Below are 117879 nucleotides of genomic sequence, written 5' to 3'. Positions count from 1 at the left end.
TCCCATCTCTCTCTCTGGAAGTTACAACTAGACAGTTAACACAGTACTGTACCACTAACCTGCTAGGCATTATTCAGAATGCAGAAGGGCACATAACCTAAGAACCTCAGAGGTTTTACAGGGCTTTACTATGCACTAAGGGTATGTGTATGTTAGAGAAAAAGCAAAACAAATACAAGGCACAATAATTTTCTGTTCTTTTTAAGCGCCTCTAAGAGTGAACTATTACTGTTTCAAGTGTTTCAGTAGCAATAACTAATACAGTAGTCATTACCAATACTTTTTCATGCTTTACTCAATTTCTTCTTAATGCTTTAGCCATTTTTGCTCTTGCTTAACTTTCTCTCCATCCTCTCCTCACCTTCACCTTTCATGTTATTTCTTGTGTAGCCAACAGAATGAGGCCCTATTTCTATCCCCTGAGTGGCAGAAAGCACCATGAGAAAGTTGTTCATCCTTTAATGGGAAACTCATAATGCAACATTACACATGTTTGCTCAGAAGAGACTTCTGGGAGAAGTAAAGGTAAAGGGACCCCTGACCATTAGGTCCAGTTGTGACCGACTCTGGGGTTGCGGCACTCATCTTGCTTTATTGGCCGAGGGAGCTGGCGTACAGCTTCCGGGTCATGTGGCCAGCATGACTAAGCTGCTTCTGGCAAACCAGAACAGCGCACGGAATTACAATCTGTAACCGGTAAATGTGCTAAGCTTTGCAACCTAAACCTTATCACAGTATAAGTGAGCAGGTACTTCTCGGAGTACCAGTGTGCTTTTTTAATTGTACACTGACTGCTTTAATGGCCTCTGGCTGTGAAGCAGTTTATAGATGTGTCAAATAAAATAATAAACTAGGTTGTTGGGGTCTTGAAACAGATACAGTAACAGGGATCATATTTAGAGGGCAAGAACTTATACAGAATCCTATGTTTCAGCAGCTTTTTTTCTGTCAATATTCTCTGATTTCTGGATCCTTAGCTGAAATTGCGCATACTACACTTGCAGTCCAAAAAGAAAATTAAGTGTCATTCCAGATGATTCTTTAAAAACTGTACTTGAACTAGTGCAATCCAGCACCAATAGTCTACATGCACCTATGGAGGTATACTTCATATATTCCAAGAGTGTCATGATCCTGGCACTGAAACTAGGTTTTAAGAGTGGGTCCTGGCTTCACCTGAACCCTGATACACACAAATTAAAATCATACTTGGTTGGAAGGGATGTCAAAGTTCACTTTGTCCAAGACAACCAGGCCAAACCAGGAAGGAAATCCACCTTTACAGTATCCCTGATAGTTGACCAACCTCAGCTTAAAAACTTCTTACTAGATTTCCTTAGACAGCAAAGTTATTCTCTCCAGGACATGACTGACAACTGGATGCTCAAAAGTAGCAGTTTTATCCACTCCTATGAAAGGGATAAAATATGGCATTTAATTTTAGCTATTTTGGCTGCATGAGCATAGGCCTTATTAGTCTGATTTTGAGCACAAAGACAGAGATCAAATTAGGTCAATAATGAACACATCTGAAATCTGAACACTGAAAACCAATCACGTTTTAACAAATTAGTACATTTCAAGTACTTATGAATATACAGCATTTTCAAATAGGATGCTAATTTCAAATTTGAAGCTACCAGTTCAAATTAATAAAATTAATCAAACACTACTATTAAAAACGTGAATAGCTTTAGGTATTTGTCTCAGCTTTGCATTTTTGTACTTCCTCCAACCTCTCCTCTGCTGGGTAAACATGAGGACTGTGTCAAATATTACATTTCCATGGTGGGGGTGGGCGTGAGTGGGGGAAGACCAACAGTAGGTAGATCCAGAATCCATGACAGGCGGAGCAAACTACCGTAGTTATAATTCTGCCGTCTTCCTCCTCCCTACTGAATTGTCCAAGGGTAATGCTGAAACTAAGGCAGAGGAAGCTCGCCAGCAGTGCCACCCCCTGGCAGCGGTGCCCCTGGCAGCGGTGCCCCATTTGCCCTAATAGATAAGCTTCTACTACTCAAATTTTAAAAATGTGTGCAGGGAAACAGCAAGAAAATAGCTTCAGATAGTGTGTTTGAAATACTGGAAGAGTTTGGTACCTGTTTGAGGTGGGTGAATTTCAGAGCGCAGTTGTACACACCACAGATTAAAATCAGTTTCCATACCTATTTAGCACTGAATTTTTTCTCATTGGGAAACTCTCAGTGGGTTTGGAGAGCTCTAACAAAGGGTCCCCAACACACTCACTGGGGTGCAATCCTCCAGATTATTTGCAGGGCCTCACGATAGTTACACTGGATGCAAACTGATTTGTAGTATACCAAGTATTACCCAAACCTTACTGCTTTGATTTTACAAATACATGTATTGTTGGTTCACGGGGGGGGGGGGGGATAATTCCTGGATGCCAATATCCAAGTTTGGGGAAAATACTATTTGGTGAGAAAACCTCGGCAGAGATTTAAAATCACAGAATATGCAGCAAACTAAAGCATGGAAATAGAGGCTGTAAAACTTTAAAAGTGCATTCCAAAAAATTTGCCTTAAAAAGTTTATTTCCAAAGTTTCCCTCTTCCCCTGGCATAGGAAAAATACCATGCATTTGGTAAGTTAAAAAATGGTTTACTTACACATTATTCAAAGGTCAGATTCATGTGCTTCAGAAAGGGTTGCACAGGCAGAAAAAATTGTCTTAGTTACAAAGTGGTGAAAGTTCCCTAATTATTGGTATAGGAACTCCATAATGGCTTGTGAGAGCCATGCAGTCTGATCTGGAACAGCCAGCTCAAACTTCTTTACATGCTGAGCTTCTCAGGTTGACTGGAGAATAATACGCTTGATTACCCAAAGTAAGGGAAGTGGGCATGGCTAAGCCTGGCAGGACAGCTTACTCTATGGTATTAACCCATTCATGCATTAATTAGACTTAAACATATTGGTTATAATAGGCTGGTTATCCCACTTGTATAACATAAATAGCACCCCAGAGAACTTCACAAGCAGCACGCAATGTTATAATTTCTGCTTTCCTTTTGCCTACCTACATCAATAACTATGCATGTATTATGGAATCTTAAGGGTGGAGAGAGAGTGATGAGCAAATGGAGCCCAGATGGTAATAAACAGGCCAGTCTGGCTAGATCTCCTCTTTGAGCTCACATGATGATTTCTCCTTGTAATATGATGTCAAAAAGAGAAAAACGAGTCAGAGTTTGCTTAGAAGAAGATGTGGCTCCTGCCGTGGACTCTGCCAAAGAGCAGATGAAGCAAATTGCAGTGGTGGGGCCATGCACTGATGTAGTAAATAAGCATCTGATTAAAAGGGAGAAGGATGTACCTCCAGCCCACAGCAGACTATGAAACTTGGATTGGTGCCACCAGCTTTATTTCCCTGTGGAGAGGAGATTAAACAAAGCACAACAAAGGCAGCTATTGTGCAGCTGTAAGGTTCCCTTCTGTTGTTGTGAAATATCTGGATCGTGGAGCAGCATATGTGTTATGTGAACAGGTGGTGCCAGGAGGTGAGGACAGTATTTGAGTTTGGGGTATTTCTGAGGCCACAGGGAACCTTCCAACCTCAAATTCAGTGCAGCACAGCACAAGCACAGAACAGCACAGCAGGAAGAAACAGCTCTGGTTAATGCTCCCCTTCAAGGGCTAGGGTTTAACTCCAGAAGGGCACATTGGTGTTCTTTAGGGCACATGGAAATGTAAGTAAAAGCTGTTCAAACCTGCTTTGCCGCCCTTTGCAAGGGGAGGGCAGCCTATGCAGCTGAAATGACTCCAAGCTGTATCTACAGCATTATTACAATTTCTAGAGGAGTAGATGCATGCATCTGTTGCAGCAAGAGTAGCAGGGAGTCCTGTGGCACCTTAGAGACGCAGTTATTACGAAATAAACTTTCATGGTCTACAGTCCACTTCAGATACATGAAGGGTTATCCTGAGTTGCAAGCACATATATATGGCTGGGGCTGGTGGGCATGGTGCAGTGAAATCAGAAGAGAACACAGAAAAATGCAGTGTATGTAACAGCGGCAATCAACCACACGCAAAAAGTCATGTTGGTAACACAGACTTCCTGGCATTGGTAAACCAATCGCATGCTGTGTGATAAAAACCAGTCCACAACTGTTAGTGCCAAACCTCTTGACGTATTGTAATGCAGTGGTTATATGTTGCAGTCTCCCTTGAGCTCAGATACAATGCACCCTTGGGAATTTGAACTGTTCCCGCAAAGGGGGGAAACATCTGCAAACTACTCAGGTTCAAGGAGATTGGGTCTTAGCAAGCCTGCTACGGTTACTAAACATCCAAAAAAGGAAGAGTCGAGTCCAGATTCCCACAGTTCACCTGGCTGCATATTTGCCCATCAGAGTAAACCACATCATCCCTGTCCTTAAGCACTATTAGGGCTCAACATTACTTGGCTTTTTCTTGGTATTGTGGTTGCAGCTGATAGACTGGAGTAAGTATGCAAAATAAGTTTATTTGCGATAAGCTCTCAATGCTCCCCTCCACATCTTCCTCACCCTCATCCCAACATGCAACTGGAATAGTACTTTTTCATATATAGTTTTCAAATCCTCTTGTGCCAAGAGGGGAGTTTCATTTAGACACAGCTTAAAGCAAAGGTGACCTTGAAAAGGATTTTAAAGATCCCTTTCTCCTTTTCTTTGACAAGGAAAGAAGGTATGATAAGAGTGTTTCTTGCTGAGGTTCTTATCCCTCAGGAGAACACAAATATAGGGAAAGCCCACGCCTTTTCTGTTGTCAAGACTATTGGCAAGGCTGAGCTCATTCTGCCTCCAGTACTGAGCACAGTATTTGAGTTACATTGGCACAGAATATTAAAGCTATAAGTAGTGCAAATCAAGAGATCCCTGTTATGTATCAGAAGGCAACCTAAAGGAGTATTTTTGCACTGTTTCCTAAAGAAAAATCAGGAAACTAAGGGGTTCCAAAGTTGTGGGTCTCCATCAGGCCCAACTCATATACAGTGGAACCTTGGTTGTTGAACGTCTCCATTGACGAATGTTTCAGCTTTCGAATGCCGAAACCCCAGAAGTAACTGTTTCAGTTTTTGAATGATTTTTGGAAGCTGAATGTGCCACGCAGCTTCCGTTTTGAGTTTCCCTATTGTACTGAGGCTTCTGCTTTCAGTTTTTGGTTTTTGAACGTTTTGGAAGTTGAACGGTCTTCTGGAACAGATTACGTTCGAAAACCAAGTTTCCACTATATATGCTTTAATGAGGTTCTGGTATGGGGACTGTTGACATCCGTCTTTCTGAAGTGACAATGGCAGAGTGGGCCACGGGAATAAATTCAAGCCATTGGAGAGTTATAGTGCCTGCTATGGCTATAGAGATCAATAAAGCAGAGACATGTTTATTGAAGGTGTCTGGTTTTGCTGGTTCAGATGCAACATGGTGTTCCTTCTCTCTGCACTCCTCCCAGCGGTTATCTCTTCTCTGGTCACTGCTGTGGATACATGCCCTGTCTTTCTGTCTCCAGGTACTGCGGTCATCTGCAAGGGATGGGGACTACACTGCCTCATTGTCACATAGGAACAGCACCAATATGCAATTGTGTGAAGTTCCGTATTACAAGGATGGTCCAGTTTCTTAAAAACTTAATTTGATGTCTCTGGGCAGAAAATATAGCCTTAACAGGTAGGCGGATAATGTAATTATATAAGGTTTTTCCTCCACCTACAATGGGCAGCTGGAATGTTTAGGCAAAGCTGAGAGCTGTACACTACCCATTTGTTCTGAATAAAGGGGGAGAGCTCCATGCAAGCCCTCTTATTCCTCTTTAGCTTGCTTTCTTGGATTTCATGCCTTCCATGGAACCTTCCAAGGACTGTGCCAGCTCACCTGAGCAAGATCCACCAGTCAATACTTTTTTATTGCTTTGACAAAACTAAACCACTTCCATCCTTCACATAGGAAACCTTGCTGTTGTGATGCCTAGGAACACTCAGGTCCCAGGTTTACTGAGCTTTGTTATACTCAGCTTCTTGAATCGCATCCAACAGCAAATTGAAGTCACCCCACACTGCAGTGCACAAGTAAAATTGGTTTTCTATACCCAGCTTTAGCAACTGAGCAGATTGCTTTTTGGATTAGCTGAAGTTTATAAATGAGCTAAAATTAACTCGAGTTTTGAAGCTATGGCAGTAGTGGCAGGCAAGAGGGATCCTTGAATCTGTGCAAGAGGTAACTTTCCTGCCATGTTTGGCCCAAATATTTGAGAAAGGACCACAGATACAAACTCCTTAAAATGGAGGTTGTACTGGTGGCCAGAAGCAGGAAATAGAATATGAAATGGAACACACAATATTAGGGAAATAACAGACTGGGTGGAAAGTGGCACGAAAGAGCAACAGCACATTTTAAGCAGCAGAATTATTAACACTTTTGTTTGCAGGATTTGTACTGGCAGTCTACCTGCCGCAGGACCATGTTCAAGGTTCTGGTTATCAACATTTCAAACCCTTAGCGTGACTAAGATAAGTTTCCACCAATTGCCACAACTGTAGTGGTGCCAAAAAATAAAATAAAAAAATTGAACTGTAACTGAACTGAACCACTGGTTCACAAGCTACATTTAACCACACTGCCACAGACATATACATGCTGAATAATGATCAGGTTGAAAACCTTTCAGCAGTGAAAAATGAATGTATTTAAATCAGTTAAAATGAGTCAACCAACCCTAAAAATTCCAACTTCAGTCTACTTGATAATCCATTGACTTGAGGTAAGCCAATTACCCTGATCTGGAATTTGGGAACACCGGGCATGTTTTACTTGACACACAAGAGAATCTCTGCAGTTCAATGGCTACTCATATTTCAAGCCATTTTGAAAGTGGAGCTTTGTAGCAGGTACTTTCTTTACGAGGCAAGATCTAGTGGTGGTCCAGGGTAGGACACTGTAGTGTTTTGCTTATATTTAAGTATGATATTATAACATTTGAGCGAGCATTTTATTCTGGCACTTTCCCCCTGGAGTGATACTTTTGTCATCTTTGCATTACTATCTTTTACATGCTATATTACTGTTTTACTATTTTCCTGGGGCATTGGTTTGAGTCTCCTTGGGCAGGGAGGACTCACTCACACACTAGAACATGGTTTGGCATTATATCTGATCTAAACATACCACAAGTTATTTTATAAAATAAAAAAAATTGACACTAACCTATGTCACTATATTAACTGAAAATAGTAATCTGGTCGTGACGATCATCAGGGGTGGTATCCAACTTGCTCTTTCCATCAGCATAAAGGTTTACACTTGCACAACAAGTGTTGTGCCCTGCACCCTCCCTAATTCTGGTACAGAGGGTCAGGAAAACCCCCAGGACAGATTTAGGGGGCATGACTTGGTGTACTGCAGTAGGTTGGACTAGATCAGTGTTTCCCAACCTTGGGCCTCCAGCTGTTTTTGAACTACAATTCCCATCATCCCTAACCACTGGTCTTGCTAGCTAGGGATGATGGGAGTTGTAGTCCAAAAACAGCTGGAGGCCCAAGGTTGGGAAACACTGGACTAGATGACCCTCAGAATCTCTTCCAACTCTACAATTCTAAGTCTTACAGATCTTTAACACTGCATACAACTATATTTTGCCACTCCTGCTTTAAGGAAGCAAATTCTACCTACATATTTTTTAACCTCGCCAAAATGAGTAGTCCCTTGCAGCAAAATCTTTAATAAGGTTCTCTCGGTATTCAACCAACTAGATACCACTTAAGAATTCACAAAATAGTTTATTCCAAAAAGTTTTATTGGTCAGACATACAACACAAAAATGTTTTAAACATCTATATGCTGTGTTCATCTCTAAAATACCAGGGAGAGAAATAGAGAGATCAAGTATCAGGGCAGGTAATAACAAAAAAGAAGGGTGTGTGACTGGAGGCAGGCCAGGAAAAAAACAAGTGCAGGCCTTTTGAAGAAAGGCATGTTTCCTCTGTGGAGGGATTTGTAAACTTAGCCACTGTCTAAAGGAGTTGATGCAATTCCTGCTCACTGTGGCCTTGGGCAGATTTTGGGTCAATGGTAGAAAGAAGGCCAACTGGTGCAAGCTAAAAGAGGGAGCTCTCAAAAGCAGTGTTGGGACCCTTGTGCAAATAGGTAAATTGTACAGCTTAAATCTCATCATCCATCACCTTTTACTAAGCACAGATTGTAAAATTGGGACAGGCTTATCAACTCCTGAGAGGCATCAAGACCTGACTGTAATTGCTAGCTATTTTGCCAGCAGCAACTCATCAAGACTTAGCTGTGTTGCAACAGAAAACTGTCCTGAAAAGACAGTTTGCTAGATTCCCAGGAAATGGGTGCTCAAAATAACAAGGAAGCTCCCATTGCTCAGCCTTCTGGAGACCTGGAACAAAGGAGGGAAACACAGGGTTCGTGTTTATGCAGCTAGACTAGGTGCCTGTCAAGGGTTAGTGGCAGGAGGATCCAAGTATCAATGAAGAAATACTATGACAGAACAGACCTGTAGATCTGTTACAAACCCCAACACAAAAAGGACTCTGAATTGTCAATCTCCATAGACATATCAGTTGGTTCATTATCCCAAATCCCTCCTACATCTCCCACAAAAACTTGTCAGCTGCTCTTCACTGCGCAGGGTCCTCAACATTATTGTGTTTGGATCACATACAGTCCATGGAATTCTCTGGTTGCAGACCCATGGAATGGACCAAACCTTTGATGTAGACACAGCTAGGAGGCAGGAAGCTATCAGGTTCTGGGTCTACATTTTCAATATTGTCCATCTGGTCTCTAGGACCATCCCAATTGATGTGGAAACGGGTGACTCTGGGGTTGGATGCCAAGATATTCCTCTGTAGCTGGAAGTAAGAAAAACAGGGGTCAAAGTTACATAGGTTTATGTTTGGATCAACTTTCTAGGCTGACAGCTACTCAATTCCTGCAGCAATATCAAGAAAGGGGAGGGTTAACAGAAGTAAAAAATGGTTTAAAAAGTTAACACTATTTTATTTTATGACAACACAGATAGAAAATTTATATCTGGGTGTAATCCTTCCAATTCTATTTCACATTGGTAATCCTTCTTACTTTTTGACATCTACAGGGGACCTACTTACATTGCACATTGGGTTTCAAAATAGCAAACAAGACTTGAACCAAACTCCATAGTCCATAGGCTCCTAAAAGCTGCTGCTGTTACTCAGTAACCCCAATTTTCTTTCAATGCTTTGAAGCCCTTTGTCAGAGCATGAACCTTCCCAAGAGGGAATCATCAATGTCCCCTCAACTCACGGAGCCGAGTAGGTACCTCACTAAACATATTAACCTTCTCTTTGAGATTTAAAGCTCCCTCAAACTACTCTGCTGCAGCCACATCAATCAGCACATAATATGATGAAGATGCATTTACAAACAAGGTTTTATCTGTAGCAGGCCATTATCACTACTCTATTCTACAAAAGTGTATTTAAGTTGTGCTATAACTCCTGGGGAAAAAATCAAAGCTCCATTCTATATCACAAGGGCTACCCACTCCACAGCTTTCTGGTCAAAATGCACTGTCTTATTCAGAATGCAGGCAATAAATTAATACTGAGCTGAACTCATTGTATAACTTTCTGCTTCATATTGTCATCCCAAATAACATCTACCTTCCCCCAGCATAGCATTTTCCAACACTGCAAAGTGACTGGGTCTCAAAGGCTACTACTCTGGCCTTGCAAGGATTTTGTACTCCCCAAAGGAAATGGGAACCACCAGACGGGGGGCCAAATACAACCCCCCCATCTCTCTATCTGGACTCTCCCCAAGCCACACCCCTCACCTGCCTTGCTTTGCATCCTGTTAAGGGTCCCCAATCCAAATTCCCAAGGCAAGGACATGGCCTTCATGAAGGCCAAGATGATGGACAAGCTGCTTTTATCAGATCAGTGTCTCACCTGGGAGAAGTCTGGCTTGAGGGGTGGGTTTTCTCTTAGCTCAGGATCCATATATTCATTGTTGACATAGTATCCAATGCGGATGAATTCTTGGCCCAGATAGGTACAAGTGATAAGTATTACTGTAACTCCCACAGCATCACTTTCAGGGATTAGATCAGGGTTGGGGGCATTGGCCTGCAGAGAAAACGGCAAAACAAGGTAAGTGACATTTTCATCCTGCCTGTCTTTAAAAGAAAACTCAGGGCAGCATGCTTGAGGCTTTTCCATTTCATCTCCCTTGCAATTCTTGAAGAATATTAAAACTTTAAATTACCCATTCAGCTTCTGGGCTGAGTGGACATTTGAACCTAGGTCTGCCTGGTCCAATCTTGAATGACAATACTACAGAGTCCTCATTCAAGATCCACTGAAGTGTATATAACCAGGAATGGGCTTATGTTGGTGGAACAAAGTGATAGTTATAGAAGAAATGCCAACAGACTGGAGTTCATAATCAAGGCTTTCTTTATTTCTCTCGGTGTTGTGCAACAACAAAGACAAGCAACAAAAACATGTAGTCTCAGAAAACCAAGCAAAAGATTCAGGTAATTATCCTCATGTCAGTTCACCATGATTGTAAAATTATTTTGGAGAAAGAAAGCTACACTACAGGTGGTAGAAAGGCCAAGGATGGAGTTATACATCAGCACAAATTGAAAGCAAGTAAGCAATGCAGTTGCAGTTCCAAAGCCAGTGAACTGGGCCACCAATTTAATCATCGTAGTTTAGTGTTCTAACAGGAATTGCTATCCTGAAAGCACTGGCTAACTATGTCGTTAAGAGTTGTACCAGTTGTACCACCCCAGAATGCAGCAATGCCCTGTAATTACTACAGTAATGTTATCAGCACAGGTCAAAGAGCCACATTTATTTTTTCTTGAGCAAAAAGGATTTGAGACTCTGATATTAACACATTTGTGTTTATATCAGGAGCAGCAGTTCATTTTCAATAATCACTGTTTTCTCCTAAAGGGTGGAAAAGCATTTAATCATCACCCCCACCAAAATGAAACAGCCTTCTCAAGCTGCAATTCTCCCCAACACTGAGTAACACTGGAATACACTGCAGGGCTGTCATATGCCACTCTCTCTCTCCATCTCCTCATATTAGTATAGCAACACCAGGTGACTTTTCATGACAAATGTAGCCCATGTTTTCTCAACCTAAATAGCACTCTAGCCACACACAATATGGATAGGCTAATGATGGACTTTATTTGCATGGTACTTTAAAAAAATGTTGACATACTCAGAAACACATCATTTAAAAAAAAATGAACTTAAATCAGAGTTAGAATACAAACCCCTGTACTTTACAGCTACCTTTTAATTTTGGTGGACATGCTATTGCCCAGTTATAGGTAACTGAGAAATCCAGATTTTAGTGCATTTTCTCCAGGTAACAATCACTTCTCTATTAGGGAAAATGAAAATTAAAAATGAAGCAGGAGGTCCCTTTCCAACGAATCTGTCAATCTTTCTCCATTGTCTGAATCTAAAGAGAAAAATCTAGAGATTGGAGCCTTAGGCTTATCTTTCCTATCCTTCTCCAAGAGACAGATCTAAACTTACTTCAAACACAAACATATGCCTCCCAGCTGGAACAGGTCCCACCAGCACTGAGTCAAGAACTTGGTCATATTCCTCACTCTCTGCAGAGCCCACATAGATGATCTTCCACTCCAAATCTGAAAGGTAAAAGCAACAAGGATCAGTTGGCAAGAGTGTGGGCACCAGAATTCTAGACGTATTGAGGGAAATTTCCCTTCATCTTCAGAAGGCCAATACATTGAAATACACCATTAGCACCAGTGTTTAGAGAATGTGTACCCCAGTTCAAGCGCAGGGCTGAATAACCTCTATTGTTTTCCAGTGTCTCAAAAAAACCTTTTCATATCCACAATTCATATTGTTAAACAATGATGGGGAAATTTTGGGTGAATATTGATGTAATGTTTTCAAAGCAATGGGCTCAATCTGGAAGCACTCTCACAGCGTTCAGTACAGATGCCTCTATCTCTCTCCAGGTCAAGGTCTGCAAATCTGCCATTTAAGTCAGCAGTGGGCATCACTCATAATCTCGTCAAGATTCCTCACCACAATCCTTGGAGCAGCTTAGTAAAAAGTTTATTTTATATTTTTGGTTGTTTTTTAAAGAGGTCAGATGCAATTAAATGCAAATATACAAATAGAGTTTTAAATTCTTTTTCTTTAGAAAAGCCAGACAGCTTTCCTGCATGGGGAGGAGCAAACTGCAAAGGCTCCCACCATGGGTGAAGAATCTGCTATGCAAAATCAGCTGTGACTTCCAGTTAGCTATTATGTCTGTCTTGAACCTTTATGGATCATCTCATTAGACAAAAGTCAGAAAATATTGTGAACAATCTGCTATGATAGACCACTGGTGCAGCTATGAAGGCTAGTAGTTCTCTCACATGGAACCGTAATGCTAATTAACAAGAACTTGTATCCAATGATGTGAGGTCATGAATAAATAAAGTCCACTGTTCCACATTTTTGTGCCAAAAACAATGCAAGTCAAAAGGGATGTTAGCAAACGGAGCAATCATCAGGAGCAACTAGAAACTATAAGGAGCTGTGAGGAATGTGCAAAAGTATCCCCATTTGCTCACCAGAAATCCCTCTTTGCTGTCATGGCTTTTTGCTAAGAAAGAACTCTTAACAGGAGATTAGAATCTGAAATAGGAAGTTGTTCCTATGCTGCAGCTCACTTTTTCATGTGTCTTCTTCTACAAAGTTTACTACTTTGCAGGTAGCACTTTTTTGGCATCTGTCCACAGAGGTTATTAAATTTGGAAAACTTGCAGCTGCTCCTAAGTTGGAAAGGCCATACACATCCTGCCCCAAAGTAAAGGATCTCACTGTGATTTTCTGTACCTCCATTTCTCCCCAATCTCAACACTCTTAAGAGAAGTCTGGTCTTAATAATGTATGTGAAGGCCCTATGCTTTATTTTTAAAAAGCAATGGCAAAACTTTGCATGATGTATAAATTATGTGCAACTTATCCCTGAGGGAACCAGGGCAGTCAACATCCCCCACTACAGCCCTGACATTAAAACATGCCCCTCTGCCAATCCAGCTCTGCTCAGCTGACTCCCTGCTTGCAACTTCTGAAGCTTCACCAAGCACTGCCCAAACACTTTCAAATATATCTTTTCCAGCTGTAAGGCTCGACATTCAGTTCTTCTAATAAAAACTGCAATTCCCAGAATACTGAACTATGCACCCAATACCAAATTTCATGGTTGTATAGAAAAACGGTGGAATCTAAATAACAGCATGTGAAATGATAAGAAAGGTGAGAATAAGATGCTTTCCTATATTTTATGGCAGTGTTCCCCTTTTTGCATGCTATTCCCCAAGTTTATGCATCATGTCTGCATGATAAGCCACTCTATTTTAAAAGCCTGACTTACAATTTTTCTCTGTGGAGAGGGTCATAATTTAGTAAGCTCTTGATTTGCACTTGTGCCACAACGACATTTTTAGCCCACTCCTACCCTGGGACAGAAGTAGCAACTTTCCATCACAGCAGTCCTGAACCAAGTCAAACTTGCTTCACACAATCCAATGTAGTGGAAGATCACCAAGGAGTAGAAGTCAGGAAGGCAGTGATTTTCAATTTAACAATCCAGAATCCACAATTAAAAAGGGAATAGTAGGGGAAGAGACTGGTATGGTCCCAAGGAGTAGGCAGAATGGTACCACAGAATAAAGGGGCTTTGGCATTCTCTCATAAGAACAGTTGATAGGGCCAGAGCCAATGACAGGTAGTCAACTTATTCTAGTTTTGCTCCCATGTTCATCCTTGTTGAGTACTGAAATGGCAACAGATTAAGAATCCCTTCCCCTTATGAGTCAGAAATGTTGTTTTAAGGACTTAAGCTGCGGATTTAAGGCTGTGTGGAGATAAACTTTCGAACCAAGGCACGTTTTAAGAGCGTGGAATGTGTAAGAGCTTGGGAATGACGCAGTTAAAAATGCCGTCGCCATATTGGGAAGTTCTGTCGGAGGTCTTGAGTCTGGGAGGAGAAAGAGAGAAATAGAGCTGTTTATATATTGTGGGTTAAACTCCTCAGTGGGACTTAAGAGCGACAGCTTTACGAGACTATGATGGAAAGAGTGATGTTATCTATGAAGGAGACAATATATGGAAACCATCTCGATTTGAGGATTGGAAGAACGGAAAATTCACACAGGACTATTATTACTATTGGTGTTTATCGGCTTAAGGAGACTATCAGAAGAGATCATAAAGAAAAAAGAGAAAATATATGAACAAGATGTGATGTGGAAACAGCAAGATAAGATGGGATAGAACTATGAACTTTGTTTGGACTGATTGGGACATTAACACAGCAGCAAGAAGATGATCAGAATCCCCCTTCGGATCTTGAAATATGGGTCCCCCCAACAAAATTTAAAATTTGGCTTTGTAATTCGGAGTATATGTGATATGATTTAATTTGATGTGATTGGCCAGTTAATAAAAATTATTTTTTAAAAAATGAAATGGCAACAGATTAAGGAGGAGCAAGATGATAACCAGTGTCAGTGCCTGGATAGGATGCAAGTGGCAGGTGAGGGTTAGCTGAGGGCAGGTTGACTTTAGTGGGCCCCTGCCTCATTTGACCTAACAGACCAGCCTTCATGATTTTCCACTAGACCACTGCAGTATCTAGTGAAGAATTATGAAACACTATAATAAATTGACAACAAACATTCAACTGAAATTGAAAGAATTCAGATAAGAAGTTACCAACTCTATAGAGTATAACTCCTAGTTTTGCTATGTTACTGACTGCCAATGAATGCCTAGGAAGGCATAGCTTTTAACCATGTGTATCTCCTAGGCTTACTATTGGCTAATGACCAGCTGTATTCCCACTATGGCATTCAAGAAACTCTTCCTATAGGAACAAATAAAGAGCCTATGATTTATTGGGGGAAAAGAATACGGGCATTCATTCCGGAGCTCTCTGCTGATCTCATCACACGGCCTGCGCTGGGGCTCCCAACAGTGTGTAACAGCCAATGCCACCCCAAAACAGCCAATGCTATTTTATTTCATTTATATCAGGGGTAGGCAACCTAAGGCCCGTGGGCCGAATGCGGCCCAATTGCCTTCTAAATCCGGCCCGCGGGTGGTCCAGGAATCAGTGTGTTTTTTATTTATAATGCATTTCTGGGTTATTTGCGGGGCATAGGAATTCGTTCACCCCCCCCCCACAAAAAATATATATTCTGGCACACATGTTCTGAGGGATGGTGGCCAGGCCCATGGCTGAAAAAGGTTGATGACCCCCAATTTAAATCCTACCTTTACCCCAAGGAGCTAAATGAGACATGCATAGCTTTCCCCCTCAACCCACTTCTAAAAACCCTGTTGTGTAGGTTAGATGCCAAGCTCAAGGTCACTCAGAGAGCTGCCTGGCTGAGTAGGGATTTGAACCGTGGTCTCCTCAGCCCAAATCTCCACCCCACACTGGCTCTTTGCCCAGACCAACAGTATTGCCGGCTGGGGCTTCCTGGCAGAGGCCAAGGCCTCATTCAGCAGAATGGTCAGAAGGACACCCCACATCCGGTGGCATTTTTAAGTGTGTGTATTTATATGTATATGCATACACACACACACCCCCATCTCAAGAGCAGCCTCGCCCCAATTAAGTCTCTGCAGGCCAAAAACTTAAGGCACCAAGTTCATAAAAGCTCTATTTTTATTTTTAAAGGTAGTTAGAAGGTACAGCGCCCACGTAGCAGCCCCTGTGTGGAGAGCCGGGTCCAGGCTGGCAAAATAAATCCACAGCGGAAGCCCCGGGAGTGGAGGCACCCAGCGCTGCCATCCTGGGCGGAGGGGTGGGGGCTCCCGGACGTCGGTTGCGGGCGGCCGCCTCGTGCGACGGAACCTGGCTCGGGCTGAGGGTCGGTTGGGGAACGAGGCTCCTGGTGCGGGAGATTCTCCCTCCCCCCCCCCGCGTACTCACCGTGAGGCAACGCCTCCCCGCACTCGAATTGGACCTGGAAGCGGAGCGGGTGGCCGAAGGGGCTCGGGTTCTCCAGCAACGAAACTCCCAGGACAGACACCCGCGCCATGACAGATCTCTTCTTTTCCCCCCGCCCGCCTTGCCTGCTTCCTTCTCCCTCTCAAGCCCAAACGCCGAAAGCCCACTCCCCGCCGGCTTAACGACGGAACGGCGGAGCCACCAATCCCCGCGCGGCGGTCGGAGACGCCGCAGCCAACCCCCGAGCTTCGCGCCTCGGCTCCCCCGCCTACTCCTCGCGCGCGGCCACGCCCACCGCTCCCTCAGCCAATCCGCCTTCCCGACTCTGTCCCTGGCGGGAGCTAAATCTAAACAATAAGCGTTCGACTCCGAGTCTTCCTCCCTCCGCTCCCCTCCCCTCGCGCGCGCTGACCTTCGCCGCCCACCGCCAATCAGCGCGCGTTCTGCCTGTTCCGTTCTGCGCGCTCAAAACGCGCAGGCGGCCAATTGGTGCCTTTTGGCGAGTTATTAAGGGACCGGAGCCAACGAGGAATTCGAAAGACGGGCGAGGAAATGTTCCTTGGCAAGCCTAAAAGTCCCACGTCACGTGCAGATCAGTTTTAACGTTGTACAGTGGCTTAATAAATGAAATCCCTGCAGGGTTTCGAAGAACGTTCAGCAAATCTGAGGTGAAGCTACTGCAACTGGCTTTCTGTCTCCCTCTTTCCGTCTAGACAGAACAGGAAGGCCCATAGGTGGAAGAACTAGTCGACAGAAGGAATGTTGCATTTAAAGTACATGGCAAAGAATCCTGAGAGGTGTAGTTTCCCCCATTAAAAAAAAAGTAAAGATAAAGAATTCCTGACAGTTATGTCCAGTCACGAACGGCTCTGGGGTTGCGTCCCTCATCTCGCTTTACTGGCCGGTGTTTGTCTGCAGACAGTTTCCCCGGGTCATGCGGCGAGCATGACAGCCGCTTTTGGCGCAACAGAACACCAAAACCAGAGCAGCGCACAGAAACGCCGTTTACCTTCCCGCCGGAGCAGTACCTATTTATCTACTTGTACTTTTGGGTGTGCTTTCGAACTGCTAGGTTGGCAGGAGCTGGGATTTAGACCACAGCGCCACCCATGTCCCTTAGTTTTCCCCATTACAGAGACACAGTTCCCAGCACCCTTAAACTACAGTTCCCAGAATTCTTTGAAGAAAGCCATAGATTTTAAATGTATGATGTGGAGCGGCCCCCAGGGGGGAGGCGTCATATGCTACCCTAAAACAAGGCAAGGTAACATCTTTAGAACCTGCTCTGCTTCTTTATCAGTATATGAGCAGCACCATTTCTCTGGCTGTATCTTCACTGCCACCAGTGCCCCCCACGTCCTATTGTCAGCCCTCAACATTTCCTTAACCCTTGCCTTTTCAGTAATTGCAATACCTTTTTTTGCAGTATCACATCATATCTGTGTTAGGCACAGCAGCCCCTAGTACCAAATATACACAAAATTGCTGTGCAGCATATTTATAAATGGCATATACCATATTTTGATGAGAAATAGCTCAGTAGCCACAAGTTGATTATCAAGATGTCATGGACTGTCTGGGTGCAGAGGATTGGTGGGAGGTGCCACCAGCTGGGAAGCTCCCAAAGGGACCCCCATGGGAAGAAAGCTCAGAGCCAGGGGATTGGTGGTGGGATGATGTTAGGTGGTCAGAGGGAGAAGAGTGGTCAGACTGGGAGATGTCAGAAACTGAAGAGGCAACAGGGTTTAGTGAGGAGGAAGAGGCTATGGCAGAGGGCAGTCCAGAATCAGAGGCAGAAGTGGAGGCTGGAGGGGAGTGGGGACAGGCTGCTGAAGACGCCAGGGGGTCTCTCCCTCCTGCTGTGACCGGCTCACCTCCCCGCTGATTTCACAGAACATGCAGAGAAATGAAGAGGGCAGAGCAAAAAGAGACAAGCCAAGCCTGAGATTGCTTGGGAGGGATCTGGGGGAGGAAGATTCTTAGGGACCAGTGGGGAGGCGGGGACCCTCAGTCCTTGCAGCTACCTCATTGGTGCAAGACCTCAGAGCCGTAGCTAGGTGATCTTGCGGCCCTGGCAGAACTGACAAATTAGCTCTTCTTTCCGCCTCTCCTCCAACCCAACCACCCCATTCAATTCACCCTCTATTTAAAACCTTTTCTTATGAGGCAATAATCAAGTTTTTTATTTATAGACATATTTATGGACATATTTTAAGCCAATTTTGCAGGCGCCCCGGCCTGTGCCCCTGGTGGGGCCCCACCTTGCCACCCCCTAGCTACGGCCCTGCAAGATCTACTGGAGTTACTGTGTTCGCTAGGCCTACACTGTTTTGGTTTCTTTGAATAAAGAGTTAACTTCACTGACACCGGGTGTTTTATTGCTGATCTGTTCCTGACAAGTATAGCAAGTTTGTATTTAAGTTTGTTGGTAGTACAAACTTAACATTGCCTTGCTATACTTGATAGTTAACTTATGGCTGTTGAATTATTAGTTTAAGGCTGTGTACACATTAATGTTTACTCTGATTCTAGTGAGCTCCCACGGCTGACATTTGAAGCTACGATGTGTGTCGCAGGTGTGAAGCAACCAAGCTGATAATGTGCATCAGGTGATGACAATCCCCACCCTCTCTCTGGTATGCACAGCAACATAAAATGTGACTTAAACTGTGAGGTGTATGTGTGATCTCACTGTGTTTTAAGACACCAATGTGTATATAGCCTAACTCAGAGGTAAAGAACCTGTGGCCCTCCAAATCAGCCCCTACTAGCATGGACAATGGTCAGGGATAATGGGAGTTGTAATCCAACAGCACGTGGCGGGCCACAGATTTCTTCACCTATGGTTTAAACCAGTGTTTCCCAACCGGTGTTCCGCGGCACACTAGTGTGCCGCGAGACGTTGCCTGGTGTGCCGTGGGAGGGAGGCGGGCGAGGCGGGCGGCGAGAGGCGGGGCGGCGGCGGTGAGGAGAGGCCGCCCAGCATGGGGCTCTCGCCGTCTGCCTGCCTGGCTGCCTGCGTGGCGCTGACGTCACGGGGCTGTAACGTGCCCCACATAGGCACACGCGGGGCGGCGAGCGAGCTCCCTCCCACATCCCATCGCCGCTCGCTTCGGCCGGCCTACTGGGCTGTCGCAGGCGGAAGGCCTGCGCATGCGCGAGGTTTTCGCGCCTTCGGGATTCCCTTCACGCCTTCCTCCTCCCGGGTCCTTGAGAGCGTGGGAAGCGGCAGCGCGAGACCGGCGTTGAGCCTGGTAGGTATTGCGCTTGCCAAGGCAGTCATTTGGGAAATGAAAACTTGCAAAGCAAGCAACCAGTTCAATCTGAAGTACGTGTATGCTTAATATCCTGTATCTGAAACCTGTTCTGCCCCCTCCCCCACACTTGGTGCCATTTTCATCTACACATGCAGCAGAGTAAGTTGACCCAGAATAGTACCAATTCAGATGGCAGATGGGAGAATGACAGTGCTGAATGCTTTCCCATGTAGAACAATCCCTGCAAATAAAAACCTAGCATATTTGGAAGAGGGATGCTAGCCTAACCATTACCTTCTATGCTGTTACTATTTTTTTATTTTTTTTTTACATAAGTAAAAAGTGACCTTTCCCCATCTGGCATGGTGGTGTGCCTCGAGATTTTTTTCATGAAACAAGTGTGCCTTTGCCCAAAAAAGGTTGGGAAACACTGGTTTAAACGATGGTTTGGGATTTCGGGATTGCACTTGCGAGTTCTTGTTAGCCAGGAATGAAGTGATTATGCAAGGCCACTGAGTATGTTGCTTTCCTTGACTGCAATATTAGTTTGAGGTACAAAACTGTCCCTCAGAAATACTGAAAACCCTCCATAGAATCATAGAATCATAGAGTTGGAATAGACCACAAGGGCCATCGAGTCCAACCCCCTGCCAAGCAGGAAACACCATCAGAGCACTCCTGACATATGGTTGTCAAGCCTCTGCTTAAAGACCTCCAAAGTAGGAGACTCCACCACACTCCTTGGCAGCAAATTCCACTGTCGAACAGCTCTTACTGTCAGGAGGTTCTTCCTAATGTTTAGGTGGGATATTCTTTCTTGTAGTTTGGATCCATTGCTCCGTGTCCGCTTCTCTGGAGCAGCAGAAAACAACCTTTCTCCCTCCTCTATATGACATCCTTTTATATATTTGAACATGGCTATCATATCACCCCTTAACCTCCTCTTCTCCAGGCTAAACATGCCCAGCTTCCTTAGCCATTCTTCATAAGGCATCGTTTCCAGAGCTTTGACCATTTTGGTTGCCCTCCTCTGGACACGTTCCAGTTTGTCAGTGTCCTTCTTGAACTGTGGTGCCCAGAACTGGACACAGTACTCCAGATGAGGTCTGACCAGAGTAGAATACAGTGGCACTATTACTTCCCTTGATCTAGATCACGGGTGTCAAACACAAGGCCCGCGGGCCAAATCCGGCCCGCCAGACCTTGTCATGTGGCCCGTGTAGCCGCCGTTGTCGCTGCTGTTCTCGCTCGTCCAGTGCACCATCGCCTGGTTATGCGCCGCGTCGCCTTTCAGCACGAAGGAGGTGGTGAGCAGAGAGGCCGCCTCCCGCAGGCTGCCGCGTCTCTGGTGGCCGCTCCTGTCTGGCGGGCGGGCCGCCCAAGAGGCGCCCAACGCGAGCAGCAGCAGCAAGCGGAGCAGAGCTGCCCGGCCGGACGCTCCTCCGCGGGCCCTGCTGGCGCCCTGCTTGGTCATCGCTGTGCCTGCGCCGCCGCTGGGCAGGGATGCGAGTATGGCAGGCGAGGCGGCGGAGGACGGGAGGGAGCGAGCCTAGATGGAGGCGGGAGCACGGCGCGGACGCACAGTGTGGGAAACAACGTGCCAGCAGGGATTCCACGCCCAGGCGAGGCGCAGCGCTGCCCTCTGCCGGCGGGCCCCACCGAGCCCGGCCGGCGACCTTCCCCGACGGCTGCTGGCAGCAGGGCTGCAGTGGGCGCGCCGGAGCAAGTGGACGGGAGCCCGGCGCCTGGGCAAGCGAACGTCCCCCTCAGCCTCGGCTTGCCACGGAGGGCAAGGCACGCTCTGCCTCCCCACTGTCCCCCGAGCTTGTGGGGCTGGCGATGGGGAGAGGTGCACCAGTCCCGGGAGGGCAGGCAGCTCTGCGCCGCCATCCCGAGCGGGGCGGGACTTAGCGCACCGCTCGGGATGGCGGCGTAGACCCGCCTGCAGTCCCGCGACGGCAGGCAGCTCTGTGCCGCCATCCCGAGCGGGGCGGGACTTAGCGCACCGCTCGGGATGGCGGCGTAGACCCGCCTGCAGTCCCGCGAGGGCAGGCAGCTCTGTGCCGCCATCCCGAGCGGGGCGGGACTTAGCGCACCGCTCGGGATGGCGGCGCAGAGCTGTGCTGGTCCCAGGACCGCAGGCAGCTCTGCACGGCCACCGGGAGCGGGGCGGAGCTTCTCCCCCGGCTCCCGGTGGCAGGGCAGAGCTGCGATGGTCCCGGGACCGCAGGCAGCTCTGCACGGCCACCGGGAGCGGGGCGGAGCTTCTCCCCCGGCTCCCGGTGGCCGGGCAGAGCTGCGCTGGTCCTGGGACCGCAGGCAGCTCTGCACGGCCACCGGGAGCGGGGCGGAGCTTCTCCCCCGGCTCCCGGTGGCCGGGCAGAGCTGCGCTGGTCCCGGGACTGCAGGCAGCTCTGCGCAACCCTCGGAGCCGGTCTCCCGAGGGTTGCGCAGAGCTTCCTGAAGCCTGGAGAGCGAGAGGGGTCGGTGCGCACCGACCCCTCTCGCTCTCCAGGCTTCAGCGAAAGCCTCCATTCGCCCCATAAGACGCAGGCACATTTCCCCTTCATTTTTGGAGGGGAAAAAGTGTGTCTTATGGGGCGAAAAATACGGTAAATGTCAAAGCCCATCAACTTCGGGGGTCTCAGCCTGCTCAAATATTTTAGGCCGATACAACCGGCCCTTTGAGGGTGACCAAACTGCTGATGCGGCCCCCGATGAATTTGAGTTTGACCCCCCTGATCTAGATGCTATACTCCTATTGATGCAGCCCAGAATTGCATTGGCTTTTTTAGCTGCCGCGTCACACTGTTGGCTCATGTCAAGTTTGTGGTCAACCAAGACTCCTAGATCCCTTTCACATGTACTGCTCTCAAGCCAGGTGTCACCCATCTTGTATTTGTGCCTCTCATTTTTTTTGCCCAAGTGCAATACTTTACATTTCTCCCTGTTAAAGTTCATCTTGTTTGTTTTGGCCGTTCTCTAATCTGTCAAGGTCGTTTTGAAGTGTGATCCTGTCCTTTGGGGTGTTAGCCACCCCTCCCAGTTTGGTGTCATCTGCAAATTTGATCAGGATGCCCTTGAGTCCATCATCCAAGTCGTTGATAAGGATGTTGAATAAGACCGGGCCCAAGACAGAACCCTGTGGCACCCCACTAGTCACTCTTCTCCAGGATGAAGAGGAACCATTGATGAGCACCCTTTGGGTTCGGTCAGTCAGCCAGTTACAAATTCACTGAGTGGTAGCATAGTCAAGACCGCATTTTACCAGCTTCTTTACAAGGATATCATGGGGCACCTTGTCGAATGCCTTGCTGAAATCAAGGTAGGCTACATCCACTGCGTTCCCTTCATCTACCAGGCTTGTAATTCTGTCAAAAAACGAGATCAGGTTAGTCTGACATGACTTATTTTTCAGAAATCCATGCTGACTATTGGTGATCACAGCATTCCTTTCTAGGTGCTCACAGACTGTTTGCTTAATGATCTGCTCCAGAATCTTCCCTGGTATTGATGTCAGACTGACTGGGCGACAATTATTTGGGTCCTCTCTTTCCCCCTTTTTGAAAATAGGGACAACATTTGCCCTCTCCAGTCTGCCGGGACTTCGCCTGTTCTCCAGGAATTCTCAAAGATGACTGCCAGTGGTTCTGAGATCACATCTGCCAGTTCTTTTAATACTCTTAGATGCAGTTCATCTGGCCCTGGAGACTTGAATACATCTAAACTAGCCAAGTATTCTTGTACTATCTCCTTAGTTATTCTGGGCCGTGTTTCCTTTGCTGAATCATTTGCTCCAAATTCTTCAGGTCGGGCATTGTTTTCTTTATCGGAGAAGACTGAGGCAAAGAAGGCATTGAGGAGTTCAGCCCTTTCTGTGTCCCCTGTTTGCATTTCACCATCTTCTCCTCTGAGTGACCCCACTGTTTCTTTGTTCTTCCTTTTGCTACGGACATTCCCATAAAAGCCTTTTTTGTTGCTTTTAACCTCTCTAGCAAGCCTGAGTTCATTCTGTGCTTTAGCTTTTCTGACTTTGTGTCTACATGTGCTGGCTATTTGTTTGAATTCCTCTTTGGTGGTTTCCCCCCTTTTCCATTTTTTGTACACATCCTTTTTTAATCTTAACTCAGTTAAAAGTTTTTAGATAGCCACCCTGGCTTCTTTAGGCACCTTCCATGTTTCTGTCTCATTGGTATCCAAACAGTGTGTACATGCCTAGATGACATAGATAATGGCAAAGATGCTAGGGTTGTCAACTGTCACCCATATGGGGTTGCTATAGCTAATTCCACAAAGGGTGGAATTGCAGCATAGCTCTAAAGCAGTTGTTCTGTCATTGCAAGAATTTCTGTTTGTGCAATGGAACAGTCTCTCATGGGTCCCCTAAATCTGTTCTAGGGGTTCTCCCAACTCTCTAGAGCAAAAATCCTTGTGCTGGTGTAACTCAGTGTATTCTTCAGCCTTATGGGTTGTATTTTACTATCTGCATCATTTTATGAGAAAGCTGGCTGCTTTTCAGCTTTGGATGGGCTTTATGTGGGACATGTAGACAAAACATGGTCTTGTGAAATTACACAGCCCAACATCAGATTCAATTGGGTTGCTGTCCCCTGCATGCACAGTATCAGAGCACCAAGACATTCTGGTCTGGGTGCTTACCATACTGGCACACTAGCACTGCAAAAGTCAGTACAGTCATACCTCAGGTTGAATATGCTTCATGTTGAGCGCATTCGAGTTAAGCTCCGCGGCAACCTGGAAGTAACGGAGCACGTTACATCCAAGTTTCGCCGCTCACGCATGCGCAGATGCTCAAAACGACATAACGCGCATGTGCAGCAGCGACAAAAAGCGACGTGCGATCACTAGTTACGTTTGCTTCTGGATGTGAACGGGGCTCCGGAATGGATCCCGTTCGCATCCTGAGGTACCACTGTACAGGGGAACCTGACTTAAAGGTGACAGCACCCATCTGCTGTAACTGTAAGGACAGATTTAAATCAGGCCTAAGAAAGGGCAGTTTAATTTCAAAACGCAACTACACCTCAACAATATATGAGGTCTGCTTTGTGCACTGTGGGTCACTGTCTGCTGCCTAAATTCCCTGATCAGCATTTGGACAAATCACTATGAATCCCTCATCCCCTTCTTTGCACTAACAGCTGCATTTTCTGGCTAGAAGCATGCAGTACAATATAGCAACATTACAGTTTTGCTAGCAAAACAGATTTGTAGATGAAGGTCTATGGAGCCTATGGAGTTAAATGTATAAATGTATATACTGTATACAAATGGGGTTTGGGCCTACTTACCACTTAATCTGATGTTCAGTTGAGTACATCCATGATCATTGATTTTAGTGGGCATAAATACAGTATGCCTGTGTGCATAGGATTCAACCCTGGAGGTTTTAATAGACCAACAGCTGCACATGGCCTTGTGCTCAGGCTCTCTATACCTTCTTAATCCCAGCTGTAGCTTCACTCTCAAGCTCCATCTGCCGACATTCAAACATGGAGAGAGATCAACACTTATCCATACTAGGTTTGCCAACTACTGTGCTATGCAGGTGGGGAGGAATAGTTCAGGACAACCTATGCATTTGTGTTCTATCCCCTGCCCCCAGACCTGCCTTTTACCATAATGTAGGGCTGTTGAGAGGCATTCTTGCAAGTTTTAGCCCACACCTATCCCTGTTTTCTCCAAAATAAGTTAAAGTGATCTCAATTAGATTTCCTTCCAGGTAAGTAAGCTAAGGAAATCTATTCACCATCATCCATCATCCCTTATGTCCCTGATGGGTTAACACACTTATTGCATCTCAGCTGTCAAACCTGTCAGAGCCAATGCTTTGGCTCCCAGCTGCTGGCTGGTTGGAATGGCAATGAAGTCAGTATCCTGGTCCCACCAGCAGAGAGCAGGAGTCATCCTTATCTGAGCTGCTGTACTTGTGCTGATGAATCTGGACTGGGAATGACTTGGTTAGGGGGCAGAACAGTGGAAGGGCTCCCAGAAGTTCCCAGTTGGCTCAGATTAAGACCAACCTAGCATAAGACATGTGCCAACCGATATCCATCCACATATACAGAAACCTTTGTGAATGCATACATGTGTATTGGCACGTGCATTACAAATGCAACTATGCAGCAGAGAAAAGTAAGCCTTTCCTCTGGGTACCCCAGCAGATTATTTTTGCTGCACACCCACACAGTTCCACACATGCACGCCCAAAGGAAACAGCATGAAAATAAGCCTCCCATATGCACAAACCCTTTCTCTCACCGAGACATTTGCATCCTCCCATGGTGTGTTCCTATTATATTAATGGTGGAAATAATCGCGCTTATCTCTAGAGTAACCTTGAGATTCCTGTGTAGTGTTTGTCATAGTAATGATCATAATTGTTATGTTATTTATATAGCCCCCCACCTATGCCAATTGGTGCCTGGGGAGCTTAATATCAAAATTCAACAATAAAATACAACAAGGCCACACTAGAAATCTATATTTTTATATATAAAAACGTTTTTGGGTTTTTTTTAATAAAGAGAGAGCATGTGATGAGACATATGGTTCAAATCCCTCACATCCCTGCAAAGCTGCTTGTGGCTAAAAGCCCGTCAAGAGAGAGAAACCACAGGCTTGTAATGTCTGCAGGTAAGTGGTTAGATAGCAGATGGTCTACACCAATTAATATCTGACCACAAACGAGAGGGTAGCATGTTAGGAAGCTCCTAGGCATTCGCGCATCCCCCACATGCCCAGTACGGCTACATAAAGCACTCCCACCCCAGCACACTTGAACAGCAGAATATTAAAGCACACATCTTGAAGGCTGAAGCTGCAATCCAGCACAGAGCTGAGTGTTCTCAAGGTGTGCCTAAACTGTGACCCGCGTGACTCTGCCTTCCTCCAGCAAGTGGGATCTCGGCTACCACTAAGAGAAGTAACGGGGGTTCCTGCTTGTGTGTGCTAGATGCTGTGTGGTGCAAGTCAGACTTCCTTAGCAACATCCACTATAGTGCTGGAGACTAGAGAAAGGGGAAGAAAGAGTGGGAGAGGGTAAGGAAGGAACTAATGGAAGGGAGGCTGAGGAAGTAACAGCATAAAGAATGTGACAAAGAGCTGGAGAGGAATGTGCATGGGGGAGGACTCTCTCTGCAAAAACATGGCATCAGACTAAAAGTAGAACAGAAGCTATGTTCCTTGGAATTCACAGCTCTCTGGCAGCAAGCAACAGAAAACCCCTAATTCTCAGAGTATTAAGTAAACAAGGAAAATAACAAAGAAAGTCCTTGGAAGGAATCCATCCCAATATGATGGATTAATAGAGGTCTTGGAGGAGAGATGTTTTCCCTTCCCAGTTACTGATCCCTACCCCATCATTTAATACGCACATTTAAGATAGGCACTCACCATGGGCATTGCTAACTGACCAATCACTGACCAATCACATCGGTTCTGCCCCCCCCGTAACAAAATTTCTGGCTACGCCCATGGCACTCAGCAAAGGCACATTAACTGCCGTACAAACCTCCCATACAAACCCTCAAATCTACAAGTGGCAGGACATGCAGACAAGGCGTCAAGGAAACACCGAGAAATAGTCACACACAGTGCTTCAGGGTTTCAAGTACTTTGGAACTGCAAGAAAGAGATGTCTGAAGCAATTTGGAAAGAACTGATTGAATTTTCATTCTGCAATGGAATTGAAATATAGCAAAAGGGACTGTGAAGTGAAAGATGAAACCCAAAGCCCAGCTCTTCCCAGACTACAGTCCAACTTGTCCTTGCTCAGAAGCACAGTGTTCCCACACCTTGGCAGAGGCCCCTTTATGTGGTATAATTAGCCACAGCCTTGCAACACAATCAGATTGTTGGTTTCACTAATAGCCTGGAATTATGTCAATTTGGAGCCATTTCGGAAAGATCCGTGAGAGCAGGGGAAATGTTAATAAGGAGCCTGCACTGTTGCTAATGGACTACCGGGGGGAGGGCTGTGTGATGGCCCACCTACATCTGGGACTTGATAACATGCAAGGTTCTTGGTGGTGAAAACTAGAGGCACTGGCCCACCAGGTGACCTAGGAATCTCCCGATATGTTAATGAAGATTTCTGAATAAACAGAATCCTTGTATGGTGGTACCTTGGTTCTCAAACTTAATCCATTCCGGAAGTCTGTTCCAAAACCAAAGCATTCCAAAACCAAGGCGTGCTTTCCCATAGAAAGTAATGCAAAATGGATTAATCCATTCCAGACTTTTAAAAGCAACCCCTAAAACAGCAGTTTAACATGAATTTTACTAACGAGACCATTGAGCCATAAAATGAAAGCAATAAACAATGTACTGCAGTCACACAATCAGTAGCTGAACTGGGTTCCACACAGTCAAAAAAACAAAACAAAGAAGCTGCAAAAACACAAAATAAATAGCAAAAATAGTCCTCAGCATAACACTCAAAATGGAGCACATTCGGCTTCCAAAAAAAGTTCGCAAACCGGAACATTTACTTCCGGGTTTGCAGTGTTTGGGTTCCAAGTTGTTTGAGTACCAAGGCGTTTGAGAACCACGGTACCACTGTATGAATCTTTCCCAGCAGAAGCACCACCTAGGAGAGGCTCAGTGAGAAGCACTACCTAGGAGAGGGGTGACCAACAAGGTGTTATCTGGATGTCCCATCATCCCTCATCATTGGTCATACTGCCTGGGACAGATGGGTCTTCGAGTCCAACAGGCTCTAGAGTGCCCTGCATTAGCTACCCTATCTTAGAAAACAAGGTTCACTTGAAAGTCGCCCTAGCCCAGGGTGGACTTCATTTGGCCTCAATGAGAGAAACGCTTTTAGCCAACCTTCAAGAAACAGAGGAAAGCAGCTGTGGATTGTATCCTGCCGACTTGGTTCCAAACCCTTTCACCAAGCAGCTAGAACCAGTTCACCACCAGAACATGAACATTCCCGTAGCAATTGTTGCATGAAGATAAACATTTCCTCTTGGGGTGCTCAGTGCTCTGAACCTACAGAAATGACCATTGATCTAGTTGGTTGTAAAAAGGCACCAGAACCCAGCACCAGCCTCTCAGTTGCTGTTCCGATGCCATCTAATCTCCTGCGATTCCATCTTCGGGCTGCCAGTTCCAGCTCATTGATGCCCTTGCCTTCTGCAGATGAGCCCAGCAGTGTGTCTCCAAGCTACAAGTCCCCACCTACAATCTTCCTGACATCTCAGCCATGGCCTCGCTAGAGTCCTGCGAGATCTGGCAGTGTCGAAGGGAGAAAAATATCCTCAGATAGCCTGTTATTAGGAGAGGACCATTACACTGCAGCAAGAAGCAGAAATGAATTTAATGAGATGGGGCTGTTGCTACAGCCTCAAAGACAGCTGTGCGGGATCCTACTTTTTAGGCTGCGTCTCCAGTCTATGGGCACCAGATGACAGCGCTCTGCCACAGCCTCAGCTCCTTGGCTGACACAGACTCTTCTCTCCTTGATGTGCTAAAATCTCAGAAGGGGCACTTGATTCAGGAGGTCTTCAGGTTTCACATTTCAGACTTGGGTGTGCCCCTTTAGATGCTTTGGTGGCAGCTGTATTTGGCCGGGTTTCTCCTTGACCGTTCTTGCTGATGTAAAAAGTCGAAGCATAAGAAGCTCCTGGGGCAACCGATGAAGAGGCAAAACCCAGTTTCCATGGTTGAACACAAGAGGGTGCTGCTGAGACACTCTGGGAAACAAGGAGACGGGTGGGAGGAAAACATCTCTCCATATCATTTATTTTATTTTATTTTTTAGTGAAAGCCTCCGCTTTGTGGTCTTCTTATTGAGAAATTACCACGTTTCCTATGGGAAATTGGAAGATGGGCGAAGATTTTCTTTATTTCACACACCAGGGCTGTTTCCCAATAATAAACTTGCAGACTTGGAAGACAATCAACGCTCCCCCCCCCATTCCTTCCACTTTAATAATTCTTGCTATATTCCTTTAATTTTGATGTTTTAAATGTGTAACTGAATCCCTGCTGAGCGCTCTCTGCACAATATTTAAAATATATATCACTAAGCGCCAAGATGGAGGCTCACATTGCATAATGACAAACAGTCACCCATACTATCAGCACACACCATATATATTCAGCAGGGCAGGCCCTTGCCAGGGGCACATCCAGCACATGGGAAAGCTCATGGCAGCCTCCAAAGAATACTGGGAAGTGTAGTTTGTTTAGGGTGCTAAAAATTGCACCTCAGTGGGGGCAAACTACAGTTCCCAATATTCTTTGCGGCAGGGGTGTGTGCTTTAAATCTATGGTGTGGATGTGGCCATATGGAACTGCTGCGTGTACGTGACCTATGGGTATGAGGTGCCTTCCCCACCATTGCCCCAGCTTCATTTTATGTTGATTGGTTCTCCTTCCTCTGTTCCTGCGCTCTTCTTTGTGCCGTCTGAAACAGGAATAGACAACAGACAAAAGGCATATATGGGGTGTTATCTCTGTGAGTAAATCTGCAGGAACTTCATGGGGTCCAGTCTTCTGTGTGCCTGTCTGTTTACTTATCCTCACAAGGAAATGCCTCAGCCTGCCCTTTGAAGGGGGCAAACCTCCAAGTACAATGGTTCTGGCTCCCGGTGGAGTACAGGATCAGGTTTATGGTGCTGGTTTTAACCTTTAAAGCCCTATACGGCCTAGGACCCTCGTAGCTACAGGACCGCCTCTCCTGGTATGCCCCACAGAGAAACTTACGATCTTCAAATAAAAACATCTTGGAGGTCCCAGGCCACAGAGAAGTTAGGCTGGCCTCAACCAGAGCCAGGGCTTTTTCGGCTGTGGCTCCGATCTGGTGGAACGCTCTGTCACAAGAGACTAGGGGCCTGCGGGACTTGACATCTTTCCGCAGGGCCTGCAAGACAGAGCTGTTCCACCAGGCCTTTGGCCAGGGCACAGCCTGACTCCCTCCCTCGGCAATCTTCGTGGAGCTCTGGCCCAATGGTTGCCAGTGGCTTGAATTAATTAATTTTATAATGAATGATTTTAGTGTGTTGTTTATGTTGTACTTTTGTACTGCTTTATTGTTGTTAGCTGCCCTGAGCCCGGCTTCGGCTGGGGAGGGCGGGATATAAATAAAAATTATTATTATTATTATTATTCTCCTCATGTTACAAGAAACAGTCTTGTCATGGGGGACTGAGGGCCAAAGTATCCTGTGATACTTTCTCAACAAGGTTTTCAACCAGCCAGTCAAACAAAAACCAAATAACAGAGTCTGCATCCGCACCATACATTTAAAGCCCATTGCTTCACTCAAAGAATCCTGGGAACTGTATTTCGCTCCTCACAGAGCTGCAATTCCCGGCACCCACCCTTCACAAGCTACAGTTGCCAGGATTCTTTGGGGGAAGCCGCATGCTTTAAATATGCTTCAAGTGTGCTTTAAATGTTGGGCGAGGTTGGTTACAGAGTCCCCAGTTCAAATCTGAATCTTATCACGAACTCAGCAGGTGGTCTTCTGCAAAATACTATCTGTCATCCTCATCACTTTCTATAATGCAGGGATAATAATCCCAGCTTACTTTTCAAGGTTGCCCTAAGCCTTACTGAGACAATATATGTGAAGCATTGTCAGCCTTCCAAAATGCTATATAAATGCTAGGTCTTATTGTTAGTAGTAGTCATATATCTTGGGAAGTACCAGATATAGGCAGTACCTTAGGCCTCTTGAAGCCTAGAATGACCCTCCAGACATTAAACAGTACGTGTGCTTGGCTCGTGGTCATTGCTCCATACTTTGTTGACAGAAGTAACAGGCTGGGTTTTTGAAAATGGGCCAAGCACCATATGGTGGTGCTGCTGCTTCAATCTGGGCCAGGACCAATATTTTTCTTCCAGATTGCTGGCTCAGTGGATTTTTTCTAAGCAGGGTGCACCAGCTATTCAGTATACCTTGCATGTCCCTGAGTTTGTTGTCAGCTTTGGAGGGCAACCAGGCTGCGATCCTATACCTGCTTACCTGGGACTTACTTCTGAGAAGACACGCTTCGGATCGCGCTGTCATTGTGAAGTGTGGTGCACCTCCTCTCCTCTCTCTTCTATGCAGTTGTGAAGGCGATTTGGGGCAATGGCCTAGCATAAGGCAAATGAACATTAAAATGAAATTGCTGTTTTATCGCTCACGGAGACATGAGACTGAGTTGCACGGAGCTTTGAAGCAACGCATCTGGTAGCTCTTACATTCTCACCAAAAGGGTTCCATTAAGAAACGTAGCCCACTTTATGGGGTGCGGCACCTGTGCACATCACCCTACAAGAAGGCTGGGCTTGAGGGACATCATCTCCTTGGGGCAAAGAGAACCCGGAAAGGCAAGATGGTGCTCCTAAGGAGTTGGGTGGAGGGAGGGAGATCCAGGACTTGCACCGTCTGTCCCTTAATGCTGTGCTCTAGCCCCTAGGCCACCCCACCTTTTTCATCAGATAATAGCAGCACTGACTTACTCCCCGTCTGACAGAAGATTGACCCTTTCAGCTCAGCCTCCCCGTGGGTTTAACTCCTTCCAAATAGCCCACGGCCAGGCTCTCTCCGTAGGCAGCGGGGGATGCCCCCCTCCCCTCTGCTCTGCAGACGGGTGTGCGGGAATTGGCTGCACAGCTGCCTGGCAGGGAAGGAGCCAGCTCGTCTGGCATCGATTAGGTTTCATGTGAAGCTTTCAGACCCTGGGTAACTTCCTGGGGAGCTGGGAGGAAAGAAGGGGAGACCATGGTTCTTGGGGGGGGGTGTAGCTGGGGTTTAGGCTGGAGAGAATCCCAGAATTCGGGTGGTGGGGGGGAGGAATGGGGCAGGGTAGAGCAGGGTGGGAAATACCCCGTGGAAGTGCCAGCTGACAAAGGAGGGAATTAGACCAGTCAAAACAGTTCAGGGGCCAGATCACAGAAGACCAAGTCCAGGGTGGGGACTTACTAGGAATAGGGGCAACATACCACAGCGATACCTGGCTCAGTTTTGGTTTATTCGGGCATCTTTTGTAAGGGGTCAGGGCTTAGGCCTGGGTGGAACACACACACACCCCACACACTCGGGCCCCCACACATTGGAAGCCCCTCTTACCACATGAAAACAGTCCTTCCTTTCAGAATTGAGAGGAAGGCAATCCATAAATTCAGTGGAACTTCTTGCTATCTTTTAAGTCTAGCACTGAAAACAAATCCTGCGGCAGATTCCCGGCAAAAATGAAGTGCTCTTTAGAATCCTGGCCTGTCTTTGAGCCTGCTTAATTCATGATTTGGTGCCAGGCAGCTCTGTAGAACTCATGTATCTCCTAAAGCCTCCATTTCCAGCATCCGCCTGGTTTGTTACAACCTTTTTAATGAGACAATTTATACAGTCCCTGCACAGCTGAGGGAAACCTCTCCTAATTTTCAGACCACAGAGCACCTCTTTATGTCAAACCCAGACAAGATGGCTTTGCTGTAGCTCCCTTTTCTCATTTACCCTTTCTCTTTGTTTCCTTTTGGGGGTTGGTTAAACTGTGGCAAGACACTGCCATTGTTTTGTACTTTTCACTGCATAAGGTTGGTTGAAATATTTAGAGTAGGGATTGGGAATTGCCCAGATTATTGCTGACTTTGGTTTTCTCCTCTTCCTCTCTCATAGGAACGTTGCATGAGTCTTTTTATATATATAAAAAAAATGCTATATCCATGCTACCTCTAGACCAGCTCTAGATCTTATCTTTATAAGCATAATTGTGATGGGGTTTCCGTATTTCAAACAGTGAAAATCCAGACAGAAAAGTTTTTGAGGTTTTTTTTGGGCAAAGTTGTTGACATGGGGGGAGGGGCAAAGTTTTGTTTTTTTTTTAGTTTTGCCCAAAGCTGTTGTCATGAGCTGCCATACATCCAGATTTTCCCGGACATTTTGCCTATTTCCACACAGACACTGCTAGAGACAGCAGTATTCCGGATATGTCTGGGAAATTCCAGACGTATGGCAACCCTACATTGTGAGAGGATGGCCATATTCCTCTTCTGTGTTTTACTTTGTTTTGAAAACATGAATGTGCCCCTCTGCTGGAAAGACACATTGCCTTCTAAGACCCAAAATAATTAATTAAATGATTTTTAATTATTTCCAATATTGAACGAATGAACAAGTTTACAACATAGTAGGGGCATCATGGAAAAGGCAAGAGGCACTAGAGATGACGCAAACTAGATTCCATAGACGCCCACCATGACATTTGAATAACCACTTTCCATGCAGCAGTTACAATCGAGTGGATGTGTTGGTTGGAAGTGGGGGGAAGCCATAGTTTCATACTAATCAGACATTGACATTTGCATGCTGTGAATATGCATTTTGTCTGCAACAGAAGCACTACTTTGAGGGAAGACATTTAGATCTCAGGCACCAAATGAGACTAACAACTGTCTATTTATTGAGCAAAATAAAGACTGGCTGGGATGACTCCCAGTGACTATCATTCAGTTTCGATTGTTGTCTCTGCTTTGTTAGGAGATTGCTTGACCTCGGCAACTCTTGGGTTCCAAAGGATAACAGGCCAATTTGCATTCCACCTCTCCTCTGTCTTTGGGTCACACAGGAGAGTTGACTGGCAATATCGGACCCTGTGCCCATGCCAGCTGCCAGCTGGCAGGGAATGGCCAGTGGAGACTGGGCAGATGCTTCAGTCACCCCCTTGTGGTCCCCATTCAATTTGTAGCTCCTTGGCAAGTGTGCAGATGTTTTTCTAAGCAATAATGTCACAGAAACCTTCAAACACCTGGATCCACAAGTGCACAAGGAGCTTCATGATCTGTTAGTCATTAGCAGTTCATCTCTTGGGCTGCCCTTCACATGGTTTAACATTGTGAAATTGTTGGCATTTTCAGAAGGCTCCAATTTCTCAACTTAGAGGTGCTGATATCTTAAAGAAGGCTGCATTACAACATTGAAAATCTATTGACAACTCAAGTAACAGTTCTTGATCACTGACACTATGTGGGTCCTTGTGCTAATTTTTTCTCATGCCAACTGTGCTGTAACAACATTTCTTTACTACCAATCGACACAAACTGCCTCTAGTAGTTCCCTTCAATGAATGGTCCACTCTGTGGAAATGCAATAGTCTCGCCTAGATTATTTGACCTGTGGGTCCGTCCCCCCCGACACCAGAACAGGGCCAAGAGCTCAAAACCAACTTTACAACTCAGTGGGACTTACTTCTGACTAAACCTGTTAATTATTAAACCAGCTAGCAAAGCCCAGTCTGTGCACCCACATTTTATTTGTGTGTTGCCTTTCCATAGTTCAAACCATGCTCAAGAAAGCTTATAATATGAAAAAATACATAACCGCAACATAACAAAAATAGTCCTAAACAATAAACCAAATAGCAAAAAAATACACAACCATATTAAACGATTTCCATGTAAGCCACAAGGTCTAAAATAACAATGCATAAAACCAACAGCATAACAGCAACCCCACTACCACCGACCCCCCCCCAAACAACACCCCAGCCCATGTTGTTCCCTAGGATTCTCATACAAAGCATCTCTAATTTAGCAGTTCATCTGAACTCAGCACCTCCAGTGCAGCACGTAAACCAATCACAATGCAATTAAAAATGTACATTTATTTCTAAATGTCCTGGAGATTCTAAGTGGAAACAAAGGAGACAACAGGAAGCAAAGACGTCATAAAGAGTGTATCTTTTCCAAGTATAATTGTATCTAAGTTTACTCCCATATTGATTTCAGTGGTAACTATTTCACCTTTGATTCATTTACATTTCCAATCCAATGTAATTACGCCTGATTTGCATTGCTTTCATCTTCCCTGCATTTCATGCCGGTAAAAGATGTTGCAGTTTACTAACACTCCATTGACCCTCACTATCTATTTTTACTGCAGTTGTGCAAATCTGTGTGGCTTCTTGTGGCAAGAAGATATCTTCATTAGATGATATTCCCATGGAAAATGAAACCTCCTGGGGAATCACAAAATCTCCATAAGGCCCCAGAGCAGGTTACAGCAATTTAAGAATATTAAAAACAGTTTAGATGGCTCAGATGGCTTTAAAGGGAGGTTATTTTGACAAATTCATGGAGGGCATGGCTACCAATGGCTACTAGTCATCACGACTGCTCTGTATTACCTTAGGTATTGGAGGCAGTAGTCCTCTGAGCATCAGTGCTGCAGATCATGTGTGAGAGAACAATATTGCCCTCTTGTCCTGTTTGTGAGCTTCCCATAGGGATCTCCACTTGGCCAGTGCTGGAAGCAGGACGATCGAATAGATGGTCATTTGGCTTGATCCAGCAGCTAGGCTCTTCTTAAATTCTTAAATTAAAAACTTATTGTTGGCAGCACACAGTTTATGACCAACAGAGCTGCTGGATTTCCTATGAAACCACCCAGTTCCTGAAATCTGGTAGAGAAACCCTCTGAGCAGCCCCATATCCACCTAGTGTGTGATATGTGTTAACATGAGAGAAGGTATAATCAATCACAGCACCCCAGAGATTGCCTGCTTGTCATCTTCAGAGATTTGGCTGGTGCCAACCCTGCTGGGCTTTTAGATGCCAGTTGAAGGCCTATTTATTTATCCAAGCCATTGGTTAAGATTGAACATTGAGAAGCACCCAGTATTCTGCAGTTTTCCTGTGGTTAGTTTTAGATTGTCTGGGATTTTTAATGAAGAGTAGGTTAAAAGTGCTTGAAATAACCACCATTTAGGCTGCAGCTGATAGAAGTGAACTACTTGATAAATGGTCACTCAGGAGTCATTTCCTATACTGTATCTAGGATTGCAGCCTTAGTCCCTACTTGTAGGGTTTGTCCCCTACTGTGTCTAGTCCTACTGTGCAGAGCGGAGTCAGGTGAACTGCCCTATCTATTGCTGCCAGCGCAAGGATTAGCACGACAAGTTAAAACTCTAGTTTATGGGCGATACCGAACTCCCAAAGCTTTCGTTTTCTACAGACATCCTTATCAGTGTCTAAAGCAACCCAGCTTATTTCTTCTCGTGGTTACTTCAGCGTTCAGGTTCTCCTAGGCTTCTATCAGCTAAATTGCAGTTGAAAACCAGAATAATTGAAATGAAAGCCTAGAAGGAACTTGCATTTATCGGGACTTCTAGACTTGCTCCTTGGTATGCATCAATTAAACAGTGAGATTGCTGGGAGGGAAATCTAACAGAAGTAGGCCAAAGTAATGCCAGAAGGACATTTGCGGCCCTACGCTACTAAATAAGACCATCTATGCCTTTGGAGGGACAGTATTCAGAAAAGCCATACACCCAGAAACTCTTTGTATTTGTGGTGCTAATTGTACCGAAGATTTACCACTTAGCGCTGCAGCATCATTTTGATCAGAAAAGGCTTCCTTGAGCCAATTCTATGTTAAACCCTGTACTCGGAGAAAAATGAAGTTACAGCTGCATGGAACAGAGTGTACATTCTAATTGTTACAAAGCGGTACCGACTCAACGTTGGGATTTAACAAACTTTTTCACACACACCTGAAAAACATCCCCTTCGCCCTTCCTGGCAATTTTTCACACTCCTTTGCAAACGAATGTAAAACCTCTCCCTCGGTCCACGCAGGATGTGCCCTTGGAGGAAATTCTAACATAAACCTCACAGAAGAGCAGTGTTGAATGGTTCAAGGAGGTGGTGTGGTATGCCGTATCACTAGGACAGATGAACACAAGCATATTCTTACCGCAGGTAGTGGGTGCCCCTTGGTGTGTTCAGGCACTGCAAGACTTACTCAAGGGCAAAGAGGGTCTACTGGCAGAGAGGTCAACTGTAGATGGAGCCAGAGCCAATGGCAGGCAGAGTCAACTATTTCTGGTTGGGCCCCCATCCCAGTGGCGAAGCGTGGGGGGTGTAGGGGGGGGCCGGCCGCACCGGGCGCAACATCTGGGGGTTAGGGTTAGGGGGTGCAAATCCACGGGTTAGGGGGCGCAAATCCACGGGTTAGGGGGCGCAAATTACTTGTCTTGCCCCGGGTGCTGACAACCCACGCTACGCCACTGCCCCATCCTCCCGCTTGCTGAATTCTATAATGGCAAGACTGAGGGTAAGGAGAAGCAAGGTGATAGCCAGTGCTACCTTTTGGGCAGGATCTAAGTAAGAAGGCAGGCAGGCAGGCAGGCGGGGATTGGCTAAGGACAGAATGAGTTGGGTGGGGCAGTGCCCCGTTTGCCCCAACAGACCAACCTTCATTGGTCATGAGGAACTGCTCAATAAGGGAGCTCGAGTGAAGTTGCATGGGCTTTATGAACATAGTTACGTGCTTTGTTCATGGTAGATGTACTGAAGGAAGGGCAGAAATAAGTTGGTGTGGCTGGACTGATAAGGTATTTAGTGCTGGACCAGCTGCTGTGTGCTTTTGCTTCTGTGGCTCGTACCTGTACAACATTCCAGGAAAAGGTAAGAAGCAACATGGCAGGTTCAAGGGACATGGAGGCAAGGAAGAGGAAGTGCAGAATTCCAGGGCGATGTAGAAGGCAAATAAATGAATCCAACAGTTTCTCTAGTGGTGGGAGGTGGGCAAAGCCAAACCCAATTGATGACACTTTATAAACCAGCCCTAAGACGGGGGACTCGGCTATACAGCTGCAAATAAAATGTTTTAAGTGTGTTTTAAGTACAATATACAATGTGACACTAGATGGTGATGGCGAGCCTTACTGAAAATTCAATGTGTTCTTTAAAGCGCTTTAAAAAAAAGCATTTTCAGAATGGTTTTTATATGTGTGTAGATTCCACCAGGGTGATATGACAGATAACCCCACACATCACAGAGAAAATGTTTCACTCTGCATCACAGAATTGTAGTCAGAAGAGACCCTAAGAGTGAGCTAGTTCAACCCCTGCAATGCAGGAATAAAGGAGGAGTGTTTTGTATAACATAATCGGATGTCCATCAACAATGTTGTAACTGATGTATTGCTTACGTATTGTATTATTTGTGTAATAAAATGCAAAATGTGTGATAAAGCTGTAGTGCAGATGCAGTTAAAATATAATTTAATTAGAGTGCAGCTCTGATCCATTCAAATCAGTGGCGGTTTCATCTTTCACTCCAGCAAGATGTGGGTTGCTTTTTTTGACAAACAGTGCCCCCAGTCTTTTCCCGCATTTCCCCCCAAGGATGGGCCAAGTTCTATGATCCAGTGATTAAGTGGTTGATGGGTCTGGCTTCCCTCTCCTACTGTCATTCCATCTCATTTCTCTCTCTCTCTCTCTCCCCCCCATTTATATATTCCTTTCTTCAAGAAACCTTGACTCTCAGCAGGAAAAAAATAGCAAAGCAAAAGCAGCATCCCCTCAGCAGAAGCGTTTAATGACAGCCTGCATTGTGCGTAATGAACCACCCTGCCTGTCTTCCTACTTTGCCCATTTGTGCACACTCTTATTTGGGAGGGGGGAGCGGGGGAGGGGAGAGAACTACCAGGAATGGCAAGCCACAAATCATGCTTTTAAAAATCCTGAAATTCTGGGGGTAGGGGGAAGCAGAAATAAGTTTTTGGATGGCCCATAAACATATATTTTCTAGTTTTCTACTGCAACTTTACATAGAAAACATCAAAAACCAAGCAGGGGGGGAAAACCCTGAGAAAAAAACTCCTAAATTTTATCTATGTGATGTTGGTGATTTCAGGCATCATAAAATCTCAATAGTTCCATGCACACATTGTATACATTGTTTATTATTATTATTATAACTATTAACGTATATACCACATTATTATTATTAGTTTAGATACCACTTCCAATCAGTTTGCAAGTTCATAAACCAGTTGCACAAATGTTAAAATAGAAACAACCATAATTTAAACAAACAATAGAACAATACCATTACAACCATTAAAACCATGTGTAATTTCATCAGCTCCATTCTGGGCAAGTTGATCAGAGGCTATAGGTGCAGCAACTTCTTATGGCGCTTGTTAAGACACTGTTGTGCCCTGCTAAAAGCACAAGAAGTGCCCAGGCAGCTTTCTCCCAAGGATACCCCTGTGCTAATTGCTTGGCTTAGTCCAGTCTCATGATTATCCCTGCTGCCAGAATAGTAATTAACCTTTACACCCTTGGCAACGGTGTATTACATTGACAAGTGCACGGAATGGACAGTATCCCATACAACCTAATTCCTTAATGCAGCAGTGTAAGGGGAAAATAATACAGGAATGTGCATCATGTAGTATTGAGCAGTTCATATTAAAGGCCTATATACCTTCACTATTGGGAATGGTGTATGTACGTTCTCTATGCACAGACATACACTCTTGCAGTGGCACATGCAAATGTGCATCTTGTGTTATGCTTTGTGCAAATACTTCATTTGGTGCTTTGTAGATAGATTGTGTCAAGAGACAGCAAACAAAGAAACACTACATGGAAAATTACATATTCAAGAACATTTATTCCGTACATAAAACACTTTCTGACACATAATTACTCTTACTTTGTACGCACAAAGTATAGCTCATCGCATATGTGCGTGTGCACACACACATACAACAAAAATATGCCATTGCTGATCAATACAAGCACATATACATAAAGAATAACTAGGATACATGTAGTTACAGATAAAATATTCAACTGTACAGGCATGGTATGCCCAGAGTACACAGGAATAAATGCACATGGTAAAATATAAAACACAGCTCTGCCAACAGATGCATATACCCTGGCTGTGTACTACATAGCTACTTCATCTCCCCTTCATCTCTCTCCACTCCAACGCAGTTGTCCCAGAAATGGTAAGGTGTAGATAAATATTTTATCTTTCTTTTTGTTTGACAGCTGAGTAGGAATTTGTCAAAGTTTGAATTTTAATGTGAAAAGAATATTCTGAAATGCATCTAATTTAAAAAGGCAGCTTCAGGTGTAGGTGGCAACAGAACCCAGGAGCTTAGATTCACAGGGGCTAAGCTACAATGTGTGTGTGTGTATTACACACATACACACACGCAAACACACACAGGTCTATAGAACGCTTATCACGGATGTAACAGAACAGCCTACCATTTTCACTTTAAGAGAAACTGTCCCAAGCATTCAATCTAGGAATTTATCCATTTATGCCCCAGAATAACCACACAGCAACAGGTGAGTCACTAGGAAAAATTCACATCCACTCAGTCAAGGCATGCAGTAGTTGCTACTTCATTGCAATAACATGAGTAAAGAGCAAAGCAGCTTCTCATCAAATGTACATTCAGTGACCACGTGCACAAAGATGAAATTAAATAGAGCAGCCCAAACCTTTTGAAGGGAAGAACAGCTTTGAAGAACACACAATGAAGAAATAACAACAACAAGCAATTATAATTAATTGATTGATTAATAAAAACTGCAAGTGATCAACGAACAGTTGGCGGGAGTGGGTAAAGCCAAGAATTCGCTCTGTTCTCAGGGAGAAACAGGCGGCTGGAATGCCTGCCTTACAATCTGTGTGAATTGTGAGGGACTGGTTGGAGGAACAAGGGGTGCTGAGCCAGGATCCCCAACTCTAGTCATTAAAGGGACATCCTCACTTTTTGCTTTTTCTGGGGCTGTAAGTGACCCATCAAGTGAGTGGTGGCAGACTCTACCAGATAGGAAAACACTGCAGGGCTGTTGCAGAGTAGTGGGGCAAGGAAGCGGGCGAGAGTCTCTTTCCTGAGCATTCCCACTTCTATACAATCCCTACCTGACTCTGCACAAAATAAAAAGGGCACTGCACTGCAACCTTCTGCCAAATAAGGAAGGAGACAGCATGCTAAAACCCAGGGGACTGAACCTGAGACTCACAGCATGTGATTCCATTCCTTGCAACGTACACATGGTCAGATTTTGCGGGAACACCTTTTATAATTTCCACTCTCGTGATGTTGGGATGGTGGCCTTGGTACAGAATTTTGCATTGCCTTGTTATGACCTTGTAAATCCACAGCTAAGCTTCTCAGGGCGGAATGATCATCTAGCTAAGAATCAGAGATCACAATTTAGTAGCAGTTTTGTTTTTTTTAAAAAAAGGTTGACATGTGGAAGATACTTGTCTAAGGAAAATATTTGTACTAAGCTAATAACAGTTCCTTTGTTCTTTGAGACAAGAAGTTTGCCAGCTACAGCAAAAACTAGAAAGCATAAAAACCCAGACTCTTCGCTTGTGTACATGTTAAGTTCCCATAATGGGTCAAACAGGAGCTATAGGTGACATTTTCACTGTGTGTGTGTGAGAGAGAGAGAGAGTGAGAGTGAGAGTGAGTGAGTGAGTGAGTGAGTGAGTGAGTGACGGGACAGTGCTGGGAGTAAGGGGGTCACCTCCCTGCTTCCCCATGCTTCAGTCTCTTGAGTCTGAATTTAAGGGATGGTGAAGCAATTATATGCTAAATTCTTAATGCGGGTAGTCAGACCAGGGAGCTCCAGTGTCACACCTAATTGAGTACTCAGTGTGAAATACATTTCACAATTCTCATCTGAGTACTGTGGTTTACTATTGCATTTTTATTGGTATACAAAGTCTGTGGCTTTTGTGACTTCCATTCTTTAATTGCTGAAAACCAAATTTGCCACCTTAGTTATATCACTGTGTTGGCCTATTGTGACATGGGACCCAACATTGCCATGATATAGTTGCTGCATGATTCTCTGTCACAAATAGAATGAAGTAGCCATTATAAAGCAATGGAAGTTCTTTCCCTGTCCTGCTAATCTTTTACAGTACCTGAAATCTGGAGTGCAACAGAGAGCAGTCACTCTGCTTTTTATGCTGAGCAGCTACCAATATTTTAAAATGTCTCTACAACTGGGAACAATGCCACAATTCTCTTGTCATGTGGTCAAGGAACAGTCACTGAGAAGAATTTTAAAGGGCCCCACACAGACCCATTCTCTACACAGAAATAATTGCATTCCAGTAGAGACCCACTATGGTGGGGACATGATTAATTCAGTTCTGGCTTAGTGTGCAACAAATTTCCTTGCCAATTCTCAAGAAATCAATTGATTTTGCTGTATGCTAAAATATATACAAATATAGTTCCCTAAAGAAGAATTGCACTATCTGAGAATAGCAGATTGCTTGTTGGCCAACATCAACTTATTAATAGAGTAGCAGCAACCATCAAAACTAACCACCTAACGACTAGGGATGGTGGTGATAGTAAATTCAGTTTGCATTAAAGGTAATCCTTCCTAATCTGCACTTGGGCCAGGTTTTAACTCAGTTGTTGCATGTATGGAATGAGGTCCATTCACGCAACCATATTCCCCAAATCTGTTCTGGAGCGTTTGGGGAAACCCCTGAACAGGTTTAGGGGGCAGGCAGGGGACAGGTGAGCGGCGGGGGAAGGTCTTGCTGCATGAGCAGACCTCGTTCTGTGCATGTATACTCCACTTAGTTCTACACTGAGTTCCACCCCAAACACAGCCATTCTTCAAAACTTGAAATGCTCCTTATTTTGCAGTGCAGTTTTCCACCCAAGTAATGTGTACAGAAATATATAGACTAAGTATGCATAAAAATGCACAGTGAAAATAACATATGTACAACAATTTAGCGGAACTGGTTTGCAATTTCCCCCAAAATTATATTAGACAAATTGTATTATATTAGACAAATTGTATTATATTAGACAAATTATATTATATTAGACAAAATTCCATTAAAAAATGTGTAGGTTAGGAGAAATTTTCAGTAAAACGCTGATGAATTCTCATGAGGACCTTTTTAGAAAAATGCAAACTGATATGGAAAAGTGGGGAAATTTTACCATCAAGAAAGATGCATTAGTGGGCAGTAGGCATAAAAACGTTGACTACCCCTGGTTTACACGGTATCATAGATATGAATTGTCCAAGCATGAAACCTAACATAAAAACTTGGCATCATTGAAACTGGACCTAAATTAGTTTTTTGAAACTACCTTTTTGAAACCTTTTTAAAACTACCATATAAAGGCTATGTATTAAGCTCAAGAAGCACTATTCTCTTCTAATTGAGGAGCCCCACCTCCAGGGGTGTAAAATAGGGCTGCCGTATATCCAGATTTTCCCAGATATTGCTGGGATTTCAAAGGATTTCAACAACTTTTGGGGTGTCCTGGTTTTTACCTTTTGAAATATGGCAACCCTGGAAATATTCTTCTGACTGAGGGAAGTCCCACCTTCAGAGCTGTCTTCCTCAACGTTCAAGCTTTGAGACAGGTTTGGGGTGTTGCTTTCAGGGAGCACCAAGGGGGCACTAAGGGAGAAGAAGGGGGTAAGCCCTTTTGTGCAAGCGGAAGGTCTCACACAGGGCTTGTGCTGATGGGGTTCCTTAAATGAATCCCACCCAATAGCTTTAATCCCTGACAACCCTCCAGATACTGTTTGGTTCTGGCTCTTATTGTCCCCAGCCAGCATGGCCAGTCCTCAGGAATGAATGGAGCTGTAGTCCAGGAAAATCTGCAAGGCCATAGGTCTCTCAATCCCACTTTAATCCTTTCTGGTATATAAACATTTCTTACTCCATTAATAATTTGATTATTTCAAAGTGCTAGAAAGAGCAGTGCTAAGCTGTTCAGTGCCATTTTCAGGGCTCAAAGGTGCCATTTTTTTCACTTCTACTGTCAAGTAATTTACTACGTGGAGGGGAAACAACAACATAACATGAGTCAATGTGAAAACACAACATAAATGTCAAGCTATGCAGTAAGCTCTGGCATTACAGTTTGCAGTCATTAAGCTACAAATCACATATCAACACTGTGTTTTATGCATCTTTGTTTCACTACAATTATATGTCCTGGGAAGCAACTGACAAGATTGAGCATACTGCAAAATAACAGATGTGCAGTCCTCACACATGACAATTTACATACCAATAGCTTGTTTCCCTGTATGGAAGTGCCAGGGTCAGTATCACAATGCTGTTGGAATCAGGATTGGATTGGCAGGTGGTGACACAAGAGGTAAGAAGAAGAAATTGGGGTGGGGGCTAAATGGTGGGAACCTGAGTCAGAGGAATGGGGAATATTCCCTTTTCACCCTAACTTCAGCCACTTCAGAAGGGGGAGTGGGGGTGCTGGCTCTCCTCCCCTCCACACTTTCCTCCCCAGCAGAAAGCCTCAGAGGAAGCTAGGGAGGGCTTGGAACAGCCAAGGGAAGAGGAGGAACTGGAGGCAGCAGCAACTAAACAGGAGCCTGAAAAGTGAGGTTCAGTTTTGTCACCTTGGACCAGTGACTGCCTTCTCAGATGGGAGCAGACTCCCCTCCCCTCAAAGGCGTGTGCATTTGCAATCCTGACATTTGCACAAAGTCAGCAAGTTTCACATGTAGGCACACCACATCTTTAAAAGCTGTTGGAACATCTTCATTGTTTCCATCCAGTTCTGAACTTCTGGCCCCTGTTCTTCACCTCCTAAACCATGACGCCTGAGCCTTGTGTCTGTTACTGAGCCTGTACCATGATTTGCCTGAATAAATATCTATTTCTTACTTACAAGTAAGAGTCTCTGCTTGTGTGTTTGGGTTGGGAAAGATACCTGTCTTTCGGTTTGCAGATTGTTTCAAGGAGTGTGAATTAGATAGTTTCTCATTAAAATGCAAACAAAATTGAATTTCTCCTCCATCACTACATCTATGGGGGTGTATGGCAACTTCAGGTGGGTTCCTGGACCTATCCTTTGAACTACGGTATTTATTCTGAAGAGGGACATGATCAAGGGAGCTGACACAGCTTCTTACAATGGGAGAAGGTACCTGCCATGAATAAGCCCCCAGCTCCTCTGTGCCAGAGGTCCACTGGGACTGCTTTGAATATTTTACAACTTCCTTGAATTATTAACTATACGTTACTGACTTAATTGAAGGGGGAGTGGCTGCAGTTCCCTCGGGACATGTTGGTGGGGGGTCTTGAAGACAGCTAATGTGTCTGAGGCCCATGAATAAAGGATGGCAGTGCTGTGTGATGAGGTGTTGGTGATGGCCCCACTTCCCCCATGCTAGGAGGGAATTGGGACAGGGAACCAAAAGGGCAAGGAGACACCAGCTGCTGTGACAGAGGAGAATGGAGCTATATCAAGCCATCTGCTTCCCCCCTCTTTCTGTGATGCAATTAGATATTTGGTCCAATGGTGGGGAAGGGAGAGAGCTCCTGAATATGTTAGGTGATGGATTTGAAATGGTGGTGAGGTGCATATGTGTGTGTGTTTGTGAAGAGAGGAACCAAAGCGCACCACAGGAGGCCATTGTCCTTTGTTTCAACTTTGGTATCGTGCTTCACCTCTCAGATGTGAGTTCAATGCTCAGTTTGGGGAAATGAAGGAGGCACAGCTTGAGTCTTGGAGAGTTGTGGAGTTTGTCCCTCAGAGACACTTTCCCTTCATGGTTTCATCACAGAGAGGGAATATATGTCCATACCTATCCTCCCCAACGAATCACTTTTGAGGTTCTAAGTGCTGAAGGGGTGGGTGGGACTTGAATGGCAGCCTCCTAAATCTCTTGCATCACAAGCATTCTGGGCCTTTATCCAGTCAGTCAGGCTAGGCTTCGTGCCGCAAGGGTGACCTCTAAGTTGCAGCGCTATCTTGCGTGCTCTCTGCTTTCTCCACAGCCTGAAGATTGTCTGCTGACCTCCCAAAGCAATGGAGAGGCACCGTGCCCCATAAATCCTTTTCCTCTGGGCTAGTCCTGAGCAGCTTGTCGCCCCCCTCAAAGACGCCTCATCGCACCTCTCCAGACTGGTATTTGACCTCCAGCCTGCCCGTAACTATGTCTTCTGCTCCCTCCAGCCCTTGGTTTCCTGATAACCTTGTCTGGTTGGTGACCTTCAGCCTATTCAGGATTAGGCCTTCCTCCTCTGGCTCACGTGGCCTCTGTCAGAACCTGACCCTGTGGCAGCCTGTCACAAGCTAGGCCTCAAGCCTGACATTTCCCAGTTCCTGGATGCGACAGCTGATGAAGAAGCTCACTTTAACCCAATAGCATCTACTGACTTTTCTCCCCGAGAAGATTTAATAAGAGATTTGATCCGGTTTTACAAGGACCAAAGCGGGTGAGTACAAGAGGAGGCTTCTGCTGGAAGATGGCTCTGCGACACAGGTGGGGGAATCCATTGGCTGGGGAGAATTGGCTGCTCGACAGAGGGGAATTAACCAGACCAGCTCTGAAATGTCAGAACAAACTCTCTGTTCAACGTCTGGAAGATTAGTATTGTGCAAATGAATAGGTGGATTTTGCAAACTTTGCCATGAAAGGTGGAAGTTCCTCCATCTTTACCCAAAAGAGATGGGATTGAAATTTCTGCCTTGGATCTTTCTTTCTTTCTTTCTTTCTTTCTTTCTTTCTTTCTTTCTTTCTTTCTTTCTTTCTTTCTTTCTTTCTCTTATAGGAAGGCAGGATAGAATTGTCAAAAATAACTGCAATGTGTTATATATTGGTGGGTGGGGGTAAGGAAAACAAATGTATGAATACAAAATAAGGAGGGCTGTTTAAGCTGTAGTTCTGTTCTACTAAAAACAACAACACAAAAACCTCTAAGGGGTTACAGCGGATCATAAGAGCATCTCTCCACTACCCTGCGGCCACCCTGGAGCTCCTGAAACTTCACTGCCACCACGCTGCACCATCCCAGTCCCTGCGAGCCCAGCACCACTTCTGCTGGGAAGACATCAATGATTGCCCCCCTCCCAGCTACTGCTGTGTTTCAGACATAGGGAAATAAATTGCAATAGACTTGAAGAGTATGCAAAGGTAATACAGAAATGTTTCGGAATGCATGATATCCAAGGAAATGCTGGGGGAAGATGGCATTTTTGGCTTAGGAACAATACTTCAAATACTTCAGGGTGCTCAATGGATTCCATGTACATTATGCTAGCAATCATTCTCTGCATTCAAACAGAGTTCTCAATTGTCTCCAACAGGGATGCATGAGAACTTCAGTTTGGTCTACATGCCATCCTTTGAAATTCATACTTCTCCAAATTTTGTGATGCAACTTTCCAACCAAAATATGCATGAATATGCATATATGAAAGTGTGTATGTTAGTGGAAGTAACATACAAAAATGCATTACATTTGGGGAGAGAAATTGCTTGCAAATATGTTTACATTAGGAAAAATGTATACAAAATGTATGTGTTGGGAGATATGCTCGATAAAATGCCGATGAACTTTTCTAAGAACTTTAAAAGAAATCATCAGTTGATGTGGAAGTGTGGGGGACTGAAGATAGGAAAAGTAAGAAATCAAATCTAATGCATCCACCCCTAGTAGTCTGCTTAAGAAAATAAAATTATTATATTTATTATTCAATGTCAACAGCAGCCAGAGCATGTGTGCCGTGAAGTAATTACGGCACCGCGCGGTACTGACTTTGGGCACCCACAGCAGGGGGCCCAAGTTGGCACCCCTGCCTGGGACACAGTACCCTGTAAAGCTAGACGCAAGACCAAGGCCACATCCACACCATACCTTTAAAGCACATTTATACCTCTTTAACAAGTGTGGCATCCCCCAAAGAATCCTAGGAACTAGTTAGTTAAGGGTGCTGAGAGATGTTAGGAGACCCGTTCCCCTCACAAAGCTACAATTCCCAGAGTGCTTTAATAATCAGTCCTTTTCCCTAGGGAACTGGGAATCGTAGCTTTGTGAAAGGAATAGGGGTTTCCTAACACCTCTGATCATCCTTAACAAACTTCTGTTCCCAGGTTCCTTGGGGAAAACTATGACTGTGGTATAATAGTGTTTTAAATATATGGTGCAGATGTAGCCTGACTAATAGGTAGGGTTTAAGTCAAATATCAGTAGGGACGCGGGTGGCGCTGTGGGTTAAACCACAGAGCCTAGGACTTGCCTATCAGAAGGTCGGTGGTTCGAATCCCAGCAACGGGGCGAGCTCCCGTTGCTCGGTCCCTACTCCTGCCAACCTAGCAGTTCAAAAGCATGTCAAAGTGCAAGTAGATAAATAGGTACCGCTCCGGCAGGAAGGTAAACAGCGTTTCCGTGTGCTACTCTGATTCGCCAGAAGCAGCTTAGTCATGCTGGCCACGTGACCCGGAAGCTGTACGCCGGCTCCCTTGGCCAGTAAAGCGAGATGAGCACCACAACCCCACAGTTGGTCACAACTGGACCTAATGGTCAGGGGTCCCTTTACCATTACCTTTAAGTCAAATATCAGATGACTGGATGGCTCCAATATCAGCCTGAAGTCTACTGAGAGCTGAAATACTGCCATCAGGATGTATGTACTGTAGCCTCGACCTCCCTGGAATTGATCAGCCTCTGCTTCTGAGCAAGGCTGGCATCCCTGCTGCTGCCTCAGAATCTGGCATGGTGGTGAACACAGGATGCCCAGAACTAAAGGAATTTCCATAGGGGATTCATCTACATCTGTGGTTGTTGGCAATATAACATTCTCGGAACAGGAGGTAGAGAAGACATGGCTCCTTGGAATTTATCCTCTCCTCGTCTATGTCTGAGAAAGTTTTTGTAACAGGGGTTGCCTCTGTGGCTGCTTCCTGAGATGGCCCAGTGAGAGGATCCCCCTTATTATGATGGTCCCTGATGTCCTAGGATTCCTCTTCTGATGCAGATGCAACATGATGACAAGATCCTGGAAGACAAGATGAAAGCAAGTGCTCCCCAGTTGCATTTTGTGCACAGCCACCAGCCAGGAGAATGCATCATGACATTTGGCTGTTAATATGCAATAAAACAATCTTTGTAAATTTCATTAAAATTGGGTTAAGATAAAAATATGCCAGACAGAACACAGCCAATAGAACCTTAATTGGCTCCTTCCCAGAGGAGAGCTGTGCTCCGTTTTCAGCGTTTTTGCCACTAGGACCTACAGAAACAACCACAGTTCTTACGGCTCCAGAGAAGAACTGTGGCCATGGAGACCCTCCCAAAGGCCACACCCACAAACACCTCCTGTCCTGAAGCCAATGAAACTCATGAACTTGGCTGCTTATGTATCCATTTTGAAAGCCTGTCAATATCTTCCACTGGCCTAGAATGGTTGGTTGTTTATCAGGAAAACTGAAAAATCCATCCTGACAACTGTAATGTTTACACATCTGCTCCAGGTCATCTGGTTGTGTGTTTTATTATATTTTTCATTAGAGGAGAATAAGAAGGGAGGGACTTTTCATGGAAACTTCAGACAGTAGAAAAACATTCCACTTTCATCAACTAAAGGGGGGTGTTTGCCCATTCAGAGTGAGGACAGTATTGATCCAGGAAGCATTGTTGTTTGGCTTTCTGAGATCACCATTTAGCCAAATCTGATTGGCTGTAGAGCATTTTAATATCATGTTTGCTATGTGGTCCCTGATTGGTTGGGATTGCCCATATGACTATTCCTAGCAAGAAGGCCCCCCACAAAATGGTGCTGAAATAGCAATAGGCTGTGAAAGCAGCACAGTGCACAATGTGCATATTTGCTTCATTTGGGTGTTTCCCCCTAAGAAAATGTTTTATGTCCCTGTAATCACCGCTCTGCTCTGAATAATGAAACAGCTTAACATCTGGCAGAGCCCTGTTTTTAATACGCCATCATCTAGAGCCATTCTAGATCATATGTTAGCAATCGCTCAATCTCTCTCTAGCTATAGGCAGGGTCTTGCCATAAAACAATGAAAGATACTGGTTGGCCCCAGTCTACATTTATAATTAGTGCTGGACCTTTTTTTCATTAAAACCTATGCATTTCCACTGACTACCTCTCTGAATCTTCCTGGGTCCATGATGTACACATAACCAACCCAAATCTCTTTTGCCCAGGGGGAAGAAAAATGTCCTACCTATGCCCTTGTTTGCCAAGTTCCTCCACATGGCCAAATCGTTTCTTAAACTGTGGTGAAGGAGGATGGGGAAAAACACAACTGAGGACAGTAGAGAAGAACTATATCCTATGTATTGGATATGATGTGATACCAGGTAAGCCAAAAGAGCCTTTTGTCTTTTTGAGCTTGCACATCACACTGTTATTTCATATTTAGTCTGTGATCCGCTGTCCTCAGTAGCACTGATATTCCCCAAATGAGGTCAACACACTGTTCTGGCAGGCGCTGCAGACAAAAGGTGAGAGACAATCTCTGCCTCAAAGAGCTTTCTGAGCCTGTGTAGAGACAGACGGGAAAAGAGCTAGGGATTGAGCCCAGGTGACCTGCCTGTCAGCTCAATAACTGGTGGGTGAGGAGGAGAGACTGAAGGAAAGCCAGGTGCAAGGGGGAAGGTCCCCTGCAAGGAGAGTCGATGGCCAAGAAGAAGAAGAAGAGAAAACACTCGGCAAACACATAACAGCATTTTAAGGCATGTTCCTGTTTTGGCTTCAGGTATAATATTGTCAGTCCAGAGTGTGGCTTCCTGCTGGCTAAAAAGAGATAAAGAGAGGCTCTCCAGCTGCTTGATCCTGCCATGCTAGCCCTGAGAATTTTTATTTTTAAAAAATCACATCATAAGCCACTATTAAAATCATTCAAATGGAATAATACTAAAAATGGGCTACTTTCCTTGGCTTCAGAGAGCTGCATAAATACGGAGCAAAATCCAGACTAAGTTCAGCGTGTTTCAGTCCTGTTGATTTTAATGAGAGAAGAGTGTTTAAGCATATTCTTGACTTTGTCCTATTGAAATCAGTAGACTTTTAAGTGCCTAACTATTGTGTTATAGCTGTGTTCATTCTCATGCATTTGCTCAGACAACTGGACACTTTAAACTCACACCTAGGAAAGGGACTACAGATTGAAGCTATGCGGGTTGCACTGAGGAATTAAAACAGAGAGGTGGTGTGATTTACATTTGGAGCTTGGCAACTTCAGGGCTGCTTCCAGAGATAGAGGGTGTGTTGGCTAGGGTGGGAGGAAAAATTCAGCATGGTGCACATTTGAACGGGAATCTACCTAATCCACATTTTCTGGAAACAACTCACAAACTAAAGTGCAACTGTTCTTTGAAATCTGCACTACTCTGAATTTTGCAATGCGGTTTTCTAACCGAAACATGTGTACAGAAATATATATATTAGAGAAAAGTGTGCATGGGGGTTGTTTTTAAACGATGATGATGATGATAGATTTAATGCAGAAATGTTGTAAACTGAGCAAGACAGAGAAATCAGAAACTGAGAAAAACCAGAATTGATAGATTTATCTATCCTGAGTGTTGGTCATTACTGAAGGCACAGTCCCAAAGAGGGCCGTTTTTGCAACACCTTAAGTCACACTTGCTTCACATAGTTTAAGATTATTCACTTCTATAATCTCCGCATCTCCTGAATCATTCCCTGAATCATTCCCTGGTATATGAATTCCAAGGTAGAGTGCCATATTGAAGCACAGTATGAATGGGGCAGAGCAGAGATGGGGAATGTGTGCCTTGTCTCCAGATGCCATTGGATTCCAAGTCCCAATAAGCCCCAAGCAACATGGTCCAGAGGAATGGTGGGAGTTGCATTCCAACAATTTATAGAAGGTTACAGTTTCCCCAACCCTTGATTATACAGTGGGATTTATAATATTTTGCAAGGCCAAACAACACTATTTGCCACAGAGAAAGAAAGCAGGGAAGGCATGACCAGGAACATAAGAAGACCCTGCTGGATTAGGCCAGTGACCCACCTAGTCCAGCATCTTGTCTTCGCTGTGGCCACCCAGATGCCAATGGGAAATAGACAAGAGGGCTCTCCCCTCCTGTGGTTTCCAGCAACTGGTATTCAGAAGCATTACTGCCTCTGACTGCGGAGGCAGAGCATAGCCATTGTGTCTAGTAGCAGTGGAGGCATGGAAGGAGGCATTGAGACATTTCTTCATTTGCTCTGGCAACAATTATTTGCCAGCAGCCTTGTTTTCACCATTAGCCATTGAGATTCCTTCAGATGCCGATGATGAGAAGGCGGTCTTCGGTGACTTGTATAGTGCAACAAAAGTGGGACAAAAAATTAAACCGGAACATATGTCCACCCTGAAACTTTTGCAGCTGCAAACAGGGTTGAAAGGGGATTATGCATAACCACTCCAGTACAACCACGATAAACAGGATGTATCAAGGGACCATTAGTATTTATTATATGATTCTTGTTTTTTAGATGAGCTTCCCATGTGTTATTTAACCAAGATTATAGCAGCTCTTTAAAGTAGGCAACTATTATTATCCCTTGGACTGCTAAGGCTGGGAGCAAGTGGTTCGCCTGAGGCCACCCTCTGAGCAAATGGCAGAGATGAAGCTCAGCGTAGAGACTGCCCCGCACACAGCTCGATTTGGTAACCACAACACCTTCCCACTGCTGTGGACAGTGCTGAATTAGAATAACAAAATGATTTTTGTATGTGTCCACCACAGGCAGGCCCCTTGCACAGCAGTATGTGGTTGAGTCTCCGCCACTCGGAACAGATCGTGAGTGTGTGGAGGAAAGCTAAATCCCTTCTGTGACTCACTTCTTTAGTCTCAAGAAGGATTGGAATGGGTTGAAAGCTTTTAATTGAATTGGCTTTCTGACACAGGAGTGTTTGCATGATGGACATCATGAGTACCTAATGTCCAAGTGCTAAAAGTTCTGCTGTGGTTCTGAGGGTGGAACTGGGCATTACACACAGACACACACCCATGTAATGAAAGCCAAAACTTCTTAGGGAAAAGCAGGGGCAGGGGATCAGGGAGGAGGGGAGGAGGAAGAGGAGATGCTTAATCCATTCCTCACCTGTTACTTCTCACAGCTCTCGATCACTTGCCTCTTGCCTCACAGGGTTGCAAAAGTATGTTTGCAGAGGCAGTTTTGGAGTCCTGCATCTAGTGAAGAGCAACTAGGGGAGAAGGATATGGGCAAGGAAATGATTAAGCATGTACATATTTTGTTTTTTGTTCCATGCATTAGTGGCTGCATGCGCCCTAAGGCTGCAGTCTGAAGCACATTACCTAGGAGAAATAAACTCCAGTAAACATACCAGGACAAAGTATGGTGACTTTGCTGCCAAGTAAACATGCATTTGTTTGCATTGCAATGTTCACATTAAGTCCCAGTTGCTCAGCTTACATAGAAATCAGTGGGCCTGCTGGCTTCATTACCAAAAGGTGCAAACACTGATTTTCACAGCAGCAACAGAATGTACTCTAAGTGTGCCTCGGATGTAGGTGGGTTTCATCCCCACCCTTTCAAAACTGCTCCTTTCTGGCTGATGTAAGCTGCTATGTAACATTCCCTAAAGTGGGAGTCACCAGCCTTCATTGGTGCCCCCATTCAGGTCCAGTCCCTGTCATTTCCATGTAGGGCTGGGGAATACCATTGTCTGGAAACCCTGGATAGCCACTGCCAGTCATTATAGAGAATAAGAACGTAAGAAGAGCCTGCTGGATCAGACCAGTGGCCCATCTAGACCAGCACCCTGTAGCCACCCAGATGCCTGTGGGAAACCCTCAAGCACAACCCAAGCTCAGGAGCACGGTCCCCTCCTGCAGTTCACAGCAACTGGTATGCAGAAGGATACTACACTAGATGGACCAATAATCTGGCTTGGAATGCAGCAGCATCCAATATTCCTATGAAGCAATTTCTGGCACATCAGAAGGCCAGGAGCAGGGTTTTGGTGTCTCCGATCTTTGATCATCTGAGAACTGCCAGCCCCTCCTTCTGCATTATTTCAGACTAGCAAAGCAGCTAGAATATTCCTTGCACTGACAGTCGCCTATGTATTTTTTCATATCATTTTTGGATCTGTTTGTCCCACTCGTTTTCAGTAGCCGGTTGTGCTTTCGGGGAGAGTCTGGTAAAGTTTTGGCATTGCACTGCAGCGACACAATTGACGGCCTATTCTTTCTCATGGGCATTTACCCATCATATTGCATTGTTGACATAGTGTAAATCTGTTACCCGTGGGAGATTGTAGCATTGTGTGAAGGCGAGTGTGTGTGTAAAATACAAATCAGTGTATTCCGAGGGATGTGGAATATGAGAGAGAGAGAGAGAGAGAGAGAGAGAGAGAGAGACCAGTTTAATATAGACACTGCAGTTTCAGGGACAATTTTCACCTTCCTCTGCCCAATCTGTCTGAGCTGTGGTTGCTAAGCATCACAAAGTATGGAATCCCCAGGATCCGTTTTTGTCGAAATCTTCTCCCCAGGATGCTAAGACCTGCCTGACAGCTGAGAAGGCAGGCTGGATTTCTGCTCTCTGCTTGCAATGCCTTTTTTTTGGGGGGGGGGTCTGGCAGGATGAAGCAGGTTGGTGGGAAGGCTAAAGAGAGCAGCAACGTCTTTCAGCAGAGCCACAGATGGCTGCTGTGCTTCCCTTTAGCTGCTCCAGGCCCTCCTAGGAAGCTGAGTCCAGGACATGATTATTTATCATTTATTGAATGCTGTCAGTGCTGCAGAGCCCTAGAGAGAGTCAGTCTCTGCCCCAAGGAGGTTGCTGTCTGGATCAGACAGGCAGGGCAAGGAGGAAGGCGGCAAGGGAGGGTGTGGAGGCCAGGCTTGCTGACAGATGCTTGGCTGGACTTGAGGAATCACTTTGGCTGAGAGCATACAGGGCCAGCTGAAGACAGAGAGCACAAGGGAAAGGGATGGGAAGTATTTGGGCTACTGTATCTCTTAAGTGTGAGAGAAAATAAGGGGAAGGACCATAGCTCAGTGGTATAGCATTTGCCTTGCATGCAGAAGGTATCAGGTTCAATCCCCAACATCTCTAGGTATGACTAGCAAAGACTAGCCTGAAATCCTGAAAGCCACTACCAGTCCATATAAGCAATGCTGAGCTAAATAGACCAATGGTCTTACTGGGTATAAGGAAGCTTCCTAATAAAGGTATGTAAGTAGGAGAGGCAAGGATTGTGTCTGCAAATGGACTGAAACCAGGGGTGCTATCTCACCCTCAGGATTGTGGGTGCCTGCCCCTGCAGCGTGGGCATGTGATATCACATGCACACGCCTGCATGTGTGCATGTGATGTTGCATGTCCATGTTGCAATGGTGGCCGCTGGTGACTCCTCTTCCTCCTCCTATCCCATGCTAGCAAGGCACCCTTTTCCATGGGGAGCGGCTCTGACTCAGAGGCAGAGAGACTTCTCTGCATCTGAGCTCCACCCCCTGGAAAAGGGTGCCTCACTGGCTGGCTGTGGCTTTTCTCTTGGAGGAAGCACTGCTGCTGCTTGCCAGCTTTTTTCATTGACTTTGTGGGTGCCCAGCCGCACAATTATATTATTGTGGGTGCCCAACCTAGAGTTGGTTCCTATGATGGAAACCAAGAGTAGGGATGGAGAAGGAATTCAATTCAATTCACATTTAAAGGTGAACCTGTCTCATTCACACTTCCTGGAACAATATGCAAAACGAAGCCTTTTGTTGAAATTTGCAGTGTAGTTCACTGGCCAAGTGATGTGTAGAGAAATGCATATGCTAGGGTAAATTGTGCATACAAATGCTTATATTAACAAAAATAACATGCCAATATGTGCAATAGTAGAGGAAAATGCATGCATGTATGTATGGGAAATTTGCACCAAAATGCCGATGAATTTTCATGAACAAATCTGATGCAGAAATGCAAAGGACTGAACACTGGAAAAATAAGAAACAAAGAAACCATCCATCCTTGTCCACGGGTGGGCAGAAGGTAGATAAGAGCCCTACAGCTGGGGGGGAGGCAGCGGGTAGACCGTGTGGGCAGGCCCCGCAGTGAGTGCTGCCCAGCATTTTGTCACTCCCCTCAGTGGTGACACCCGGGGCAGTCCGCACCCACTGCACCCCCCTTCCTTCACCCCTACCCCATAGTTCCCTGTGAAGGGGGGTTGATTGTTAAACCACTCTGGAAATTGTAGCTCTGGAAGGGGATCAGCACCCTTAACTACAGCTCCCATAATTCTTTGGGGGAAGCCATGACAATTTAAAGTGCTATGATACTGCTTTAAATCTGTGGTGTGAATGTGGCTTAAGGTCTACAGTAGATTGGCAAGGTCTCCCAATTGTTCAGCAACAACAAAATCATTCTCCTCCACCTTAAAAAAAAACCCCACCATATTGGCCAAAATGAAGAAGACTTTCCTCAGAACATATTTTCACACTGAAGGACCATGAGCTCAATTCAAAACAAATTCCTGTGCTCACTCAGCAGCATATTCTTCACATTCCTAAGTAATGTAGGCTCCAGTCAGTGGGTCTGAGGGCTCTAATAAACACAAAGTGGACCCACAAGCCTGAAATCTGCTTTTTGTTACAATCAGCACGGCTGGGAACTGTGATGCCAGTGATGGGCTGGACTTACTAGGTCATCCCTACATTGTTGATGGGGGTGCTGTCATCTTCTCTGCTGCCTACGTAATGCCCCATGCACAGATGATCACTTGGAACTAAATAAATGCCTTAATTAGAGGAGGGCATTTTATGATAGTCCCTTAGCTGCTGTTTTAGGCAGTTGGGCGGATACATGTGATTTATCTCTCCTGCCCCACATGTTTCCCAGTCTCTCTGCAGCTCTGTGCCTGGCTAAGGAGGGCAGTAAGAGCTGTGGGCACACACTAGGGTGTTAATGTGCTCATGAATCTGTTTCCATGTGATCTCCAGCTCTGCATTTTCTTACTCAGGCTATTTCATTTTTTATTTAAAATATTTATATACTGCCTTTCTCATTTACATATATTTCTACACTGCCTTTTTCAGGGTGGTTCACAGTGACGTAAACATAACAATACCCAGATCCACTCATCCTATGTCCCATGGGAACTCTCTTTAGCTACCTGCTTGGCTCCTTCTCTCCCTGGTGCACTTGGTTTGGTTAGATACTCCCCGCTGTCAATCAGAGTGTTCTGCCACCTTCCAAGGGGCCCAGCAATCATGAATTCTATGTATTCTGGCTGACAGGACTTTCAAGCCAAGTGGAATAGCCTCACTAAGGGCCTCTCCAGACTGGTGGGTTTTGTGTGTGGATGTTTTCTGCAACGGATTATTGTCGCAATAATAGTGCATTAGTGCTGAATTTATGCTGGATTTGCCACACACCATTCTGCTTTACTAGTTGTTCTGTGATGCTTCCCCAGTATTACCACATTGTTGCTGCCTGGACACTCCTGCACTGTTCTGCCTCAAGAGCAGGGCAAAAAATAAACTATAGCATTTGTAGTATGAAAAGTGACAATATTTCAGGAGGGAGTTACGGAACATGCACTGATCAGAAACAAAGTAGTATGTCTGCCTTAAAACATTTGCAGGGGAAAGCAGTATTAAAAGCAGGATCATGTACAACTGCTTGGATGCCGCCATTAGTGCAAATAATCTGAACGCACAATAGAAAGGATGTCTGGAGAGGCATCAACACTGGTTCTCAAACTTTTTTCTCTGGGCCACAGTTTCCGAATAAAATTTTTGCTTGCGCCACACCAAATTTTTTATTGATTAAGAAATACATTGGAAAAGGAAAAGAAGCAATTAGCAGTGCTTGATTTATAACATAGTACAAAACTTTTATAATACGATCATGGGACATCTATAAAGTATAAAACAATGCAGCTAAAATTTCTGCAAAAAAAAATAATATTTTGATACTATACTGTACTTCACTGAAATGTTTAGATGTTTCTTTGATTGCCCTTGAATCTTTCCGCCACACTTGCCATCCTTTCCTGCCATACCAGTGTGGTACGCCACACCCTTTGAGAACCACTGTGCTTATACCTTTAAAACTCATTTGGTACCTGGGCCCTAGATGCAAGATGAGTTTTAAAGCAATGTCAGGATCCGAAAGAACCCTCGTTCCAAGGTGAGCTCAAGGTGAACAGAGGAATGAACAAGAGAGGGCTGGGGAGAATCCTGCTTGCTCAGCCGCCATGACCCACACAGAGGAAGGTTGGATTCTGCAGGCCTCCGCCTAGCTAGCTTCTTTGCTTTGGGATGATCAAGAACTGGAGCAAAGCAATGAACAAATCTGTGAAAATTTCCTTATGGAATTAAAAGGGATGGCAGAAGGATAGGTTCCTTCCCAAAGTAGGCTGAGGCTCCCATGACTGTTATGCCCCTGCCCACCTGTTCCTCTTCTAATGATCACCATATACCTTACCTCACTTGGAGGCTTCAGTAAGGAAGGACAGTGCAGAGCTCCAGCCTCAGGTTCCTTTTGCAGTGGCCATTCCTCACTCCCTGCTTGCTCTCAGCATCTCATGGCTCCTTCATTTATCACCCCAAGTCCATAGCAGCCGTCTGTCATGCCTGACATGCCTTTCTCCTGAGGCTGCTCCTGAGTTGGAACGGCTTCCATGCCTTGGATCTGCCCAGTTCTTTCAAGAGCCTAGTGTTGTTCAGATTTCTCACAAAGCCTTCTCCTTGCTCCTCCACCATCCCATACCCATAGGCTCATGCTGCTTTCCAGAGCTCCAGCTTGCTCATGTGAGACCCATTGTTATGAGTAGCAGCAAGCCACCCAAGCCAAATGTTTTGCTCTAGACTGGGAGTAGCCAGGCTGGGGCACTCCAGATGTTCTTGGATTCCACCTCCCATCAGCACCAGCCAGCGTGACCAGCGGGCAGGAATGATGGGAGTTGTAATCCAGCAACATCTGGAAGGTACTACATTGATTACCTCTGCTCTAGACACTAGGCCTCAGTTGCCCTGCCTACTGAAGAATTACCTGATATGGCTCATTCACTCCGCGTGCAGCTGCTAGAGAGGTAATATGTAGGATTGCCATTTGGGGGAGGATGAATTTGCATGCAAATGCAGGTGAATGCTCACAGCATGAGAATGTACATGTAGATCTGACTGCTGCTGGCTGTGTCGGCTGTGGCATATCCAGCACTTCAGTCTCAGTACTTGAGCCACTGGGTAAGCCAGCTCATTCACATATTGCCTTTTTGCTAATTTGATGCTGAATAACACACAGGAAGTAGCCCAGGCAGTGAGCGAGAAGATAATGGGATCAACCTGGCATCCCAGTTGGCGATCAGAATCCCCAGCCAGTGTAAACCAGACCTAAAGCCAGTAGATAATTCTAAGCAAAGTTGGGGCTTAGCTCCAGCAGCCCCTCAAGGGCCAGAGAGTGGCAGGTGTCAAGTGAAGGCGGTAGGGGGACAGGGGCTGCCACGTGCTGAGATGGCGCATTGCATGGGGCCTGGAACTGATCCCAGCAGCCTGACTTCTTGTCTAGCAGGCGGCTGTTCCACCTGTTCCATTTGGAGTCTCCCCACACTGTGTGTGTGTCTGTACAGGAAGGAGGGTGGTTGGGGCCGAAGAAGCTGGTGAGGCCAGATCTTCCCAGCAAGAGCCATGTCCCTGTCCTGCTATTACCATATTTATGAGGCTCAGCAGAGCGTAAGCATCCTAACCTGCTGCCGACCTCCCCCTTCGCAGCGTCCTTCCCCTTCACCAGCAAGGGTGCCATGAGATATTCATGAGCAGCCTCGTTCCTGTCGAGCTGGGGCCTAAGGCTGGCTGGCAGCGAGTGCATTTTTTATTAATGGGCTTCTGGAGTAAGGGGTATGCAGATGTGTGTGCATGCGTGCGCGTGCATAGAGCCCAGAAGTGCCAGCACGCTAGAGCGAGTCACAGGGAGAGACAGATGCACGCTGCAATCGTGGATCGCCCTAATATCCATGCTATACATGCCTAGTCCTGGTAGGCAGTTGCCACATATATACAAATACACATGCCGCAGAAACACAAAATACAGACGGGACATCCCAAGTGCCTGTCCATTCCTTGTAGCAGTTCCCAAAATTTACAGCACATTTGCATTATTCTCGCTCTGGATTTAATGTGAGAGGCTCCTGGTTTGGTGGTGTAGTAATCTGGCAGCAAGCAGAACTCAAACACACCGCATAGCAAACACAGAAACCTATGTGCCTATACCCTGAGTAGCATTGTGGGGTGGGGGTAACACATGCTTGATGCAACATTGTCTAACTTCACTGCAAACAAATCAGAATGAATGCTCAATAAATAGCTGATGTTGTCTAACCTCCCTGCAAACTTTGTGCTCAATAAACATGTCATCAGGAAGATGAGAGAGAAGCTAGTTCCCCATCATCACTGTCAGCTGGGATTGTGAGAGCAGTGTTGTTTTTTGTTTGTTTGCTTGCTTTCCTTTTCTACCCTAAGAATAGCCATAGTGGCTGTCTGAGTACTGCTACCAACATTAGGCCCCATGGATACCAATAATTGCAGCATGTGCTTTGTAGAGCATAGGGTGGCTCTGCAGAAACATGTAGGTTGAGTCTCCAGTCCTGCCCCACTAATCTTGTACTGAAAGCTGGAAGCTGTGTGTCTTATTGTCCTACAGAAACAAATGAGTAGGTAACAAGAATAGTGCTTCGCTTATCTCCCTGCACAAAGACCGCTCAGGCCTTCATTGTGTGACATTTGGGGCTGTTTTCCCACCACTTTTCTTTTGACACAAGTGTGTTACATACAATTCCCTGGAGCAGTAGGGACATTTAGGGCACTGATTGCTTTCAGACAGTGGGGAGGGCGGAAACATAGACTGGTATTCAACTAAGTTCCACTCAGAGTAGACCCACAGAAATTCATGAACTAAAGCTAGTCATGACCATTAATTTCAGTGGGTTTACTCTGAGTAGGACGAACACTGGATACAAGCCATTCATACCAAGGCTGCAATCCTATGCACATTACTTGGGAAGAACTGCAACTGAACTCGGTGGAGCTTAAATCGAATGCGTAAGGCTGTAAGGTTATTGCAGAGGGATGCATTACCAATTTTAGTGATGCACATTTGTTACGTGTACATTTTATTGAATTCTTTTATTGCTGAACCTTTCCTGTGTCTATGCTTCTTCTCCAGCAGTAGCAGCAACAAATATTTAAGGTTTTGATCTCTTAGCCTCATCCGGAGAAAAATGGCTTTTAAAATGCAGCTGTTTAGCACTACCCTCCTGCCCACCTCTAATGCACCTTAAATCACTCTCACCTTTCACTTTATAGCCATTTGGCAGCAGTCCTGACCCGGATGCTTGCTCTGCTGCCATGTGCTTTGGTCCTTGTTTTTGACCTATACTCCTCTGCATGGCTGCTCTGCTCTGCTTCTCCTGTTCTCCTTCTCCAGCCTAACTCGATGTTCTTTTCTCCTATCCTGCTGCACCTGCATGCCCATTTTCCTCCTTCTTAGAAATCCCAAGGAGCCCAGCTGCTGCCTCCATGAGCTGATCTCCCTTGCTATGATGTGTGTTCTGCACTATATGACCTTGAGGGATATTCAGTTCCCTCCTGGATCCCTGCTTGGATGCAGCACCCCTATAATGCAGCGTTAACTTCATCTTGGATTCTGTCCAGCAAAGACCACGCATGCCTGGTTTGCAGCATTTGCTGCCTGGTCTTCTGTATATTTATTCTGAAAAAAGTCCTGATGCTTAGGACACTTCAACACAGCAGTTTATTGTGGACTTGATCCTGCTCATGTGAGCAAGTTTAGTGCAGCATCCTCATGAAAACGCTGCCCTGTATTATTTCCCCATTTAATCTGGATTTAGCACTTTTGGTAGAACGGTTTGATGAGAATCAAGGTGGCTTTTTAATAATATTTTTCCTGTATATCGGTATACATAGTAATATTACACACTAATATTTCCATCTTTAGAGAGCTGTTGCCTAAGTTTCACTAATGTTTCACTCTTTAAAAGTGATGTCTCCAAAAGTGCTTTTAGACAATCCCAAAGTGCAACTCTTCAAAGACTGAGGTGTGTACACAGACCATTGGCCCATCTATTTCTATATTCCCCACAGTGATTGGCACCAGGTCTGTGGGGTTTCATACTGGGGGCACTCCCGGCTCTACCTGGAGATGCTGAGGATTGACTAGGATTGACTTAGGGAGTTGAACTAGATAATTTCTGTGGTCCAAGGAAATTATGGCTAAACATATTGTTTGCATGTAGAGCGAGAGGGAGGAATGTCTAGAATTAATTCTTCTTTAATAAAGTGAACTTGTGTATAGTTTTAAACAAGCTCCTGTCTCTGGTGTTTCCTAGGGCTAGTCCTTGGGCAGTCCATCCCTCAGTCTGGATTTTCTCATACCGGAGATACTCCGGAAAAGAAAATGTATGAGAAAATCTAGACTGAGGGAGAGGAAAGAGTGACCGTGATTTGGAAGGGAACATCATATGGACACCAGAGAATTAATGGAGTCACAGAAAGCTTACTGTCCACATTAAACAACAGCATAGATGAATCCAGAGTGAAACCACTGGTCCACCTAGTTCAGTATTGTCTATACTCACTGGCAGTAGCTTTCCAGGGCTTCAGGCACAAGGTTTCCCCAGCCCCACCTCCTGTGCTCTATTGCTGAGCTACAGTCCTTCATCAAAGGTATAGCTCCCCTTCACCTTTCAGCAAGGAAACCACCGGTGGTGAGACTCTTACAACCAGTAGCTAGCTACACAAGGGACAGGATGCTATTGGCCGGTTTAATCTAGGAAGACTGGCTCAGAGTTCTATAGACCTCTGATCATTACGGTATATCACCTTTGGTTGTCTGTCCACATGCAGAGGTGGACATACCCAGGGGAAGTCCCCAAACACAAGCAACTGCTTCCTACTTCTTGTGCTGTTTGGGCTAATGGGCATTCTGAAAAGTGGGAGCATGGACCATCCTTTCCTTTTGAGTTGCATGCAGAGAATCCCATTAGTAGTAGCAACAGAACTAAAGGTGGAACTGGAGAAACTCCCAGCTAATAAGAAAGAAATGCCAAGTTCCCTACTTGAGGGTTGCAAGGTCATAACCTGGAAACAGCAAGCTGGAATTTCTACTTTTATGCAAAAGTAGTAAGATTTGGATTATTCCAGTGGTGGCAGTAGGTTATGGATGGCGGTTATGGGAACTGGTTTTGTATCATGCAGGGCAGGATTCAGAATTATGTTAAGTCAGATTTAGTGCAAGATATGGTGTCATCTGGAGAATAGACCTTTGTCTGTAAATGTAGTGGGGGAAATTGCTGCAGAAGTACTTCCTGCTTCTTTCCTTTCCAGACACCATTGCTCATTTTCCTTACTCCTCTGTTGAAGCAGGTGGGGCTTCAGTTTTGCCCTGTAGCAGATGGGTGAGGAAGGTAAGCAGTAGGACCCAAGAAGCAATGAGATGAGAGCTCAGCAGCAGCAACCTCTCCCAGTATAGGCGCTGCATTCAGTGTAAAGTTGGTCTCTCCAGGCTGAATCCTCGCAACGTTACCTGCTCTGCAGCATCTTTAGCACAACTGTAAATCCTGCCCTGCCTAATCCCAAACCACCTGACATCACACATGAGTAGAAACTTGTTTGCCCATTAACAATCATGCACCCTTAGCTAGAAGAAGGTCACAACAGCACCACCTGGTGATCCCTGTCACAACAACCTCAGTCACTACAGGTGTTAATAATGATTACCAACACATACAATTATGGATTATCATAATTAATTGGCATAGAAGAAAGTGGTAATTATTTTCATTGTGCATATAGTTATCGGCAATCTTACATATTTCCGTAATAGCCAATTACAATTATTAATCAATTCCTGGGGTTTAGTAAAAAATGATGAGTGTTAGCAGCCCTGCCATAAATGGTCACTGATGTTGAAAATATAGGCTATCTGCCATCATTGGTCTGCTCGGTAATTATTGCTATTTGTTATTAATTATTACGATTGTGTTTTAACAGTCTCATTCCCGTTGAAAGCACAATGGTGTGTGAATTTGTCCTTGAGGGACTTTGCCAAGAGTAAAAATCTCATTAAGGGGCTTGAGGTTCTTTTTATTTTATTTAAAAAAATAGATTAGGATTTCTGCGTTGTGTTTTTCCCCTGCCTATTTGATTTGAATTAGTGAGATAATGAGCTCCCAGAGGTGTGAGATGCCGACAATTCCCAATCAAAGCACAGGAGAGGAATTAAAGGGAGAGAGTGAGAGAGAAAAAGTAAAGGCCTTCTTATGCTCCAAAAGATCTAAAACATCATTTTCAGAAATGGAACCAATTGCTCCTTCTGTGCCTTGTGAGCCATATAGTTCACTATGAGAACCCAGGATGGGCTCATCAGTAGTTGCTAAATCGCGCCTTTGCAGCCCTTTGCTCAGGCCTGTTTATGGCAGCATCCAATAAAGACCTCCCTTTCTTCTGCTACTGGAAAGTGGCATATTTGAGTGTGGGAACTGATTGCATGCATAGGATATTTGACTTTTGTTTATTATTAATTTCACCTCATCAGCAAGCGCTGCACCAGGAGGGCAGCATCTGAGGTGGAGTGAGGTGGAGCTGCTCACACAATTGCTCGCGGGCATGACTTTACTTGGCAAGAATAATAAGGCTGGGTGGATAGTTTAGCAGGGACCGGCTGCCATCAGTGCATCAGAGACTGCCCAGCAGTAACATATCTGTTGTCTTTTTGGTGGCTACTGAAAACCTTCCTCTTGCAACAAGTCTTGTACGTAAAGATCTTTCCCTGTCTGGTATTGGAATTGTGTTAGGTTGTAGGTGAACATATCAGACAACACAACGATTCTTCAAACAGCTCTTGTTTATTCACAAGCCAGGACAGAACTGAACTGAAGGGTTCAGTCAGCCTGCTTATATAGAGCTCCAGTACAATGTAACTGTAACAATTTTCTAAAACTATCCTATCACTGAACGTCACTTTCGATCCCTTATTTGCATAACTATCTACAGTATCCCCCTGCTGGCCCAGGGTGAGAACTTCAGTACATAACAAATTGTTTTTCATATGCTTTCCTTTTTTTATTGCCTGTTGTTAGCTACTCCAAGCCCCTACTCCAGGCTTAGGAACAGAGGCGGGGGGAATATACATTTAAATAAAAGTAATCCTTACCCTCATCTCACACCCTGTTACCTTTGCTGTAAAACTGAAATTAACTGTCTGAGTGGGAGGGGGGTACCCATAATTATAAACGTTTATGGAACCAACAGGGATACATGCACATCAAGCTAATTTCATAAGAGAATTGATTGAGCAATGCAATGAGACCCTAGTGTGTGGGAGCACTCTGACTCGTTCGAAAGAGAGGAAGAGGAAGAGAGTGGTTTTGTATATGCTCTCACCATCTATTCTGATCTCTAGGAAAGCTGGTATTTATTGGTATTATTGTTCCAGATCACATGACCAAAGCAGCAAAGCTGTGCCTGGGATTTTAGCCACTGTCTGCCTAGGCTCTCCAGGGTCAAGGGTCAAGCTTTCCCCCAGTCTTGCTGCCTGGAGATGCTTGGACTGAACCTGGTCCATCTGTGTGCAAGAATATGCTGAGTTCTGACCCTGCCTTCTTTGAAGGGGCTTCAGGAGCCAAATGTGCCACCCTCTCACAGCATGGATGCACGCACCCAGACTGTCGCTGTTTAGGTTTGCAAAATTAAAATGGATTATAGTACAACAAATGCACTTTTAAAAATACAACATACTTTTTGCAGTTAGAAAAGTGACAGGGAAATGCATTGAAACATCCTGCAAGTAGATCAAGATGAATGCTAATAAAGACCAGACATAAACTAACCTCTGTCTAAGTTTGTCCAAGCAAATCAGGATGAATGCTCAAGAAATAGGTTGTCTGGAAGTAGCCCCAAGACTGTAGGAGGGCAAAGGTGTCAAGAAATGTGCTTTTACGAAAGAGATATTCCAGGATAAGATGAGATCACATATCAGTATGGTTTTTAGAAGCAGCTTCCAGGTTTTTGTTTTGTTTTTAAGTCAGGGCATTTTCATCAAAGTTTAGCGTGAACCAGCAGAGAGGTCAAGGGATTAGCACTTATTAGGTCAAGTCTGGTGGTCATTTGCTACTTCCCGGCAAAGGGGGGACATAATCTTTGCAAAATGTTATGAATTTGTGCCACCTGGAAAGCAGGAAGCTTAACCTGAGCTAAGGATGTAGCAGGCAGGGCAGAAATGTTGCATTCACCTTGGTGCTCAGGCCAAATAAATCAAAGCATACTTCTACTCTGAATGCAGCTTATACCAGACTATGTCTTATATATTAACCAGACCTGTGAGCCCAGGGCTCTTAATCTTTCCACCCAAACCTTCCCTGCTCCTACACTTGTCTGGCACAGCTGGAGATACTGTTATCCACCCACTTGCAACCTTGGGGTCATCTTTGACTCTACTTTGTCATTTTCTCACATCCAAGTGGTCGCAAATCCTGCTACTTCTCCCTTTTCAGCCACTCCATGAGCAGCCTTTCTCTTTCTTTCTAGAGCTAGTGGTTAAACCTTGTCTATGCTCCAGTCACGTCTTATCTATATTACAGTAACCTCCTCCTTGCTGGTCTGGCTGCCAAGTCTCCCCACCTCTCCTGTTCCGCTAAATTCATTGTTCTCTCCTGCTCCTATGCTGTAGGTCTCTGCACTGTCTACATCAGTTCCAAGCATCTAGCCCTTACATTTATAGCTTTTATTCACCCTGATTATATGTTATGGCTTATCTTCCTTTACCATACCAGCTGCTCCCTGCTTCTTCAGACCTGAGCCCCACACCTTCTTTGCTGCTCTGATCACTCCTTCCTTTCTGCAAAGTTCATCTGCTCTCGCTGTCCCTCCTGCTAGAAAGCAGGTGCACACATAGCCCCATATGGAGTTTGCAGGCTTCCTTAAACTCTTTGGGGTGAACAACAGAACCACACAAACAGATACACTTGCTTGACAGATGCCGTAGAACTAACACTGACCTCATGCCTCCATATTGCCCTGTGGAGCTGACAACCCCACTTTAGCAAATTCCTATAGAACAGATCGTCATTGGCCCCACAGAGCTTGATTCAGTGTTCATGCATCATTCACACACACACACACACACACACACACACACACACATGCAGTTGTCATTTGCTAAGGCTTAGCCTGGTTCCTTCCTCCCCGCCTTCGGCACCTGTGCACCGTGTGCTGGGGGATTAGGGGCTTTGCTGGCTCTGAGCTATGCTGGGCCCTCCCTGCTCTGGTTATTTCCCCAGGGATGGGGGATGTTTGCTCAAGGTAAACACTGTCTGGGGGATGAAGCTGGTACAGCATTCTGCTTTCTCTTCCACTCTTCCATGCTAGCCTTGTGCTACAATTTGTCCTTGTTTACTTCCAACCTCTGCCCCTCCCAAGCCCAAGCAGATCCAATGCTGCAAATGCTCTCCAAGCCAGCTGCTCCCCACTATTCCAGACCTGAATCCCTCCCCCTTATTTTCCTTTATCCAGCTGTAGCCTCCCTGCCTCCCTGCCTTGCGATCTATGCCCTGGACTTCCTGTAGATCTGCTAATGCCTTTCAGTCTTGACATGCACACAAGCTCTGCATTAGTTCAGCTTTGGACTGCCCTGGCTGATTCTACTCAGTGTTAGTCTTGATTTACAGCCTTCCACATTTTTTTGGTCCGAAATGTGACCAAGACACTTTTCAGCAAATCATGGGACCTTGTTGCCCTTGGTTCCAGGTACTGTTTTAGAGCGACTTTTTTCCAGAGGCACCATGAAAGGGTGGTGGTGAGGAGGGAATTACTGTAATGAAACCAAGAATCGGTGTCTGCATGGTGCAGTGAGACTTTTAAAAACCATTCCCCTTAAATCCCACTCCCCATTCCTTGTAGGGGTGGGGAGTGGTATTTAAGAGCTTCAGAAGAGCCCCGCTAGATTAGACCAAAGACCTATCCAGTCCAGTCCTCTGTTCTCACAGTGGTCAATCAGATGCCTATGGGAAGCTCACACACAATTTGGGCTCCAACACGGGCCCACCCAGTCAGAGTACGAAGAATGGATAGTTTCTGCCCTTGTCAATCCATGTGGGACTGTAAGACCAAGGTCTGAGAAGCCTTGTGAGTTCCACAGAACAAAAACAACAGATGAAGGTTGCTTCCAAGCAATCTGTTTATTGAGCATTTGTTCTTACTTGTTTTCACATAATGTGCAGGAAGGTCAGATGGCAATGTTATATATTGAACAGTCATTCTGATTTGTTTACAGCGTGGAGCTCAAGGTTGCTTACATGGGCTTTCATCCACCCCACTTTATCTTCACGACAATCCTGTGGGATAGGTTAGACAAAGAGACAGTGGCCAGCCCATGGTCACCCAGTGAACTTCATGACCGAGTGGGGATTTGAACCCTGACCTCCCAGGTCCTAGTCCAGTGCTGTAAACATCCTTCACCATACTGGCCGATGTTATATGATGCTGCGTCAAAGCAATTGTTATCCCACGTGAGGGATATGGGAGAAAATTGAGTTCACACTTTAAGGTGATTGTCTCAGATTTGCACTTTCTGAAACAGTATGAGAACCGAAACACAGCCCTCCTTTCAAATTTACGCAGATCTAAATGTTGCGATGCAGTTCCGCAACCAAAATTTTTACAAAAACGCATATATTAGGGGAAGTGGACATAAAAAATATATTTTTAGTGAAAATAACATGCAAAAATGCATTATATTGGGAAACCTGCTCGTAATAATAGGTAAATTAGTCAAAACCACATACAAAAATGTGTTATTAGGAGAAAGTCACACTCAAATGGTGATTAATTTTCATGAGGGTTTCTTTTTTTAATTACAAATTGCTGCAGAAATGTGGAGAACTGAATTCAATATTGGCAAAAAACCTTCCACCCCTATCCTACTCTCCTGTGTGTTTCCCTGTCAATTTTCCTATTGTAAAAAAAATCTGATTTTGGGGAGAGGGGAAACAGATTTGTTGCACAAAAGTGCCAGATAAATTGTGCAACCCAAATACCCAGTACGTGACTGAATCCCACCTGAAAATAGTGACAGTCTGGAAATGCCCCATGTTAGATGATGTTCCAGAGCAAAATTCTATTCTACTAGGGTTGCCATATGTCCAAAATTTCCTGGACATAGCCGGAATACTGCATTCAGAAGCAGTCTGAGTGGAAATCGTTGAAATGTCTGGGAACATCAGGAAATATGGCAACTGATGTCGGAAGTCTAGATTTTGGCAAATTTCCTTAAAAATAGCTCAAAAGGGTCTCTTTTTTTGAAAGAGTTTCACCAAAACTAAAAAAGGTCAACAACTTTGCCCCCCCCCCCAGCTTTTTGAAATATGGCAACCCTACTTCAAGGGGTTGGGGGTGAAACCAGCAACCCTAAAGTGACATTGTTACATAACAAGCAGTGTTAACCTGGTGAGATTTGGTGCTGTATAAATAAAAAGGTGGCCCAGAAGGTTTTGAGGAGTATCTATACATTGCATTCAATGTATTTCTTCACTTATGGATAGCCAAGGTGGTGGCCATCCAGATGTTTTTGAACTCCAGCTCTCTAGCCAGCATGGTCAATGGTAGCACAAGGTTAGGAGTTGCATCATTTTATTTATTTATTTATTTAAAATATTCATATGGCTCCGTATCATGAAAATGTATCACAGCAGTTTACAACATAAAACCAGACAATGGAATCATATTAAGTTAAGAACAATTTAAAAAGAAGAAGAAATAAAAAACAAACATCAGTAGACCATTGTGGGGATGTCCTTTTAATTGCCTGCATAGGTCATGGTCTGGCAGAACAGAGAAGTTTTCAGAAGGCATTTAAAAGTTGGCACAGAAGGCACCCGCTGAATCTCTGTTGTTGTTGTTGTTGTTGTTGTTACGTTTACTCATTGCTTACTACAAAAATGTCTCAAAATGATTTACAATCATAAATGCATGCACATTAAAAAAATGCAAAAGACATCAACAAAATAAAAAGAACATTAATTGACTCATTGTGCTCATTCTGCAATAACATAAAAAGGACAAATCCTATGCTACCTTTGCAGATTATAAAACATCTGCACTGACTGCTCATCTGTTACTAAGCAAAGGTGTATTAATTTACAAAGCCCTGAGGAACTTAGGTACAGGGTACTTTACGGACGGCTTACAGTCTCATATCCCAATTTGTTAAGTGAGAACATCAGCAGGAGCACTGTTGGTCGCCCCCCGACTTGGCGAGGCTCATCTGACAGCAGCAAGAAACTGAGCCTTTAGTGTCATCACCCCAGTCCTGTGGAATGCTCTGCCAATTGAGATTCAGCAGGCGCCTTCTGTTTTAGTCTGTAAATGCCTGCTGATAAATTTTCTATGCCAGCAAGCTTATGCAGGCAATTAAGAAAATATCTATCTGTAATTGATAGTTGATCTCTGATTTTAAATTTGTACATGGCTTTTTATTGTATATAAGTAGGTTTGCTGCGGATTGCTTTGGTATTTCTTATGACTAGCAATATACAAATATTTAAATAAAAAAAACAAGTAAAATATTGGTTCTAAGAACACATTTGCAACAGAGAGAATTAGCTGTAAGAGTATTATTTTCAAACTGTGCCTTAAGAAATATTCACTCCTCATTCTGAAAGAGAAAATGTTTTATACAACAGTTTTCTCACCCCAAGTTTTGAGTTTTTCCATCTCACACCTTGGACAAATATTTTCATTCCATCCCCCCTCCATTTTGTCCTCAGGCCTTCATATCTCTCGCACCATATCACATGATGGGCCTCTCTGAATATCACTTTGTAGAGAGGCCATTTTTGGCAACATCCGCAGAGCAAAACTAAAATAAAAGATGGTCCTTGGTTAAATGGAACACACACAAAATAGCAGGAAATCACTATATTACATGAGAGTGCAACATGTCTCAGATCTCCATCCTCCAAGTATCTGTCCTCAAAGCTCAACTGATGGAGAGCCAGACCTCTACTTTGCGAAATGACCCCCTTAGTTATGGTTTTGAAGTCTGGTGGGTGTGAGGAGATTATTTGGCTAAATCGAGTGAAGTCATGGGCTTGGCTTGTGAATTTCATGAACAGCTCTTCTTTTTCCCTCTCCAGTCCTAGCACTTTCTGGCTTATTCAAAAAAACATTGCGCAAATACTGCTTAAAAGGCAGCTAGAGGGGAAGTGGGGAATGTCCTTGCTGTGTTTTAAGCTGCTAATGTGGACATACTCTTAGCTCGGCCATTCTCTCCATTTTGAAAAGAGTTTTCCCATTAGTGGTCAGTAAAATCAGTAACTTGGCAATGACTCTGAATGTATTTTTCTGCACATGTTTCTAATTTTAAAGGGAAACTTTTCCTTTAAACATTTACCTGAGCAGAGCAGCACTAGGCAACCAATAACATGCTCCTGGCAGGTCAACTACTTCCTGCGTATTCACAGAACAGACATTTTCTCTCAAGCAAATAGTTTGTTTACAATAGGCAGGAAAGCTTTGGGGGCAGGAAAACAAAGGACTCTTTAATTTAAAACACATCTCTAGCTAACTTAATCTTGCTTGCCCTTAATATTACTAGAACAGGCTACTTTCACACATGCTTCGTTGCGTTGTCATAGGAAAAGCTCTTTGTTCCCAGAACTGGCACAACTGCCTGTGGCCAGGGCAACCTCAGCTACAGTCCTCCCTTAGACGAAGGATGCTTCCATCTGAGCAAGCAGGACAGGAAGGACCCAGAAGCAGATCATAGTTCAACCCCACATCTAAGGGACCTGAAAGTGTGTGTGTGTGTGTGTGTTTAGCAAGATTATTCCTCTACCCTCATTTCTCTAGAATTCCAACATGACATCCTTTCTAAGAACCAATAGTTCTTGGGCAATCTCTTATGCAAATGTGGTCTCAGTGTGGAACTGAAAATATGTGGGAAACCACAGTTTGCAAAGCTCCCAATGGGAGAGTAACTGCTTGCACAAGCAATGCACATAACATAACTGTGAATGAGAACCACAAATTGCTCCCATGAAGGAAGTTAACCAGCTTAGCCAACCAACAAAATCTGTGTTTGCACTGGCCTTGCAACATTGACTGTAGGAAGATAGGTGAAGGGAACAGAAGGGAAGATTTTCCCCCCTTATATAGTCAACATGGCTTTTTTGTATAGTTAACAGAAGCAAGTTATTAATAACATCGTGAACAGAAGTACATCATAATGAGCTACAAGCAAGTTTTGTGGATGGCCAATTTGCATGACATATTTTCACACATATGAAATCATGATTGCAGTCATGCCAGAAGTCAGTCAACCAGTAGCTGCTGGAACTGGTCTAAAAGCAACAGTAGGTGCTTTTGTGTATAATGGCAAGACTATTATGGTTTACTCCCCTGCTCCAGCCACTTCCTAGGATGGTGGTGGGGTGGAAAATGTGCTTTAAATGTATGGTGTATTTGCAGCCAACGTACTGATAGAAGGGGTGTCTAAGTAAGTGTTTTGGTACTAGTAACTATCTCTGTGTGATTAGCGTACCAGAAGCAAGCAGAGATTGGTTGTCAGTTTCTTAGTGCCAACCCACTGCATCTTGCAGCGACAGCTTCTGTGAACAGGAGGAGCAGGGTGGAAATCGTTCTTGGATGTAGATGCAGACAATGATCCAAAGAACGATCCATTATAGGCCTAAATGATGAACAATCTAAATTAAAATCCAGAGTTGATTTTTTAATCCAAATTTCAAGGCAAATCTTTCATTTCTTTATAGCATCCTCTCTGCACAGCTACCAAACTAATTGCTTTTTAAAAAATAGTTGTGTGTCAAAATAGACACTTGCTATTCCCAGTTAGTGGACCCCCAGTAAGTATGATCTGGACACATAATGTTAATATAATGAAATGGGGGAAAATAATGATTTCAAATATGAAATGAATAGTAATATGTTTAAGCATACCATTTTTGTAACATTCTCACACACAAAAACACATTTAAAGTGAAGTGGACTGGCTTTATTTCAAACACTGTTAGTAGTTGTATACCAACTATTATTATTATTTATTAAAATTATATACTGCCCTTCATCCAAAGATCACAGGGTGATTTACAGTATAAAAACATAACATAACAACAACTTACTAAGTATATCAGCAGTAACAACTAAACTATACAAAAATGTGTTCATTAATACAATGGGTGGGTAGTGGATTTGGATGAATCCCAAATCTTAAACCAAAGTGGATGGTTTGAAGAGATTGTGCATTTGTCAGAGACAAAGAGGGAATGGTCTGAGGCACCCCCAAACCGAAGCAGGAACTCATGAAATGCTTTGTGGTTGCATTGTGGGTGGACAGTGGACTTCCTGTTTCAATTTTTTTTTTTAAATGGCATGAGAGATACAGAAGTGCTATTATCATAGAATCCAGAACTACTAGGGGAACGTCCAGTGCTGCCCTCTCCAGAAGCCAAGCCCATCTCCACATTCACCAACTCCCCACCGACAAGCAGTGGCTGGATATATATTGTGATCTAGAAACAGTGTTATATTTCCTTCCAGGTCCAGATTCAAATTTGCATGCAGATCTTTTCTCCTTCTGCTGCTTTTCCATCTTTAACACTGTAATTCACAAGCAGCCTTGAAAGAGGCGAAACCTGCCAAGGCTGCTAAGCAACAAAGCACAAAGGAAAATGGAAGCTGTTGCCACAAGCTTTTGGCGCACACACCCTTGAGCCTTTGCCCTTCTTTGGCTTTGCAGAGCATGCACCTATCCCCAGCATCAGCAGAGAGAGGAGATGCTTGCATCATCTGCCCAGGTAGAGATCGAGTGGTGAATTTTAACATCTATTGATTGCCTGCAGTCTCTACCTGTGGTACATTTGCAGGGCAGTTTGGCTTTGCCAAAGAGCTTGGATTCCTAGAGGGGCCAACCAGGCCTGTCTCAGCAGTTCCTGACTGCAGCAAGAGGGTGTATGTGGCTAACCCAACCTCTTGGTGAGAGGTGGAACAGTGAGCTGGTGAGAGGATGGAATCCATTCATGAAGCTGGGTGGGTGGTAAATAATGCGAGGGTGGGTTGGACTTGTCACTGGAGTCTCAAGCAGCTCCTGTGGCTTGGAGTGCTTATGCCCAGCTCAGGCTGGTTCCCCATCTACAGCCATCCCTGGACAGGGATATCCTGACTTCAGTTGCCCATGCTCTAGTGACTTCCTGCCCAGTCTACTGTAATGTGCGCTATGTGGAACTGCCCTTGAAGGTGGCCTGCTAAGTGGGGCAGCCCGATGGGACCATGTGACACCAGTCCTGAAAGCACTGCAAAGCCTGCCAGACCCAATCAAGGTGTTAGTAAAGGTAAAGTGACCCCTGACCATTAGGCCAGAGCAGCGCACGGAAACACCGTTTACCTTCCTGCCGGAGCAGTACCTAGTAATCTACTTGCACTTTGACGTGCTTTCGAACTGCTAGGTTGGCAGGAGCAGGGACCGAGCAACGGGAGCTCACCCCGTCGCAGGGATTTGAACCACCGACCTTCTGATCGGCAAGTCCTAGGCTCTGTGGTTTAACCCACAGCGCCACCTGCGTCACTCAAGGTGTTAGTACTATTTTTTAATAGCTTGGGACCCAAGTACATAAAAGAGGACCTTTCCTAATATTGGCCATTTTGGTCTCTACGGTCAGCAGGTGAGCTGATGTTGGTGCTGCTGCTACCAGGGACTGTCCAGTTGGTGGCAGAGTCTTTTCAGTGGTGGTCCCCAGTTGTGGGATGCCCTCCTTAGCAAGGTGGATCCATCTCCATCATGATCAGCTTTCAGCAGGAATGTGAAAACTTTCCTGTGTACCATTTGGTGGCTGAAGAATACTGGCCCTGGCAAGCAGTGCTGGATTTATGTATATGCTAAGTAGGCTGAAGCCTGGGGCCTTGCCAGCCTGCCAGCCCGCTCCCCAGTGGGCAGTCTCCCCTCTCCCAAAATTACAAACCCAAGACTTCATGCGAGGGCAGGGCAACTCAGGCCCAGCAACTCTGAAACTCAGGGCTAGTCAGTGGGGCCCAATTTGAAGCAGTGAGACGCAACTTGAATTTTTTTTGTAGGGCCCCAGTTCACAGCCAAAGTCTGCAAAATCTTATAGGTATAAATAAAATCCATCTAGATTGCCCTGGTGCAGAGGCCCCCTTTGGGCGGTCCGCAGGGCCCAATTTGGCCAAATTGCTCCAATTGCCTTAAGGTCAGTCCTGATGAGACTGTGCAGGGGTTGGACTGACAAGCCCTGCACCTTCTAGGTCCCTGGTGTCACTATTCAGAGTACAGACTCAAGGACTTGTTATGGAAATAAAGGGAGGGTACTTATTGAAAATCAGTTTTGTAACCCCGAGCCAATGAGCCCAGCCACCTTTTATTCATTGTCGCATAATAACTACACTACAGCATGGCCATAAACCTGTACGTTCAACTGCTGAAATATATGCCCAATATATAGCAATGGAGATATATGTTGCTGCTTTATGATTGAACGCTGTGTTTTATGAATGGACTCTGTATTTTGTGAATTATCTAAGAGCCACCAATAGGGAGCTCTAGAATCTGCCAGCTAACCAATTGCGTACTACCAAATAGCGACCCCTATTGCTGAAAGCAGGTAACCAGCAGGGAATGCTTCAGCTCAGCCTTTGCACTATTGACTGAACACCCCCTGCTGTGCAGATAATGGAGAAAGCTCGTAAATTGTATCCCTTCTGGCATCCTGACCAGCTCTATTACGCTGGTGTAAACCCTGGTGCACCAGAACCCCAGAATAACAGCAAATAAAATCCGCTCATACGTCAGCAACTGATAAGACTTGCCAACCAGTCTTTCCAAAGTCTTCCTAAATTATAAAGCTCCAAAATACAGGCCAAAAGAAAACAGGTCTGGGAAGAGCAAGGCATACAATGGGCACCACCAGTGAAAAGGCCCTGCTCCATTTAGCTCCTGCCCTGTCATTTGATAGGGTGCCCACTTGTCCTCCTTCTTGACATGGAATGCTCTCTGTTTAAGTCTCCAGGTCCAATACAAAGACCATAAGAAGGGAGAGCAGGGTCCTTGAAGTCCCCAACAGCTGTTAAGCAAGCAAGCACACAGATCACCTTTGTCACAGTCAGGATGCCTATGTCCTGGCCAGGCCTGTGCCCAATCTTGCTTTTGTACAATCTTGTTTGTTCTCAGTAACCAAAATTATATTATCAACATATACAAGCAGAAAAGTTGTTTTCCTTCATTTGCAAGGAATAGTACAAAACAAAGTGGCACTAATAAAGAAAAGTTCCAGGGTGGCAACAGAAAGCAAACTAAAAATCCTTTTGCAGTTCATCAAAACTATCCAGCAATATCAAGTTACAGTGATACCTCTGGTTACAAACGCTTTGGGTTACAAATGTTTCAGGTTACAGACTCAGAAGTCTGTACTTTGGGTTAAGAACTTTAGTTCAAGATGAGAACAGAAATCATGCGCCAGCAGCGTGGCGGCAGTGGGAGGCCTCATTAGCTAAAGTGGTACCTCAGGCTAAGAACAGTTTCAGGTTAAGAAAGGACCTCCGGAACGAATTAAGTTCTTAATCAGAGGTGCCACTATATAGGAAAACTGGTGCTATTAACAGTAATCCTTCTAGTTGGTTAATTGGTTCAGCAACTTCCATGCACATGACGTGTGAAGCTAATTATTTCCTCAAAGAGTTAAATGATAACTAATCAGAGGCAGTTACAGATAGGTAGCCGTGTTGGTCTGCCATAGTCAAAATAAAAAAATTCCTTCCAGTAGCACCTTAAAGACCAACTAAGTTAGTTCTTGGTATGAGCTTTCGTGTGCATGCACACGAAATGTGTATCTGAAGAAGTGTGCATGCACACGAAAGCTCATACCAAGAACTAACTTAGTTGGTCTTTAAGGTGCTACTGGAAGGATTTTTTTTATTTTAATCAGAGGCAGCTACAGTTGCAAATGGCAACAAAATATCTGTGAAAGGAAGAGGAGCAGGTTTGCTCAAGTGTGTTGCAGGTAGAAATACTGTTTGTAATGAAGTGAGAGCAGTAGTTTACTTGCTCGAATTAACAAATAAGAAAGTTTTGAGAATTTAAATTCTAGATTAAAAATGATTACTTAGAATCATAGAATCATAGAATCATAGAGTTGGAAGAGACCACAAGGGCCATCGAGTCCAACCCCCTGCCAAGCAGGAAACACCTTCAAAGCACTCCTGACATATGGTTGTCAAGCCTCTGCTTAAAGACCTCCAAAGTAGGAGACTCCACCACACTGCTTGGCAGCAAATTCCACTGTCGAACAGCTCTTACTGTCAGGAAGTTCTTCCTAATGTTTAGGTGGAATCTTCTTTCTTGTAGTTTGGATCCATTGCCCCGTGTCCGCTTCTCTGGAGCAGCAGAAAACAACCTTTCTCCCTCCTCTATGTGACATCCTTTTATATATTTGAACAAGGCTATCATATCACCCCTTAACCTCTTCTTCTCCAGGCTAAACATGCCCAGCTCCCTTAGCCGTTCCTCATAAGGCATCGTTTCCAGGCCTTTGACCATTTTGGTTGCCCTCCTCTGGACACGTTCCAGTTTGTCAGTGTCCTTCTTGAACTGTGGTGCCCAGAACTGGACACAGTACTCCAGGTGAGGTCTGACCAGAGCAGAATACAGTGGCACTATTACTTCCCTTGATCTAGATGCTATACTCCTATTGATGCAGCCCAGAATTGCATTGGCTTAATTGAGAAGGGGATTGTAACAAAAAATACAGAGGCCTAATTTGAATAGCAGAGTGCCTGGTATCTGGTGGGCAATCTCATCCTTTATTTCCACACTGTGGCTGCAGATCAAATGATCTGTCAGGAGAGTTATGAGATTCAGGTGAGGGTCAGATCCCAGCAGGCCCTAGCCAGGCCTTCTTTTTTTTAAGAACAACATTACAATTTAATTTTCCTAAAAAATAATGCTTATTTCACAAAAGGTTTGCAAAGTTCAGTTATTGCAAAAGTTTTTCAGTGTTAACTTTATGCATTTTTAAAAATCACCATGGTATTTAACAATAATATCTTATGTCCTTTAGAGGAGAAATTGTGAATTCCAGAATTTTAAATACCTGTCATTACCCTTGGCTTCACTCAATTTTGTTTATAACACTCTGCCATTTTCTTCTAGTTGTGAGGGTGGGGGATGGGGAGGGCCTCACAAGTGGAGTAGCCTAGGGCCTCTCTTCATCTAAGTCCAGCCCTGGTGGCAAGCCTGAGATCACTGGGTGAAATCATGTTTTTAACTATAAGTGAGAATGCCTTTAAACAAAAACCCATTGTGTATGTGTTTGGCCTCCTGAGCAACTTTGGAAGGAAAGGTGGGATATACCGTAAATTTAATAAATACATCAATGTCCACCCAGCCTTGTCCATCCCTACCTCCCTCACCTCTGCAAAGGGCAATATATCAGCAAATATGCTTCTACCTAAATACAAATCCAGGCACCCCTGACTTTGGCACCATTTTAGCCTATACACTCCATCCTCTGTCTTGCATGTCATAATGGCACCTGGAAACAACAGATTGGCAGGGAATCTGCAAAAGTCACATTTGGAGCACAAATCCAAACTGCTGTCAGTCCCAGTGTTTGCGAAATGGTCGGCCCCAGGAACTTTGAGGGTGGGTTGTCAGGCTGTTGGCAGTCAGCAATGAGGACAGTAAGCTACAAAGAACTGAGGCTGCGCGTAGCAGCTAGCTTTTCAAAGAGCTGGAGGCGGTGTTGCAGAGGTGTCATTGCCCACGGCACACATGCTCATTTTTTGTGTGTCCTCCCATGATCTTTGGTCAAATCAGTTTTGTAGGTTTTTTGCGCTGCTTCAAGCTGTCCTTTGGAAAAGCTGGCCTTCAGCTGATATTGTAGCAAGCCTGTATACATTCCACTGTGAGGGTCGTCCACTTGGATAGTGCCCATCACAAGTTCTAAAAATATATATGCCCTGTCCTGAGAGGGTTGGTTTTAACAGTTGCTGCTTTAAAAAAGCTTTAAAAAAGAATGAGAAGCAAAAAGACGGGTGCTTATCTGCATGTCCTTCTATAAAGGGGTGGTGCACCTGGGTACTCCCAGGGGCCTTTGGGCACATTTTAAATTCACAGTGTGGGATAACCACCCTCGTATGCTTGTCAAATTAATGTATGAAGGGGTTAAAACCATAGAGTAAGCTGTCCTGCCGGACTTACCTCACCTTCCAAGGAACTAGGTAATCAGACCTATTGTTATTCCTCTTTGTTGTTTTTTTTTAATAAGTTTTTATTGTTAAAATAGTTCAACATTAATACACATATACAAGCATACAAACATACATTTCATACAATCCTTAAAAGTGTTCAAACATACTTACACTCAATCCTACAAATAATTCCTTTCCCCATCACCATCCACCACCCCTCACCCCACCTTTGTGTTTGACTTCCAATCTACTCATAGAATCATAGAATCATAGAGTTGGAAGAGACCACAAGGGCCATCGAGTCCAACCCCCTGCCAAGCAGGAAACACCATCAGAGCACTCCTGACATATGGTTGTCAAGCCTCTGCTTAAAGACCTCCAAAGTAGGAGACTCCACCACACTCCTTGGCATCTCAATTTAATCTCAATTTAATCTCTCTTTATTTTTGCTTGCATAGGCCAATTTTTCCTTCCTTTTAATTTCTTCTAAAAGCTCCCTTTTCTTTTTTTCTTTATTCTTATATGCTATTGAGTTTTGTTGTATGAAATATCCCCTAACAACCGCCTTCCCAGCATCCCACACTGTTTTAACATCTGTCCCTTTCCTCCAATTGTTTTCAAAATATTCCTTCATCAACTTTCTGGCTCCTTGTATTACTTTTTCATTTTTTAATAAGAAAACATTCATTCTCCACCTTTTTCCCCCTTTCTCCTCTTTTCCTTTAAGAGTTAATGATACTGGATTGTGATCTGTAAGTGTTTTTGGCAAAATTTCGGCATTCTCTGCTTCAATTGTCATATCCTTAGTAATCCATATACTGTCGATTCGACTATACGAATTTTTTGGTTCTGAGAAATATGTGAACTCCTTTTCGACAGGATGTTTATATCTCCATATATCCACTAAATCAAAAATCTTTACCATTTCCATAAAGCTTTTTGGCAACTTCCCTTCATTTCCCCCCCCCTTCTGCGATCTATCCAATTCTGGTTCCATTACTCCATTTAAATCCCCTAACACAATAATTCTCATATCTATATATTCCATTAATAATGATCTTACTTTAACATTATTCCTCTTTGGTCTACCTGAGAAGCTCAGCATGTAAAGAAGTCTGAGCTGGTTGCTCCAAGCTCAGACTGCATGGCTCTAACAAGGCTTTCTTGTGTTCCTATGCCAATAATTTAGGAACCTTTACCACTGTAACTAAGCCAGGTTTCACTGCCTATGTTACCTGACTGGTGTGTGGAAAAGCACATGAACCTGCCCTTTGAAGCGTTTGTAAGTAAACCAATGTTGCACTTACCAAATGTGTGGCCTTTTCCTGTGCTAGGGGAAGAGCTTTGGAGGAAACTTAGAAGGACATATTTTAAATGCCTGACAATCTATATTTCCATGCTTTACTTTGCTGCATATTTTGCGATTTTAAATCTCTGCTAGGATTCTCTCACCAAATAGTGCTTGCCACAAACCTGGATCTTGGTATCCAGGGAATTCTCCTTTTATACGACCTATTTTTTCCTTGCCACCAACATGGCGGGCACCCCTCCCCCTCTGAAGACTTTGGGACACCTGGGTTACCCCCAGAGGCCTTTGGGCAACCTTTTACTTCACAACCCCCTTGCTCTGCACAGCTCCTTTGCTTAGGATTGCCAACATCTGATACCTTGTAACATCCTCAGACCAGGGGGACAGGGCAAGGAGGAGAGACTTGCAGCCCAAGGAACACATTTCCTTCTGGGCAACCTTCTGGGGTCCACATGCCAATGGCAGGTGGGGCCAGAGGCAAAAGTGGGCAGAGCCAGAAATGCAAATTTTACCTCTGTACAGTTGGCTAGACACCCCTCTCTCTCCTCCATCCAGACAAGCAAGAGGCATATTCCAGGACATATTCTAGCCAGGCAAAAACACTTAAGGTGCAAAGCAGAGTCAGTGAGGGGCGTGGCCTGGGGAGTCTTCCAAGGGCTAACAGAGGCCTGGAGAGTCATAATTGGTCCCCAGGCCTGCAGTTCCCCAGGCCTGCCCTAGCAGATACAGTGAGTTGAGCATGGTAGAGTTGTGTAGGGAAGTAGGTGCATCAGCAATCCCTATAGCTGCCATTGCCAAGTTGTTGTTTGGTATGCCACCATCCCCTGATCCTGCTTTGTTCCAGAGAGTCTGTGGGGTCAGTTATGGAGGAGACACACTCATACGTTCTGCCGTCTGTCATGTGAAGTGGTGTGCTTGGGCTTGAGCTCAGCTGTCTAGCTCCTTAGTGCTCATACTCGGGTCACTCCGTTCAAGCATGCATGTTAAATGCAATCCTGCTGATTTTTATTCAAAATATTCTGGCAGTGAACCCAAACTTCTGGCTTTTGCACAAAAAATTCTGGCAGCTGGCCCAGAGACAAAAGGGGGGGAAAGAAGCAGCTGATAGTTTGATATTCCTGGTTGGCAGCCCTACCTTCACTGGTGGGTGCTTCTGGTTTAAGCTTTGGATCAGAAATGGCTGTTGTTTCTGGTTGACCTCTCTTGGGAAACTGTACCCTTTAGGGAGAAATGGACGACACCAGTGATCCTATGGGTTAGTCAATTTCACCAGTCCATTGGCTTGCAGCCGTAGGAAATAATTAGAGCAAGGCAATCAGATTAGGAAAATGGACCTTACATGTTGCACTGTCCTCTTATTATTTTCCAAAGACTAAAGTTAATTGATTGGTCAACTCAAGCACAAAAAAGTTTGACAAACAGGTATATCCCATGTGTTTGTTCAGCTACACATACTTCCTCTCTCTTCTCAGCTATCACATCAGGCTCTCTGGAAACGCAAGTGTTTATTTTCTTCCCAAATCGCTGCTTATGTTTATATTTATTAATTTGTTTGCTTGCTTGTTCAAAAGCATTTTTAAACTGCATAATATTTTTAAAAATCTCTAAGCAGTGTACAATATGTTGTTAAAATTTGTTAGTGACCTTAGAACCAGACAACCAACCAGACAATAAACCCCACATAGATACATTAAAACCAAGAGGAAATAAATACATTAAAATATCCCACCCACTTCTAAAAGGCTGCAGATAGTTAAAGGACAAACAATATCATTCAAACAAAAAAGACAGCCTAAAGCAAATAAAGCAGCAGTATAAAAGGCATATAAAAACAAATAAAAGAGGAATTCAGAGCATTCAAATACATCAAACAGGGTCGGATCTTATGGGTCAGGAAAAGTCCAGGTAAAAATATATTTACAAGGCAGTTGAAGAAACTGATGGTTGCTGATTTATATATAAGGCAGAGGGAAGAGTATTCCATAATACAGAGGCAATACCAGAAAATGCCCATATTTGGGTCACCACCCAATGATATTCTGTAGGTTATGGTATGTTCCCTAGACAATCTAAGTAATCTTACAGGTCTATACAGGGGCAGATGATCTTTCAGCTCTGAGTTATTCAGGGCTTTATATGTTAACAAGACCTTTAACATGGCCCAGTAACCATTCTATGCTATTTAGATTGCTATGCTGTGCTGGCTCTGTTATTTGGCTGGTGACTACAGATATTTTGAAAGAGAAAATGGAACAAAGTTCTGAGTGAGAAAAGAACTTGGTCTTTCATCACAGATACTTCTTGGAAATCTCAGAAACCTTAGTACTTTCCAAATAATCAGCCAAGTCCATCCAGCAAATTTGTGCCAGCAAATGTCAGATTGTGCAACAAAACGGGCAAAAGTGTTTCCCATTAGTAGTGTTTACATGGACAATAGTGAACTTCTGGTCTTGTTGACAACATTGTATCACCTCTGTAAGAATTATTTAGGAACGAGCACCTGCCTAATTTCTGTAGCTGTCAAAGTCACTACGTACATTTCATGTCCTGCTTTCTCTCAAGATAGGAACAAGTTCGCTATAGCCATGTGGGCCACCAATTGGCAACCACTGCTCTATTGCATTGTACTATAATTCCTTGTCAGCCCTCAGTGTGGAAGAGAGTTTCAACATAGGACTTACCGGCATTTTTGGTACTGAATTGAACTGGGAGTCACTCTCATTCCCAACGCCAGGTGTGTAGAACTTTAATACTATTATTATTACTAATTCAATTTATACCCTACCCAAAGGAGCCCATGAGAGATGCTGGGGCAGAGTAATGACTGTGGCCATACAGTTTAATGGCCAGTGGCTGTTGCAGTCCTTTCCCCCACCAGTCTGTATTTCCCTTACCTAAAGAAACACCAACAATTATCTCTCCGCTTCATGTGTCCTTTGAGTTTTTGGGTTGTTAACTAGGGCTTTCAAACCTCTCTCTCTCTTTCTCTCTCTCTCACTCTCATGCACACACCTGGCAACATTGTGCCTGTTTTAGATTCCCACCAAACATAAAAATTGCTCCTCACAAAACACACCTCAGGTTTTAGCAAATTGCCCCTTCAAAGGGCTTTTGAAGCGCCCCCACAGAATCCAAATCCAGCAGACACCGCACGCACCATTCACTGGCAGGCAGGTGTCTTGCACTTTTGGCTTTTACAAAGTGTAAAATGAACATTCCAAATCAAGCCGGAAGCTGGGAACCGTGTGCAACTGTTGTCTTCCTAGTTCTGTGACCACACTAGAGTAAGAGGTCCCTCTCTGAGCCCAGTCTGGGTAAAAATATTGTTTGTGTGAAGTAAGTGCAAGAAGCCCACTTCCACAGCAGGCTCATAAATTTTGTATATCTGCAAACACCCTAGCACACAAACATACATACATACATACATACAAACGTACATACATACATACACACACACACACACACACACCAGAAAAGGAAGGAAAGCAGACTCTAAGATTTCCTTAAAGTAAAGTGATTTATTTGTTCATGCGAAGCTGGCTGCAGATTCTTGCTGATTCCAGAATTAGTGGAATTCTGGAAGGTGGAGGGTCTTTGTCAGTTCAGAAAAGAGTTTTGATGAAGCAGGTGGAAGGGATACAGGGACAGATACTTTCCCTGCTCACTTGTGACTGAGACTTGCCTGGGACCCATATAAAAAAAATATTAAAGAGATGACCCCATTTAAGGGTGAGCTGTCAGGCCCTGTCTTGTCCTGGGACTCTTGGCAGAGACAACAGGATTTCAGACTCACCCTATATTAGTAATAATCACCTGCTTACCCTTTTATTGTATAAAAAAACCTGTTTACATATTGTATCCGATCCCTTTGCTTTATACTTTCTGTTCATTTTTGTTACATACATAAATGCTTAGATGAAGAACAGTTTAAGATTAAAACAACAATCAATGATTTACATAATTTGATAGTATCTCGTCTATCTGACTTTAAAAAAGAACCTTTCCCAAACTCTAATTGCCTAACTGCCTATGTAACTTCATTACAGCATCCACAGCCTGTATTTTTACAAGCTGCAAATGTATAAGGGACAACTGAGTTTCTTTCCAGTATTTTGGCATCTCGTGTTTTTGCAGCTGCCAGTAAACAAAAGAGTTTCTCTCGAGTTTGTCTCTCTTGAAGTAACAGACATAAAAGGGTTACTTGCAGATCCAAAACAGAAGCAAAATGTTTGACAGCTTATTAATATGAGTATTCTTTGCCAAACCCTTCTGAAACAGGTGAGGGTGAGCTCATCTCTACCTACCCCTGGCAGTGGGCTGGAGCAATGACAGGGCCACATCACGGGTTAGGGATGAGCAGCCCTGGCTGAGTCAGCTCTGCCTCTCCTGCAGGCAAGAGGAAAGGTCTTTGGCAAGTCTCTCCCACAGCAACCATCTGTCCCCTTGAGGCATGACCCTCTCTCCCTCTGGGGATGGAAGAACTGTGTTGCTCACAAGGCAAAGGAGGCAGGGTCTGTAAACTCCCTGTCTTCACACACACACACACACACACAAGCATACACCCTCTTGCGTGTCAAGCTGCTTGTGGCAGATGCCCCTCCTTCTCTGTTCTCGGCACACATTGCCCAGGAACAGAGTGAGATCATTGCATCACTGTCAGAGTCATTTGTTTGCAGTGTCGCCACGCGGCGTCTTCCGAGTGTTGTGCTTGCTCCCAGATGCAAGGAGCATGGCTCATGGCTGGCCTCTGTCTGACCTCACACACAGCTGACACTCTCAACAGCTGGCTAGTGGGCTACCCTGAGCATAGAAGAGAGGGAGTCGCAAAGGAGGCGTTGGGAGGAGACAGACTGCGGCATCAACTTTCTTACCATCCCTGGCTTGCGGTGCATGCGCTCTCTCTGTATTATATTAGGTGGGAAGGGTGGGGGATATGAAGCCAAAGCCCCAAGCTCTGAGAGGGCTATCTCTCGATTAGGAGAGGGTCTAAGACCCAGGAGTCTGCACTTGGTGACAGCGGCTTCGGGTGCCTGGGGTGGTGTGCCCAGGGACTGGGCCAGCCACCCATAGGAGTGGGGTGCACCACGGGGCCTCCGGAGTCTGCCTGCCTCCTCCCACCCAGCCGCCCTCAGCTTGGGGGAGAGGCAGCGGGCGGACCGTTTGGGCAGCGCGGAGCCTGTGTGTGCCTAAGCCACCATGTCTCTCCCAAGAGGGACGTGTGGCTCGGGTGTGCTGCAGACCCTGCAGTGAGTGCCACCTGGCATTTTGTCACCCCCCCCCCCCAGTGGGGCGGTCCCAGGGCGGTCCTCACTCACCACACACCCCTTCCTCCGTCCCTGCTTGGTGATGCTCCCAGCAGATATACATAACTCTTGGGTTTGGGGTGCTCTCCTTGGAACCATTTGACACCCCCAGCTCTCCACCCACCTCTTCCGTTTCTCCTTTTCACCTGTCCTGGAGCCCACTCATAGGTTGCTTCCAGATGACTTGTTTATCGAGCACCCAGCCCGGTTTGTTTGCAAGGAGGTTAGATGACACCAGTTATGTATTGAGCATTTGTTCTGATTTGATTGCAGAGGGGTTAGATGAAGTTCTGTCAAGCCACACTTCCCAGTGCATTTTCCTGTCACTGTTCATATTGCTAAAAGTCCAATCTTTTGGGAAGTAGCTTTCATTGTTTAAGCTGAATTTACTGGGATATGATTGAATACCACCCTGAAATAGCAACGGAGTCTGCACCAGAGTCACCAATTTTCTCCACTCTCTCCCCTTCCTCCGCTGCCTCCGACCCCACAGAATCTGCTGGCAGTTAGCTATTCACAGTCAAGGCTGGTTCCTAGGACAAACGTTTCATAAGAATCTGGGCAGCATTAGCTGGCAGGAGTCTCTCTCCAATCTCCCCGTTCACCGCTTCTTTACAGAGCAGCACCCTACCAGCCACATGCCAAGTGCTGATTGTTACAGGTCTGAGGCCCTGGCTGATCTGGAACAGTCATGATTAGTGGGCTGGAAAATTGAGAGGGGTGACTCTCTGAGAAGAGGTCAATTGGCTGTGGCCTGCTATAGGATTGGCTAAGTCCTGTATATAGCGGGGTGGGGAAGGGAGTCAGTGAAGAGAGAAGGAGACAAACAGGAAAAGCAAAATTTATCCAGGATTGGTTTATTTTCCCTTAGAGGAATTTAGAGAGAACAGGACTCAGCTCCCCTCTTTCCCTTCAGAGCTCTCTCCCATAGCCCAGCAGATGTAAGTCTAAAATCCTCAAGACCATTTGGGACTCTCTGCTCTATGCACTGTAGCCCTTCGAAAGCAGAACTGACCCTTCTATTTCTCTAGAACTCCTGCACTATTCCCTGATGGTTTCCTAATTCTCTGTGTCCATGGATAAGATTCTATGCAAGATGCTAGATGATTTTCAGGCTCTCAGTTTATTGACAATGTGAGGTTTTCCCTCCGCTACTGGTCTCTGAGTAGAGATTCATGTGGGTCTCCTTTTTGTTACTAGTACAACACACATGTAGACTGTGGGCTATCAGGCTAACACAAATAAACCCACAATCCAAGAGCACTGACACATTGATTAACCTGCTGACCCATTGTTTTTCGGGGAGTGGATTCACACAACTACTTGTTTGCATCACAAGTGATTTCTTGTAATCGCCTTGTGGTTCTGGTTGAGATCTTTCCATTAGACTGCAAAAAGTCACACGTGGTACAAACAAATGGTTGTGTAAATCTACCCAGAAAAACCAAGCATGAAGTCATCTGTGAAATAGTTTTTGACCCTGCTGAGGGGCAGAAGGAGAGAAGGAGATGGGGTTACCTTTCCCATTGCGTGTGCATGCGCAAACACACACACAGAGTAAATGCAACCCTTGGCAGAAAAAAAGTTTCACCGCTCCTAGAAATCTCCTACCTTGCCCATCTCCCAGATCTAAGATTACCTGGAAATAAACATTATGTAGAAGGGGAATCCTTCAAACCTTTTTTTTTTTCAGAACAGAAGCAAGCTAAATGACATCTTGGAAACAAATTACCAATAGTCAAGTAGGGAGTGGAAGAGAGAGTGGGCTTCAAGTCATAACCCTTGGATTGGTGGTTTAGTGTACAGTGTGTGTGTGTGTGTGTGTGTGTGTGTGTGAGAGAGAGAGAGAGAGAGAGAGAGAGAGAGAGAGAGAGAGAGAGCATGCACCGCAAGCCAGGGATGGTAATTCCTGGCAGTCACCAGAGGGAGACAGGGCATGCCCTAACAGCAGGAGAGTCCCCTCTAGGCCAGTTCTCTAAGGGATTAATAACATGGCACAGCAGGAGGGCAGCGTTTTTTAGCCCCAGCCCCTGTGCTAATATGTCTAATTGATGCATTAATGAGGGTTCTAATTCCTTGCTAACAGAATGAGATCACCCGCAATGAAGGGTTACAACAGCCCAGTGTCCCACCCACTCCCACCTCCTCTCGCTCCACGGTTGCCTCTGTCTCCACTCTTTTCACCCCTTGCCCATCCATCTGCATTTGCCTCTCTCCACTCCGCCCTCCTGAACAGGCTGGCGCCTGGGGCTTCCTTGGCAGCCCATTAACTCAGCAGGCCCCTACACACTGACAGCTACCCTGTCTGTGATTCAATGGGATTAACACAGCCTTTATATCCTAATCATCCATGCTGGCATTGTGCAGCCTCACCACTCAGAGCCATGTGCCATAGGCTTGTTACTAACAGAATGGCTATGTGTTTGCCATATTGGCCCCCTCTTTCCCAGCCTTTGAGAGATGAGTGAACCCAGGAATCCTGGCTGGTATCCTCTTCCAGTTTAATCTATCCTTCCTAATTATCCTTTGTTGGTGACCTATCACCAACATGACACATGGAGGCACCAGTGTACCCACCAGTGCCTCCTAAGGTGTCCATGAAAAAGCTCAACAAATATCCCCTAAAATTCTAGACTGCATGAGTGACTGTTTGCTTTTTCTGCCCATTTCCTGGTTGCATTGGCTCAGCCTCTCCTACACTGAATTTACCCCCTTAAACTTGCCCAGATTTCATTGGATGACAGGACCGGATACCCTTCCTCCCTTCTGATAAGAAGGGAAAACACATTATCTTTGAGAGGGCACAGAGGTAGCTGATATAGGTGTATTGTTTATATTGATGGGAGGGCATGGCCACACCATTCTGTGGCCCTGTCTCTTTTTCTGCTATTTTAAATGTGGCAGCCATTTTATGTTATGTAGCACCCCCACAGCAGCCATTTTCTGATAGGTGCTACTGCACCTTATCAAAATCCCAAATGTATCCACTGATCCAAAAATAGTTAGTGACTCCTGAACTTGGGGGAGGGAAGTGAATCCCTGGAATTCTTTCTTAGAATTTATAGATATTGACCTTCAGTTGTGGATTTGGATCCACAAGTGTGGTTTGTGTCAACATCTAAGGTGGGTTGGTGGTACACAGCATTGCTATCAACCCCACCACTAAGGCAACAGTAAGTTAAATGGGGTTTTTCCAAATTGCAAGCTGTGTTGAAGGTGTGTCCCATGTCAGACGGACTGGACACCATTGCAATAGATTATGGGTTCAGGGAGCTGAACTTCAGTCAGAGAAGACTTTGCCCATTTTTGAATCTGTCTGTTTATACTTTGACACTGATGGCATAATATTATCTGACATGTTTATTTAAACCTGGCTTCCAGCATCTCCCACCCACCAAGCCTTTTATGACCCTCTCAGAATGACATGCCCTTTACAGCATTTCACCCATCTCATCTCTTGAAACAGTGACATCCAGAAAGCCCAATCTTGTATATTTGGATGCAGGCAAGAGACCTGTGTGATCTGCTTCCAGTTTATCGAGGAAACCCTGCTGTATTCCCTTCATTAGCTGGGCAGTTGTACATTCTGATCTCAGCAACACAAGTAGACTTTCCTGCCTGCCCCATTGAAAGGGCTGCTGGAGCCCACTCTAGCATCAGCCAGCATCCTGAGGGATGATCTGAACCCATAACCTCAGAACCCAGAGGCTCCTGGGCTGCCAGCTGAGCCACATCACCAGGGCATGAGGCATTCTCAAAAAATTGAGTTATTGGACAGTTAAAGCACATAAATCCCACCCTTGGGCATGATGCATTGTTCAGGCACAACCCCTCCACCTTCTGCATTTCAGCCAACCTAACCTAAAGTCTCATTTGCTGCTACGAAAGGGCTATGTAAAAATGTCCTTCGTCCAGGGCATTAAAGGAAAATGCCATGCCCTTTCCCTTCCCAGGAGGCACTGTTGCCTTGAGCAGCTCTGGCTGGATGAACATTTGTCCCCTTTTCCTTTTCCTCCTCCTATAATATTTGGTTTCACGCTGATTTTGTTTCCCTAACAATGCTTTACCTAGCATGCAGCAAATTCAAGATGATGGAAGGGTGTGTGCACTGTTGGGGGTCAGAGGGACTGGGAATTAAAAGTTGTTGATGTGAGGTGGAGTCATGCAAATAACTCTGCAGTCAAAAACGTAGGAAGGGTGCAAGCAAGCAATACTAATTTACAAATAAGTGCACATAATTAGTGTTTGTCGCAGGACTGCAAGGATGGCCAATCTTTAAGTATTAGGGCAGTGCTTTTAATAGTTGTGTGGAAGAAGGAACGTAGGAGGAAGCTGCCTCCGTGTTTAGCTCAGTGTTGTCTACACTGACTGGCAGGGCTGCAGGCAGGGAGTCTCTCACAACCCAACTGGAGATGCCAGGGATTATTATGAAGGTTTATTAATTGCCTACCATCCGTGTCTCAAGGTGATGTACAAAATACAATAAGAACAGCTAAAAATAAAACAGGTAATAGCAGCTTCCCCCCTACATCAAGTAAATAAATAAAAATTCTTTACTAACTGACCAATCACAGAGAGCTCTGTTCTGCCCCCCCAACCCAAATCCAGGGAAAAAGCTCACACCTCTCATTAAGTTTGTATACATACTTAAGGTACATACGTAAGAGGTTCGTTTTTAATTATATTTTGGGAATGATTCATGTTCTTTTGTAGCTACATTGTTTTATACTTTGTGGATGTCCCATGATCATATTATAAAATAGTTGTGTTCTGTGTTATAAATCAAGCACTGCTAGGAGTTGTTTATTTTTCTTTCCCAACATATTTTGTATCAATAAAAAATTCAGTGTGTTGCAAGTAAATTTTTATTCTGAAAGTGTGGCTCAGAGAAAAAATTTGAGAACCACTGGTTAGATGAACTTTTGCCCTGATCCAGCAGGACTTGTCATATATTCCTCTAGATCCAATCTGCACACTATCCAATTGGAAGAGTAAGACAAGTGGAGGCTGCTGCCCCTTCTCCTTGGTCCTGTCACTGCTCGCTCACTGAGATAGGGCAGGTGATCAGGCAGCAACAGTAAGGAGGAGCAGTAGCAAGGCTGGGAGATTCTGGGGGTGGATCCCCTCGTGGTGCGTGGGTCTCAGCAGGTGGCTGATGACGCTGACCTCTGAGAATCCCCTATATGTGCAATCCACAAAAAGAAAGCTGCATCAACCATTCAGTTTTGTTGTTGTTGGGGTGCAGACTGTATGCTAAAGCAGCCTGCCATGCTCAGTGGTTAAATTCCTGTATCAGTACGATTGCAGGCTATCCTACATGGAAGCTTTAGCATGAGTGATATGGTGATAATGCAATCCTGTGTACGGTGCACTTGTACAGAACGGGCTGGTCATAATCAGGTTGCCAGTGTCTGTGGCAATTTCAGGTAGGTTTCCATCTGCCCAGTGGGGGTCTGAACTGGCCTTAAGATTTTGGTTGTGCAGCCAAATTCAAGTCATTTCTAATCTCCAAAAGGGCTGCTGAAAAGCATGGGTCAGAACTGTGGCACGGGGGGGGGGAGGTGGGTTGCTAAATAAAGTACCACCAACGTGCTGCAGCTTCAGGGATGGGGCATAAGAGTCCCTTCAAAGCTCCACAATATTGCTGCCTGTGCATTTGGGAAGGGAATAAAGAAGGCCCCAGTGCTGCAAGTCAGCCTTCCAGTCCTCTTTACAAAGCCTCTAGCCTCAGGCTGCAAGGACCGCTTCTAACTGAAAGTAGAAAAATCTTTAGCACATCATTTCCCCTGCTAGAAGTCTGAAGAGGGAGGCACGATCAGACCTTGGCGTGCGCAAGCAGCACTGCCTAATGAGACCATATGCAATTACTGCAATATGCCGCCATCACTTTCTGTCACACACAGCCGGGTATCACAGCCTCCTGAAACCCAGTCCGGCAGACAGACCAAACAATAAACAAGTGGTGTAACCACAAACTGCACACCAATTGAGTGGGCAAGGGTGGGGATGAGAGGCTGGGAGTGCAGGAAGGGGGAGGGCAAGTGCATGCATGGGGAAAGCAGCTCTTTAGCAGGAATGAAAAACAATATGCACACAAATGCGTATTATCCATCTGCAAACACAAGGCCAATTTTAGTACAATGTTTTCAAATTGTAACAGCTCGCACAGAGGAAAAACATTACATCAGAGACACCTAGATTATAATAAAAAATCTATATTACGATGTAATCAAGATAAGACTATTGCCTGTTTGGATTTCTGCCCACTCCTGCTCACAGATTATTTTTTCCTGGGGGGAGCTAGGGAAATCCATGGTGGATTTTGTCTTCCAACACAATGTTGTTCGTACACATTTTTCCACAGACACATGTTCATCATCCTTAGCATCATTTATTGTTTCGAGAGCACTTAACATGTACTAAGCATTTTACAATAAATCAAAAATATTGGCCTGTAATGGATGGGGGAGGGAAGCTACACTTCTCTGGGTTATGGCATGATCAGAATTAAAACCATTAAGGCAAAACCTTTGCCTCCTGTGCCTCTGCATAACCCATATGAGTTTTTAGCATGTCGGTGTAAAGTTCTTCATGTGTATTTGTCAACTGGAAGAAAAGTGCTATGTCAGAATCGCCACACAGAGCCATTCACAGCCTGCTTGTTCACACTTGGTGAAAACACATTTTTGGTTGAATTGTGCTTGTTGTGACTGCTAATGAAGGAGTCCTATTTCTTGATTTTTAAATTATATTTAAGAGGTATTCATTTGTTAGTATAGCTCTCTCTCTCTCTCACCTCCTCGCCCACAAATACCTCTTCGCAAACGCCCAATTGTGAGACTGCTGCATGAGAGGATTAGACCACAAAAGGGGTCGAACGGGCTCCTTCCCCTTTTTGCAGCGTCTGCCCGGATCCTGGCCGCGAGGTTTGGGGTGCAAACAGTTGCATCGATTTACGTTCCCTAATCCTAATCTATATATCCCGGGCAAGAAAGGTATATAATAATTCCACCCTTTGCATCCAGCCCTTTGCATCCGTTTCGGTGAAATGTTTGTCATCCTCCCCAGCCCCTCCCCGCGACAGAAATACAGCTGTGGGGAGCGCGGGGGGGGGGACACACACGAGGCGGCAGCTCCAAAGCCCCTGGGCTTGGCGTGTGCCCACACACCACCCGCCAGCCGTCATGCTCCTGCTGATGATGGATGAGACACAGTGAACGACACCTCCTGGAGGGGGTGGGGGGAGGCGGGAAGAGGAGCTGAAATTCATTTCCAAAGAGAAATAAATAAACTTGCCCACCCTGGGGCTGCCGTCACCGCTGTATTAGCCAGGCTTTAATTTCGTTTTTGATTTGATATGATTTCATTGCAACTCAGGTTTTTGTGTGTGTGGAGGGGGGGGTTGTGTGTGTGTGTTTTAGACGGGTGGGGAGGGGAGAGAAGGAAATATCATTGGGAGAAACGCAACTGAATCTGGTTGTGTTGAATGTGAGAAGAGCGGCAAGTCCCGGACTCTCTCTCTCTCTCTCAGTCGGAGGGAAGAGGCTGGAGCGGGAGAAGCGAGGGAGGAGCCAGGAGGAGTCCGGCAGTTCTGGGAGGGAAGCCGAGAGGCAAGAAGCCCGGAAATCCAGAAGCTTCTTTTGGCTGCAGTGCAACGTTAGGCCTTCCTTCACTCTTGACCTCGTGCATCCATCCTCAGTGGGTTAGGAGAGCTGACCTACAAGTAGTGAATCCACTTATTTGCTTTCTCTGGTTAAAACAGAGCAAAGCGCCTTGGATGTCCTATATGTGAGTGATGAAGTGCCTCAGGCCATCATGGATGAATATTAGGGCCAGACTGCTTTCCTGGTGGAATTTTCCAGCTCTGCTTCCCGTCTGTTCCTCTAACGGCCCTTGAGGTCCCAAGACTTACTCCATGTTTTACACAAAGAGCTTTTTAAAAATCTTCTCTCCTGGTTTTAATAAATCGAGGGATTGAATGTCGGAAGATTCAGGACTGATAAAAGAAAGCACATCTTCACACAGCACATAGTTAAAAACTTTGGAACAATGGAGGAGGCAATGTTGGCTGCCAGCCTAGATGGCTTTAAAAGAGGATTAGACCAATTCATGGAGGAAAGGGCCTTTAAAGGTTACTGGCCGTGATGGCTATGCTCTCTCCCCACAGTTAGAGGCAGCCATGCGTCCGAATACCAGTGGCTGGAAATCACAGGAGTGCTGTCATGCTCAAATTCTGCTTGTGGGTTTCCCACAGGCGTCTGGTTGGCAGCTTGTGAGAATAAGATCGGAGGTTGATTTAGGAGAGCACGATCCGTTTGCCCGCACTGGGCACTGAGCCAAGGGGGCACCACTTGCAACCCGTGTTGGGGTGTCCCATCTTTTCCCCTGACAAATATCCTGCGCCATCAACAGCTGGGCAGATGGGGAACAAGCACAGCTTTCCTTTTTTAAAAAAATGATATTTATTAAGGTTTCAAAGAAAAGAATTACATGAATTAAAAAAAGAAGAAAAAGAAAGACAAAAGAAAAAATACAAAATACAAAAAAGATAAAAAACACTTAAAAAAATACATCAGTCTTTCTATACCTTACATTCATTTCCTTGTTTCCCTGACCTCCTCACGCCTCCCTTTTTTATATTCCAGTTCAGTTGGTTAATTCAGCAATTTCTTTCCCTCTTTGTTTTTATCTTAGTCCTTTAACATAATATATTATAACTTTGGATTCTCACCTGTTAACAATCCATTTTTACATACACCTTTATAACATTGCTGCTTAAACCACTTAACTTCATTCTGACATCATTCTAACATTCATTAATTTTGCAATATTTCTGTAAACAGTCTTTAAATTTCTTCCAATCTTCTTCCACCGACTCTTCTCCCTGGTCTCGGATTCTGACAGTCATTTCCGCCAATTCCATGTAGTCCATCACCTTCATCTGCCATTCTTCCAGAGTGGGTAGATCTTGTGTCTTCCAGTACTTTGCAATAAGTATTCTTGCTGCTGTTGTGGCATACATAAAAAAAGTTCTGTCCTTCGTTGGCACCATTTGGCCGACCATGCCCAGGAGAAAGGCCTCTGGTTTCTTCAGCAAGCACAGCTTTCCTGGCATGGAGATATAGCTGTTAAAAGCACTGATCCTTGGAAGTGTGTGTGTGTGGCCAGAGTGGCAACTGAAGCCCACAGAGAGTGGAAGGGTTTGGTGTGGTCCACAGTCATCCATGGAGCTCTCTTTGGTTAAGCAAAAAATAGAACTTGGTGAAAGTGTGCAAGGAAAGAAGGAACTCCGAGTTATGTCAATCCCATTGTTCTCCCAGGTGATAAGCTTTGGTTGCAGAAAGTCAAACCTGATTATGACTGCTTCAGTTCCAACTTCTGACCAGTAGTGGGCATAGTAGGAATCCAGTGGCAGCATCTGATATGAGTTGATTTCAAACACTAATCTCTGGCTCATGTCCTTTCTATGGGAGGATTTTCTGAGTTAACACCCCAGAAAGTCCACTTCCCCCTGCTGTCATCAACAAGCCACTATATAAAGAGTTTTCAAAGAGAATAGAGGGCATCATATAATAATCTGTAGGGATGGAATTACCTGAGAACTACAGAATGTCCTTATTTGTGTGTAGCAGAGGGGGGTGGAGAGAGAGACATCAGAGTCCTTCACAGCAGTGATTGATTTCATTTATTTGTAAAAGTATTTGTATACCGCAGTTTCATAAAATATCAAAGTAATGTACAACAATGATAGTACAATAAAAACCACACAAAAATTAAAACAGATCACTAGCTGAATATTTCAGAAAATGTTTTTCTTAATTGTCTGCATAAGCTTGGTGGCAAGGGAAATTTTTCAGCAAATGTTCAAAGGCTCAAACACAATGTGCCCGCTGAAGAGCATTCCATAGGAGTGGGCCAATAACAGAGGGCTCAGTTTTGTGTCAACATCAGATAAGCTTCACCAACTTGGGCGATAACCAGGGACATTCCCACAGATAATCTCAGTGATCAAGCTGGGATATGAGGGTTCAGGTGGTCCCTAAGGCACCCTGGATATAAGTTGTTAGGGCTTTGTAATTTCATACAAGGACCTTTATTTGCCAGAGGCTATGCTGTGGTCTCAGTGGTGCCATCAATGCAGAACTTTGTGGCAGAAATCCAAGGTACCATTCAGCAAGTACTTGTTATTAGAGAGGGCCTGGAGTATTTTGCAGCAGGTCCCAGATATGCTCCTTCCTCTCCTTTAAAAACTTTTTATTTTTACTTTGCTTAAAAGCAACTGGGTGCTGTTCTCATGAGACCCCAGCTTCCCACCTTTTTAATTTCCTGGAGGCATTCACAGAGATTAAAAAGCATATCCAAATTCCTTCAAGTTTGTTTCATGGGCCTGTGCCTTGAGTCCCTTAAATACCTAGTAATGTTACTGAGCAAGGGGATCCCTCTAATGCAGCAGGGTTGGCTTTCCATATTTTAAGCACACATTAACATGCAAAGAGCACTCCCACGAGCACCCCCTGCCATACACAGTAAAAGCAGAGCCTAATTATCTAACAGTACTACTGTACTCTGCAGGGAGAAGTTTCCCACTGTAAGCTCACCTCAGCATGGTTGTGCGAACATTTCCTAGCACTCTAAAGGCCTGTCTGCAAAGGACTTGCCACTCCTCAGTCCATGCCTTAGACCTGGTATTCACCTCTAGCGACGTGGGTGATCTGACACTAAGTAAAAATGAAACCAAAGAAGTGCCATGGTCAGATCACTTCCTGGTGCAACTGGACTTCTCCGCGACCCTTCCCCTCTGCAGGGAGGTGGGACCAATTCGGATGGTCCGCCCCCGCCACTTAATGGATCCAAATGGTTTCCAGAGAGTGGTAGGGGATGCTTTATCCCATGTTGATGGCCTTTCAGCTGACTCCCTGGTGGCCCGCTGGAATGCGGAGTTAACCAGGGCTATCGACTGTCTGGCTCCGAAGCGCCCTCTCCGATTGCATGGAGCCCGGACAGCCCCGTGGTTTTCTTCGGAGCTGAGGGCGATGAAACAATCGCTGAGACGGCTAGAACGTCGGTGGCAGAAAACTCACTCCGAATCTGACCGGACACAGGTTAGAGCTCAACGTCGAGCCTACCAAGTGGCGATAGCGACGGCGAAGAAGACTTTCTTCACCGCCTCTATTGCATCTGCAGAAAATAGTAGCAGGAGACTCTTTCAGGTGGTCCGCAACTTAACGGAACCACCTTTACCATCGGGGCCTTGTAAAGACCCCAAGATCTCCTGCAACGATTTTGCAACGTTTTTTGCAGATAAAATCACTCATATTCGGAAGGAGCTAGACACCACCGTGGGAGCAGGGCTGGGGCGGGAGAGTGCTAGAGCCCTGTCTGGTCAAGTTGCATGGAATCAATTTCAATCCGTTACCCCCGAGGATGTGGACAGGCTGCTTGGACGAGTGAAACCAACCACCTGTCTCCTTGATCCTTGCCCATCCTGGCTTATAAAAGCTAGCCGGGAAGGGCTGGGCGATGGGCTCTGCGGGGTGGTGAATGCTTCCCTCTGTGAGGGAACATTCCCAGATCCGCTGAAAGAGGCGGTCATTAAACCGCTTCTTAAAAAACCATCTTTAGACCCGGCCAGTATGGCCAACTATCGCCCAGTCTCAAATCTTCCATTCTTGGGCAAGGTGATTGAGCGTGTGGTTGCTGAACAACTCCAGGCACGCCTGGAGGATGCGGACCATTTGGATCCCTTCCAATCAGGGTTCAGGCCTCATCATGGGACTGAAACTGCCTTGGTCGCACTGGTTGATGATCTCCGGCGAGCTAGGGACAAAGGTGAGAGTTGTTTCCTAGTTCTGCTGGATCTCTCAGCGGCCTTTGATACAATCGACCATAACATCCTTCTGGACCGTCTAGAGGGGTTGGGAGCTGGGGGCACTGTTATACAGTGGTTTCGCTCCTTTCTCCTGGGCCGTGTTCAGAAAGTGGTGGTGGGGGATGAGTGTTCAGACCCTTGGGCCCTCACTTGTGGGGTGCCTCAGGGTTCCGTCCTCTCCCCCATGCTTTTTAACATCTATATGAAGCCGCTGGGAGAGATCATCAGGGGGTTTGGACTGGGTGTCCATCAATATGCAGATGATACCCAGCTCTACCTTTCTTTCAAATCAGAACCAGTGAAGGCGGTGAAGGTCCTGTGTGAGTGCCTGGAGGCGGTTGGAGGATGGATGGCGGCTAATGGATTGAAGTTGAATCCTGACAAGACAGAAGTACTGTTTTTGGGGGACAGGGGGCGGGCTGGTGTGGAGGACTCCCTGGTCCTGAATGGGGTAACTGTGCCCCTGAAGGACCAGGTGCGTAGCCTGGGAGTCATTTTGGACTCACAGCTGTCCATGGAGGCACAGGTCAATTCTGTATCCAGGGCAGCTGTCTACCAACTCCACCTGGTACGCAGGCTGAGACCCTACCTGCCCGCTGACTGTCTGGCCAGAGTGGTGCATGCTCTAGTTATCTCCCGCTTGGACTACTGCAATGCGCTCTACGTGGGGCTACCTTTGAAGGTGACTCGGAAACTACAACTAATCCAGAATGCGGCAGCTAGACTGGTGACTGGGGGCGGCCGCCGAGACCACATAACACCGGTCTTGAAAGACCTACATTGGCTCCCAGTACGTTTCCGAGCACAATTCAAAGTGTTGGTGTTGACCTTTAAAGCCCTAAACGGCTTCGGCCCAGTATACCTGAAGGAGCGTCTCCACCCCCATCGTTCTGCCCGGACACTGAGGTCCAGCGCCGAGGGCCTTCTGGCGGTTCCCTCATTGCGAGAAGCGAAGCTACAGGGAACCAGGCAGAGGGCCTTTTCGGTGGTGGCGCCCGCCCTGTGGAATGCCCTCCCATCGGATGTCAAGGTGATGGAAAACTACCTGACATTCAGAAAACATCTTAAGGCGGCCCTATTCAGGGAAGCTTTTAATGTATGATATTTTAATGTTTTTTTGGTTTCTGTGGAAGCCGCCCAGAGTGGCTGGGGAAACCCAGCCAGATGGGCGGGGTACAAATAATAAATTATTATTATTATTGGCTCATTTGCGCACAGAAATCTTTGCAGCCACCCAGCAATCGTGCATTGATTGCTCCAATCTCCTGCCCATCCACAAGACAGATGCAGAGAACTGTGATCTCTGCACAGGTGGCACAGCCCATGTGAGGGAATGAATGATATTGATGTGCCAAATCCTCAAAGACAGCATGCCTTCTTTTCTGACACCCTGGGCACTTCCAGACTGTTGCTATTTTCGGGTGGGATTTAATCACATCCCAGCAAATTCAGGTCGAGCAGTTACAGTTGTTTGGGGTGTCTTGCACAGCGAACACACCACCCCACTTCCAAATTGGACTTTTTGCCTTAAGGAAAGTGATGGGGAAATGTACAGGAAAGTGTGAGATATCACTTGCTTTGATGCAACACATGGAACTTCTTCAGAAATCAGAAAGAATGCTCATTAAATAGCTAACATCATCTAATCTTCCTGCAACCAAATCAGGATCAATGCTCAATAAGGAGGTCAACTGAAAGGGCTGAATTTCCTACACCTGGATATGCACTTAAGCGCCAAACTGAGAGCACAGGAAGATGTGTGTGCAGGTGTACCTACAATTATTCTAGTACACACTGAGAGTCCCTCCAGACAGGCTGGATGAGGATGATGGGGCAGACCCCCATTCACCCTAAAGGACCTATCTCTGCTGATTTACTCATTGAATGTGTGGAAGGGAGTCCTGATTGATTTTGGGGAAGGAAGGAAACTTCAGCATACCAAGCCATAACTCAGTAAGGCCCTAATGTTTCACAGTATGATCCATTGAGAAAGGCAGCCATGCCCTTCACATCATTACACAGAGTGCTACACAGTATGCTGCTCTGCCAAGGAGTCTGGATCTCCCTGGTTCAGAGGGAAACAATGAGGAGCTAGTAAGGGACTAGACACAGGCGGCGGCAGCAACAACAACAGGATGCCTCATCCCGCCTTGCCCCGGTGTCTGTCTGTGTTTCCCTCTTGGTGATGTCTTCATGAAGCTGCCAGCTGCACAGCTGTCAGGGCCAAGGGGCTGCATTCAACTCCCACTATTCAGTGTTTTTAAAAAAAGAGGAGGCCTGCCAGGCTCAGTTGAAGCCCCTTGAGCCCCCGCCCTTGGCACCTGATCGATGGGTTGAGTGACGGGTTTGTGGGGCTGGTGTGAGAAAACCTCCCATAGCTGTTCAAGCATGCAGCTGCTGTACCTGGCCCTCACCCCATCTATCAGCAAGGGTGGCAGGCAGCCAATCCTTTCCCCTCTCTCTCACACACCCCACACCCGACACACACACATATATGCAGAATCATAAGACAAGACAGACTCGCTCAGTCACTCTGGGGCTCCCCATATAGTATGAAGATGCAGTATGTAGCAGGGGGAAAGAGTGACATAGGCAGATAATTTTAGACCCTGGATTTAATGGGCTTATTTCAAAATGTGGTCATCCAGCCTTGCTACATTTGGGTCTCTCTCTCTCTCTCTCTCTCTCTCTCTCTCTCTCTCTCTCACACACACACACACACACACACACACACCATTCCCCCTCCTCATTCTGCTGAACTTGGCCCTAGACTCCTGCCCCAAAGTCCTTCCTGCCCTGATGGCACCATTGGGTAAAAAGGTGGGGATCTGGGTCATGCTCATCAATGCACAGTACTCTTCAGATTAATTAAACCAGAATAACTGGCACCTTCTTGCCCTGCTGTCACAGTCACTAATGTGGGTTACAATCACCATTGCACATGTTTGTTCAATGCAACAGCAGGCAGAGGGCTCACCCTTTTGTGACTTTTCCTGTTTATGTTGACCAAAAAAGGGCTAACAGCTCAACCCGAATGGTTCCTGACAATGTGCTCCAATGTGCTCTCAAGCATCAAAACGATCCCATCAAACTGTCACAGGTCTCATCACAGAGCAAAAGAAAGCAGCTCTGGAAAATCCCCAGCAATGCAGATATATGTGGCATTATCATGTTACAAAGCCTTCTGCTTCTGGGTATGGAGGATGCTGGTAAGGAACAAGAATAGAAAGCAAGGGAACCCAAACTTACAGGGAGTGGTATCTGTGAATTGTACCTACTCTCAGAGCAGGGATGAATCTGTCGTCCTCCAAGGATTGTTGCTTTACCACAATGCCTTAGTCTTTAATGTGAGCTACCATATTTGCCATATTTGGGGTGGGTGGGAAGACATATGTTACCCCAGTGGCATAGCGTGGGTTGTCAGCACCCGGGGCAAGGCCAGTAATTTGCGCCCCCTAACCCGTGGATTTTAGCACTCGAGTGTGAGCGCCCCCCCAGATGTTGCGCCCAGTGCGGCCGGCCCCCCCTGCACCCCCACACTACGCCACTGTGTTACCCCCCCCCATATGCTCCATATATATGCAGTCAGGACAGTTAGATGCCATCATTATTTGTCCTAATCGGCATTTCTTGAAGTCCAAATGGATGCCAGTAAGGTTAAATAACAAAGTCACTGAGGCTGTAAAAGGCAACCAGATATCCATTAAAGAAAAGTCTTGTCTGAAGAGGGGGGAAATGAAAGAGCCAAGCTCTGGCACATCATTTATGATAAGACAAGGCAAGCCAAGAATAAATCAGGGAAGAAAATCACTAAACAAATTAAACTAATAATAAACATGTATTTAAATGCACAATGATCAGGAAACCAGCTAGAGGCAATAGAATCCTTGGAAGATAAAGGTGTAAGAGGAATATGAAAGGAAGATGGGAAAATTGCAGGGAAGCCAACTGAATTATCTGCATCAGTCTTCACTGCAGAATGTGTTAAAGAGATCCCCACACCTAGAACTTTGTTTTGAAGTATTATGTCAAACAGGTGTGTGATAAGAAGATGGTTTATGTAGGCGTGGGGAACCTGCCACATGCTATTGGACTCCAAATCCCACAGCCCTAGCCAGTGCTTCTCATTCCATCAGTCACTTTGTTGGAGAGCAGGAAGGATTTAAGTACAATACTTAAACGGAAGTATGTTCGTTTACTTATTTCATTCCTTCCTTTGCAAAATGATTTGTTAAGTTCTGCAGTGGGGGAATGCTGGCAATTTTTTCATTTTCTGGACTGAACCAAGTCACTGCTTTGCCTAAACATTTGCCTCACGACTAGGTGAAATGGCAAGACATGGTCCTGCACCACAAAGCTCACAGTATGAAATCAAGGGTGGCAGGAGGGAAATTGGAAGACTAGAGGGGACAAGATGATGCAGAAGTTGTCTGGCTCGAGACAAATGCCACTCCAGTGTGGTTTAGCTAGCAAGGCGTTAGCGAGCAGAGCAGTGTGTCTGCACAGAGGGAATTTGAGGACACATTGCCACTGCCTATAGAGGCAAGGATTGGATTGTTCAAGGACCGGGACAGATTCACAGGACACCAACAACGTTGTTGACAAATTATTTTCCTTTCTTCCCTGCTCCCCTCCTGGACTGAATGGTGATCAGGAGCCATTTTTGTTGTGAAGATATATTTTTATTTTTGCAATGCATATGTCACCCATCTGAAACCTGACCACTCATATAGAAACAATTCACAAATAATTCTATAGACAAGACCGCTAAGATCAAGGAGAGCCAAGGAATTTTACTTTGGAGATCTCTCCATCCAGCTCACAATGTCAGTTTCAAACCTTCCTATTTGCCCTCTCTTTACCCCACCCAGGTGAGTAAGCAGTAAAGATCTTTGCAGAAGGCTAAAAATTAAAGGGGGTTGTGCTTTGCAACTTCAGGTGTGATATTGTCAGCCCAGCATGTATCCATTAGTCTGGTGGCTTTAACTTTTCAAAATGTGTTTTGGGGACCTGTGAGTTTCTGGGCAGCTTATTGGGGTTCCTCAATAAGAAAGTCCAGTAATGACAGACAAAATTCCTTGAAAGGCAGCATTTGGTTCACACGCAGACCAAGAAAGAAGCTCAGTAAGAATGGCCAGTGACAGGTATATTGGGGGAATGTGTCTACAAATTCATGTGTTAATGAAAATGACACATACAAATGCGTTATATTAGGGGAAATTGCATGCTAAAAGGTGTACATAGGAGCAATGCACTCTAAAAAATGCTGAGGACTTTAGGGATGACATTTTTTTTAAAGTTGTAGACATGTGGTGAACTATGACTGGAATAATTAGAAAAAGAGAGACCTAAATGGGTAGATTTGTTCACTCCCAACTGAGGGTACATCTTAGATTAGAACACAGCCTAGAACCCTCTATGATATCCAAAGGTTCTGGGGTAGGCAGCAGAGTGGAAAGTTCCCCCAAAAGATAGAAGGCTTGAAATATTGAAAAGGCTGAAGACCAGAAAACAGAGGAAGCCTTCTGGGACAGATGGGTTGGGGAAGTCCACTATCTGCACACTCTGCCCCAGAGAGTAGTCAATTTCCCATTCAGAGTAGTGAGTTAGGAATAAGATACTGTAAATCTGGTTTTGATTCCAAACACTGCCTACTCTAACCCAGGGGGAATCTACTGGTAGATTTCAGGGTGGCTTGCAGTAGATCAGCAAGAGTTTCTGACTCTCACTTATTGAACAATAGTAACGCCACACTGAGAGTGCACCCCACCAACCAAAACAAACAAATCAAAAACAAAAGCAAGCTGCTGAAGCCAAAAGGCTTGCAGGGGTAGGGGAAGCACAAAGGCTTTCTGAGGGTGTGTTTATTGCTTTAGAGCACCATGAAGTTGTTTTCCCTCCCCCATGTGTTTCACGTCTCCCCCTCCCATAGCTGTTCACATCGCCATGGCTTCAATTCTTTTCTGTTTATGTACACACCAGGGGACATGAAGGGGTAGAGATGTCTTTACCCTATGCAAAGGTGTTCACACCTTGGCTAGGGATGAATTAGGAATGCCTTAAGGACTCCAATCAGTGTAAAGCTGGTTTGAGAAACAAGACACCAAACAGTAGTATCCTATAACAAAGTACAGGATATACCGTATATGCATTTTGGAAAATGCATACGATTAACATTAAGAACTCAGCACTGGAAACACCATGAGTGCACAGGAAACGGGAATGCAAACACAAGCGTATGTGAAAGAATTGTGTGAGGCTCAGTTCCAGCACAGGAAACAAATTCCTGGACTTACGTGCTCAGACATACTCTGTTCCTTTGTTCGATCCCACCAGCTTGGATTGTGCACACCTTGTAGGTCACTTTTTGCATCCCTTCCAGCAAGAAAATAGATGGGAGAGATGGTTAGAGCAGTCCTTTCTCTTGGAACTAGGGAAACTTCTTTGACACAAAAAAGTAGCTATCACACTATCCAGGCAGATTTCAGTTCTGCTGCCACCTCTCATTTCATAGTTTGACAGGTTCTAAAGTGCCCACTTTTATATTCTGGTGCAAAACAGGAAGGAGCAGAAGAGCCAGTGTCTGAAAAAAAGAAGAAGATACCTTGTTATGCAGAGAGAGTGTGTCTCCTTTCCCCATTACAGGTCTGCATGATTCTGAAACTGTGCAATGCAGATGACTGGGAAATCAGGGTGTGTGTGTGTGTGTGTGTGTGTGTGTGTGTGTGTGTGTGTGTTGCCTATGCAAGGATTGGATGCTATGAATCAGTCACAGAAGCACACCCCCACCCTAACCCTGCACTCCTGACATCAAAGAAACGTGGGATATACACTTTCAGAAAAACCTGCTTGTTCTAGAACTGCCTAAGCAACATGAGCTTGTCAAGAATACATTCTTCCGATTTCCCTCCATGCGTCATTACCAGGAACTGCATTTGCTGCACCATGTGCCATAGATAGCTACATCATCCAAGTCCAATTAATTGTGTGCAGTTATAGCAAGTGGGCTTCTTGCTAGCTCAAGCATTTTCTCCACTTCAGTTTGCCAGTTATCCCTCTATCAGTGTGAATCCTTGGAAGCCTTTCTGTCATCAGGGATCTAATCTCTCATGCATAGCTGCCAATGGCCATTGGTCACTGCCATTCACCTCTACTCTCCTAGCCTTGGGCCGCTAATGTCCCTAGGTTGATTTTACCTCCAAATCCTAATCCCCAGTCCTCTGATGTTCCATCCTCAGATAGTCAATGAATTACCTACCGGTAGGTGCTTTCACACATTACATAACAAGCACCTTTGAGACTTTCTCACACTATTCTGCATGTGTGTATGTTGTTAATGGGAGGCAGAAAGCAGAGCAGAACCTCTCTTTCAAGCAAATGGACACCTACCCAAATGAGGTTTTACATTCTCATTACTGGAAATCCAAAGCTCCATTCAATCATAATATATGGTTGTGAACGTAGATCCCACCCACCCCCCCTTTTTTTTTTTGCTGAAGTCCTGGATGTTGCTGGGGGCTGGCAAGTCAGAACATGTGACACAATTTTGCACCAGTGTGTTTCCAGACCCAATCCAATACTGACCCTGAATAATCCTACTTTAAGATCAGCTTCTGAGGTCCTGCTGGTATGCCTGTCTCTAAGATCAATTTGGCTGGCAGAGATGAGGGACAGGGCCATCTTGATGGGGGCCCAATGGTTATTGAACTCCCTTATGAATTTTTGGTCTCTATGGTATAGTCTTACAAATGGGCCACTTCTTGTTTTCCATGCTCCCTTCCCCAAATAGTTTCCCTGTGCATCTGGCTTTATGATTCTGAGTTGTTTATATTTGTTTATTGGCATCCTTATGTTATTATCTAGATATAAAATAAGGTATTCCACTCTGATGTCTTAATGCATCTGTTCTTCTGTGGCAGCTGCTTTGTGAGGCAACTTGCAAATACATTCAGAAAATAAAGAATAGCACCAAGACCTGTTTGACTCCTTGAACTTCCCTAAAAAGCTCACAGGGACACACAGACAGGATTACACTCTTTACTCCAGATTAATTAATCTGCCTAGAGACTTTCCCTGCTTGTTCTTGACACCCCACATACTACAGCCATAAGAAGTACTAGCTAAGGAACAAGTTGGCTTTAGGCAGAAACAGATCCCCACCCCCAGCCCCTTGATGGCAGGCACCAGATAGCAGGAGATTATTCGCTGTGAAATTAGTTGTAGGACAAAGAGGAAACAGATCCTCTTCAGTGCCCCTTAATTTCAACACTTTCCCCATCCTCCACACCTAGTTTTACCAGCACATCTTTGGTTCTGTACTGTTACAGTCCCGCACAGCTCTTGCAAATTCTCCTTCTTGCAATCATAGCCCTTGGGCTGTATCCGTCACACACACACACACACACACATACACACACACACGAGTTCATAGCTTTTATAAATGCCATCTGCTAGGGAAACTAATGCTGGGCTGCTGTAATCCCTCCCTATCCACTGAGCAAATGCCAGTGTCAGGCAGCTGCCATGTGTGGCATTCATTGAAGCAGGTTTTGTGCTGGCAGCCCAGTTTGGTCAGCTGTGCCTGCTACACCCACATTAGGGGCAAGAGGCGCTGAGGAGAGAAAGGAAGCAGGCACTGTCCCTTTACAGTAACTCACACCTCAGGAAGTGGTGGATGGGAACTGGAGAAATAATAAACAGGGAGCATGACTCCTTCCTATCCACGAAGCACCTTCCTTTGCTTCTTCCTTCCTGGAAGACCAGGTACTCCCTACTTGCCCATTCAGACTTTCCCTAGGCCACACCTCTTCTCTCCTAGCCACACCTCTCCCAGGCTCTACTGCAGGCCCTCAAGTGCTTTTGCCTGGCTGGAACGAATCTTTGAACTGTGAGAATGCCTCTTGCTTGGCTGGTGGAAAGGGTAGGCCCGCATGCAGTTGCTGGTTTTTGTCTGACTGGAATATATAGCCTATAAGGTAAGAGTCACAGCCCATGTTCAGGCCATGTTTCCCTCCTCCCACTCCCATGTGCTAGCATGTGGCCATTGGAAGGTTTCTCACAAGGAAATGCAACCCTCAAGCTGAAAAGGGTTCCCCAGTCCTGAGGAGGAGGAATCGAAGAACAGTTTGCCTGCCTTCTAGACAGGTGGATGGACCATGCTGTTGGGGAGGCAGCAGGATTCAGGGAACACCAACGGGAGTAAGTGGCTTGAGGGTCTGATGACGATGTTGAGTAGGCATTAGAGTTGCCAAGTGACAAGAGGTTAACAAAAAGCATCCTGGCCTGCTATGTGCATTAAGAGCAACTTGATGCAGATAAATAAGCAAGCAAAAGTTTGTTTCATGGCACAAGGGTAAACGTTTTCACTCGTTACTGTCTGCAAGTTAAGCTGCTGTTAAAGTCATAGCTGCATAAGTCAGCTGAAAAGCTGGCAACCCTAGTAGCAATGGAATATTAGGTGTTGGCAAACAAGCTCTGTTATTCCTTGCCTCCCTTTTGTTCCAGCCTCTGACTCTTACTCTCTGGTGCTCTTCTACAGAGCAAAAGGTGGAAGTGTGTGTGTGTGTGCGCGCGCAGGTCCAGGTCCCAGCCAGTCCAGAAGTAAGCCTCTTTAGCTTCACACTTGCACAATCTTGGTTACCACAGTAGCAAGGCCTTAGCTGCCTCTGGCCCTTTAAGTCTAGGCAGAGGGTTATATATATATTTCCCACCTTTTTGTCTTTTTCCCCCTTTTATAAAGGAATCAAGGTATCGAGCGGCGCCTTGGGGGGGCTCACAGCTGCTGTTGCTGTGGCAACCAGCCTTACTAACCTGTAATTGGTACAGAAAAGCAACCTGGTTTAAAGTTATTACAATGAAGGCAGACCAGATTTCTAGCCGATTAGAAACCTCCCCAGGTGCTGGTATAAATAGAAATGGAGAGAGGGGCATGGGGATGACTCCATGCAGGGCACAGAAGCTCAATAGGGGGCACTCTCCTCTTTCAGTCATTGTTGGTCTTGTCTGGCACAGGAGGAGAGCAGGGGAAGGCTTGGCTACCCCCTAGGAAACTGTTGTGCCACACCTCTAGGGCAGGGGGCGCTGTATTGCAGAGAACGCCGTAGGTGGCCTCTTCTTAGTCAAATTAAGATGCGTCAGGATTCAAATCTAGATTTAGATTGGGGGAGGCTGCAGCAAAATGTTCCTGTTTTAGTATTGTTTTAGTGCCAGCTCCTGTCTTTGGGTAGTCTTAGGGTTTTAATCATATCATTAATTTTATAATTGATGCCCCACTGGGAGAATCTTTTTGATTGAAAACTGGGCTATAGTTTCATCATCATCATCATCATAAACAAAATGTTTCTGTGTGGAATGGTTTTGTTCAGGTCCGGCTTCCCCTCCCCTTATTTCTGTCTCCCCACAACTCAGTACTCCATGCCCAGTGAACAAGCACATTGGGACGTTTGGGTCTTCTCTCTCCATTTGGTGCTTCTTATCCTTTTCATTTCTTTTTTTTCTTTGGAGGGGGAGAGATGGAGTAGAAGGTCTGGTCCCTGTTACATTAAATTATTGGATTTCTCCATTGATGCCTTTGGGTAGCTTTCTCTTCCATCCCAGGGGACACTGAAAAATAGCTTGTCAGTGTGAATCAGGAACTGACCTATCCAGAAAACAATATAGTTCTTTCTGTCACACATCTACACACTCTCACACACCTGTGTTTCTATTGCAGACATTCCCTTCTATTCCTCCTCTTACCCAGTTCTCAGGGCTTTTTCCCTCTCTCCCAGTCTCCCAAAATTGCATGTCAGCAAGTCATTATGAGGTCGTTTAGGGGTTCACCTTCATAGGATTTTCCCTTCAGGTTTTTTGACTTGTGCATACCTTGATGTTACCACAAGTCTGCTGTTCTTTCTTGGGCAGCACTATTATGTTTTGGCTACATAAGCATAAAATACTTGAATTGGTATTATTAGTATACAGTGGTACCTCGGGTTAAGTACTTAATTTGTTCCGGAGGTCCGTTCTTAACCTGAAACTGTTCTTAACCTGAAGCACCACTTTAGCTAATGGGGCCCTCTGCTGCCGCCGCGCTGCCAGAGCACGATTTCTGTTCTCATCCTGAAGCAAAGTTCTTAACCTGAAGCACTATTTCTGGGTTAACGGAGGCTGTAACCTGAAGCATATATAACCTGAAGCATATGTAACCCGAGGTACCACTGTATAGATATTTGGCACAGCAAGGTATACATGTGCCACTACAGTGTGTGCTAGGGGAAATCCTACATGTTTTTACCACGTGTTGTTGTTTAAAATAGAAGTAGCTGAGGGAGGCACCTCTGAAATGTCAGAAGGGCCTGTTAGAAGTGTGAAATCCATTTTGTAGGTCTCTCTGGAAACTTCTCTGGACTTCATGGTCTCTCATTCACTAGTCCCCTGAGTTATTTTCTAGCCACTTTCCTGTATACATTTGAAAAATGCAAGGAGGGGGCAGGCATCAGATTCAAACCTCGCAGGCCACTGTCACAAGGATCAAATGCACATCTGGTTTGAATTTGAACACACACACCCAAATTATGCTGGTGTTCAGCTTGTGCTGGTCTCCTGGTTGGTCAGCATTACAGAGAAAGGGAAATTGTTGAAACCTGTAAGGGTGGAGGAAGAGAAAAACGAGAAGTTGGAGGAGGAGACAATACTGATACCGTCTGTTATGTTCTTCAAAATGTCAGCTTGCATTCTTGCATTTTCCTCAATTGCGCTTGGAGCACAATATATATCTCACCCTCTTTCCTGCCACGCTTTCATTCCTTTTTGGTGCTTTCTTATTTCAAAGCCCAATTTGTGGCGTGCCTTTGATGATGTTGCAGAACAGAAGGGGGGCACTAGGGGGCACTGTGCTGCAGGGAGTAAGATAGGTGTCTCCGTTTGAGTATTGTGCCAGGGATATAGGTGCTTCAGGTGGCAGGGAACCTGTATCTGTTAGTGGTTGGTGAGAAACTCCCACATTCCAAAAGAAAAAAGCAGTAGGAAGCAAGCTCTGAGACTCTGGAGGACCACTGCCAGTCAGAGCAGACAATCCTGGGATAGTTGGATATACAGTCTCACTTGCTATAAGGCAGCTTCCTATGTTCCTAACCACATACATACATACCCAGCTGCTCTGTTTCTGAAGAAAAGCATATTCCATCTTTTTACAGAAAAAGCTCGTTTGAATGAGTGAAACACTGGAGGTGGCTGGTATTTTGCTTACAGTTTTTCTGGTTCCTGTTTTCATCCCATCATTTTCTTTTACGAAAGACAAGTCAGGTTCAGGTTTGACTTTTACATTTCAGGCTATATTTTAGTTGGACTTGCACCTCTGATCTACTAGCAGGTGTGATCGTGGTTCCTCTGAGTCTGTTTGAGAGGTCATGCCCATCAGTCCTAGCTTGAATGAAGGTCTTGCTCTATCGGGGGGGGGGTTATGGGCTGTTTCTTTCCTACTTTGCAGAAGGGAGATGTGGCAAAAAAAGCCAGAGTGCAGGAAAGAACCATGGCTTTCAGGGAAATGATTGAGCACGACCAGCTCATTGGATCAAGCAGTCTCGAATCCTGTCCCTAAGGTTCCCCAGCACTAAATGCATTGCTCCATGTGGGTAAAAGCCACCCCTGTCCTGGCTCTCACTAGTGGACACAGTACTTGGACTCTCAATGCAGTTTTTGCCAAAGGTTTTCATGCATAGAACACTGTGGTACAGAGGTTCCACAGCACATCGGTCAGGTTAAGAGACATGGCAAACTACAAGCTAAGACATTGTCCCAACACTTGACATGCCCCAAGGCTCTCCTTTTGAAGAGCAGGGTGGGCACAGTCATTCGCCTGGTTGGCAAGCAAGTGGGCACTGCTTTGAATAGGCTGGGTTTGCTGAGTCTCTTTGCATCAGCACAATCATCTTCACATTATTGGCACTGGAGGTGGAGCTGATGAGGCTGACTTGCTGTCTGATCTATCTGCAGGCATTGAAATGTGGTGTTTTTTAAAAAAAATGTTACTATATTTTTGTTTTGCTATGTTATTATGAAATTGTTTTTGTAGTGTTTGCTTGAAATGAGGGCTTGTTTCTTTGTTCTAAGCTGCTTTGAACATGATTTTTTTTGTGTGGAAAAGTGGCATACAAATAAAATGCATGAATGAATGGCAGTCCATTTGGTCTCTCTCTGGGGTCTGAATCATCATCCCGCACCCCGCTGGGGTCCAATTCCTGCAGGTCCCCATTCCCCCCCCCCTTCTCCTTCCTGTCAGACCACTCCCACCAATATATCTCCACAAGGCTTGTGACAATCCACTTAAGCCAGGCCAAAGAGATCCAAGTGTGGGCAAGTTCTTCCTTATGCTGCCTTATATAGCCAATGACGTGCAAGAAACAGTAAACCTGAGCCATGATGATGCATGCATGCCCCTTCTAGGGTGGTTGGCCAATCTGTATCTGGTTGAGATTCTACAGAGATGTCTTCCACTCTGCTCTTACAAGGTCCTGATGGGGGTGGAAGGGACACCACACCCAGGACTTCTAGGAAGTTATCTTCTCAGCCCTCATTCTATTCTAGTTACAAGGCTGATTGGAAAGCCAAAAGAATGTGAGGGCCATTGACTCTGCTGGGGATTGGGTATGTTCTTTTCTTGACAAAATGGAAGCCTAGCGGTGGCGAAACATCCCATCTGAAATTTTTCATCTTGAGCATCTTAAAACCAGTGGCAGATAAATAAACTGGGAAAGACTGCAAATGTGTGGGTGGACTTGCGCAGATGATCTTGATGAAGCGGAGAACTGAGCTGAAAATGGCAAAATAAAAGCTGAACAAAGACTAATGTGCAGTGTGTTAACCAGATGCAAGGAAACACAAATGCACAAATATACAAGGGGGAGAACAGCTACTAAGAACAGCGAAATAGGATAGGGGGCTGCAGTGGTTCTCAGACCATGTGGTCCATAGAATGTAAGAGTCTTGGGAGATGAGGAATATCTAAGAGGGGCAAGGAAACCTTTTTTCAACCCAAGAGCTGCATTCCCTTCTGGGCAACCTTGCAGGGGCTACATCCAGTCGTGGGGGGAGGCAGAGGCAAAAGTGGGCAGAGCAATGAATGTGCTTTTCAGCTTCCTATGGTAGGCTACTTTTCAGCCATAGAAAGGTCATAGGTGTCTGCACACACCCACACTGTCCATTTAAAGCACATGGCTTCCCCCAAATATGAGAATGGTAGTTTACTCCCTTACAGAGCTACAGAACTGTCAGCTCATTTGACAAACTTCTGTCCCCAGGATTTTTTATATTTTTGGGTGGAGGAGTGTATGGGACAGGACACCATGTGCTTTACCTGGATGGCGGGCCTGTGATCACAGTCTCTCTATTTTCTATCCAGGCAATCAGCACACAGATCAAGGGCACATTCGAGCCAGGCAAAAGCAGTCCAGGTCTGGTGCAGTCTTTGCATCATTTGCATTCAAAGAATGTATTCTATCTCTGTGCCCATCATGCTTGCTGAACTCAGTTCATTCTTGGCCTCATATTTTATTTTATGTTGCCTTTCTCCTCTAGAAGGGGCCTTATAAGTTCTGACCTCCAGCAGTCCAGTATCATACTGGTTCCTGGAACTTGGCCCTAACCCGAAAAGCATAAACCACCTGTAAGCAACAGTGGATGCTTTTATGAGTCTAGGTTTATATAACATGGTCTGTTTTCCTATATTATGCCTTGGCAGGGGTCCTCCCCCAAAGTGGCCTATAAATAAATTAATCGATAAAACTCAGTCCACAACAGGACCCTCTTTCTGTTTGCCAGCCCTTCGTACGGTAAGCACTCAGATACATGACATAATGTTTACACGTGCTATATGGGAGATCCCTACACTACATCTAGGTGCAATGATCCTACAGGACTCTCTGCACACTTTATTTAGCTTTCTGTGGGGTTCATGATTACTGTTATGGCAGTGCTTAGCACACAGTCTGTCTTGACATATGCAACACTACAAAAACAAAGGGAAAAACCTCCGGCTTCACTCTAATAATGAATCAGTACCTGGAGCCCTACCACAACAGACTGGTCCTTTAAGTCCATGGAAACACAGTAGTGTGCCTTGTCTAATAAATTAATCTTTGCAACCCTCAAATAACAGGCAAGTGTTTGTACCTTAGCCACGGCTGAGCAGCATGCTCAGGTGTACAGGGATCCAAATACTCTGGCTGACACCTAAGGGTGCACCTGCCTTTGCTGGCTCCTGTTTGGTCGTGGAAATGCACATATTCTTCCTTTTCTGGGGCCAAGGTGGGGGCAGACCCTTGCCTTGGCTCAGACAAAGCAGGAAGGTCAGAGACAGGAAAGGAATGGGCAGGGAACAATGGCTCAGAATTGAGAAGCTGAGGCCGTCTCAGTGAATGGTCCATTGTGCCACTGACACCAGCTGTTTGCCTTTCACCAGCAGGCGGCAGGGGACAGAACTTCCTCTTTCTACCAGGGAAATTTTTTTAAATAGCTAAAGTGGAAGAATTGACTGTCTCCCTGGCTTCCTCCAGAGCTTTTCAGAGACAGGTGTGAATGAGTTTCAAAGCACCCACTGAAGTAGAAGCCAGACAAACAAGAGTACAGAAGGGAAGGGGCACTCTTCTATGAGGAAATGGAGGCAAAGAGAAAAAAAGACCCCCAGGCAGGCAGCAACAGAGCACAGAGTGGAAATAAGGCATTCCCCTAAGCCTTCTAGGTACGACAAGGGTGACCTGAAATAAATTGTTGAAGTGTCTCCTCACCTCCCAGCAGGATGGCTCCTGCTCAAGTTTCCAGACAGCCATACCTTCCTCCATAATACTATAAAATGTGAGGAGCTTCAGCAGGACATTTCACTGCCTTCCCCCCGCCCACTATAAGCCCAAATTTTCTCTTTTTGTTTTCCAGCTGGTGCTGAATATCCCATGCTGTTTTTTGCCCCCTTGGTCATGTTTTCGAAGGCATGGGTTCCCCTTCCCAGGGTTTACTTGCTTTCCTTGTATGGTGTGGATGTGACCCGGGGCAGCCAGCTGACTTTCCTGAGAAGGCTTTCAGACTCTAGCTGGGCCTTCCTTAGAAGCAATACTGCCGCAGGCTTCGGTGCTTACTAATGTGTAGGCCTTTTGGTAGATGGGAGCTTTGTCACTTGTGCTGACTGGCACCTTCAACATGTGGCTTATGGGTGGCTAGTGCTGTGATTCAGAGTGCCAGTCACTCACAAAATACATTACATCTGTAAGTGTCCTAAAGGGGCAGTTGAAGGGATTTAGGAGGACAGCAGGAAACTGCCTTAGAGCAAATGACTGTGTCAGACCAACACGGCTACCTACCTGAATCTAGTGCCTTAGAGCAGGTTCCAGCTCAGCACTGTCTGCACTGACTGACTGCTGTTTTCCAGGGTTTCAGGCAAGAATCTCTCCCAGCCCTACCTGAGGATGCCTGGGATGTTTTGCATATAAAGCAGCCCTTCCCCAAAGAATTGCCTGGGGTGGCTGAGCTTTAGAGTATACATGCTTGCAGGTGGTGGAGGAGTGATGCATCCCCTTCCCCTTCTCCATGCAGATTCCATACCACAATCTATGAGTCGGGTGCTCCATGTGGATGCCTCTGTCTTTTTGGAGGAGAGACAGCAAACCATGGAGCTATGAATGTGTTTTCTTTACTGTGCATTTTGAATCCGAGTGGTGCCAAACCTGTCTGAAATGTGTGCAAACTTCCCCTCCCGTCTTCTTCTTGGAACCAAGTGCTGCTGCTGAAAAAATTAGCGTCTTGATCCAACGACAACTGTATGCTGGAAACCAAAGTTGTGTAAATCAAATGTTCATAAGCTGTTTAATTTGCATAAAGTATTTTGCTTATAGCAAGCCTGCAGACTTCAGCTTTCCTGAGTGCGCAAATCTTTGATTTTGACCTGCAGTCAACACAGATCACACTGGGTATTTATGTAGTTATGAATCCTGTGCTCTTAAAAGCACTTGACTGGGAGATAGAAGGATTTAATGACTCATGTGGTTGGAATTAAACCCAGACCCTACAGGAGCTTTTCATAGTTTGCGATGAATGCCCTTCAGACTGTGATGGACCCAGTCTTGGAAAATAGGGAGCTGCCTTATTATACCAGGCAAGTTCAGTGGTCCAACTAGCTCAGTATTGCCTATGCAAATCATCAGTGGCTCTAAATGGTTTCAGACAGGGGTCTTTCCTAGCTCTACCTGGAGATGCCAGGATTGAGCCTGGAATGTTCTGCATGCAAGGTCTGAGTTCTACCACTGAGCTATGACTAGCCTGTCTTTCAAAAGATGGTAAGAGAGCACCAGAGGAGTATGTCTGGGTCTACTATGGGTTATCCACACAAACCAGACTCTCCTTCCATGGTTAGATTCCAGGACCCTTGACATTCAAATCCCCTAGTGTTAACCATTAGACCTCTCTCTCTCTCTCCTTAGAGATGGGAAATCTAGACTTCCCAACTGTCTCCTCTAAGTCTACAAAACCCAGCACTTCTCCAGAAGAGTGAGCTGTTAATGTTTTGTTTTGAACCCAGGCAGTTTCAGAAGCCCCACATTTATAGCACTGGAAGGAATCACTGCAGACCCAGTGTCCTAGCTGTCACTATGACTGTCCCCCTTTGTCTTCTCTCCTTCCCGATCCAGAAGGAGGTTCTCTCAAGACGGCAGATTAATGTTGCAAAATTAAATTTTCTCTGCTTCCTAGCAACGGTCGTCACGGTGCCAGGGTGGGGGTGGGAGGGACACATCAGGGTATCACATCCCTTTTTTCCCCTGCCTCCCTGTGTCTCGTGTTATTCATACTGTGTTGACATCATTAGAATCCAATTCCTATTTCCTAGGGGAGCCTCTGCCATCGACAGCCATGCATTCTTGTGTGATGGTTGAGGGCGTGACACACATACCATTCCTGCACATGGAAACAAACTCTGCTCCCTTGTACATATATACACAGAGGAGGCTGCCAGGCAAAGAATCTCGCCATGTGCACAAGGTTGCATATACAAGCTTATGAATATGCAAATACAAACCCCATCACAAAGGCAGGCGTGCACACAGTCTTTGAAACAGGCAAATCCATAGATGCACATGCTTCTGCACACAGATGCTCAAGAGCAGCACACAGTTATACAAAAAATGAGGGCGCACACATGCATTGTCGCATCCACATGCACAAACAGTTGCACACCCATGCCTACTCACGCCCATCTGTTTACATGCCAGAGCAGGTGAACACACAGATGCTATCTTGCTAAGAACATCAGTGCAGCTCAAGAACAGCCACAGTTTGACAAGATTGGGCTTCTCTGTGCAAAAGGGAGTGACGAATGACATGTTAGATGCGTGTGCAAGACTCCTTATTTCTCTTGATACCTGTATGGTATCAGGGTGAATAAAAATATATACCTATATATATTCAAAGACCACCCATAAATGCTAAAGGCGGCTTACAAAAACATAAAATAGCTGATGATATAAATAGTACACAGCATAACAAAAGCAACAGCAATCATAAAACATTAGCAGCACAAATTCCTCTCCTTCTCACAGATAGCACTATTAGATCATTTTCACCTGTTCAATTCCCCCAAGCTTGCTTGAATAGATTTAGAGAGCTCTCTGTATAGTTTAACAGGGAGGCATACTGACTCACCTCCACTTGCAATTCTTTCCAGAGCCTTGGAGCTATTTGGGGAAAGGTCCAGAGTCTTCCTGCCACCATCAAAATCTCTGAGAGTGGAACCCTGAGAGGTGTGAGGATGCCAGGTCTTGAAGGGCCTTTAAAGGTCAAAAACGACACCTTTGGTTTTGCAGCTCAGGATTCTTTGAAACCTATGGATTTCATGCCCTCCCGTTGTCATAGCAGGGAGTGGTGGGGATTTAGGGTTCCTGGACTTGTAAGGGGCCTGCTGGGCTCCTGCTGTCTTTGCAAAAGGATGACACTGAGCTATGGTCAGCTCATTCCCTCCATTGCTTCTAGCAACGGGGGCAGAAGCCTGGAGTTAATGTGGATTCTAATTCAAGATGGTCTGATCCTGCAAAACAGATGGTTTGCATCTATTTCCAGTTGTGCATTATGCAAACATCACAGGTGCATGTTAAGTTCACCTCAACAGGAGAGCATTTCAAACAGCCAAAGAGCTTAGAGTTATCTAGACTGAGGAATGAGTCACTAGGCCAAGCAACCCATATAAATCCATTTTATTCTGAGGCAGATTCTTGGTCTACCTAGCAACTACTTGTTGGAACACCTTGCCCCTCAGGGTCTGCACAGTGCTGTTTTTGTTGGTCTTCACTGTTTTTTTTCTGCCAAGGGCTACGTTCACTCAGGGGTAATTGGTTTAGGAGACACATGCAGATGTAAAGTGGGCCTCTCCGCTTGTATGAATTTGGGGTGCACTATAGTCTGAAAGGGGACATAGGTAGCGCTGTGGGTTAAACCACAAAGCCTAGGACTTGCTGATCAGAAGGTCGGCGGTTCAAATCCCCACGACGGGGTGAGCTCCCATTGCTCGGTCCCAGCTCCTGCCAACCTAGCAGTTCGAAAGCACATCAAAGTGCAAGTAGATAAATAGGTACCACTCAGGCAGGAAGGTGTTTCTGTGCGCTGCTCTGGTTCGCCAGAAGCGGCTTAGTCATGCTGGCCGCATGACCTGGAAGCTGTATGCCAGATCCCTTGGCCAATAAAGCGAGATGAGCGCCGCAACCTCAGAGTCGGTCACGACTGGACCTAATGGTCAGGGGTCTCTTTACCTTTACCTATAGTCTGAAAGACATTTTGTTGCAGTGAGCCATTGGTCCCCCTTCAGTGAGGGTTTTTTTTAAACTTGCTTTCTTTGATGTACTACTTCATTGATTGTCACTGTTTTGTTGCTTTTGTGATTGCTTTATTGTTTATGTGTTGTTGTTGTCTTTAAAAAGAGGTTTGCTGCCTTAAAAAAAAATCCCACAATAAAAACAACATCTGACTGGCTCTGGATTTTAGAGGTCTCAGGCAGAAAGGGGCTGCTTCCCCAGTCCTGGTCCCTGTGGTCCTCCTCCCCACCACAGCTGAAGGTGCTGAGGCTGAAAGTGGGGCCTTGTGTGTGCCAAACGATTACTCTGTCACAGAGCTATGGGTCCTTGTCCATCAACAGCAGCACATTAAGTTGAAGTACTCACATGCAATTCTCTCTTTTTTTGTGTCAGAGAACGCAGACTTTCTCTCTGAAATAAAAGCATCCTGTTTCCTGATCCCATTTTCTACATTTTTCACAACCCAATTAGATTTTGCTGGGGTGGTTGCATCCTG

The 117879-nt window shown here is 45.1% G+C and overlaps 1 protein-coding gene and 2 long non-coding RNA genes across 4 annotated transcripts; 2 read left to right on the top strand and 1 right to left on the bottom strand.

Annotated features, from left to right (window-relative positions):
* Positions 1-7773: 7773 nt before the first annotated feature.
* On the bottom strand, positions 7774-16208 carry ASF1B (anti-silencing function 1B histone chaperone). The gene is made up of 4 exons (XM_082213641.1): positions 16002-16208; positions 11567-11682; positions 9953-10129; positions 7774-8872 (listed from the first exon to the last, which is right to left on the bottom strand). Exons 1-4 carry the CDS (start codon positions 16108-16110, stop codon positions 8675-8677), a joined length of 600 nt encoding a protein of 199 aa, XP_082069767.1. The 5' UTR covers positions 16111-16208; the 3' UTR covers positions 7774-8674.
* Positions 16209-16443: 235 nt separating this feature from the next.
* LOC309527112 lies at positions 16444-45948 on the top strand. Of its 2 annotated transcripts, none has more exons than XR_014217107.1 (3): positions 16444-16687; positions 18552-18655; positions 25825-25842. It is a non-coding gene; the product is annotated as an uncharacterized lncRNA (long non-coding RNA). The 2 variants fall into 2 exon arrangements; XR_014217106.1 differs by lacking the exon at positions 25825-25842 and adding an exon at positions 45864-45948 and having other exon boundaries at positions 16446-16687.
* Positions 45949-45960: 12 nt separating this feature from the next.
* On the top strand, positions 45961-116933 carry LOC309527117. The gene is made up of 3 exons (XR_014217112.1): positions 45961-46304; positions 50040-50195; positions 116264-116933. It is a non-coding gene; the product is annotated as an uncharacterized lncRNA (long non-coding RNA).
* Positions 116934-117879: the final 946 nt, after the last annotated feature.

Source organism: Podarcis vaucheri, assembly GCF_965113315.1.
Source record: "Podarcis vaucheri genome assembly, chromosome: 2".
In the NCBI taxonomy this organism is placed as follows: Eukaryota; Metazoa; Chordata; class Lepidosauria; order Squamata; family Lacertidae; genus Podarcis; species Podarcis vaucheri.
This window is presented reverse-complemented; position numbering and strand designations above follow the sequence as displayed.

What these genes read in the sequence shown, in the direction of transcription:
- ASF1B (XM_082213641.1), bottom strand. Translation starts at nt 16,110, where the DNA reads ATGGCGCGGGTGTCTGTCCTGGGAGTTTCGTTGCTGGAGAACCCGAGC. An exon ending in CGGGGAGGCGTTGCCTCACG is followed by an intron (nt 11,683 to 16,001) that starts GTGAGTACGCGG and finishes TTTACCTTTCAG; the next exon opens with ATTTGGAGTGGAAGATCATC. An exon ending in GGCATATGTTTGTGTTTGAA is followed by an intron (nt 10,130 to 11,566) that starts GTAAGTTTAGAT and finishes TTTTCTCTGCAG; the next exon opens with GCCAATGCCCCCAACCCTGA.